The sequence below is a fragment of the Anomaloglossus baeobatrachus genome, chromosome 4, assembly GCF_048569485.1.
Source record: "Anomaloglossus baeobatrachus isolate aAnoBae1 chromosome 4, aAnoBae1.hap1, whole genome shotgun sequence".
NCBI classification, from domain to species: domain Eukaryota; kingdom Metazoa; phylum Chordata; class Amphibia; order Anura; family Aromobatidae; genus Anomaloglossus; species Anomaloglossus baeobatrachus.
Window position 1 is genome coordinate 622,671,625 of NC_134356.1, and position 144,179 is coordinate 622,815,803.

At 48.5% G+C, this 144,179-nt stretch overlaps 2 protein-coding genes across 3 annotated transcripts in view; both read left to right on the forward strand.

The window, feature by feature from the left end:
• The first annotated feature begins 12,250 nt into the window (after positions 1 to 12,250).
• On the forward strand, positions 12,251 to 83,899 carry PGLS (6-phosphogluconolactonase). 2 transcript variants are annotated; one of them, XM_075342978.1, is made up of 6 exons: positions 12,251 to 12,339; positions 34,687 to 34,948; positions 48,205 to 48,312; positions 51,221 to 51,322; positions 52,934 to 53,074; positions 83,151 to 83,899. In XM_075342978.1, the coding sequence occupies exons 2-6, from the start codon at positions 34,694 to 34,696 to the stop codon at positions 83,283 to 83,285; spliced, it is 741 nt and encodes a 246-aa protein (XP_075199093.1). In that variant the 5' UTR covers positions 12,251 to 12,339; positions 34,687 to 34,693; the 3' UTR covers positions 83,286 to 83,899. The 2 variants fall into 2 exon arrangements, with proteins under 2 accessions (XP_075199093.1, XP_075199094.1); XM_075342979.1 differs by lacking the exon at positions 12,251 to 12,339 and adding an exon at positions 12,597 to 12,618.
• Positions 83,900 to 112,396: 28,497 nt separating this feature from the next.
• Positions 112,397 to 144,179, forward strand: part of COLGALT1 (collagen beta(1-O)galactosyltransferase 1) — a 99,588-nt gene continuing 67,805 nt past the window's right edge. The window contains exons 1-8 of the mRNA XM_075346307.1: positions 112,397 to 112,664; positions 119,209 to 119,319; positions 130,640 to 130,757; positions 132,975 to 133,109; positions 133,182 to 133,386; positions 133,683 to 133,802; positions 141,021 to 141,097; positions 141,633 to 141,739. Coding sequence (XP_075202422.1) covers positions 112,453 to 112,664; positions 119,209 to 119,319; positions 130,640 to 130,757; positions 132,975 to 133,109; positions 133,182 to 133,386; positions 133,683 to 133,802; positions 141,021 to 141,097; positions 141,633 to 141,739 — 1,085 coding nt within the window. The 5' untranslated portion in view covers positions 112,397 to 112,452. The remainder of the gene's footprint in view (positions 112,665 to 119,208; positions 119,320 to 130,639; positions 130,758 to 132,974; positions 133,110 to 133,181; positions 133,387 to 133,682; positions 133,803 to 141,020; positions 141,098 to 141,632; positions 141,740 to 144,179) is intronic.

Below are 144,179 nucleotides of genomic sequence, written 5' to 3' on the forward strand. Positions count from 1 at the left end.
ATATAGTATTAGAGTGAATTTGCGCCATGTGTTAAATTAAGGTTCAGAAATTAGTAGAGATGTTACCTACCTTCTAAGGAAGAGTAGGACACCCCACTGGTCCATTAGAGAACATAGCTGTGCAATCTGGAAGGGATTTACGAAGAGTTCTTATAAATAGAGCAGATCTAATGCAAAGGACTCTGGGGCCATAATCAGCTTACGTGAAGGGCTAAGTACTGTATATATCATATGTTAGAGTTTGTGGCGTTTTTTTTTGGCTTAAAGGGGTCCACCGTTGTGCTTTTTAAATAATCATATCAGTGAAAAATGTATTTAAGAATTACCATTTTTTTCGGTTTATAAGACGCACCGGATTATAAGACGCACCCCATGCTTAGAGAAAGAAAAAATGGGGTCCGTCTTACAATACAGTGGTCTCTTACTTGGGGGAAGGGGGATGGCAGCAGTGGTGGAGCAGGTCACAGGACGCAGTGACGGTGGTGGAGATGTGCAGGCAGCAGGTGTCCCAGATGCTGTGAGGTCGGCAACTTACAGAAACTGTCGGCGGTGTGGGCTTCAAAGAAACAGCACCCAGTCAGCGCGTGCACAGATTGAGCTATCGGCTCAATGACAAGCCGATATCTCATCTGTGCACGATCTCCGGGTGCCATTTTCCTTAAATCCGCTGCTGGGAGATCAATGAGCCGGAGACTGCGCATGCGCACATGAGATCTTGAGCCGAAATCTCCATCTGCACATGCACCGTCTCAGGGCACCATTATTTTAAGTTTGCACTGCCGACATTTTCAGGATGCCCCTGCCTCATCGCTCGCAGCACAGCGCATCGCAGGCCCCAGCCCAGCACCCTGCAGGCCCCAGCACAGCGCCCTGCAAGCCCCAGCACAGCGCCTGCCTCCTGTGACCCCTCTCCACCACCTCTCGGTAAGGTGCATTTGGATTATAAGACGTATCTCTCATTTTCCTTCCAAATCTTTGGGAGGAAACGTGCGTATTATAATCCAAAAAAATACGGTACCTAATGTAAACTTGTTTTTTTCTGCTCCTGACGATCTGCTCCTCCAAGGATCTCCTCTGCATTCGTCTATGAGTGACACCACTCCTGTTTAGATTGGAGTATTGCAGTGCAGCTGCCTATTCAATTCATGGATCTATTCTGCAATATCATGTCCAACCAATAGACACATGTGGTGCTGTTTTTCCAAGAACACAAACTTTTTTTGGAATTCTGTACAGACCCATTTTAACAAGCTCACCACCTGCTTCTGTCTTCAGTCACATCAGCAATAAACACTAGTGATCCAGGGCCACTTGAAGCTATGCATGCCCGGTCTTCACACTGCCTCCATCATGTTTTACAGAGGATGTGATGTCGTTTGGATCATGAGCTGTTTCAAGCCTTCTCCATATGTAAAAGAGGTGCAAGTCCAATTTTAGTTAGTAACGTTCTTCAATTAGTACCGTACGTCTGAGCAGGAACTATCGGTTGGTTCACTCAGCACTTATATCTTCTAGATCTTGCAATCAGCATCCAGTCTTTGGGCGAAGTTTGGGTCTTGGTCTTTGGTGTTGCACCGTTAAAGTCTGGCTCTTAGTATTTGGTCTTTGGTGCTTGACCGACAAAGTCTCGTTCTTGGTATTTGGCCTTCGGTGTTTGACGTGCAAAGTCTGGGTCTCAGTATTCAGTCTTTGGTGCTTGACTGGCGAAGTCTGGTTCTTAGTATACAATCTTCAATGCTTAACCGGCAAAATCTGGTTCTCGATATTTGGTGCTTTACTGGCGAAGCCTGGCTTTCTTGGGATTCGGATCAGTCTCAAGTGCCTCTACGATGGTAAGTGCTGTGAGGCCGCTCTGTTGCTTATGCGTCTGCCTCCTCTCAAGTCTTGGTGCCAACTCCTCCCTTTCTTGAGTGGCCTGTCCTTTTATATTAGACAACTGAGCCACAAGTATCACCTGATACGGTGTCTTCCTCAAATTCTTCTCTAGATAAACACATTCTATATTTCAGTTCCTGTCTGCACAGTGCTACCAGCAAAGGGCGACATTTGCTCAAAGATACTGTAGAATGTTGGATGCGTGTATATTCTGTGTGGCATCCCCTTACATTCCTCCTTTCTTTTAACTCGCCAGTTCTCAGGCAAGAAGAATCTTTATGCATTTTAACATTCTTCAGATGTGGCCCTTTTGTTGCCAGCAGCCAAGCACACTTTCAGTTCTTTTGTACTATACTTTGACATATAAACTCATCTTGTGCAGTTGTCGCGGGCGGAGGAGGGGACGCCGCGCTCTCCCTCTGCTCGGGTCCGGCGGGCACTGCGGCCTGCTGCTGCCGCTGCTCGGTGGCTCGAGGTATGGGCCGGATCCCGGGGACTCGAGCGGCGCTCCTCGCCCGTGAGTGAAAGGGGGTTTTTGGGTGTGGGGATTGTTTATTGTCCGTGACGCCACCCACGGTTGTGGTGATTTGTTGGCACCACCGCTGCTCTGTATGGGGATCCCGGGAAGGATGGTATGGAGCAGCCAGTTGTTATGTTGCCCCTCCGTGGGTAGGGGTTGGTGATCCGGGGGCCCAGTGATGAGTTGGGAGATGCAGGGCTTGGTGGGCGCAGGGACGTGGGGGCAGCGCTGTGCCTTGCGGCACTGTGGTAGTCACTCAGCCTGAGACGATGACACAGTTCTCGGTAAAACACACGGCTGGAAAGACGGTTCCCACGGACGGCTGCACTTCCTTTCCCCAGTAGGTGACGGTGACGGTCCCTCTGTCCTGCACCTAAGTTGACAATGGTTGCGATGGGTTCCCACCGGTAACCCGCTCCCTGGCTTGGATATGGGCCGGAGGAGCCCTACTTTGCCCGCAGACGCTGGCCCTGAGAAACTGGTGCCCTGGCGGTGGCGGTGTCTCTCCATAACGGTCGGACTGTTGCCTTCAATCGGGACTTGGTTGTTTGGAGACAGACGTCCCCTTCACTGACGGATTTGGCAAATTTACGGCGACTCCGAGCCTTGCCGGGGTCCGAGAGGCCCCTGCCCTGGTGCTGACTGTTCTTCGTATACTGCTCCAGACCGCCGGGTCACTACCCGTCCGCGGTCCTTCCAGCAACCTCCGACCAGTCCCCCTCCAGACTGTCACCGCCGTTTGCTGACCTTGCTGACACTGTCCGGGCACACAGCCGAACCAACTTCAGGCTTTACTACTCTCTCTTTTTCTGTCACTTCAGCTTTTCTCCTTTGCTCCACTACTACTTCACTTCCACTTCACTCCCCTCCCTAGACTTATCTCTCTGTTTACTCCTTCTACTTCCTCCTCCTAGACTCATCTGCCTGGTTTCTTCCCGCCTCCAGGGCTGTGAACTCCTCGGTGGGCGGAGCCAACCGCCTGGTCCACCCTCTGGTGTGAACATCAGCCCCTGGAGGAAGGCAACAAGGATTTTGGTAGCTTTGGTGTTCCTAACTGGGGTGTAGGGTGTGGTGGTGTGATGACCTGTGACCCCTAGCTTGCCCAGGGCGTCACATTCCCCCTTAGCAAAATGCAGACCGTCCGCGGGCTGCCCGTCCAACACCGGTTTTATTTTCTGAAAAAGGTAAAAAGAATAACACACATACAATTTATGACAACATCCCACAACGGGAGGCACATTTCTTAAACGTTACTAACGGTTTACGGTTACGGTCTCCGCTCTCTCCCACCCAAGCAACCTGGCCCTGATGCTGCCCCTAAAACCCAGGCAGCACCCCTTGACCCAAGTCCAGCACCAGTTACCCGAGCGGGATCTGTCCTTCCCCTCCAGAGGGTAGCCACCGGTTCCTGTGGTGGCTGGGCCCCAGCCTGCTCTGCTGAGGGCCCTCCCTCCAACCTGCCTCTCCGGAGGCGGCAACTGCGGAAACGGTAACGGTAAAACAACTTATTTACAAGCCACTAACGTTTGTGGTTGCCCTGCAAGTTCACGGGCTTGTCCATGGAAAGTTCTCCATGCAAAACTTTTTAAACGGTCCCCACGGGGACAACGGTGCCGGCAACGGCCGGTTTTCTCAATCACGGTAAATCAGGTAAAGCTCCATCAGTTGATTACTTTCATTTGCAAACTTTTTCAAACAAACACACTGGTGGTCCCAACGGGGACTGGACAACGGTGCTCCGCTGCCTTTACTCCGAGTCCTCAACATCACCTGAGGGAGGGGGCGCGGCGCTCACTCGGGACTCCTGGCTGCCCCTTAGCTTAGCGTCCAGCGCAAACCACCCCCTCTCCCCAAAGTGCCGGGTGTACTGCACAATGTCGCCCGGCATTAGGTTACGGCCGGGATGCTCCTCAGGCAGGTGGGCATTCACATCCCGCCGGGCTATAAACACTTCGGCCTCCAGGCCCGGTTCATATATAAACCCATAGCCCCGGCGGACATTAAACCGCCTCACCTGCCCTTCGTACAGCGGGTCCCGGACCCGGAGCGTTGCTTGACGGAGGCTCTCTTTCTCTCTAATTGCTCGGGCCACCAGCTCCGCCTTTTTCCTCTCTCTCTCACCGATCTCCAGGCCCAGCGGTACCGGCTCCCTGTCCCAATACGGCGCTGCTGCGAGCTCCGGCGCACGGGTCGGGCCCCGTGGGACATTCTGAACGTTGCCCACTGTCAGGGATCTGGGCGGCAAGTCCCGCGGTGTCTTGGCCTTGGGCGCCACCTTGCAGCGACAACCCGGCGCTACCTCAGCCGAGGTGTGGGGGATGGGCACAGGGGCTTTCCGCAGCTGGGCCTCCAGCTCGGAACGGTTCATCAGCTCCGGCTCGGGGACTTTCTCTGGAGACGCCTCCGGTGCGGTTTTCGGAGCCTTCCAGGGCAACACCTCCGGTCGACTACGGGCTCCGGCTACAGGTCGGCCCGCCTGGGCGGGGATGCTGGGTATTGCTACCGGTTGCGGTGGTAGCAGGCCTAGTGGCGGGGTCACGGCCCCCGAGACGGGTGGCGAGGGAGGCAGCGGGGGGAGAGGGCTCGGACCGGGTCCCGCAGCCGCGATGACCGGCCCTTCAAGGGCATCGGGGCGTGGGTCACTCACCCTCCCTTCCTCCTCGCGTCTCCGCACAGCTGCTATAACGTCCGCCATGTCGGTCTCCCACTACTCCATGAGGAGCTGCATCCTGACCTGCAGCCGTTGGTAGAGCTGCACGGTCCGGATCTCCACCCACGCCGCGGTTCCAGGCGCGGGGGCTACGGTGTCGCGGGACGGCATCCACATGCTGCTGGCGGCTTTTCCCAGGAACAAGATGTCTGCAGAGTCCTGGCGTCCCTGCTTTTATAGCTGCGCTCACATGCAGCCAGCCGCCATCGCGTCCCCCTTAGCTTCTTTTCGGCCCCTCCTCTATTGGGGCGGAGTTTTGGCCTTCGCGCCTCTGCTACTCGAGAAGACGCTCGAGCGGGAACTTTTCGCGCCAAAGATGGCGACTTCCGATATTTTTGCAGCCGGATACCTCCGGCGGTCACAAGGCGCACCTCTACCCAACGGCAGAGCGGTAAGATCCTGTTCGTGACGCCAAGTTGTCGCGGGCGGAGGAGGGGACGCCGCGCTCTCCCTCTGCTCGGGTCCGGCGGGCACTGCGGCCTGCTGCAGCCGCTGCTCGGTGGCTCGAGCGATGGGCCGGATCCCGGGTACTCGAGCGGCGCTCCTCGCCCGTGAGTGAAAGGGGGTTTTTGGGTGTGGGGATTGTTTATTGTCCGTGACGCCACCCACAGTTGTGGTGATTTGTTGGCACCACCGCTGCTCTGTATGGGGATCCCGGGAAGGATGGTATGGAGCAGCCAGTTGTTATGTTGCCCCTCCGTGGGTAGGGGTTGGTGATCCCGGGGCCCAGTGATGAGTTGGGAGATGCAGGGCTTGGTGGGCGCAGGGACGCGGGGGCAGCGCTGTGCCTTGCGGCACTGTGGTACTCACTCATCCTGAGACGATGACACAGTTCTCGGTAAAACACACGGCTGGAAAGACGGTTCCCACGGACGGCTGCACTTGCTTTCCCCAGTAGGTGACGGTGACGGTCCCTCTGTCCTGCACCTAAGTTGACAATGGTTGCAATGGCTTCCCACCGGTAACCCGCTCCCCGGCTTGGATATGGGCCGGAGGAGCCCTACTTTGCCCGCAGACGCTGGCCCTGAGAAACTGGTGCCCTGGCGGTGGCGGTGTCTCTCCGTAACGGTCGGACTGTTGCCTTCAATCGGGACTTGGTTGTTTGGAGACAGACGTCCCCTTCACTGACGGATTTGGCAAATTTACGGCAACTCCGAGCCTTGCCGGGGTCCAAGAGGCCCCTGCCCTGGTGCTGACTGTTCTTCGTATACTGCTCCAGACCGCCGGGTCACTACCCGTCCGCGGTCCTTCCAGCAACCTCCGAGCAGTCCCCCTCCAGACTGTCACCGCCGTTTGCTGACCTTGCTGACACTGTCCGGGCACACAGCCGAACCAACTTCAGGCTTTACTACTCTCTCTTTTTCTGTCACTTCAGCTTTTCTCCTTTGCTCCACTACTACTTCACTTCCACTTCACTCCCCTCCCTAGACTTATCTCTCTGTTTACTCCTTCTACTTCCTCCTCCTAGACTCATCTGCCTGGTTTCTTCCCGCCTCCAGGGCTGTGAACTCCTCGGTGGGCGGAGCCAACCACCTGGCCCACCCTCTGGTGTGAACATCAGCCCCTGGAGGAAGGCAACAAGGATTTTGGTAGCTTTGGTGTTCCTAACTGGGGTGTAGGGTGTGGTGGTGTGATGACCTGTGACCCCTGGCTTGCCCAGGGCGTCACACAGACTTCATAAGTGTGATAGTGTTGGTACGTTCGGTTGTATATAGTTCTTCCTGAGGGTGCTCAACTGGGACACTCGAGACTTCAGGTGAATCATGGGATAGATTCAGCTTCGGGCCTATGTTCCAATTCAGCTGAGGATGGGGGCTCCACTTCTCGGGGACCTGTGTTATTGCAAACCACCCATCTTCATCAGCAGCCCCTCTTGATGGAGCACTTTGCTGTTCCAGTGAGAGATCAGTCCTTTGGTTTTTTTTTCTTCAGATACGCAGGGGCGGAGCATATTATGATGCATATTATGGTGCTCCTTCTCCTCCTTTTGGTTGAACTTGTCAGGATGAATTGCTTTTGTAACTCTATGAGAAATCGTTTCTCAACGATAATCCAACTTGTTTTTAGGACACTTAGCCCGGACCAGCACCTAATCTCCAAGTTGGAGGGGCACCTACTGCACTAGAGTTACTTCTGGATGAACTAGCTCTTGAAATTTCTGTTCTACCAGATGCCTCAGAGTCTGCAGCCGATGTCGATATTTTCTCACCCAGGTGTGAGTACTGACCTTGGTGCAATCATCTTTAGGGTCAAGTTTTAGCTCTGTGATCTCTCGGTCAAACCAATCAAACATCAGCATGCAGGGCGTGTACCAATTAGTTGTATGGATCCGGTTGTTGTATACCCAATCTAATTCTGCAACATTTTAGGGCCACCTCATCTTCTAGTCATCTTTCAGTGTTCTTAACATCTGCAGCAGTGTCCTGTTGACGTGATCACATGCCCAATTTCATTGAAGATGGTAAGGCGTTGTTTGGGACCTATCAATGCCATAGAGTCGATGCAATTCCTTCATGTCCTTAGAAGAAGGGTCCCTAGTCAGAGTTGATCCTTTTCGGACACCCATACATGGAGATAAAGTCTTGACCAATAGCCCTAACTGCAGACTCAGCTATCAGAAGTCATGTTGGTGAGGGCCCTCTGTTCTGGAGTCTTGGTCAGCTCACATTGTCAACACCTTTGGGAGACTTCTTCAACCACCGTTGGTGGTTAAGGCCAATACATGAGATGCTGCAACCATCAAAAGGTTCTTTCTGTCCTGACGTGCGCACCCCTTTCATGGACCTCCTTTGCCAAGCTCATCCCCATCCCCTCTGGTATCACCACCTGCCATGTGGTCTCGAACTCCCAGGGCAACTGTAACCACCTGTACGGCAAGCCGTTTTTTATGCAAAGTCGTACCCACTGGCCTAGTATCTGTAGAGCACTACTCAACAGGGTTTCCCTTTTTTCTCGGTGCAGCTTCTAGCCTAGTGTCACCCACTTTTGTAGCTCCGCCAGTTCAGGGTCCAATTGTTTTAGTTGTACCTATTCATTTCTAGAATGGCTAATCACTCGGGTCAGTGTCCCCAGCCTATCTCTGTGTGGCACCAGGTATTTAAGGCTCTCTTCCTTGATAGGAGGGGCCAGAGGAATTCATTAGGATTTGATCCTGTGTGTTGGTCCTGCCTGTCTGCTCTGGTTTTCCAGCCTCCAGCACCATTACTGCATGCAAGCAGTTCTGCTCTGCTGTGTCTGTCCTGTCTGTTCCCTGATACCACCCTTTGTTCTTTACCTGTATCTGTTCCCGCCTGCACATATCGACCTGTCTGCCTCAGCCGTCCCGGCTGCACCTGTATCCGTGCCCATCTGCATCAGTTGTTCCAGCTGTGCCTCCGTCCAATGTCCTGTGCTTGATGTCCCATGCCTGGTGATCTGAGCTTACTGACCTGGACTTTGACGACCAGAGTTCTGTGCCTGATGACCCATGCTGGATGTTCCTCACCTGCCTCTGCCCGTCCAGCCATTCCCCATTTAGCGTGTGCCTCTTGTTCTACCATGTTTTTCCTGCCTGTATCTGTTCTATCACTGTGTCCACCTGTTCTATCTCCCTGCTCCGCTCAGCTGTCATAGTCCTGGTTACTGGCCTGGGAGTGGCACCTGGCGTTCTGCCTCGCGATTTGCGTTTAGTGAAACCCCTCCCACTAATGAGTAATAATGGGTTCCCCCTGTGGTCCAGTGGGTCCACTCCCACTCGCTGCCCTTATCAGCAATGAGTGTCACAGTGTGCTACTTACACACTTTTATGCTACTTTATTTTTTTTCTATGACTAATATTTCAGTGCTAAATTTCCTTAACTTATGCCAGACTAACAAACAGTGCAGCCATTCAACTGCAGTGAGTGCTGAGGCCTTCTCTGCTGAGATCTCCATTGGTGACATCTCCCGTATAAGTAATAAGGATATACACACTCCATGTATGGAACGGGCTCATCAGCTGAGCCTGCTGCATACAGCATACATGTAGGTGCCGGCTGTATTCTACAGTCAGTTGTCAAGTCTACATGCTGCAATTGGAGCCGGAAGGTTAAAATTTTAGATGTAGTTAAAGTGCTTTGAAAAAGTATTCATACCTTGTGAACATTTACATATTTTTTCACTTTACACCCATGATCCTAAAAGCATTATATTGGGATGTTATGTGATATACTAACATTAAGTAGCAATTAGTTGTGAAGTGTAAAGGAAACGATACATGGTTTTCTAAATATATTAAAATTATAAGTCTGAAAATTTGCGACATGCATTTGTATTCAACCCCCTGTAAACTGATACCTCTAAATAAAATCCCGAGTGACCTATTGTCTACAGAAGTCACCTAATTAGTAAATTGAGTCCCCCTGTGTGTAAGCTATTCTCCTTATAACTACAGCTGTTCTGTGAAGGCCTCAGAGGTTTGTATGAGAACATTGGGGATCACACAGCATCATGAAAACTAAGGAACACACTAGAAAGGTCAGGGATAAGGTTGTGGAGAGGAGTAAATCAGGGTTAGGTTATATAAAAATTAGTCCAAGCTCTGAACAGCTCATGGAACACTGCTCAATCCATCATCCAAAAATGTCTACCATGTCTGCATCCCACACATTGGGCTTCATATATGAGTATAGCACTTTTACAGTGCACTTTAATATTATAGTATTGTATTGTATTGTATTGTACAAGGTATCGCTGGTTCAAGGTCCAATGGATAAAGGATATATATATATATATATATATATATATATATATATATATATATATATATATAAAAATAAATTCGCTGTATGGTGTCTCCCTCCCACTCTCCCTCTCTGTCTGTCTCTCTCCCTGAGTGCCTGTCTCTCTCTATCGCTGTCTGTCTCTTCCTCTATCCGTCTCTGTCTCTCCCTGTTTCTCTCTGTCTTTCTCTCTATCCATCTCTGTCTGTCTCTTACCCTGTGTGCCCCTCCCTCGGTCTCTCGTTTCTCTTTGTCTATGTGTCTCTCTCTATTCATCTCTCTGTCTCCCTATCTGTCTCTCTCCCTGTCTGCCTTTCTTTCTCAGTCTCTCTTTATTTCTCTCTCCATGTCTGTCTCTATCCGTCTCTCCATTGAAATCATATTACCTCACATATAAGCTTCTTATACTAAGAATGTCCTTTGTTGCCTATAGCAACCAATCACAGCTCCTATTAATGACCTGTAGCTCCCAGCTTCATTGACTTTAATGTAAACAGATTTTTGGTGAATAACTGTAAAGTGCGGGGTTCAATTTTCCCCTTAAAACATAGTCTATCACGTTCCCTGAGTCATATGAGATGGCTGTACAAAATTTTGTGATTGCAAAGGTGACGGTGCAGATTCCTTTAGCGGACATACATATATATATATACGCTCATTGCCATATACTCAGCTTTACATATTACTAGCTGTAGTCCCCAGCGTTGCCCGGGATAGTAACTGTCTCTCTGTCTCTCTCTCAACCTCTGCTTGTCTCCCTCTGTCTGTCTGTCTCTTTCCCTGTCTCTGTGAGTCTGTCTCTGTCATCTGTGTGTCTGTCTCTTGCCCTGTCTGTCTCTTTGTCTGTGATTGTCTGTCTCTGTCCCTGTTTGTCTCTGTCTGTCACTTTCCCTGTCTGTCTCTTCCCTGTCTGTCTGTGCCTATGTCTGTCCCTCTCTGTCTGTCTCCATCTGTCTCTGTCTGCCTCTCTCTCTGTCTGTCTCTCTCTGTCCGTCTCGCCACCAAAATCATATACCTCACACATAAGCTTCTTATACTAAGAATGTCCTTCATTGCCTATAGCAACCAATCACAGCTCCTATTAATGACCTGTAGCTCCTAGCTCCATTGACTTTAATATAAGCAGGTTTTTTGGCGAATAACTATAAAGCGTGGGGTTAAATTTTCCCCTCAAAACATAGTCTATGACGCTTCTTGAGTCACATGAGGCGTCTGTACAAAATTTTGTGATTGCAAATGCGATGGTGCGAATTCCTTTAGTGGACACACACACACACACACACAGCTTTATATATTTTACTACCGTAGCTGTAGCACCCGACATTGCCCGGGATAGTAACTGTCTCTCTGTTTCTCTCCTAGTCTCTGTCTGTCTCCCCCACTGTCTGTCTCTCTCTTTCTGTGTCTGTCTGTCTCTCTCTCTCTCTTTGCCTGTCTCTCTCTTTCCTTGTCTGTCTCTTTCAATGTCTGTCTCTGTATATTTCCCTGTCTGTCTCTTTTCCTGTCTCTTTCTCTGTCTCTCTCTTTCCCTGTCTGTCTCTTTGTCTGCATCTATCTCTTTGTCTGCATCTGTCTGTCTCTTTCCCTGTGTCTGTCTGTCTCTTTCCCTGGCTGCATTGTGAATAGGCGTGGCTGCGCATTCTTCTGAAGTTCTGGCTGCACTGTGGCTTCCAGCTCCATTGACTTTAATGGAGGCAGGTTCATTGGCGAATAACTTTAAAGCGCGGGGTTAAAATTTCCCCTCAAAGCACAGCCTATGACGTTCCCTGAGTCACATGGGGTGTCTGTGCAAAATTTCGTGATTGTACGTGCGACGGTGTGAATATTCCTTTAGTGGATAGACATACATATACACACACACACACATATATAACACACACACATATATATATATATACATACATACACTCAGCTTTATATATCAGATATATTTTTTTATTATTACTATATATATATTTTTGTTTTGGAAGGTGAACATGAAAATTCAAGAGTGAAGAGAAGCCAGCTAGGGTTCAAGGGGCTCCCTAAGCCTGGAAAACTGATAAATCAAACGGCTGAGCACATGGAGGACATTGGGAAACTGCAATCATTGGTTCAGAGATCACTTTTCAAAAAAATAACTAAATTGTGAAGCCAGAAAAAATACTTGCAATAGTGTTAGTTCTCGGCATGAGATAATGGGTGTAACCATTGGCTCATATCATTTCTACATTAGTTTATCTTGGCCATTTTATAACATTTCATTCAATAGGTTTTCTTCATTAGCCAGTACTTACTTGAACTTACATCTAAGTACTTCCGCCCTTACCTGACGTCACTTCCTGTGGAGCCCAGCAACAGTGAAGACGTGCAAGAGAAGAGCACTGCCTGTCGTCACTTCCGCCCTTACTGAAGCCTCACAGGTAGGGCTGGCTGACGTCACTTCCGCCCTCTCACCTGCCAGTTCCCTTCTCTTTTTTTCTTTAGTCTTGTCATTGTGCCGCTCAGTGTGCCTGGTACAGTATCCATTCTTCCTCTGCTCTTGGTGTCCGGGTGGATGTGCGTGCTGCTGCGAGACATGGCTGCGACAGAGTGCCTGCAGTCAGTGCATGAGATGTCAGCGTGTGGGTGTGGGTCCTGCTGCTGCCACCGCCGCCGTGCTGTGCATTGTTCTAACCTGAGCTGGGTGGAACAGGTGACCCTCCTGCTGCAAACCGTCTGCTGTGGAACTACAAGTTGCAGCATGGCCTGCTGGGACTTGTAGTTCTACCACAGTAGTTTCACCTTTTGTTCAGGTATTGATGTGTTGTGGGGTCAGTGATGGGTCATGGCTGCTATAGTGGCTCTTCTAGACTTTTTCCCTCCTTTTGACCCTCACCTGTCCCACCAGGGCTATGTATGACCAGCATTGTGGATATTTACCCCATATACAGCATCATATGTGCGCGTATCACATGCAGCTCTGATGGCCCTGGTGCCCTAGAGTGTAGATACTGTCCTGAGATATCTAGTAAAGCCATGGACCATGTGGGATGTGATCGGAACAGTGGATTTCTGGATTTGTAGTTGGGTTATTGTTCTCAGTTATCAGCCAGTATAGCTGTCTTGTGTATTTTGTATATATCTGTGCACCTCGGTCCCTGTGTATCACTGTCACATCTGTCTATTAATCTTTTTCGGTATTGATCATGTGTATTGATTATCTATCTAATGTCCACGTATCTCTGCTCCTCAAACCCTCCGATGAGACCAGATCCATCTCCGATTTGTGTCCCTGATCTATCCCTGCGCTGTGACTGAGTGTATTTGTCAGGCTTTGGCCACTTTTTGTTTCTGACATCTGTAAGTTTTGTGCCAGGAACATGTTTTACCCATAAGACTAATATATCATCTGTATAAAGGGAATCTGTCACCAAATGTGAGCTCTCTAATGTATTACTATGGGCAGACAGGCTATAGACTGCGGAAAAAAGTCATATGTGCACGTCTGGTATGATAAAAGATGATTAAGGCCGGGTTCACACATCAATTTTTTGCCATCAGGCACGATCCGGCAAAAAAACGGATCAGTCGCGTCAGTTTTAGGCTACTTTCACACATCCGGTTTGAGCCGTGCGGCTCAATCCGGCTGTGAAACCTATGCAGCGGATGCGGCGAAAACACCGCATCTTTTGCATAAGTTTTTACATGCGGCCCGTCGTTTTTTTCCGGTTGCGGCATGCTACTGAGCATGCGCAGTGGAAGAAACCGCATGCGGCGGCCGGATGCGTTTTTTCCGCATCGCGCCGCATCCGGCGTCCATAGGCATGCATTGAAAAATGCGCCGCAGCGGCCGGATTTGGCGCAATGTGGTTTTTTTGCCGGAGCAAAAAACGTTGCAGGCAACGTTCCATCCGGCCGCGGCATCGGCTAAATCTGCCGCATGCGGCAAAAACCGGACCGAACGCAAGCCCATGCGGCACAATACGGCACTAATGTAAGTCTATGCAAAAAAAAACGGTTGCGGTTTTTCTGCAGAGCGCCGTATTGTGCCGCAGAGCAAAAACCGGATGTGTGAAAGTAGCCTTAGGCTACGTTCACACATCAGTTTTTTGGCATCAGGCACAATCCGGCGCACGCCTGATGCAACAGATGCGGCGCAGAATATGAAAAAAAACGGATGCGCCTGATCCTTTTTTTTTTTTTTTTATAGATACGGTATACCTGATCCGTCAAACGGATCTGGCGCATCCGTTTTTTGCATCCGTTTCGTCCATTTTTTTTTTTTTTTTTTTTTTTTTTTTTGCTGGATCCGATTTTCTCAATAAATTGGAGCATGCTCAGTTTAAAAAAAACAGCTCCGGCGTTTGTATCCGTTTTTTGCCGCATCGCACCAGATGCGGTGTCCATAGGCTTCCATTGTAAATCACGCTGTATCGTGCTGGATTCGGCGCAATACGTTTTTGTTTCAGAGACAAAAAAAGTTCAATGAGACGTTCCATCCGGCCGCCGCATTGAGTAATTACGCCGGATCCGTCAAAAGCTGGATGCAACGCCTTAGGCTACTTTCACACATCAGGTTTTTTCCATCAGGCACAATCCGGAAAAAAACGGGTAAAACTGATCCGGTACCGCATCCATTTTATCCCCATAGATTTGCATTGTTACCGGATTGTGCCTGATGGCTTTACGTTGCATCCGTTTTTTTACGGATGCGTCAAAATTAATTAAAGCGGCGTCCGGAGGCAACGTATCTTGTAACGTTTTTTGTCCGGCAAAAAAAAACGCATCCGGATGCTGCGGTGCATTTTTCAATGCATGCCTATGGACTCCGGATGCGGCGCGATGCGGAAAAAAACGCATCCGGCTGCCGCATGCGGTTTGTTCCACTGCGCATGCTCAGTAGCGTGCCGCAACCGGAAAAAAACGGATTGAGCCGCACTGCAAAAACCGGATGTGTGAAAGTAGCCTTATCCATCCGTTTCTTCCGTTTTGTTTTTTTTTTGTTTTTTTTTGATGGATCCGATTTCGCATGCTCAGTTTATAAAAAAAAAAAAAAAAAAAAAAAAAAAATGGAAACCGGTGCCGGATTCCAGCACATGACGGATGACGCTGGGTTCCGGAGACAAAAAACGTTCACTTCAACGTTCCCTCCGCCCGCCGGACAAGCAAATTTTGTCGGATGGAACGCAAGGCCATCCGCCGCTAATAGAAGTCTATGTGGGGAAAAAACGCATCCAGCGGCAACAGACGCCGGATGCGTTTTTTTCATGTTTTTGCCGGATTGCGACTGATGGCAAAAAACTGGTGTGAAAGCAGCCTTATCCACAACAAAGCATCTGGCTTTGTTGTGGATAAATCATCTTTTATCATTTTATGTAAATTAAGTCTTCCAGGCTATGGGGGGGACACAACTCACAGAAAGTTTGGGATATTTGGCTTTCAGGTGATATTTCCGTAAATGTAATAACTTCAGGCTACAGTGATATATTATCATTAAAGTCAGGCATTTAAGTAGAAGCAGCAATGGGGATTTCCTCATCTCAATCAATTTATTGAATCAAAAGCCCTTTAACCAGTTGGGTTCAGGTCATTTCCAGGCAATGTCCGCCCCATAGCCTGGAAGACCTCATTTACATAAAGTGATCAAAAGATTTATCCACAACAAAGCATCTGATATGAGACTTTTTCAGCATTCTATAACCTGTATGAGCATATTAATAGGTTAGATTGCCTTTAATGTGAACTTTTTTTCATGCTAACAAGAACAGGAGGACAAAAAGTGGCTAATATGCAAAAGATAACATGTATTTATTAGGTAGTAAACAATTCATTACAAAAATGTCGTGGAGAAGATGGAAAAGGCATGACAACAAACTGGCACAATAGATGATATAACAGTTAATACAAAAAGCTGCACAAAAGGCTGGAGTGGTAAAATGCAATACAGTAACAGCGTAAGTACATAGTCAATCTAAAGAACATACCCAGTGCAGCCAAATTAACCAGGAGTAGAAAAATAGTAAAGTGCCAGTAGTGCAGAGGATAGAGGTCTGGATACCCCCCTAGGAAGGGTAACGCGCGTTTCGCGTGAAAAGAGTGACACGCTTCATCAGACCGTGAGGGATATGATTTTCTCCGTTACCGGAAATGCTAAATGGGCCAGGTGACCCGTCACATGATCCTTATTAGCCAATGAATGGTGAAGAAGTCGGCGCATGCGCGATCGGCGCAGGTGGCCGGGGATGCGCGCACAGCGTCAGGCAGGGAAAAGGAGAAAAAGGGGGGGGGGAGGGAGGGACTACAAGAAAGGGGCAAAGCTAAGGGACTCATTCAGACCAGCTGGGGTCATAGAACCCAAGATGGTAATCCACTTAGTTTCCTTCTGGGCAAGAATTTTCCTAATATTGCCACCCCTGCTGCCAGCATGAATTACATCTATACCCTTAATCCTAAGTGACTTGCTGTTACAGTCATGATGGCTACGAAAATGTCGGGGCAGGGTTTTAAGGGTAGAAACATCCACCACCGTCTTGGCCGCACCAATGTCCCTCACATGTTCACGGACCCTAATACGGAGTTCCCGTGAAGTCAGACCTATGTAGACCTTCGGACAGCCGCAGGTGGCATAGTAAACCACATTCGAGGTCGCACAAGAAACGTAACACCTGATGTCGAAAGTGCGGCTGCCATCTACAGTTGTAAAGGTCTTGCTGCGGGGGACATTGGTGCACGCAAGACAGTGGCCACATGGAAAACAACCGTGTAAGGGGGCAATTTGGCCAAAAGGATGGGACGCAGCCGGAACGTAGTGACTGCGCACAAGATAATCCTTCAAATTCCTGGAACGTCGTGCCGTCATAAGTGGATGGTCAGATAAGTGGGAGCTCAGGCTCGGGTCGCTCTTCAGGATTGGCCAGTATTTGTTAAAGATACCGCGCATAGTTTGCCACTCATGATTGAATGTTGAAATGAAACGAACCTCTCCGAACCCCCTATCCCCTCGACCAGAAGACTGTAGGAGCTCCCGCCTCTGGGTATTCCGAGCCCGATTGTAACCCTTTTTGATAGAACGGTGACTATAGCCCCTAGCAACCAATCTAGAGCTGAGATCTTCAGCCTGGGCCTTAAAGTTGTCAGAGGTAGAGCAGATCCGCCTCATTCTGAGAAACTGACCAACCGGGATAGCCTGAATAGTACTAGAAGTGTGGGAAGATGAAGCGTGTAAAAGGGAGTTGACCGATGTCGGTTTTCTAAAGACGTCAATCTGTAGTTGCCGACATGGGTCAACTCCAATGGAAATATCTAGAAAATCAATCTGCTGTAAATCAAATTTAAATGTGAGTTTGAGATTAATGGAATTGTGATTCAGTGTATCTGTGAAGCCCCGCAGGTGCAGTGTCGGTGTCGGTGCGTTACCTTCAGGGACTCCACGTTGCTGGATCTCCGTCACTGGTAGGAAATCTTCTTGTTTGATCGTGACGCCACTCTCAGTATTGCGGTCAGTGGGGACCGCCACTGCAGGTTAGGGGACGCCTGGGGCTGATGGTGGGTGCAGTCGGATGTAGTAGCCTCCTGAGAGTGAGGCAAGCCCCAGGGCCCTGTGTAGGTTTGTAGTACCACAAGTCGCAGAATGACCACACAGGCAGGATGTCTTTTAGGGTTTTTACTCACATTAGATGGCAGGGTGAGTAGCCCGGGCGTAGCTGGGATGAACCAGATGGGAACCAGGTATCCTTCAGGCTGACTTTATGAGGGTGACTACTGACTCGCCTTCCTTAGCCCTTGGTGGTTTGGGGTGACCCCGACTTTTAGTCCCTATGGGGGTCACCCAGGGAAGATGCTGCAGCCTCTCTCTCCCCTTCGTTCGCCGTATGCTTGTTCCCCGGACCAGGCCACTCCAGCTGCTTGCCTCCTGTGACCTATGGGCCCTCACTGTGGTTACGTGGCTGCGGCTTTTGTGGTGTTGTGGTGTGGGCTTTGAGAGCCCCACACCGGCAGGTTTAGCAGGGAAAGGTGGATCTATCCTCGCTTCGGGATCTGCCGCCCGGTTGGGCCTGGTGCTCTCTAGCAGTCTCCTTACTTCCCACTCCGTTGCACTCCCTAGCTGAAGCTGGCTTTCAGGTAGCACTCCTAGTTGACCGTTCTCCCCCGTCTGTAGCCACTGCGCGGACGCTGTCAGATTGCACAGCTCCAGGGATCTGCTCCTCACTTGAGCTCCCTGGACTCTACACTGAACTGGCTCACATCTGGGACCTTCACTGCTGTTCCTGTCTGAGCTTCACTTTCCTGCTGCTCACTCCTCCACACTCTGCTTCAGACTCTCGACTGACTACTCCTCCTTCTCTTTTCCCTTTGTGCCTGCCTACGCCACCTAGCAACCAGATTCTCTTACCACACCCCTTGAGAGGAGATGGAGGCTCTACCCCCTCCACTATTCCAGTGAAGGTGAAGGCTTGCCCCCTCCTGGGATCCCCAGGGGTCCTCTCATGGGTACATGTGTGAGACCTGATCACTATGCGCCTGTGTTCCACACCCCGGTCAGCCTTCTGGATTACCTGTATTGTACTGTCCCCAGCATGGGTGCAGTACTCAGTGGTGCCTGACCAGGTCAGGGGCGCCACATTCCCCCTTAGTTATCACCAGCACGTCCTCGGGCTGCAAGACAACATTTTTAAAATGCATAAAACATTAAAACATGGTAAAACATTTTTAAAACCACCAGGAATCAGACATCACCACCCTCCACCCACAAGTCCGTTAACCCACCCAAAACCCTCTCAGGAGGCAGGTCACCGGTTTCTTTTGGTAACCAGGTCTGGGCCATCCGTTTCCCCAGACCTTTCCTCCAATCTTCCTCTCCCGTTGGCCGCGACTTCAGCCACTTCTGGCAGGATGTAGAGGCGGCTTTCATGGGCTGGTGGTTTCAGGGTCTACCTGGCCTGGTGGATCCGCGCCTTCAGCCTCTTCTGGCAGGATGTAGAGGCGGCCTCCACAGTTGGTGCTGACCAGGTACCCTCTTTGTGGTGGTGAGCCAAGGCCCCATAAACAGGCGTGCTCTCTGGTCGCAGGTGAGCCAAGGCCCTATATACGGACGGACTCCTCCTGGTTGCAGACGAGCCAAGCCCCTAAACAGGCTGGCTCTGGTGGCGGTGCCACTGGTGTAACTATTTACACTGCGAGAGTTTGTGGCTATAGCAAGTTCATAGCCTTAAAGTTTATTTCTCACAATAGTTTTTGTGGGCACATGCTTAAACAATAACGTTGCAAACTTTTCAACTTGTCAAACTGGTCAAACTTTCGGTACTTCTTTCTTTACTTTACTCCTCTGTACCAGGGCTTTGGCCTATTGGGCTACGGCACCTGCTGTTTTCTTGCTCCTTGTCATCCTCTGAGGTAGTTTCATCTGTAGGCTCTTTGTCTTTTCTTTCTAGATCTTCATCTGTTTCCTTTTCTGCATCTGTTTCTTTATCTCTGTCTTTTCTTTCTTCTTTGGGACATGGTGCTACATCTAAGGCATAGTAGCCCCTTTCTCCTTGATGCAAGGTGAACTGTACTGCGTCTCCAATTTTCAAATTTCTGCCTGAATGTCCTCTGGGCAGGTGGGCTTGAACATCTCTCCGATTCACAAATATGCCCTCTTTTATTCCTCTTGCTACAATAAAGCCGTATCCGCTTTTCAAATTGAAGTCCTCCACAACTCCTCTGCAAAGGGGTCCTCTGACCTGGGCTTTGGACCTTCTCAGTAACCGTTTTTCTTGTAGGTCTCTGGCTGTGACTTCTCTCTGCTCTGGGGATTGTGGTGTTGGAGGATACTTTGTTTTGCTGCGCCGTGTCTTACGGGCTGGGTTCATGCCTGCAGGCTCCCAGGTGAGGTCTTTGGGCTGATCTTCGTCTGCAGACGGTGTCAAGTCCTCCTCATCCCAGCGGGAATAGGGTAACATCTCCGGCTCTGAGTATAGATCCACTGCTGGTGGCTCCGGAGTCAGCTCCTCAGCTTCCTGGCCTCCCCTCCCCCTTAGTTCTTCGCTGCACTCTGGTTGTGGCAGCGTTGAGGATGAGTGTTCTTCAGCTGGCCCAGGCGGTGGACTCTCTGGCGCGGCTGCAGGGGTTGCCTGAATCTCCTTGGGGGTGCGCGGAGGGCGCAGGCACTGATCCACCAACCACTGCGGAAACTTGGCCTCCATGTCGGCCTTCAGCCGCCAGTAGTCGGGCTCCTCTCCCATCATGGGCTTCCTGTCAGGGACCTCTGTGGACTGGGGAGCGGTGTCAGCTCTGGCTTTGCAGGCCGGGGAAAATGGTGAGGTAGGCTCTTCTTGGCGGGCCGCGCCTGGCATGGCGGCGGCCTGGTCTGTGCGGGCCGGGCAGGGCATCGCTGCGGCGGCCTGGTCTTGGCGGGCCGCGCCTGGCATGGCGGCGGCCTGGTCTTGGCGGGCCGCGCCTGGCATGGCGGCGGCCTGGATCAGTGTCGCTGTTGCAGAGGGCTCTGTGCAGGCTGAGCTGGGCGTCGCTGCTGTGATCGGGGCTTGACGGGCCGCACCTGGCGGGGCTGCGGCCTGGTTCAGCATCTCACTTGCGGCGCGGACGAGCGTCGCTGCTGCGGTGGGGTCTTGGCGGACTGGGCTCAGCAGGGTGGCAGCCTGGGTCAGTGTCACACCTGCGGCACGGATCAGTATCGCAGTGGCAGTCGGACCTTTGCGGGCCGGGCGGGGCATGGCTGCGGCGGCCTGAATTTGGCGGGCCGCTTCTAGCGTGGCTGCGGCCTGGTCCAGCGTCGCCGCGCCGGGCGCCTCTTCTGGGACCACGGGCGTAGCAGCAGGAGTCGGGGCATTCGCGCTGGCCGGGGCATCTCTGGACTCACCCATCGGTGGCAGCATCGGGGTCTGAGTCGTCGCCGCTCGGTCTGGCATGCGTCGCGCGGCTCCCTCCTCGTAGGTCCGAACCGCCGCCGCCATCTCCAGAAGCTCCTTGCGTTCTTCTCTGAGCCGTCGCACAATCCTGGCCTCCAGCTGGTCGCAGAAGATGGCAAGCTCCCGGCACCACCAGGCAGCAGAGCCTGGCTCTGGGTATCCGTGTCTGGACTCCATTTCTTCTAGCACGCTACTGGCTTCTTCTCTGCTCCGCCGTCTCTGGACGCTTCCGCTTTCTTCATCAGCGAGGTCAGGACTCTGCAGGGGATCTCTGGGTAGCCACACCTCTTCGTGGGCGGTAACTTCTTCCAGCGCGGGCTGCTGTGGTTTTTCAGCGCGCTTTTCATGGTGGCAATATGGCGGCGCTTCCAATTTTTCAAGCGGACCGCCTAGGCACATGGTCACCTGTCTGAACAGGTCTAGTCCTTATCCTGTTCGTGACGCCAGATGTGAAGCCCCGCAGGTGCAGTGTCGGTGTCGGTGCGTTACCTTCAGGGACTCCACGTTGCTGGATCTCCGTCACTGGTAGGAAATCTTCTTGTTTGATCGTGACGCCACTCTCAGTATTGCGGTCAGTGGGGACCGCCACTGCAGGTTAGGGGACGCCTGGGGCTGATGGTGGGTGCAGTCGGATGTAGTAGCCTCCTGAGAGTGAGGCAAGCCCCAGGGCCCTGTGTAGGTTTGTAGTACCACAAGTCGCAGAATGACCACACAGGCAGGATGTCTTTTAGGGTTTTTACTCACATTAGATGGCAGGGTGAGTAGCCCGGGCGTAGCTGGGATGAACCAGATGGGAACCAGGTATCCTTCAGGCTGACTTTATGAGGGTGACTACTGACTCGCCTTCCTTAGCCCTTGGTGGTTTGGGGTGACCCCGACTTTTAGTCCCTATGGGGGTCACCCAGGGAAGATGCTGCAGCCTCTCTCTCCCCTTCGTTCGCCGTATGCTTGTTCCCTGGACCAGGCCACTCCAGCTGCTTGCCTCCTGTGACCTATGGGCCCTCACTGTGGTTACGTGGCTGCGGCTTTTGTGGTGTTGTGGTGTGGGCTTTGAGAGCCCCACACCGGCAGGTTTAGCAGGGAAAGGTGGATCTATCCTCGCTTCGGGATCTGCCGCCCGGTTGGGCCTGGTGCTCTCTAGCAGTCTCCTTACTTCCCACTCCGTTGCACTCCCTAGCTGAAGCTGGCTTTCAGGTAGCACTCCTAGTTGACCGTTCTCCCCCGTCTGTAGCCACTGCGCGGACGCTGTCAGATTGCACAGCTCCAGGGATCTGCTCCTCACTTGAGCTCCCTGGACTCTACACTGAACTGGCTCACATCTGGGACCTTCACTGCTGTTCCTGTCTGAGCTTCACTTTCCTGCTGCTCACTCCTCCACACTCTGCTTCAGACTCTCGACTGACTACTCCTCCTTCTCTTTTCCCTCTTGTGCCTGCCTACGCCACCTAGCAACCAGATTCTCTTACCACACCCCTTGAGAGGAGATGGAGGCTCTACCCCCTCCACTATTCCAGTGAAGGTGAAGGCTTGCCCCCTCCTGGGATCCCCAGGGGTCCTCTCATGGGTACATGTGTGAGACCTGATCACTATGCGCCTGTGTTCCACACCCCGGTCAGCCTTCTGGATTACCTGTATTGTACTGTCCCCAGCATGGGTGCAGTACTCAGTGGTGCCTGACCAGGTCAGGGGCGCCACATATCCATAAATGTGGTGAGCTGCTCCGCTGTACCCTGCCAAAGAATAAACACATCATCGATGTATCTAATCCAGCACTGCGCATGGGCAGCCGCCTGGACGCCCTCGTCGCCAAAGATGCCCCTCTCCCAGTAGCCGAGGAACAGATTGGCGTACGAAGGCGCACAGGCCGCGCCCATCGCAGTGCCGCGTGTCTGTAAATAAAAACGATCTTTAAAAATGAAAAAGTTATGTGTGAGAATGAAGCGGAGCAGCTCAAGTATAAGTTCACAGAAATGGCCATCCCGGTTGGTGTTGCCCAGAAAGAAGCGGACCGCCTCCAAGCCATCCTCATGATTGATGCTCGTATACAAGGCCTCGATGTCTGCTGTCACCAAAAGGGTATCAGTATCCACAAAAATCCCGTCAACCCTATTCAGGACGTCCGTCGTGTCTTTGGCATAAGATGGTAAGGTCTCAACAAGTGGCTTTAAGTAATAGTCTATAAATCGGCACACTGGATCACAAAGACCGTCAATGCCAGACACGATCGGACGCCCCGGCGGGTTTTCGGGATTTTTGTGGATTTTGGGCAAAAGATAAAATGTCGGAATCTTAGGAAAGGTTACAACTAAGCCATCAAAGACTTTTTTAGTAATAATACCGTCCTCAAAAGCTCCAAGCAGTATCCGGTGGAGTAAATCGGAATAGGGGACCAGAGGGCTCGACTCTAATCTCGAATAGGTTTGTCTGTCGCGTAACTGGCGATATACCTCTTTCTCATATAGACTATTGGGCCAGACCACAATGTTGCCTCCCTTGTCCGCCGGTTTTATCTGGACATCATCCAGATTTTGCAAGTCACGAAGTGCTCTCCTCTGTGCATGGTTGAGATTATCAAATCTAAGTCTTGTTGATAAGTGTTTAAATTCATCAGAGACGAGTCTAGTGAAAATCTCTACAGAGGAACAGAGGGACAAGGGAGGGAACCGTGTGGATCGTGGTAAGATAGAAGGTGGAAAACCACCTTGTTGGTCTACCTGTTGTTCAATCAGGAGGTCTTCCAAAGCCTGGAGAGCTTCTTTTTCTGCCCGGTCGGTAGGGTTATAGGACAGAGGATTTTTGGAATGTAACTTTTTCAACAAGACCTTGCGAGAGAAAATATGGAGGTCCTTCAAAGCTGTAAAGAAATTAAATGAATTAGTGGGAGAGAAACTAAGGCCTTTAGATAATAATTCAATCTGGGTTTGAGAAAGTGAATGTGAAGACAGGTTAATTACCTGTAAAGCGTGACCCGTCACATGATCCTTATTAGCCAATGAATGGTGAAGAAGTCGGCGCATGCGTGGTCCGCGCTTGGCGTCCTGGCTTGCCCGACGGCGTCTCCCTGGTAACGGCGTGCAGGACTGGGAGCTACGCCCCCTCTCGTGCACGCCCTGCCTGACGCTGTGCGCGCATCCCCGGCCGCCTGCGCCGACCGCGCATGCGCCGACTTCTTCACCATTCATTGGCTAATAAGGATCATGTGACGGGTCACCTGGCCCATTTAGCATTTCCGGTAACGGAGAAAATCATATCCCTCACGGTCTGATGAAGCGTGTCACTCTTTTCACGCGAAACGCGCGTTACCCTTCCTAGGGGGGTATCCAGACCTCTGTCCTCTGCACTACTGGCACTTTACTATTTTTCTACTCCTGGTTAATTTGGCTGCACTGGGTATGTTCTTTAGATTGACTATGTACTTACGCTGTTACTGTATTGCATTTTACCACTCCAGCCTTTTGTGCAGCTTTTTGTATTAACTGTTATATCATCTATTGTGCCAGTTTGTTGTCATGCCTTTTCCATCTTCTCCACGACATTTTTGTAATGAATTGTTTACTACCTAATAAATACATGTTATCTTTTGCATATTAGCCACTTTTTGTCCTCCTGTTCTTGTTTGCTGCCTGTGGTGTGCATCCCCTTCCACGGTTTAAACCCAATTGCTTTTTCCGTGGTTTTCTCTAATTGAGATCATGTTTTGTGCCTAATGGATTGCTATGGTATTCTTTTTTTTCATGCTGTATCCTTTAAACACAAAGGTGCTATTGGGCTAAAACAGTAAAAGGTAAAGGTATTGGAAAGTATCTAATTAAGGACGCCTGAGACAGAAGCCATGCGATTGCAATCATTGCCCGTTTATTCCCATGTTCAAAAATTGCTTTAATTGGGTAATGTATATAATAACAGCCACTTTCCAGCTTACTACTTATTAACTCCCCACCCTCCATAAAGTTATACTTTTTAATCATTTATTGCCTGCACTATAAGTGGCTTACCATGCACAGTGCTTACAAGCTCTTTCCTATATAGCTTGTAAACGCTGCCACCTCTTCTCTCCTAGCAGCATCCAACAGCACACAATTTGAGCAGAGGTACAAGGAAGCCGCTGATCTGAGCTGTCAATCATCAGGATCGCACTGCCACCGGCATCCTGAAAGTTGAGCAGCATGCGCTTTTCAAAGTAAAAAATGGGAATTTAACTTTTTAAAGTGGTTTTCCAGCTTAAAAAAAACAACCCCTCTTCCCTGTAGTGCCGTGTGTGCTTTACTCACCCTCCACAGGTCCAGTGCTGAGTCTACACTGCTGCTCCCTCTGATATTTTCTGCAGCCAATCAGCTGGGCAGCTCGTGCTGCTTGGCTCCCTGATTAGCTGCAGTGCTGAGCGCCGCAGGGTAAATCAGGCAGAGACTTCTCATGTACAGCACCATGGAATCAATGGTGCTCTATGAATAAATATTAATAATAATAATAATAAGACTCTGGATAAAAATATAAATATATATTATACAGTGTATGTGTGATATAGAGATATATATATATATATATATATATATATATATATAGATAGATAGATAGATAGATAGATAGATAGATAGATAGATAGATAGATAGATTATAGATTTATATATAGATATATAATCTCTTGAAAGGGAACGTGGCAGGTGATATACGCTGCCCAAACCACGGACAGCCTGAATCAGAGCCTGGCTATATGATTTTAGAGAAGATATAAGATATACTATGACAATCCGGCCGAGGACTACAGGGAGAGAGGAGACTAGTCCAGCTCAGCCCCCGGCCATCTCCTCCCAGCGCTACTATGGCCTCTGCTCATTATCTCGTGTCCAAATGACATCCGGCTGATCCCGACTTATACTGGGGTGCATCGTGATTGAAATATTGATGAACATCAAAAGAGAAGCTGTTGCCCATGGCAGTAATTGAGAAATGACAGATGGTTGCCATTGGCAACTGCTCCATTTTAATGGGAAAAAAAAGTAGTGTTTTGCCTGGGCTGTTCTTTGTCTCTACAAGTCTGGAGACGCTGCAAATACTTTATTGATTCAAGGTTTGGTGTATTTAGTGCCAAGGGAAGGGCCATGCGTATTTTGGGTAATCCTGACAAGAGCGGGCAGGCTCTGTGCTTATACACGGCTTGGTGACCCGTGTGGGCTGGTGTTAGTGGTAGCTGAGGACATGTCCTGCTTTACCGGCTGTTGACTAGAGTATGGGGTTTGTTGGGAGTCGTTTTCTACCAGCCGGGAGGTCACGGAAGGTATATATCATCATATTAGTGTCCTCACCTTGTCTATACAGGGGTGTTCCTATCCCAATATGTAATAAGTGCAGTAGTCATAATATTAGCCAATACCTTCAATTAGAAATGTAGTATAGTTCTCCTGATATAACCATGTCTCTTACCTCATGTGCAGGGCATTGCAGCTTATAGTTACATGCACTCATAAGTGGTTGTAACCATGGATACCTAAGCTGCAATGCCCTGCACATGAGGTAAGAGACATGGTTATATCAGGAGAACTATACTACATTTCTAATTGAAGGTATTGGCTAATATTATTACTACTGCACCTATTACATATTGGGATAGGATCTTGGAGATGGGATTAACCCTTTAAGCCCTCTATGATCTGTGACCTCCTCCCCAAACTAGAAGGGTATGTGCACACGGTGCCTTTGTTAACAAATCTGCATGCCTATCCTTCTACCAGCAAAGTCTGAGATTTCTGAAGCGCTGTGCCCACGTTGCCTTTTTTTTTTGTTTTTTTTTTTTCCTGCAAATATTGCTGCAGAAATATCTGCAGTACATCAATTGTTGGGGCTTTTTTTTTGTAATGCATTTTTTTTTTATTTTTTAGCCCTTCCATCCATTGACTTCATTACAAAAAAAGTAAAAAAAAAAAATGCCCCAAAAGAAAACAGCATGTGTTTTTCTGCCAGAGGGTGCAGATTTCATGCCGAACATTTCTGCACCAAATCTTCAGCGTGTGCATGATTCCTTAGACCCCCTTCACACTGCGTTCCTCTCCCCATTCAGTGGTCCCGTTGGGGCTTCCATCCAAACTCCCTGCAAAACTGGTTTCGGATGTATGCGTCGACGGGGCCATTGACTATAATGGTGCAGATGCAGTCATCGTATTTTGTCGTGCACCATTTTTGGTAGTCTACGTCTATTGGAGGTGGATACCCAGATGTAGTAGACTGCATTTGAGTGTCCACCTCCAGTAAGCGTAACTAGCAAAAATGGTGCCTGACAGAGAATATACGGTGACTCCGTCTGCACCAATATAGTCAATGGCCCAGTCGACGCATAAATCCGAAACCTGTTTTGCAGGGGGTTTGGATGGAAGCCACAACTGGACCACTGAATGGGGAGAGGAACACAGTGTGAATGGGGCCTAACTTGGCATTTACTGACTGATGGGCCTGGGGTCACCCAGCTGTAGAGAAATGGGCATCTTTCTTAGAGGGTTTTTTTTTATTTTTTTTACATAGTCTATTTTTGCATCCCAAATTCATCAAAATGAGAACACGAAATGTAATCTCATTTGGTGGAAAATTCTGAGTTTTTTTTTTTTTTTTTTTTTTAAATTAAAAAAAATTACATCCTATCAAACTTTTAAGATGTTTTCTTCAACTGGGCAAAAAAATAAAAGTTGTCAGATTTTGTACTCTGCTACTGTACTGGAGGGACTATTGGCCAAAAAGTATGCGAATTATGAATTTGGATAAAAATAAACCAAACATTTGGATAAGCAAAACTATGGCCATAATACAAAAACAAAACAAGTGTGGTTAAGGGGTTGTGTTAGGCTAAGTTCACACTTCCGTTGTTTTGCTTCCGTCGCAATCCGTTGCCTTGAGGAATTACGGCATCCTGCAAAATATTTTGCAGGAATCAGTTTTTTTTCCCATAGACTTATAATAGTGACGGATTGTGACTGATGGCCTTGTGTTGCATCTGCTGCGTGACGGATCAGTCGTTTACTGACTGACTGACTGACTGACTGTCAGGCAGGAGCAACGCTGAATGTAACGTTTTTGAAGCGGTAAAAAAACGGACTACGCAGGTGTCCGTTGCCCTCCATCACAAGGTATAATGTATGTCTATGGTGCTGGATTCCCCCATAATCCGTCACACGATGGAATCCAGTGCTGGATTCCGTCATGCTCTACTGAGCATGCCCAGCATGTTTGGTACACCTTTTTGTTTGTCCCAAATGGATCATGATGGATCTGTCAAAAAACGGACGCAGAACAGATGTAACAGACGCGACAAATCAGGTTGGTTTTTTTTTTTGTTTTTTTTACAGGATTCCTGTGAACGGAATCCTGTGAAATAACACAGCCGTTGCGTCAGTTGACATCTCAAAAACGACGGATCCATCATTGCGTCGCAACGACGGACCTGACTAAAGCAAAACAACCGAAGTGTGAACTTACCCTTACTAATTAAATGAATCAGTACAGGTCATAAATGTTTTGTCATAGAGAGTGGGAGAGTAGGTAGCGGGAGCTGAAATTGGGAAATCCACAGGTTGCCCCCATGTTTGGCAGTCGGGGTTCGCTGGTCACTAGGTCGGATTTATGAGCCACTTCTTATTATTTCCTCCTTGGTAAACGCATTGTTTCTATCATTCCTTAAAAACATCTCGGCCCCCGGGAATGCAATCCCCAGCGAGACGACTTTGTCAGTCATAACAAGTGTGAAGTTGACCCCTGGGTATTGTCTCCGAGCGGCAGCGACGCTCCATCGGTCACACGAGGATTGCCGTTACCTTGGAAGAGTTTTCTCGCTGTGTACATGGTCCCTCATAGAGAACATCTGCTGCTCCATTGCTTTATCTGATAGGTCTACATTTCCATTTAAAGAAGATTCCACCAAAATGTTATTAATGGTCCCTATATTAGTAAATCAGGAGCCATTATATTTTATATTCTACAAGTGCATCTCAATAAATTAGAATATCATGAAAAAGTTAATTTATTTCAGTAATTCAATACAAAAAGGGAAACGCATATATTATATAGTCATTACACACAAAGGAATCTATTCCTATATATTATATAGAGTCATTACACACAGAGGGATCTATTCCTGTATATTATATAGAGTCATTACACACCGAGGGATCTATTCCTATATATTACAGTCATATGAAAAGTTTGGGCACCCCTATTAATGTTAACCTTTTTTCTTTATAACAGTATGGGTTTTTGCAACAGCTATTTCACTTTCATATATATAATAACTGATGGACTGAGTAATATTTCTGGATTGAAATGAGGTTTATTGTACTAACAGAAAATGTGCAATCCGCATTTAAACAAAATTTGACCGGTGCAAAAGTATGGGCATCTCAACATAAAAGTGACATTAATATTTTGTAGATCCTCCTTTTGCAAAAATAACAGCCTCTAGTCACTTCCTGTAGCTTTTAATGAGTTCCTGGATCCTGGATGAAGGTATATTTGACCATTGCTGTTTACCAAACAATTCCAGTTCAGTTAAGTTTGATGGTCGCCGAGCATGGACAGCCGCTTCAAATCATCCCACAGATTTTCAATGATATTCAGGTCTGGGGACTGGGATTGCCATTCCAGAACATTGCAATTGTTCCTCTGCATGAATGCCTGAATAGATTTGGAGCGGTGTTTTGGATCATGTTTTGCTGAAATATCCATCCCCTGCGTAACTTCAACTTCGTCACTGATTCTTGCACATTATTGTCAAGAATCTGCTGATGCTGAGTTGAATCCATGCGACCCTCAACTTTAACAAAGATTCCCGGTGCCAGCATTGGCCACACAGCCCCAAAGCATGATGGAACCTCCACCAAATTTTACTGTGGATAGCAAGTGCTTTTCTTGGAATGCCGTGTTTTTTTGCCTCCATACATAACACCTTTTTGTATGACCAAACAACTCAATCTTTGTTTCATCAGTCCACAGAACCTTCGTCCAAAATGTAACTGGCTTGTCCAAATGTGCTTTTGCATACCTCAGGCGACTCTGTTTGTGGCGTGCTTGCAGAAACGGCTTCTTTCACATCACTCTCCCATACATCATCTCCTTTTGCAACGTGCGCTGTATTGTTGATCGATGCACATTGACACCATCTGCAGCAAGATGATGCTGCAGGTCTTTGGAGGTGGTCTGTGGATTGTCCTTGACTGCTCTCACCATTCTTCTTCTCTACCTTTCTGATATTTTTCTTGGCCTGCCACTTCTGGGCTTAACAAGAACTGTACCTGTGTTCTTCCATTTCCTTATTATGTTCCTCACAGTGGAAACTGACAGTTTAAATCTCTGAGACAACTTTTTGTACCTTCCCCTGAACAACTATGTTGAATAATCTTTGTTTTCAGATCATTTGAGAGTTGTTTTGAGGAGCCCATGATGCCACTCTTCATAGGAGATTCAAATAGGAGACCAACTTGCAAGTGGCCACCTTAAATACCTTTTCTCATGATTGGATACACCTGCCTATGAAGTTCAAAGCTCAATGAGGTTACAAAACCAATTTAGTGCTTTAGTAAGTCAGTAAAAAGTAGTTAGGAGTGTTCAAATCAAGAAATTGATAAGGGTGCCCATACTTATGCACCTGTCAAATTTTGTGTAAATGTGGATTGCAGATTTTCTGTTAGTACAATAAACCTCATTTCAATCCAGAAATATTACTGAGTCCATCAGTTATTAGATATATGAAACTGAAATAGCTGCTGCAAAAACCCAAATTGTTCTAAAGAAAAAAGGTTAACATTAATAGGGGTGCCCAAACTTTTTCATATGACTGTATTATATAGTCATTACACACAGAGGGATCTATTCCTTTATGTTATATAGAGTCTTTACACACAGAGGGATCTATTCCTATATATTATATAGTCATTACACACAGATGGATCTATTCCTATATATTATATAGAGTCATTACACACAGATGGATCTATTCCTATATATTATATAGTCATTACACACAGAGGGATCTATTCCTATATATTATATAGAGTCATTACACACAGATGGATCTATTCCTATATATTATATAGAGTCATTACACACAGAGGGATCTATTCCTATATATTATATAGAGTCATTACACACAGATGGATCTATTCCTATATATTATATAGTCATTACACACAGAGGGATCTATTCCTATATATTATATAGAGTCATTACACACAGAGGGATATATTCCTATATATTATATAGAGTCATTACACACAGAGGGATCTATTCCTATATATTATATAGAAACAACCCTTTATTTAGGCATGGAAAATCAGTAACACTCTGTTTGTACCTGGGCAGATAATTAGGATCTTTTCATCTGTGGCCAAAATGTACCGAATCAGATCTGTATTTTTCCCCAGTACGGTCTGTATTCTTATGGCTATCGCTGGTTTAGCAAGGTGATTTTTTTTTTTTTTTTTATTCTTCAGGCCAACAGATAATTGTTTTGAGAGCTGACAATTATTTGATTAACATCCTTTTACTGAACTCTGACAACCCATTTTTAGGGATGTATTAGGCGATGACCATGAGTACATGATAAAGCTCCTCCCGAGTAAAGATACAGATTTCTGCCCAATTTGACCGCCAATGGATGACACATCAAATCTCTCGTTAAAAACAATGCTCCAGTGTTTTTTGTTGTTTTTTTTTTTTGTGTGTGTTTTTACTGCACTGCCGAAGTGGTATCACTAATCTCTGTTCCCCATCTGTAGTAAAACACTTCACAGTCGCCATCAGTCACAAGCTCTACATGCAAGTCTATGAGGGCCTTGGTCTGGCTCTCATAGTCTTGCATTGAGAAGTGACTTCTGACTCTCCCAGGAAACAGTGGAGCAATCTGGCAGAAGATGACTGGATCCCCACCATTAATAGCATAAGATGGCGGCTGGAAAGCACTCTACTACAGACCGGGAACATGCTTTAGTGATACCAGTCCAGGGGTGCAATGATGTTTAAAGTAGCAACATTTAGACAAGCCTGTGAAATACTGGGAGAATATAGTCTGGTCAGATGAGGCCAAAATTCAACATCTTGCCATAGTACACACCATTTTTGGAGGTCAAAAGGTACTACAAATCACCCCAAAAAGACCATAGAGTACCTACAGTGACGTTTGGAGGTGGGAACATTATGGTGTGGGGCTTTATTTCCACATACGGCACAGGAAAATTTAATTGAAGGAAGTATGAATGGAGAAATGTACCAAGACATTCTTGATAAAAAAAAAAAAAATCTGCCATCTCACAGGATGATGAAAATGAAATGACAGTGGACATTTCAGCAAGAGAATGGTCCAAAACACACAGCCAGGGAAACTCCCAATTGGTTTCAGAGAAAGAAAATAAAGCTGCCAGAATGGCCGAGCCGATCACCAGACCTGAATCCAGTAGAAAATGTATAAAAGGAACTAAAGCTCAGAGTTCATAGAAGGAGCCCAGGATGTGAAGTGTTTGTGTGGAAGAATGGGCCAAAATCACACCTGAGCAATGCATGCCACTAGTTTCTCCATACAGAAGGCGTCTTGAAGCTTCATCACCAATTTAGGCTTTTGTACGAAGTATTAAATAAAGTTCAATAAAGCGAGTTCAATACATTTCTCATTATTATACATCACTAAATTTAACCCATTACTTGCCAAATTAGAAATTTTCATTTTTTTTTTTAATTAAATGACAGATTTTTAATGAAAAAAAAATTAAGAATGAAAATGAAATTTAATGAATGTAATGTATAAATTAAATTAATTAATGAGTAATAAATTTAATTTTTAAGCAAAAGATTAGGCGTCCCAAAAAAAGGACATTGGTAGATAATAGGTTAAGGACATGTAAGACTTGATTTCATAGTCTGTGTGGATTGGATGGGTTGATACTGACATCTGGTGAGAAATTCATGTCAATAGCGCCTTTAGAAATATAAACTGAACAAAAATATAAATCGCAACACTTATGTTTTTGCTCCCATTTTTCATGCTCTGAACTCAAAGATCTCATATTTTCTATGGATACAAAGGCCTTTTTCGCTGAAATTTGTCTAACTTAGTGAACTCTTCTCTTTTGCGGAGATAATCTATCCCCCTCACAGGTGCGGCAGATCAAGATGCTGATTAGACAGCATGATTATTGCACAGGTGTGCCTTAGGCTGGCCACAATAAAAGGCCACTCTAAAATGTGCAGTTTTACAGTATTGGGGGGGTGGTGTCAGAAAACAAGTCAGTATGTGGTGCTACACATCTCCTTCACATAGAGGTGATCAGGTTGGTGATTGTGGCCTGTGGATAGTTGGTCCACTCCTCTTCAATGTCTGTGTGAAGTTGCTGGATATTGGCTGGAACTTGGAACACGCGGTCATATAAGCCGATCCAGAGCATCCCAGACATGCTTAATGGGTGACCTGTCCGGTGAGTACGCTGCCATGCAAGAACTGGGACGTTTTCAGCTTCCGGGAACCATGTACAGATCCCTGCACCATGGGGCCGAGCATTATCAGCTGTAACATGAGGTGATGGATGAGGCACAACAACGGCCTCAGGATCTCGTCACGGGGTCTCTGTACATTCAAAATGGCAGCAATAAAATGCACCTGTGTTCACTGTTCATAACATACCCCTGCCCATACAATAACCAACCACCACCATGGGAAACTAGATTCACAATGCTGACATCAGATGTTGAGGTCCTGGGCTGTTGGGGTTACACGTGGTCTATGGGTGCGAGGCTGGTTAGAAGTAGTGCCAAACTCTCTGACACGCCTTTGGAGACGGCTCATGGTAGAGAAATGAGCAGTCAATTCACAGCAGCAGCTCTGGTGACATTCCTGCAGTCAGCAGCCTATTGCACACTCCCTCAAAACGTGCGACATCTGTGGCATTGTGCGGTGTGATCAAACTGCACATTTTAGAGGGACCTCTTATTGTGGCCAGCCTAAGGCTACTTTCACACATCCGGTTTTTGCTCTGCGGCACAATACGGCGCTCTGCAGAAAAACCACAACCGTTTTTGTTTGCCGCCGGTTGCGGTTTTTTTTGCATAGACTTACATTAGTGCCGTATTTCGCCGCATGGGCTTGCGTTCGGTCCGGTTTTTGCCGCATGCGGCAGATTTAGCCGATGCCGCGGCCGGATGGAACGTTCCCTGGCACGTTTTTTGCTCCGGCAAAAAAAACCGCATCGCGCCGCATCCGGCTGCTGCGGCGCATTTTCAATACATGCCTATGGAGGCCGGATGCGGCAAAAACCGCATCCGGCCGCCGCATGCGGTTTCTTCCACTGCGCATGCTCAGTAGCGTGCCGCAACCGGAAAGAAACGGACGGGCTGCATGTAAAAACGTATGCAAAGGATGCGGTGTTTTCGCCAAATCTGTTGCATAGGTTTCACAGCCGGATTGAGCCGCACTGCTCAAACCGGATGTGTGAAAGTAGCCTAAGGCACACCTGTACAATAATCATGTGTCTAATCAGCATCTTGATATGCCGCACCTGTGAGGGGGATGGATTATCTCGGCAGAGGAGAAAAGCTCACTAACACAGATTTACAGGGTACTCACACTTGCGCTATTTTGACGCAAACGGAATCCGTCAGTAATGTAGTACAGTTCATTTATTTACAGTGGAAGCGCGACACCATGTGGACACAAGCGGGTACTGCATGACACGCGCGGCATATTAACGCGCTTCCACTGTAAATAAATGAACTGTACTACATTACTGACGGATTCCGTTTGCGTCAAAATAGCGCAAGTGTGAAACTAGCCTTCGACAACTTTGTGAACAATATTTCAGGGAAAGGCTTCTTGTGTCCATAGAAAAAGTCTTAGATCTTTGAGTTCAGCTCATGAAAAATGGGAGCAAAAACAAGTGTTGTATATATATTAAGCTGCTGAAGGCATCCTTCTTTTATTTGTGAAGTGTAACTCGTTGTTATGTGTCTCCTCAGATTTGTGATGTCCTCCAATTGTCAGATCCGTGTGTTCCCCTCGGCAGCAGAGCTTGCCCTCTCTCTTTCGCAGCTCCTGGTTAATGAGTCCAAGGGAGTAGATAACTTCAGGATTGGACTGTCTGGTGGGAGCTTGGTGAAGCTTCTGAGCCGTGAATTACCGAAGACCGCCGGCCTCGATACTGAAGGATGGAAAGTGGCCATGTGTGACGAGAGGCTGGTCCCCTTCACTGATCCAGAGAGCACATATGGCGAGTACAAGGTGTGTTGGTCACTTGCTTTGATGACAAATGCCCGGGTCATGTGTGGCCATCAGGGAATAGCTGACACTACACAGAACCTTACACCTCCGATCCTCCATTAGCATGCTGTAACCAGAACTAAATGGGCAGTTCAGTCCCACGGAGAAAGGATTGGTAACTATTGCGAAGGCATCTCTGATAAATCAATAGCTTTCCTGCCAATCAGAAGCATTTGTGTGTCCGAGAGCTTCATATATACAAATTAGAATTGGCGGGAAACCACTAAATGCCATAGATTATGCCCAGTGCTTTAGGCTGACCATACATGCCATTGATAATGCCCAGTGCTTTAGGCTGGCCATACATGCCATTGATAGTGCCCGGTGATTTAGGCTGGCCGTACATGCCATTGATAATGCCCGTGCTTTATGCTGGCCATACATGCCATTGATAATGCCCGGTGCTTTAGGCTGGCCATACATGCCATTGATAGTGCCCGGTGTTTTAGGCTGGCCATACATGCCATTGATAATTCCTGTGCTTTATGCTGGCCATACATGCCATTGATAATGCCCGGTGCTTTAGGCTGGCCATACATGCCATTGATAGTGCCCGGTGCTTTAGGCTGGCCATACATGCCATTGATAATGCCCTTTATGCTGGCCATACATGCCATTGATAATTCCCGTGCTTTATGCTGGCCATACATGCCATTGATAATGCCCAGTGCTTTAGGCTGGCCATACATGCCATTGATAATGCCCAGTGCTTTAGACTGGCCATACATGCCATTGATAATGCCCTTTATGCTGGCCATACATGCCATTGATAATGCCCAGTGCTTTTGGCTGGCCGTACATGCCATTGATAATGCCCGTGCTTTATGCTGGCCATACATGCCATTGATAATTCCCGTGCTTTATGCTGGCCATACATGCCATTGATAATGCCCGGTGCTTTAGGCTGGCCATACATGCCATTGATAGTGCCCGGTGCTTTAGGCTGGCCATACATGCCATTGATAATGCCCTTTATGCTGGCCATACATGCCATTGATAATTCCCGTGCTTTATGCTGGCCATACATGCCATTGATAATTCCCGTGCTTTAGGCTGGCCATACATGCCATTGATAATTCTCAATGCTTTAGGCTGGCCATACATGCCATTGATAATGCTCAGTGCTTTATGCTGGCCATACATGCCATTGATAATTCCCGTGCTTTAGGCTGGCCATACATGCCATTGATAATTCTCAGTGCTTTAGGCTGGCCATACATGCCATTGATAATGCTCAGTGCTTTAGGCTGGCCATACATGCCATTGATAATGCCCAGTGCTTTTGGCTGGCCATACATGCCATTGATAATGCCCTGTGCCCTTTGGATGTCAATAAGAAGATATCTCTGGTAAGGTTTTTCATTCTTACCAGATATAATGGTGTCCTGGACATCAGTCCCATATGTAAACCTCACAACTAGGATTAAGATGGCTCTCCCTTTACATAAGGCACTTTTGAGCAGAGTCCATGGAGATTTCTAAATGTGCAATTACAATCAAAATTTTACAACCCCCAATGCAAATTAAGATTATTTTTTTGTTTTGTAACAATCGGCAAACTTTCTGCTGTTTGCAATAAACCAATTAAACAAACAATGCAAATAATTCCACACAGCTACCGGTAGTGAAATATTCGGGTTCGGATTATACCGAATAGTTACATAGTACCATTCCGGTATTAGTCACAAATAGCGAACCTAATGGAAGGGGTACCCGAGCATTTTTCTTAAAGATTTCCCAGAAATTGCTAAGGTTCCCCCTTGACTTGCATTAGATTTGTTATTTAGCTATAAAAGGGTTTATCATCCAGCATGTCACTCCATTAGGTGGGTGTGCTTCCACCACTCCTTCCCGTGCTGGATCCTCCATCCATATAGCCATCAAACCGGACAACTGACTGGGGTAATCTGGCTTTTGTATCTTTACCTTAGATTTGTGACGATTACTGAAATAGTACTAGGTATTTGTTACGAATAACCCAAATATTTTACTATTCTCTCATCACTAGTTCTAACAAATGATTACTGAACATGCAAACTTATTCACTCTCTTCATGACAAGTGACAAAAGGTGGTGTCACACGTAGCGACGCAGCAGCGATCACGACCACGATCTGACCTTATCAGGATCACTGCTGCGTCGTTACATGGTCGCTGGTGAGCTGTCAAACAGGCAGATCTCACCAGCAACCAGTGACCAGCCAGCAGCGACGCGTGGAAGCGTAGCTAAGGTAAATATCGGGTAACCAAGGAAAGCACTTCTCTTGGTTACCGATATTTACCTTAGTTACTAGCGTCCGCCTCTCTCACGCTGCCAGTACCGCTCCCTGTTCCCTGCACTCCTAGCCAGAGTACACATCGGGTTAATTACCCGATGTGTACTCCAGCTACGTGTGCAGAGAGCAGGGAGCCGGCACTGGCAGCGATAGCGGCAGACGCTAGTAACTAAGGTAAATATCGGGTAACCAAGGAAAGGGCTTCTTGATTACCTGATGTTTACCCTGGTTACAGCTTACCGCAGCTGCCAGAAGCCGGCTCCCTGCTCGCTTCAGTTCGTCGCTCTCTCGCTGTCACACACAGCGATGTGTGCGTCACAGCGGGAGAGCAACGTCCTAAAAATGAAGCCGGACATTCAGCAACGACCGGCGACCTCACAGCAGGGGCCAGGTCATTGGCGGATGTCACACACAGCGACAACGACGGGACGTTGCTGCTACGTCACAGAAAATGGTGACTTAGCAGCGATGTCGTTGTCGCCGTCGCTATGTGCGACACCACCTTAATGCTTTGTAGATCACCTCTGGCTGTTGTAACCTGCTGCAAACCATGGTGCATAGCAAGACACCAGCTTCTTTTTGGTTAAACGTAAAGGGGTAGTGCCACAATTACATACAGTGCCTTGCAAAAGTATTCAGCTCCCTTCAATTTTTCAACCTTTTCCCACATTTCAGGCTTCAAACATAAAGATAAACATTTTAATGTTATGGTTAAGAATCAACAACAAGTGGGACACAATTGTGAAGTTGAACGAAATTTATTGTTTATTTTAAACTTTTTTTAAAAAAAATAAATAACTGAAAATTGCGCCGTGCAATATTATTCATATGGTTTATTCCATGTGCACACATTTGAAGGTAGGTACAGACAGCCCATAGGCAGGAGAAAAAATGACTAGCGACGCGTTTCGACCACATTACACGGTCTTAGTCATGACTAACACCGTGTAATACGGTCGAAACGCGTCGCTAGTCATTTTTCCCCTGCTCAGGGGCTGTCTGCTACCTTCACATGTGTGCACATGGAATAAACCATATGGAAATTTATAATGAAGAGTGCCTTCCTTTCTGCGCTGGATCTAATCTTACATGCTTGCAGCTGCCCGGTCGATTGTCCGTGCTGCAGAGAGAAGGCCTGGAGACTTGGAGTGGGTGAGCTGAATTCCTCTGTCTTGCAATATTATTCAGCCCCTTTAAGTTAATACTTTGTAGCGCCCCCTTTTGCTGCGATTACAGCTGCAGTCGCTTGGGGTTTGTCTCTATCAGTTTTGCACATCGAGAGACTGAAATTCTTGCCCATTCTTCCTTTGCAAACAGCTGGAGCTGAGTGAGGTTGGATGAGAACAGCAGTTTTCAGTCTTTCTGCAGATTCTCGATTGGATTTAGGTCTGGACTGTGACTTGGCCATTCTAACACCTGGATACGTTTATTTGTGAATCACTCCATTGTAGATCTGCTTTATGTTTGTTATCATTGTTTTGTTGGAAGGCAAATCTCCATCCCAGTCTCAGGTCTTTTGTAGACTCCAACAGGTTTTCTTCAAGAATGGTCCTGTATTTGGCACCATCCATCTTCCCATCAATTTTAACCATCTTCCCTGTCACTGCTGAAGAAAAGCAGGCCCAAACCATGATGCTGCCACCACCATGTTTGACAGTGGGGATGGTGTGTTCAGGGTGATGGGCTGTGTTGCTTTTACACCAAACATATCATTTTGCATTGTGCCCAAGTAGTTCCATTTTGATTTAATCTAACCAAAGCACCTTCTTCCACATGTTTGGTGTGTCTCCTAGGTGGCTTGTGGCAAACTTTAAACAACACTTTTATGGATATCTTTGAGAAATGGCTTTCTTCTTGCCACTCTTCCATAAAGGCCAGATTTGTGCAGTGTACGACTGATTGTTGTCCTATGGACAGACTCTCCCACCTCAGCTGTAGATCTCTGCAGTTCATCCAGAGTGATCATGGGCCTCTTGGCTGCATCTCTGATCAGTCTTCTCCTTGTTTGAGATGAAATTTTTAAGTGACGGCCGGGTCTTGGTGGATTTGCAGTGGTATGATACTCCTTCCAGTTCAATATGATCGCTCGCACAGTGCTTCTTGGGATCTTTAAAGTTGTGAAAATCTTTTTGTAACCAAATCCGGCTTTAAACGTCTCCACAACAGTATCACGGACCTGTCTGTTTTGTTCCTTGGTCTTCATGATGCTATCTGTGCTTTAAACAGAACACTGAGACTATCACAGAGCAGGTGCATTTATACAGAGACTTGATTACACACAGGGGATTATATTTATCATCATCAGTCATTTAGGACAACATTGGCTCATTCAGAGATCCTCAATGAACTTCTGGAGTGAGTTTCCTGCACTGAAAGTAAAGGGGATGAATAATATTCCACGCCCCAATTTTCAGTTATTTATTTTTTTACAAAAGTTTAAAATAAGCAATAAATTTCATTCAACCTCACAATTGTGTCCCACTTGTTGATTCTTCACCATAACAATAAAATTATTATTGAAGTCTGAAATGTGGGAAAAGGTTGAAAAATTCAAGGGGGCCGAATACTTTCGCAAGGCACTGTATCTCAGAATTGGTGATTTTGTTTTTGGTTTCAATGATAACACCCCCCTCCCCCCAACCACTTTATTGACACTTCTCATTTAAGAGTCTTCATGTAGTAACCAGTCTTACATGTCAAATCTTTCACAAAAAAGGAAAAGTTGTGGGGTAATTTGGGAAGTTACACAAGAAACAAGCGGCGTGTGCAGCTCATGGACACTATCACAAGCTGGGCGCTGACCTCTTACATAACGGTGCTATCCGGTGAAAGTGCAGTCCGAAGGAGAACATGGTGGAAAGTTCTGATCTGCCCCGAGGACCTCGACCCTCTCTCCAATATCTGTAGGGTTTCTGGTCTGCACACTCCAGCCCTACACTTTATTCCTTTCTGCAATGTTGCAGTCATTAATTGGGACTGGAATATTACAGTAATCTGTTCCCAAAACGTTGACATGGCTTTTCATTTATTACCTTTAAGAATCCAGACAGAAAATGTGTTAGGCTAGGTTCACATTTCCGTTGTTTATTATCAGTCACAATCCGCCGCTCTAATAAACAACACAATCTGTTTGGCGGATTCCGTTGTTTACCATAGACTTGTATGAGCGGCGGATTGTGACTAATGATGCTGCGTTGCATTCGCCACCCGACTGATCAGTCGTGGAACGACTGACCGTCGGGTGGCAGGAACGCAGCATGTAACGTTTTTTGAGCAGTGGAATCCTTTTGATTTCTCTGCGTATGCTCTCTCTCGGCGGCCGAACGATCAGCTGATCGCCCGGCAGCCGCCTTCTGTGAACGATCAGCTGATCTCCCGGCCGCCGTCTTTTGAGAGCAATCAGCTGATCTCCTGGCCGCTGGCTTTTGAGAGCGACTGATTGTTCTCAAAAGCCGGCGGCCAGGAGATCAGCTGATCGGTCACAGAAGCTGGGCAATCAGCTGATCACTCTCAAAAGCTGGCGGCCGGCTTATGAGAGCGATCAGCTGATCTCCCGGCGTCCGGCTAATATGAGCGATCAGCTGATCGTTCACAATAGCTGGCCGATCAGCTGATCGTTCACAGAAGCCGGCCGCTGGGAGATCAGCTGATCGCTCTCAAAAGATCATCAATGTCTAATCGGCCGAGGTCCAACACCTGGTACCCTCACCGAACAGCTGTTTTCGGTAACCGCGGCAGCAGGAAATGCTCCGTTCCGGAGCTAACCTGTCTTCTGATAGTGGCCGCGGCGGGGAACTGCACATCCACCTCCCATTCAGATCAATAGGAGGCAGATGTGCAGTACTTGGACACGACCACTATCAGAAGACAGGGTAGCTCCGGAACTTAGCATTTCCGGCTGCCAGCTGCTGCCTCCAGGACCGTGGACAGCTGATCGGCAGGGCTGCCGGGTGTCGGACATTGGCCGATCAGACATTGATGATCTATCCTAAGGAGAGACCATCAATGTAAAAGTAGGGGACAACCCCTTTTAATTATCGTGAACTTCTGCTGACTGAGCGACTCCACGGTTCCTTCCCTTTTTATTATACAGGCAGCAGAGTAGCTGTAGTGGGGGCAGCGTTTGTCTTTACTTCTGGTCTGGAACCTGATGACCAAGGAAGTAGCTGTGCCATATAAGCAACCCCTAGTGTTATTAATGGCGCATACAGTGTGGAGAATCATTATGTGATACGATGCCAATTTTGCTAATTTTCCCACCTACAAAGAATGGAGAGGTCTGTAATTTTTATCGTAGGTAACTTCACCTGTGACAGACAGAATAAAAAAAATCCAGAAAATCCCATTGTGTGATTTTTAAAGAATTAATTTGCATTTTATTGCATGAAATACGTATTTGATACAATAGAAAAACAGAACTTAATATTTTGTAGAAACTATTGTTTGCAGTTACAGAGGTTGGACGTTTCCTGTAGTTCTTGACCAGGTTTGCACACACTGCAGCTGGGATTTTGGCGACTCCTACATACAGATCTTCTCCAGATCTTTCAGGTTTCGGGGCTGTCACTGGGCAACATTGAGTTTCAGCTCCCTCCAGAGATTTTCTATTGGGTTGAGGTCTGGAGACTGGCTAGACCACTGCAGGACCTTGAGATGCTTCTTACGGAGCCGCTCCTGAGTTGCCCTGGCTGTGTGTTTCGGGTCATTTTCATGCTTGAAAACCCAGCAATGACCCATATTCAATGCCCTTACTGAGGAAAGGAGGTTGTTGGCCAAAATCTCGCAATACATGACCCCATCCATCCATCCTCCCTTCAATACGTTGAGTCATCCTGTCCCCTTTGCAGAAAAGCACCCCAAAATCATGATGTTTCCACCTCCATGCTTCACAGTTGGGACGGTGTTCTTGTATTTGTATTCATCTGTCTTCTTCCTCCAAATACGACAAGTGGAGTTCTTACCAAAAAGTTATATTTTGGTCTCATTGCACCATATGCGTCCTCTGGATCATCCAGATGGTCATTGGTAAATTTCAAATGGGCCTGGACATGTGCTGACGTGCTCAGGGGGAACTTGCGTGCCCTGCAGGATTTTAATCCATGATGGCGTAGAGTATTACTAACGGTAATCTGTGAGACTTTGGTCCCCGCTCTCTTGAGCACATCCTCCTGTATCGTTCTAGGCTGATTCCTGACTTTCTCAGAATCCTCCATACCCCACAAGGTGAAATCTTGCATGGAGCCCCAGACCGAGTAAGGTTGACATTCATCTTATGTTTCTTCCATTTTCTAATAATTGCACCAACAGTTGTTGCCTTCTCACCAAGCTGCTTGCCTATTGTTCTTTAGCTCATCCCACCCTTGTGCAGGTCTTCAATTTTGTCTCTAGTGTCTTTAGACAGCTGTTTGGTCTTGGCCATGGTGGAGGGGTTGGAGTGTGATTGAGTTTGTGGACAGGTATCTTTTATACAGGTAACAATTAAAAGCAATTAATACAGGTAATGAGTGCAGAGTAGGACACACACAATATGGCACAAAGAGGCACCAGACTTATGAATAATAAATAATTAATATGGAATAGACCTTGATGTGTACAAAAAATACAATATTTATTTATAAAGGGTGGCAAAACACTCACAATTTTAAAATCAGACATAAACACTAAACACTGCCTCCAACATGGGACATGTGAATTGCATAGACAAGCATATTGAGGGTAAACACAACAATACTGCCCCCTATCTGGGTATTCTTATACAAAATCAAGTATATACTCCATGTATGCTAAAAATGTGCTTGTATTGCATCAAGTTGTTACTGGATATCCTGAGACTGTCACCAAATGGTATATAACAAAGGCTAAACTAGCCAAAAATAAAAATAACAATGAGTCCAAACAGTCACTAAGGAAGGTTACCAAAAACTGCAATACAAGGTCCCGGAGTCACAGTGTGAGAGCCGGACGCGTTACGCCAGTCACGCTGGCTTCGACAGGAGACTGAGTCGGGCTCTCACACTGTGACTCCGGGACCTTGTATTGCAGTTTTTGGTAACCTTCCTTAGTGACTGTTTGGACTCATTGTTATTTTTATTTTTGGCTAGTTTAGCCTTTGTTATATACCATTTGGTGACAGTCTCAGGGATATCCAGTAACAACTTGATGCAATACAAGCACATTTTTAGCATACATGGAGTATATACTTGATTTTGTATAAGAATACCCAGATAGGGGGCAGTATTGTTGCGTTTACCCTCAATATGCTTGTCTATGCAATTCACATGTCCCATGTTGGAGGCAGTGGTTAGGCGGGCTTTGCATGTTGCGACATCGCAAGCCGATGCTGTGATGCCGCACGCGATAGTCCCCGCCCCTGTCGCAGGTACGATATCCTTGTGATAGCTGCCGTAGCGAACATTATCGCTACGACAACTTCACATGGACTCACCTGTCCTGGGACGTCGCTCTGGCCGGCGACCCGCCTCCTTGTTAAGGGGGCGGGTCGTGCGGCGTCACAGCGACGTCACACGGCAGGCGGCCAATAGGGGCGGAGATGAGCGGGATGTAAACATCCCGCCCACCTCGTTCCTTCCGCATATCCTACGGAAGCTGCGGTGACGCCGGTAGGAGATGTTCCTCGCTCCTGCGACTTCACACACAGCAATGTGTTTAAACTAGGAATGGGGGGCGAGGGTATTCACTTTATAGAAGGGGAATGTAGTGCAGATAGTGACCAGGGCACAAGTAATGAAATTGGGGGTGGTACGGGGGGAAGGGTTAGGACAGTTAATACAGTAAGCAGGAATACAGGTACAGAGTCATACGTAACGTGCATGTACACTAATGCCCGAAGCCTCACAAATAAGGTGGAGGAATTAGAATTAATATTGTTGGAAGAAAATTATGATATAGTGGGGATATCAGAGACATGGCTGGATGAGAGCTATGACTGGGCTGTTAATTTACAGGGTTATAGCCTATTCAGGAATGACCGTACAAATAAGCGAGGGGGAGGTGTGTGTCTATATGTAAAATCATCCTTAAAACCCATCCTGCGTGACAACATATGTGAGGGTACTGAGAATGTAGAGTCCCTATGGGTGGAGATAAGGGGGGGGAGAATGAATAATAAAATACTGATAGGGGTGTGTTATAAGACGCCGAATATTATGGAAGAGGTAGAGAATCTCCTCATAAAGCAAATTGATAAAGCAGCGAGTCTCGGAGAGGTAATTATTATGGGGGACTTTAACTATCCTGATATAAATTGGGGAACAGAAACTTGCAGTTCCAGCAAAGGAAATAGATTTTTGATAACAATGAAAGATAATTACCTTTCACAAATGGTACAGGACCCCACAAGAGGGGGAGTACTACTAGACCTTGTACTAACCAATAGGCCAGACCGCATATCAAATATACAAGTTGGGGGTTACTTGGGGAATAGTGATCACAAAATAATAAGTTTTCATGTATTCTTTAGTAAGATGTCTAGTAGAGGGGCTACAAGGACACTAAACTTCAGGAAAGCAAATTTTAAACGGTTGAGAGATGATCTTAGTGCAATAAACTGGGATGATGTACTAAGTAATAAAAGTACACAAAGCAAATGGGAGACTTTTATGAGCATCCTGAATAGGGCTTGTGCAGAAAATATACCCTATGGGAACAAACATGCTAGAAATAGGAGGAAACCCCTATGGCTAAATAGAGCTGTAAGGGAAGCAATAAAAGAAAAACAGAAAGCCTTAAAAGAATTAAAGAGGGTAGGTAGTGATGAGGCATTATATAATTATAGAAAATTAAATAAAATATGTAAAAAGCAAATTAAGTTAGCTAAGTTTGAGACAGAGAGACTCATTGCGAGAGAAAGTAAAAATAATCCTAAAATATTCTTTAACTACATAAACAGTAAAAAACTGAAAAGCGATAGTGTTGGCCCCCTTAAAAATAGTCTTGGTGAAATGGTGGAAGGGGATGAGGGTAAAGCCAACCTGCTGAATGACTTTTTTTCTACGGTTTTTATACAAGAAAATGCCATGGCAGATGACATGACCAGTGATACAATAAATTCACCCTTGAATATTACCTGCTTAACCCAGCAGGAAGTACGCCGCCGCCTCGAAATCACTAAGATTGACAAATCTCCGGGCCCGGATGGCATACACCCCAGAGTACTACAGGAATTGAGTTCTGTGACAGATAGACCATTATTTTTAATCTTCTCAGATTCCTTAATAACAGGGTCGGTACCGCAGGACTGGCGCATAGCAAATGTGGTGCCAATATTCAAAAAGGGGACAAAAACTGAGCCGGGAAATTATAGGCCGGTAAGTTTAACCTCTACGGTTGGTAAAATCCTTGAGGGTTTCTTGAGAGATGCTATACTGGAGTATCTCAAGAAAAATAACCTTATGACAGACTATCAACATGGGTTTATGAGGGATCGATCCTGTCAAACTAATTTGATCAGCTTCTATGAAGAGGTAAGTTCAAGCCTGGACCAAGGAAATGCAGTGGATGTTGTGTATATGGACTTTTCAAAAGCTTTTGATACGGTGCCACACAAAAGGTTGGTACATAAAATGAGAATAATGGGGATAGGGGAAAATATGTGTAACTGGGTTAAAAACTGGCTCAGTGATAGGAAACAAAAGGTGGTTATTAATGGTACGTACTCGGACTGGGTCTCAGTTCATAGTGGGGTACCACAGGGGTCAGTATTGGGCCCGCTTCTTTTCAACATATTTATAAATGACCTTGTTGGGGGCATGCGGAGTAGAATTTCAATATTTGCAGATGATACTAAACTCTGCAGGGTAATCAATACAGAGGAGGATAATTTTATATTACAGGGAGATTTATGTAAATTGGAGGATTGGGCTGAGAAGTGGCAATTGAAGTTTAATGTAGATAAATGTAAGGTCATGCACTTGGGTAGAGGAAATAACATTTATGATTATGTACTTAATTGTAGAACACTGGGTAAAACAGGCACAGAAAAAGACTTGGGTGTATGGGTGGATGGTAAACTTCACTTTAGTGTACAGTGTCAGGCAGCTGCTGCCAGGGCTAATAAAATAATGGGATGTATTAAAAGAGGTATAAGTGTTCATGAAAAAAATACAGTTCTACCTCTGTACAAGTCACTAGTGCGACCGCACTTAGAATACTGTGTACAATTCTGGTCACCGATATATAAGAAGGACATAGCTGAACTGGAGAGGGTGCAGAGAAGAGCCACCAAGATTATTAGAGGAATGGGTGGGCTGCAATACCAAGACAGGGTATTAAACTTGGGGTTATTTAGTTTGGAAAAACGAAGGCTTAGGGGGGATCTAATCACAATGTATAAATATATGAGGGGACAGTACAGAGACCTTTCCAAAGATCTTTTTACACCTAGGCCTGTGACTGGAACACGGGGGCATCCGCTACGTCTTGAGGAAAGAAGGTTTAATCATAATCACAGACGAGGATTCTTTACTGTACGAGCAGTGAGACTATGGAACTCTCTGCCACATGATGTTGTAATGAGTGATTCACTACTAACATTTAAGCAGAGCCTGGACACCTTTCTTGAAAAATTGAATATTACCAGTTATGTATATTAGATTTTATGACAGGGTATTGATCCAGGGAACTAGTCTGATTGCCGGATGTGGAGTCAGGAAGGAAATTTTTTCCCCATTGGAGCTTATTTGACACATTGGGGTTTTTTTTGCCTTCCTCTGGATCAACATGTTAGGCTATGGGTTGAACTAGATGGACTTAGAGTCTCCCTTCAACCTTAAAAACTATGATACTATGATGTGTGCTGCCGCAGGAGCGAGGAACAACATCGGACCGTCGCGTCAGCGTAATTATGGATTACGCCGACGCTGCACCGATGATACGATTACGACGCTTTTGCGCTCGTTAATCGTATCATCGAACCTTTACACACTACGATGTCGCATGCGATGCCGGAAGTACATCATTTTCAATTTGACCCCACCGACATCACACCTGCGATGTCTTAGTGTGCAAAGCCTTCCTTAGTGTTTATGTCTGATTTTAAATGATTTTAAAATTGTGAGTGTTTTGCCACCCTTTATAAATAAATAAATATTGTATTTTTTGCACACATCAAGGTCTATTCCATATTAATTATTTATTATTCATAAGTCTGGTGCCTCTTTGTGCCATATTGTGTGTGTTCAGGTGATTTGATAGACAAATCATGTGCCATGTACCTAATAATTCAGGTGGTGCCGAGCAATCCCCCCCTTTGTTAGGAGTGCAGAGTAGGAGCTTCTTAAAGAAAAAAATAACAGGTGTGTGAGAGGCAGAATTCTTGCTGGTTGGTAGGTGATAAAATACTTATTTCATGCAATAAAATGTTAATTATATAAAAATTATATAATTTGATTTTCTGGATATTTTTTTATTCTGTCTGTCGCAGTTTAAGTTACCTATGATAAAAATTACAGACCTCTCCATTCTTTGTAGGTGGGAAAACTTGCAAAATTGGTATTTATTTTCCTCACTGTAGGTGGATTGGGAATCAAGATGGGACCCTGAGGCGAGTCGTTACATAATGTCCTCCTACAATAACTGAGCGCTGCCGCATTTATGTGGTTATAGGTCCCTGTACTGTTTTTTTTAGATCTCTGAAATTTTAAGAACCACAAGTATATTCCTTGTAACGGTCGGAACCACTTGAGTGTCGGGTGGCGGCTGGAAAATGCAATTTTCTAGAAAGTAACCACAAAAGCACCGTCCATAAGCCGCTGAGGCCGCCAGCCCTCTGTAATGGTCACCCTGGTCATACTGTATGATTTGTAAGACAACCACAGTAGGGGGCAGATGAGGCCGAAATATGGAGGCTGTGGTCAGCTGGATGTTACTTATGTTCCTCTGTACAGTGCACAATTCTTATGTGTTCATTCCCATCTTGTCACAGCGGCAGCTTGTTCCTCTCGGCCTCCTGTCTGAATCTCAGTTTATCGTCATCGATCCATCATTGACGGTGGAAGAGGCCGCGGCGGATTATGAGAAGAAGCTTCGCGAGGTGAGGAGGACGCAGCGGGCACCAGTTACTGCCCAGATTATATACATACATGTACTCTGGGGGGATTACTTAAAGGGAACCTGTCACCACTTTTTTGCCCTATAAGCTGCGACCACCAACACCGGGCTCTTAGGCTATGTGCCCACGCTGCGGAAAATGCGCGGATTTTGCCGTGGATTTCTCGCGGAAAAGCCACGGATTTTCCAGAAATCTGCAGCACAGCTACTCCCCAGCCATTTCTATGGCATTTGGGAAATACTGTGCCCACGCTGCGGATTTTTCCGCAGCGGAAATCGTGCGGATTTTCATGCGGAAAAATCTGCAGCATGTCAATTATTGCTGCGGATTTTCGTGCGGATTTTGCCTATTCAATTGAATTAAAAAAAAAAAATCACAAAATCCGCGTCAAATCCACACAAAATCCGCACCTATGAAAAGGTGCGGATTCCGGGGGAAAGCTGCGGATTTTGATGCAGAAAAATCCGCAGATACAGAGTCCCATGGGCACATAGCCTTATATACAGCATTCTAACATGCTGTGTATAAGAGCCCAGGCGGCTGTGAGAACATAAAAAACACTTTATAATACTTACCTAACGGTCGCGCGGTTGGCCATATGGGCGTTTCCGTTGTCCGGTGCCGGCGCCGCCTCTTTCGGCCATCTTCGTCCTCCATCTTCTGAAGCCGCAGTGCATGACGCGTCGAACGTCATACACACTCGCCGGCATTCAGGTCCTGAGCAGGCAGAGCAAAGTATTGTAGTGCGCCTGCGCAGGACCATCGAGTGTGTATGACGTCATGCACACAGGCTTCAGAAGATGGCCGAAAGAGGAGGCACCGGACAACGGAGACGCCCATATGGCCAACCGCGCGACCGTTCGGTAAGTATTATAAAGTGTTTTTATTTTCTACACAGCGGCCTGGGCTCTTATATATAGCATGTTAGAATGCTGTATATAACAGCCCGGTGGTGGTGGCCGCAGCTTATAGGGCAAAAAAGTGGTGACATGTTCCCTTTAATATTTAGGGAAATTGCGCTTACAAATTTTCTACCAAATTATAGCTGATCCTCGCGGGTCCCAGCACAGGGGACACTGTGTGACCAGGTTATTTTCAAGGGGCCTTTGTAATCAGTTGCTCATTATGTCTTTAAGGCAAACGTACAAAAAAAAAAAGGTCTGATTTTCATCCAGAAAAAAAACGACTTTTCAACTGTATTTCATTAATTTTTATCAATCATCAGACAATAAAATGTACAGTGTTCTATGTTAAAGGGAACCTGTCAGGTGTAATATGCACCCAGAGCCACCAGCAGTTCTGGGTACATATTGCTTGTCCCTGCATAATTGTCCCTGTATGCACTAGCATAGATAAAGGGGTCTTTAGAAAAAGGATTTCTAAAGCAACATTATGATATGTTAATTAGCGAGGGGACTAGTCGCAAGGGTGTTAGTTCCTGCGCTCATTCCGCCCTCTTAGCATGTTAGCACGCCCACAGGGACATGCCAACATGCTATTCAATGCCCAGCATCATCGGTGGTAACAGTTGTCACCGCTTCAGACTGCCGGGGTTAGGGTCAGTACGCACGAGCAGAATACCCCGCACTTCTGGTCATGCACACTATGAAGCCGGGACGTGTACAGCCGGCATCATAGTTCACATGACCGGAAGGACGGTGACTTGTGACCATGTGCATTGACCCTAAGCCCGGTATGTATAATTTTTTTTTTAACTGTTCTATATTCAGGCAATTGGAGGGTGATTGGAACCTATGTTTTTTTTTATTTTCATATTTTTGAAAACTTTTTTAACATATTTTTTTATTTATTTATTTATTTTACTAGTCCCCCTAGGGGATTTATCACTCCACAGTCTGATTGCCTGTGCATTTCTCCTGATCAGAGCTTTATTGCTCTGATCAACAGAAATGCAGGTCTCCTGTGAGTGCCGGCGCCCTGCCAGCTCTCACAGGAAATACGTCCATGCTATTGTGATGCTACCATGGCAATACCAAGGTGCCCTGCAATCCCATCACGGGGCTGCCGATGGCAGTGGGGAACAGCACGATGCCTGCCGCGGCCATTTAAATTGAGTTGTCAGTATTTAACCGTGCGATTTAAGGGGTTAAAAGGCACGTGTGGCTCTCTGATCCACCTGCTCCTGTTAGCCGCACATCTCTGCTGATCAGATCAGCAGAGATATGCAGGGATTATAGTGGGCTCGCTGCCAGAGCCTGCGGTAACTGCACGGTGGCGACCAAGGATGTACAGTTACGTCCTTGGTCATAAAGGGGTTAATAGATTAGATTTATTAAAGGTAATCTGTCAGCAGGTTTTTGCTGACTCATCTCATAGCAGCATGATGTAGGTAAAGAGATCCTGAATCCAAAGATGCATCACTTAGATTACTGGATGCAGTCGTTCTGACTCAATCAGAATTTTTAGTTTTAGTCATGTAGCAGAGTCCAGAATGCTGCCTCCGCAGACACCAGGCTCTCTATAGGGATTGTAAATTGACAGTGAAGTGTCAATCAGACGTGGAGGCATGCCAGACTGCTGTGCATATAATATTGTAGTCTGAGCAATGATAAGTCCTGCTGGGTACTGCTACTTAAACAAACATAGTAAATATAACAACAGATTGCACTGTGACAAGACAGGCATCCTTGAATTTTCCGTGTTAACCCTTGCAGGATGTTGGTTTCAGCTTACATAGCAAAAACCTGCTGACAGATTCCCTTTAAGTGATCAGAGGAAAAAAAAAAATCACGTCTATTTAGAGATATATTTTGAAAAAGCTAAAAATGTAGACTCCGGGGGTCTGTTAGTTTTATGTAAGTGGGGCACGTGATTTTGTTCCTTGCATCTGCTGTTTTTTTTTATCTGGAATCTTGCTCCTTTTTCTTAGATCTTCCCCGGCATTGACCTTCCGAACTTTGATTTGCTGATTTTAGGAATTGGACCGGACGGGCACACGGCTTCACTCTTCCCGGGACATCCTCTCCTAGAGGTAGATACTTCCACCCTAATGTTAGCTGATCAGGTCAGCCCGCTACATTATCAGTAGTACACCCCTGGTATTGGCATTAAAGAGTTGTACCTAGTTAAAACGTTATTGCCTGTTGATAGGATAGGGAATAACTTATTGATCGCTTAGGGTTCAACAGAGTTTGACTATCTCCGACAGTCCCATAGAGAATGAATTACATGGATATGTGATTACTTGTCCTCCCATCTCTTCAGATAAAGCTCTTCATTAGTAGTTTTTATTCGATCAACGCGTTTTGAAGTCCACTGACTTCTTCCTCAAGATCAAGTTAGTGGACTTCGAAACGCGTCAATGGAATAAAGACAACTTTGTTCAACAATATCACATCTTGAGGAAGAAGTCAGTAAGCTTCGAAACGCGTTGATCAAATAAAGGCCACGTTTAACAAAACTGCATAGTCTGAATGATTGTCTTCCTACACATCAATTTGAGATTCACATAAGCTCGTTAATATCGGCATGGAAGTGAGTTTTCATGATCAATGCTACGGACAGTAAGAACAATCATTATACAAGCTTGAACTATTTAAGGGATTCAGTAAGGGCCCCTTCACATTGCGTTTTTACCTATGTTCACTGGTCCTGTCAGGGCTTCCGTCCGAACCCCCCGCAAAACGGGTTTCAGACGCATGCGCCGACGGGGCCATTGACTATAATGGAGCAGACTGCTCTGTTTTGCACTGTTTTCTGGCGTATACGCACTCTGCAGGCGGACACCCAGGCCTGGCAGACCTCTGCCTGCAGAAAGCGCATGCGACCAAAAATGGTGCAAGACAGAGCTCACGCTGACTCAATCTGCTCTATTGTAGTCAATGGCCCCGTTGGCGCATGCGTCCAAAACCTGGTTTGCGAGACTGTTCAGACGGGAAGCTCCGATGAGACCTCTGAACATAGGTAAAAACGCAACGTGAAAGCGCCCTAACACTAGGCTGATGCTTCACCCTCCTCACTTTCGCACAATAGAGGTTCCTGCTCAGTAAAATCCATTTTTAGGCCAAGTCTTGCCCATCAACATTAGCTCCAAGAATTTCCATCTAAACTTTTTTATTGTAAATCCCTAATGGATTACTGTGGCAGTAAATTGGATCAGATTTGAATAAATCTCATTCGTATGTGAGAAGCACAGGTCAATTAGTGAGTGGCAGGAAGCGTCTCGCATTACCAGTGACCGTTTTAGATGACAGAAAAGGAGCCTGGGATGGTGTCAAAAGAAGGGGACAAGGTACATGTATTAGGCATTAATGGATAGGGTAAATTTTGGTGTTTACTCAGAGTCACTAATGTTCAGAAGCATTCCTACAAATCTATCTGATGTAAAACAATAAATAGTAGACCTGGGGAGTGGAGGGGGATGCAGCTGCAGTTTCTCAATCTCAGTGCATCAGTAAAATAGCATGAGGTAAAATGTATATTCCGAGGAACCTGCCAAACGAAGGATAAAATAAACCCCACTGCATGCTAAACGCTACATTTCTGGCTGCATTATATATATCATCGAAGTTGACGTACTGGAAAATGTGACCATTGTCCTACTTCTTTCCTTCTTGTATTCCTCCTATGCGATTCTTATCAGGTGACAGATAAGATTGTGGCTCCCATCAGTGACTCCCCCAAGCCTCCTCCAGAGAGAGTCACGCTCACACTCCCAGTGATCAATGCAGCTAAAACGGTCGTCTTTGTGGCCACAGGAGAAGGAAAAGCCATGGTTTTAAAGGTAAGTTGTCTGCTAATGAGTTCTTCATTCTACTCTTATTCATATATCATGTACTCCTCAAAACGGTCTCTGTACTTCACTACATCACATATGATATTTACAGGGCTTGTCTGGGACTAAGTTATTTTTATTTAATTACCCTGTATGCAAATGTTATTCATTTTTTTTTTTTTTTAATGGGCCTTGTTATGAACTGGTAACCGTGGACGATCACAAAAAATCCCATTAATCAGGAAAAAACAAAACCACAAGTGTAGTTGGAAACTGAGCTGACCGCAATCTCCTATCTGTCAGACAACACTAGAAGTAGCAGTGGGATGTTCCTAACACACCTAGACACCTCGTCACTGCTGGAGAAACTTGCTACACCTCAAAGATAGAAATGAGGAATCCTAACTTGCCTCGGAGCAGTCCCCAAAGGAATAGCAAGCCCCCAACATGCAACAACGGTGATGTAAGAAAACACAATACACAAAAAATATAGATTAGCAAAGGTGAGGCCCAACTTACTAGATACAATAGGACAGGACAGATAACTGATTGCGGCCAGCAAAAAACCCTGCAAAAAATACCAAACTCCTGATAAAAAAAAATACTAAGACCACACTGTCTTCCCCGCTATATCAGGTACTCTTGTGCAAGACACTTTAAAGAGAACTGCAAATATAATGGGAAGAAACAAAATCACAGAACAAAGAATATTCTAAAGTGCAAATAATCCAAACATTAACAGGGAGCAAGCTCCCTTTCTTGCTGGAGAAACTGCACTGCTCACAAAAGCAGAAAGACAAATTCTCACATACAAGAAACCAAACACAGAACCAAATGGAATAAGCAGAAACAACCTTAAGTGCAATTTCAGCAATTAAGCACAGAAACTAGCAAACTTATCTGAAGTAGACTCAAGCACAGAAGAAATGGGAAAAACTGAAGGGAAAACTCCCAGCCATCTTCAGAATCAGCAGGAAAATAGTTACCACAGGCGGTCGCCAGGCAGAAAATGCTCTCCAAAATACACTAGGCTGATTTGCAATAGGATTTCCTGGATTCCCAATTAACTCCAACACCTGTCTGAGTCACAGATTCATGCTCAGCTTCATTACCATTCCTGGCCACCAGAGGAAGCTCCACATCAGCACCCACTAGGATGACATTCACTACAGGGCCATCTCCCAGATATGCTCACCTATTTATGGGTCATGGTGCTCAGTTATCCAGGCAGAAACGGTTATCTCCTACAAGAGCGCTCACATATCGGTGGATGAACCCATAACATTTCTATTGACCGGTACACCACTGTGTGCACACTTATGCAGGAGTTGAGAGTTTCTGCACTGTAATGTGACACAGCTAAGCTCAGCTGTGCTACCACTTCCCACACAATGACTCTTGCAGGAGGTTAGACCAGGAGATCAGAGCTGTGTATCACTACATCTCACACTCTGAGAAATCTTCTCTAAGCTTTGGTGGGAAAGTGTTCTTTTTTTCCTTGGGATGTTGCTTCTTGCTAATAATTGGTGAGCATCATACAGGGATAAGAAAAATACATGCCCCCGATGAAACTATCTGATAACAAAAAAAAAAGTAAACTGATTTGGTGCCTAATACTTTGAGTGCTAATATCTCTGTAATGGAGAGGAGAGGTGAAATAAAGAAAAAAAAAAAGTTTTATTCCCCTCTGCAGCCACTATTATATTGTATATCCTTTTCAACATGAAAGATTTGGTGAAAGGTCCTACTTAAGGTTCTGCATTATATCAAAATCCTATAAAGACTTGAGTTATACCAGGTTTTTCAGATTATAAGACATACTTTTTGGCAATAAAAACGCTTGTTAAGTGTGTGTGTGTTTTATAGTCTAGAGGCAGCTGTCTGTGATGGAGCAGAACGCTGACACAGCGTCCTCCCCTAACACAGAGAGAACGGTCTCTCTATTCCTGCCCCATACCGATCTATCTGATCGGTGCAGTAGAAGAGGAAGCTTACCAGGATCTGAATGGAGGCTACTGGAGCTGAGTAACTGAAGGACCTTCAACTCCATTAACTCAAGCACCTTTCAGGTCATGTTACTGATCACATGACCTCAAAGTTGCTTGAATGTATGGAAGGTCCTTCAGCAGCTCAGCTCCTGCTCAGAAACTGCAAGATGTGGTAGTTTAAAGTGTGTGTATGTAAATGTGCATGTAGCAAAGCTGTGTGTGTCTATATGTGCATACAGTGGGTGAAATAACTATTGATCTTATCAATTTTCTAAGTAAATATATTTCTATAGGTGCTATTGACATGAATTTCACACCAGATGTGGGTAACAACCCATCCCATCCACACAGGCAAAGAAAACAAACCATAGATGTCCATACGTTTAGTGATGTGATGAGAAATGACACAGGGAAAAGTATTGAACATGCTTACTGAAATGCCTTCAAGATGCCTCCTATATGGATAAACTAGTTGCATACATTGCTGAGGTGGGCTTTTGGTCATTTCTTCCACACAAACACTTTTGAAATCCTGACGTTTCCCGAGGATCCTTCTGTCAACTGAGCTTTAGTGCCTTCCATAAGTGTTCTATTGGATTCAGGTCAGTTGTTTGTCTCGGCCATTCTAGCAGGTTTATTTTATTTCTCTGAAACCAATTGAGAATTTATTTGGCTGTGTGTTTGGGATCATAGTTTTGGTGAAATGTCCACCCTCATTTTATCTCCATCATTCTAGTAGATGGCAGCAGATTTTTATCAATTGTCTCAGTACATTTGTCCATTGATCCTTTCTTCAATTACATAAAGTTTGTTAGTGCCATTTGCTGGAAAACAGCCCCATACCATGATCTTCCCACCTCCAAACTTCACTGTTGGTATGGGTTTTTTTGGGGTCAAAAGTGCCTTTTGGCCACGAAGTATGGTGTGTATTATGGCATCCAAAGATTTCAATTTTGGTCTCATCTGACTAGACTATAGACTTCCAATATTTCACAGAGTTTCTCTAAATGTTCTTAAGCAAACTTTAAACACTTTAGAACAGGGGTCTCAAACTCGGCTGGGTGTATGGGCCGCACAGAGGAAAAAAAATTATTTGGGGGGCCGCATTCTTTGCAGGACAAAGTGACATTTTTTATTGGTACCATATATAATATATATTTTTTTTTTTTACACACCTTGGGATCTCTGATTTTGAACATTTTCACTTGTTCATTACAGCAAACGTGCACATTCTTTGTTTAAATATAAAATTATTTTTTTTTTACATTTTATCCCTTTCTTGTAACTAATAGTCTTACAATTAGCACTATATAGAAATTTTGACCATCTTTTAGTAATGTTCCCCATATTGTTGTAACATGCCCATCCTTGTCCCCGTGTAGTATTGTGCCCCATCCCACAGTAATGTGCCCATCCTTGTCCCCTTGTAGTATTGTACCCCATCCTAGTCCCCATCCCACAGTAATGTGCTCATCCTTGTCCCCATTTTGTAGTAATGTGTTCATCCTTTTTCCCATGTTATAGTAATGTGTTCATCCTTGTCCCCATCCTATAGTAATGCCCCCAATCTATAGTAATGTGTCCATCCTTGTCCCCCATCTTATAGTAATGTTCCCCATCCTTGTCCCCTTGTAGCAATGTCCCCATCCTATAGTACTGTCCCCATTCTATAGTAATGTGCCCATCCTTTAGTAATGTGCCAACCTTGTCCCCACCCTATAGTAATGTCCCCAGCATTATCCCTATTCTATAGTAATGTTTCCCATCCTTGTCCCCTTGTAGTAATGTCCCTATTCTACAGTAATGTGCCCACCTTGTCCCAATCCTGTAGTAATATCCCCATCCTATAGTATTGTGCCCACCTTGTCCCCATCCTATAATAATGTCCCCATCCTATAGTATTGTTCCCATCCTAGTCCCCATCCTATAGTAATGTCCTCAGCCTTGTCCCCATTCTATAGTCATGTGCCCATCTTAGTCCCTATCCTATAGTAATGTCCCCATACTATAGTAATAATGTTCCCATCCAAGAGTATTGTGCCCATCCTTGTAATGTCCCCATCCTATAGTAATGTCCACAGCCTTATCCCCATCCCATAGTAATGTGCGCACTTTGTCCCCATCCTGTAGTAATGGGTCAGCAGCTCCCCTCACCTTCCACAGACGCTGGAGTGAAGCTGAGGGGAGTGGTCTGCGGCCCCAGATCCAGTGATTGGAGAGATCGGTCACAAGGACGGTCTCTCCAATCAGAGCTGGGGGCAGGTGAAACACAGGTCACCCAGCTCCAGCCAATGATCAGGGCTACAGCTGCACTGATCTTGGCTGGATTTCAATGTTTCAGCGATTTTCAATGGCTGAAACAGTGGCTGTGATTGGCTGAGCGGTGTTCGTCAGCCAATCACAGCCTCCGTAGGTCCGGGGAGGAGACACCACCCCTCCTGAGGTCTTCTCCTCCCCGAATCTAAGGTATTTGCAGCGATCGTAGGCACCGGGGCTGCGATTTCGCCATGACGTACTGGGTACGTCATGGGTCCTTAAGTACCAGGGAGCCATAACGTACCCAGTACGTCATAGGTCGCTAAGGGGTTAACGTCCAACACACACACACACCCACACACACACACACACACACACACACACACACCATTCTTCTCACCTGTCCCACGCCCCCTCCGCTGCCTCATCTCTGCTTCGTGCGGTCCCCAGGCCCGTGCCCCCGGTCACTATCGCGGCAGGTGAGTGTCACTGTCAGTGATTTATGTGATGATTGTATTGCCGGAGCGAGAGCGCAGCGCCTGCAACACATTCATCTGACAAAGTGCAGACAGTGACTGCGGCCCCTGCACCTGCCGCGATAGTGAACAGGGGCACGGGCCTGGGGGCTGCACGAACTACCCTGAGGGGCCGCATGCGGCCCGCGGGCCGCGTGTTTGAGACCCCTGCTTTAGAACCTGATTTTTGTTTAGCAATTGAGTCTTGTGTGGTGAGCGTGCATACAGGCCATGGAGGTTGGTTTTATTGCTTATTGTTTTTTTTGAAACAATTGTACCTGCTTATTGCAGGTCTTTCTATAGCTCTCTACATATGGTTCTTGGCTCTTGGACAACTCTTCTGAGAATTCTTTTCACTCTATCTGAAATCTTGCAGGGAGCACCTGTTTGTGGCCGGTTTATGGTGAAATGATGTTCTTTCCACGTCCGGATTATGGCCCCAACAATGCCCTCTGGAACCTTCAGTTCAGAAATTTTTATGTGACCAGTGCCATCAGTATCTTTTAGAACAATAAGGTTGCCAAGGTCATGAGACAGCTTACTGGTTTTACCCATCATGAGATGTTTCTTGTGTGGCACCTTGGTAATGAGACACCTTTCCTTTCTCGCCTTTTCATTGGGGGACACAGACAGTGGGTATTATGGTGTCTCCAGGGGAGGCGCGACACTAGATTTGCAAAAGTGTTAGCTCCTACCCCCCACAGCATATACCCTAGCTAGGCAGGAAACTAGCTCAGTTTTTCCTAGTGTCAGCAGGGAGGCTGACATGTCTGGACTGAGCTCCACCAGAGGTGCCTTATTTTTACTTTTTATTTTGTTTTTTCTTTTCTTACTCATTCTATTTTTGATAGGGGCAATACCAGGGTGCCTTGCCACCCCCGTTCCCCCCATGTACGGGCAGAGGAAACCTGGCGTGCACAAGCCTTCAGTCTTCCCTCGCGCCCAAGTGGTCGGGTCTGCGTACCCCTCCAGGCTCCCTGGAAGCACCTCACACCAAGGTAGCTCCAGAGGGCTAGCAGAGCCGAGGACCTGCTTCAGCCTTGAGCCGAAGATGCGTCCCCGAGATCCCCGCATCCCAGGACCGACGCGTCTTTAGACGGAGCCAGGAGCAGGTAGGGAGACGACGAGTCAGTCCCCTGCATCCAAACCGCCGCCTGAAAAGGCGCCGGTGGGGCGATGCAGGCCGTGATCCCAGGGAAGCATCATTAATTTAGCTCCCGGCGTCTGCCTGCATTCTAGGAACGCCCCCTCCACTGCTCTAGAAGCCGCTCCCTCAAGTGGGCCGTCTCTCCCCTCCATGCTGCCAGAGAACACTGGACGCCATTACATGTGGGGAGCAGACACGGGTGAGATCGCCTCCTTGGCTCTGCGATTCTGCAGCACTATATACCGCTCTGCTCAGTGGTATATCGCTGTCTTTCTATCGGTGTGTGTCTGCTGGCTGGCGGTGTATATCAGCTTTTAGCAGTATATACTAACTGTGCCTGTAGGTATATACCGACTGTTTGACAGGGTGTGCTACTTTACTCGGTATATACCGGCTCTGCATAGCAGTCATTTATAATACTGCTAGCAGCTCCTCACCCACAGCAGTCCCTTTATAATACTGCTATAGGCTCACTGTACTTATTGTGGAACTGTTGCTGACATGCGTAACCGCAAGGGTGATAAAGCTTCCCAGGCGTCCTCTACGGACCTCTACTATGCTTGTACCACCTGTGGACGCTCGTTTTCTAATGGCCGAAGCTATCCACTATGCTGGGGCTGCGATGCCCCTACTACCGTGTCACAACAGCCTCTGCTGCCGGACCAGGAGGTCGTGCAGTCTGTGGATTTGGCTGCGGCCACTATCCAGCCAGTACTCCAGTCTGATGACGTTATTCCTGCCTGGGCTCTTCTAATGTCTAAGAGGTTAGATGACCTGGCCGCTCAGATATCCCAGCCTTCCACAGGCTCTCACAGCCTCCCCCCGGCTCAGCTCCCCCAGGGGAGCCCGCCTTCGTCTGGTGTCTCGTTCCCAGTACGTAAAAAGGCTGTCTCCAAAAGGCGCCATTGCGACCGTTACGTCTCGTCCAACTCGGACGATGATCAGTCTGACTCAGGCTTCGTGACCTTTAGTAGTCACGATTCCCAAGACTCTGACTCTGGTTCAGATGTCGCTTCTGAGTCTAGACATATGGAAGACACATTAATTTCGGCTGTCAATCACTCTGTCGATTTCTGATCAGCCTTCGGACCCGACTTCTCAGTCGGCAATCAAGCGGGCCAAGAAGCCTCCTAAATCCTTTGCCCAGGATCCGATTTTTCATCAAATCATATCTAAACGGTGGGATCACCCTGATAGGAGGTTTAATAAAAAATCCTCCTCTTCATTCGCTTATCCCTTTCCATCGGAACTGGTTAAGCTCTGGTCAGTACCCCCCGTTGTGGATCCGCCAGTATCCAGGCTGGCTAAACACACTGTTATGTCTGTCTCAGACACCGCGTCTCTCAAGGACTCGTCCGACCGCGCAGTTGATGCTGCGGTCAAATCTATTTTCCAGGCTTCAGGCTCCTCTCTGCGCTCCCTGTTTGCCTTGACATGGGTGGCGAGAGCTATGAGTGTGTGGAGTAGGAACTTGCGCAAGTTGCTTCGCTCTTGCAATATTCCTTCAGAGGCTCTTGAGATCCTTGATTTTGTTCTCTCTAGCCTCTAATTACTTGCTTCACGGCTCCTTAGATGCAGCTAGTTTGTCAGCCCTAACGGCAGCCAACGCTGTTTTTGCCCGCAGAGTCCTGTGGATAAAGATATGAAACGCGGACAGTGCCTCCAAGAAGTCCCTGTCCACACTCCCCTTCCAGGGTCTTCGTCTGTTTGGAGAATCCCTGGACAAGCTTATATCTGAGATGATGGGTGGTAAAAGTACCATTCTACTACAAAAGCTACCTGTATCCAAAAATTTTAAAAAGTCTTTTTGGCGCAGGCAGTCTTTTCAGCCCGCCCCCCAAAAACCATCACAGGGGTTGTCGCAACGCTCAGATCGGGGATCCGGTCCCTCAAGGGACTTTTCCTGGCTTTCCCACTCCAGGCAATCTAAACCCAAGGGAGCTCGCCCCGTGAAGGCCCTTTCAGCTTGACCCCAGGTACCCCTCAGAGCCAACTCCTGTTGGAGGGCGGCTTCTGCTTTTTCGGGATATCTGGCTAGACCATACTCACGATGCTTGGGTTCGAGAAATCGTCACCTCAGGTTACAAGATCGATTTCCATTCCCTACCGGCCAACAGGTTTCTGCGTTCTCGGCTTCCAAAGTCCACAACGCAAAGCCAGGCCTTATGTCAGGCCATAGCCTCTGTGCAAAAAGCAAACGTTATCATTCCATTGCCCCTGGAACAGCGCGGCAAAGGTTTCTATTCAAACCTCTTTGTCGTCCCCAAAAAAGATGGCTCTGTCCGTGCTATCCTGGACCTCAAAAGGCTAAACAGGTCCGTACGGATTCGGACCTTCCGAATTGAGTCATTGAGAGCAGTACTAGCTGCTATGGAACCGGGAGAATTCCTAGCTTCCATAGACATTCAAGATGCTTATTTACACATTCCCATATGTGTATCGCATAAACGGTTCCTTCGTTTTGCCGTAGGACACCGTCATTTCCAATTCAGGGCCCTTCCCTTTGGACTGGCTACTGCGCCTCGGGTCTTCACAAAGGTCATGGCAGCCGTCCTGTCCATTTTACACTCCAGAGGTGTCCTGGTCGTTTCCTATTTGGACGACCTACTTATCAAAGGGAGCTCTCTTCAAGTTTGCTCAGAAAGTGTGCAAATTTGCCCAGACACTCTCTCAAGGCTAGGGTGGCTTCTCAACTTCAACAAGTCATCCCTCATTCCTCATCAGCGCATCACCTTTTTAGGTATGCTGATAGACACGGTTCAGGCCCGGGGGGGTTTCTTCCAGAAGACAAGAGGTCTTCCCTGATCTGGGCCGCCCAATCCCTCCGCTCCCGCCGTTACACATCCCTCCGGAGTGGGATGAGAGTGTTAGGCAAGATGGTAGCAGTCATGGAAGTCGTGTCGTTTGCCCAATTCCATTTGCGCCTTCTGCAATTGGATCTTCTGTCCTCTTGGGACAAGAATCCAGCCTCTCTAGACCGGTCAGTCCGCTTATCTCGAACTGCCCTCAGCTCCCTCGTCTGGTGGACTCAGGTCTCATCCCTATCTCAGGGGAAGTCCTTCCGCCCTGTCCACTGGCACGTAGTCACGACAGATGCCAGCCTGTTAGGCTGGGGGGCGGTGTTTCTCCACCACACTGCTCACGGACGCTGGTCTCACCCCGAGCGATCCCTTCATATCAACGTTCTGGAGATCAGGGCCATATTTGTGGCCCTTCAGACCTTTCAACCCTTGCTTCTGGGCCTCCCGGTTCGGATCCAGTCAGACAATGCCACGGCTGTGGCTTACGTCAACCGTCAGGGAGGAACTCGCAGCAGGGCAGTGATGAAAGAAGTCTCCAGGATTCTTCTTTGGGCAGAGATGCACATTCCCATTTTCTTTGTCGCTCCATTGGGAGACCCAGACAATTGGGTGTATAGCTATTGCCTCTGGAGGCCACACAAAGTATTACACTTAAAAGTGTAAGGCCCCTCCCCTTCTGGCTATACACCCCCAGTGGGATCACTGGCTCACCAGTTTTGTGCTTTGTGCGAAGGAGGCAACACATCCACGCATAGCTCCACTTTTTAGTCAGCAGCAGCTGCTGACTATGTCGGATGGAAGAAAAGAGGACACATATAGTGTCCCCAGCATGCTCCCTTCTCACCCCACTGTATGTCGGAGGTGTTTGTAAGGTTGAGGTACCCATTGCGGGTACGGCGGCAGGAGCCCACATGCTGATTCCTTCCCCATCCCTTTTTACAGGGCTCTGGGTGAAGTGGCATTTACCGGTCTCCAGGCACTGAGACCGTGCTCCATCTACAGCCCCTGGAGAAGATGCTGGATGGAGCGGAGTACATCAGGGACATGGCCCTGCTTCCTCAAGGTACTCTGTGTCCCCGTGCATTTGGCGCTCACACCGCAGCATGCTGGGTGTTGTAGTGCGCCGGGGGACATCAGCGCTGCGGCGCCTGTGCCATAGCCTCATTCAGCTTAGCTGAAGCAGGCACACTTATGGGACTCGGCCGCGCCGGCCGCTGGGACTGCGGCACGGCTGGCACTTGTAGTGCGCCGGGGACTTCAGCGCGGCCTGCGCTTTTACGGCGGCCGCGCTGATAACTACAGTCCCCGGCTTTTGCGGCCTGCTTCCGTTCGTTCCCGCCCCCAGACCTGCCAGTCAGGAGAGGGGCGGGACGCTGCCCACGTCTAGGACTCGGGCGCGCCGGCCGCTGGATCAGCGGCGCGGCTGGCACTTGTAGTGCGCCGGGGACTTCAGCGCGGCCCGCGCTTTTACGGCGGCCGCGCTGATAACTCGAGTCCCCGGCTTTTGCGGCCTGCTTTAGTTCGTTCCCGCCCCCAGACCTGCCAGTCAGGAGAGGGGCGGGACGCTGGCCACTTCTAGGGCGGTCGCGCCGGCCGCTGGGACTGCGGCGCGGCTGGCACTTGTGGTGCGCCGGGGACTTCAGCGCGGCCCGCGCTTTTACGGCGGCCGCGCTGTTAACTCGAGTCCCCGGCTTCTGGGCCTAGTCTCCCTTCGTTACCGCCCACAGCCCTGACAGTCAGGGTAGGGGCGTGACGCTGCAAGAGCAGAGCTGAGAGCTGGAGTATGTTTTGCATACTCCACCCCTCTCACTGTGTGCAATTCCCGCACTTTCTCAGGCACGCCCACGGCTTCCTTCTCTACAAGGACACCGGCAGCCATTATTGTCAGTTTCTGTACGATACAGAGACAAGTGTGGAAGACCCTGGCATTCTGATAGTCACACAATCGCTGTAACAGGCGTTAAGCAGCACCTGTGGTGCTAACCCCACTAGTGCAGAAGTGCACTTATAGATATGCTTGTACTATATACATTGCACTGTTTGGTCGCACGTTGTATATACCCTCCTGGATTATGCGGAGGAGTTATCAGCATATTCTCTGTGTAAAACAAAGGTGCAGAACCACATGTTTTTCTATACAGCTGGTACAGCATGTACGGCTATACGGCCGGCAGGTACATAGACTCCCATTGTATGCACTAATGGCCAGGGGATGAGGACGGTGTCTGCAGTATTTACTGACAGTTTTTCTGAGACTATGGCTATGATACTAGAAGCCTAGCAGTCCGGACATGTCTCTCACAAGATGGGCACTGTTGAATCATTGATCCATGGCCCCCCTCAGTGTGAATAACTAACAGCTCCGGGAATATCACACGCATCCCAGAGTCACGGCTCTGCACGGACGTCAGTCCCAGACAGCCTAAGTGGGCTCGCTATGAGCGGCCTCGGTTTCATCAGGGTCCTAACAGAAGGACTCGCTGTGTAATGAGGCGGAAGTAGCGGCTCAGGATTCTGATCCTGAGACCGCTCTCAATCTGGATACACCTGATTGTGACGCCATAGTAAATAATCTTATAGCGTCCATCTATAGAATGTGGGTTATTTCTCACAGATTGACACGGTTACACGTACATCTGTGCCGCAGGTGGCATCCTTAACCTCTCAAATGTCTGCATTTGTTTCTTACGCGATTCAGGTTGTCCTGGACTCTGCGAACCGTGCGGCGGTAGCCTCCGCTACTCCGTGTTTTTAAGCAGAGCCTGGTCTGCTCGTTAAGTGAATGGAAGGCAGATTCTGCTTCCAAAAAAGGTTGCCTAACCAGTTGCCTTTTTCTGCTGACCGACTGTTTGGTGAGCGTTGGAGGTAACCATCAAACAGTCCAGGGGTAAGGATTCATCCTTTCCTCAGCCCGGACACAACAAACCCCAACAGAGCAAGAGGCAGTCGGGGTTTTCGGCCTTTTCGAGGCTCGGGCAGGTCCCATTTTTCCTCGTCCAAGGTGGACTCAAAAGGATCAGAGGAGCTAAGATTCTTAGCGGGCTCAGTCTCGCCCAAAAAAGCGACAGTCGGAAAACCCGCTTCCAAGGCGGCTTCCTCATGACTTGCGGCCTCGGTCCGTAGCAGGCTCTCCCGCCTTGGCGATATTTAGCTGCCATAGGTCAATGACCATTGAGTGTGAGACATTCTGTCTCACGGGTACAGGATAGAGCTCACTTCTCGTCCTCCAACTCGATTCTTCAGAATTTCTCCACCTCCCGGCCGGGCCGCTGCTCTTCTGCAAACAGGGTGCACTCTATAGGCAGAAAGAGTGATGACCCCCGTTCCTCTTCAGGAACAAGGTCACGGTTTTTACCCCAAATTCTTTGCGGTACCTATAACAACGGGCCGTTCCGTCCCGTTCTGGATCTAAAAATGCTCAGCAAGCTCGTGAACACCAGGCGGTTCCGGATGGAATCCCTCCGCCATGTCATCGCCTCAAGGTCCCAAGGATATTTCCTAGCATCATTAGGCATCAAGGATGCTTATCCACACGTGCCGATTGATCCAGAGCACTAGCGTTTCTACGCTTCGTTATAGGAGACGAACACCCTCTGTTCGTAGCTCTACCTTCCGGCTAGCGACAGTCCAACTGGTCTTCGCCAAGGTCAGGGCAGCAGTAGTCACAGTCCTGCACTCTCAGGGTCACTCTGTGGTCCCGTATTTAGACGATCTACTTGTCAAGGCACTCTCTTAGGAAACATGCCAACACTGCCCGAACGTTGCGCTGGAGACTCTCTAGAGTTTTGGGTGGATCATCAACTTTTTAAAGTCAGATCCGACCCCGACCCTATCGATAACATATCTAGGCATAGAGTTTCTTACTCTCTCAGCGATAGTGAAGCTGCCGCTAGACAAACAGCATTCACTACGGGCTGCAAGCTCTTCTTTAAGAACCAGTCGCACACATTGACACGCCTCATGCACTTCCTACGTAAGATGGTAGCAATGGAGGCAGTTCCTTTCGCGCAGTTTTACTGCGTCCACTACAATGGGACATTCTCCGCCAATGGGACGAGGAGTCGACGTCCCTCAACAGAGTCGTCGTTCTTCTCAGGCGGCCAAGGAATCTCTACGGTGGTGGCTTCTTCTCACCTCTTGGTCAAAAAGAAGGTCCTTCCTATCCCCGTCCTGGGCGATAGTTACGACAGACGCGAGTCTATCAGGGTGGGGAGCAGTTTTTCTCCACTACAGCGCTCAGGGTACGTGGACTCAGCAAGAGTCCACTCTTCAGATCAATGTTCTTGAACACAGAGCAGTGTATCTTGCCCTACAATCCTTCCAACAGCGGCTGAAAAGCAAGCATATCCGACTTCAGTCGGACAGCTCCACGGCGGTGGCATACATCAACCACCAAGGAAGAACGCGCAACCGGCAAGCCTTCCAGGAAGTCCGGCAGGTTCTGGTGTGGGTGGAAGACACGGCATCCACCATATCCACAATTCATCCCAAGTGTGGAAACTAGGAAGCTGACTTCCTAAGTCGCTGAGGTGTGGCCGAAAGAGTATGGTCTCCTCACCCGGACGGGTTTCAGGAGATCTGGCGCCGCTGACAGAGGCCGGACGTCGATCTAATGGCGTCACGGCACAACAACAATGTGCCAGCTTCATGGCACGGTTTCACAATCATCGAGCTCTGGCGGCAAACGCCTTAGTTCAGCATTGGTCGCAGTTCCAGCTACCTTAGGTGCCACCTCTGGCATTGTTGCCCAGAGTACTGCGCTAGATCAAGACCGACTGCGGCCGCACCATCCTCGTCGCTACAAATTGGCCGAGGATGTGTGGTACTCGGTTTTGTGGTGCCTCACGGTAGGCTAACCGGGGGCACTACCAGACCAATCAGACTGGCTGTCTCAAGGGCCATTCTTCCATTTGGATTCTACGGCCCTCAACCGGATGGTGTGGCATTGAGTCCTGGAACCTAGTGTCGTCAGGATTACCTCAGGACGTGGTTGCCACCATGAGACAGGCTAGCATACCAACGTCCGCCAAGATTGACCACAGGACGTGGAAGATGTTCTTATCTCGGTGCTCGGCGCAGGGTGTTTCTCCCTGGCCGGTTGCATCGTCTATGTTTCCTTCCTTCCTGCAATCTAGGTAGGAAAATGGGTTGTCGCTCAGTTCCCTTTAGGGACAAGTCTCAGCGCTATCTGTATTTTTTCAGAAACGACGACTTCCTCAGGTACGCACGTTCCTACGGGGAGTTTGTCTTCTCAGCACTCCGTACAAGCGGCCGTTAGAGCCCTGAGATCTGAACAAGGTTCTAATTGCTCTCCAGATGCCGCCTTTCGAGCCTTTGAAGGATGTCTCCCTTCCCGTTTTTCACGGGAAGTGGCCTTCTAGTAACGGTCTCGTCTCTTAGGAGAGTTTCCGAGCTAGCAACGCTCTCATACAAACTCCCTTCCTGGTCCTTCACCAGGACAGGGTAGTTCTGCGTCCGGTTCCGGAATTTCTCCCTAAGGTGGTATCCCACTTTCATATCAATCAGGATATCACCTCACCTTCTTTGTGTCCTCGTCCAGTCCATCAATTTCAGAAAGATTTGCATCTGTTGGTTCTGGTGAGAGCACTCAGGTTCTACTTCCCGCATGGCGCTCCTGCGCCACCCGGATGCACTCTTTGTCCTTGTCGCTGGTCGGCGTAAACAGTCGCAAGCTTCCAGATCCACCCTTGCTCGGGGGCTCGAGGCACCAATTCTTGAAACCTACAGTTCTACTGGGCTTCTGGTTCTCTCAAGGCCGAAGGCCCATTCTACCAGAGCCGTGGGTGCATCCTGGGCATTACGGCACCAGGCTACGGCTCAGCAGGTGTGTCAGGCACCCACCTGGTCGAGTCTACTTACTTTTACCAAGCATTATCAGATGCATACCTACGCTTCGGCAGACGCCAGCCTAGGTAGATAAGTCATTCAGGCGGCGGTTGGCCACCTGTAGGAGAGGGCCGTTTGACGGCCCTATCATGAGGTATTCTTTTACCCACCCAGGGATTGCTTTTGGACATCCCAATTGTCTGGGTCTCCCAATGGAGCGACAAAGAAGAAGGGAATTTTGTTTACTTACCGTAAATTCCTTTTCTTCTAGCTCCAATTGGGAGACCCAGCACCCGCCCTGTTTTCTCGGGGTTTTTCTGTTTTTTCGGGTACACATGTTGTTCATGTGGTATGGTTCAGTTCTCCGATGTTTCCTCGGATTGAATTGGTCTTTAAACCAGTTATTGGCTTTCCTCCTTCTTGCTTTGGCACTAAAACTGGTGAGCCAGTGATCCCACTGGGGGTGTATAGCCAGAAGGGGAGGGGCCTTACACTTTTAAGTGTAATACTTTGTGTGGCCTCCAGAGGCAATAGCTATACACCCAATTGTCTGGGTCTCCCAATTGGAGCTAGAAGAAAAGGAATTTACGGTAAGTAAACAAAATTCCCTTCATTTCAGCTGTCCATATTCCGGGGATAGACAACTGGGCCGCACACTTTCTCAGCAGGCAAGGTCTAGCAGCAGGGGAATGGTCCCTCCACGACGAGGTGTTCCATCAGATCACTCTTTGCTGGGGGCTCCCAGATGTGGACCTCATGGCGTCTCGGCTAAACGCCAAAGTACATCCCTTCGTATCCCGGTCGAGAGACCCGCTAGCACTCGGCTCCGACGCTCTAGTCCTCCCGTGGTCGCAGTTGCGCCTGCCATACATTTTCCTTCCGTTCTCTCTCATTCCGAGAGTAATCAAGAAAATCAAAGCGGAGGGAATCCCGGTGATCCTCGTGGCCCCGGACTGGCCTAGAAGAGCCTGGTTTCCAGAGCTCCTCCACCTTCTCGGCGACACTCCCTGGCGTCTTCCCGACCGCCCGGATCTTCTGTCGCAAAGTCCAATATTCCACCAGAATACAGAACAGCTGCATTTGACGGCGTGGCGCTTGAATCCTTGATTCTAGCCAAGTCGCGTCTTTCTTCCAGGGTAGTTCATACCATGCTTAATGCTCGCAAGCCTTCCTTTGCCAGCATTTATCACAGGACCTGGAAGACCTATCTGTCCTGGTGTGATCGTCATAATCTGTCGCCCCTTACCTTTTCAATTCCTAATGTTCTTGCCTTTTTGCAAGACAGTATGGACTCGGGTCTTGCTCTCAATACCCTTAAAGGACAAGTTTCTGCCTTGTCAATTTTTTTCCAGAAGCAGCTGGCTTCTCGCCCTCAGGTCCGTACCTTTCTTCAAGGGGTGGCGCATTTGGTCCCCCCTTATCGTCACCCCTTAGATCCCTGGGATCTGAATTTGGTTCTCGGAGCTCTTCAGCTTCCTCCTTTCGAACCCTTGAGAGAAATCTCTCTTCAATGACTGTCTTGGAAAGTTGCCTTTTTAGTCGCTATTACCTCTATCAGGCGAGTGTCCGAACTAGCGGCTCTGTCCTGTCGCTCACCTTACCTGATATTCCATCATGATAAGGTGGTCCTTCGGCCTTCCCCTGCCTTCCTTCCGAAGGTCGTATCCTCTTTCCACCTGAACGAGGACATTGTGTTGCCGTCATTCTGCCCGGTCCACTCCTTTGAGAAAGCCCTTCACACTCTCGATCTTGTCAGGGCTCTGCGGATCTACATCTCCAGAACAGCGCCGTTGCGCAAGTCCGATGCCCTTTTCGTCCTCTCAGAAGGACACAAAAAGGGCGACCGGGCTTCCAAATCCACGATTTCTCGATGGATCAGGACTGCCATCTGTGAAACTTACAAAGCACGAGGTTCTGTTCCCCCTCAATCTGTGCGGGCCCACTCTACGCGAGCAGTGGGTGCTTCCTGGGCTATCCGCCATCAGGGTTCGGCGGCCCAACTTTGCAAGGCCGCTACTTGGTCCAGTGTGCACACGTTTACAAAATTCTACAGAGTGCATGCATACGCATGCCTCCGCGGATGCTGCTCTTGGAAGACAAGTCCTTCAGGCGGCAGTGGCCCATTTATAAGTGGCCACTGCTCGGTTTTTTTACAGTGTTTTGATATATGTTCGCTGCAGTTGCAGTTGTTAGTCAGCTCTTAGTTCGATGTTCTACACTGTTAATAGTTCAGTTCCCACCCAGGGACTGCTTTGGGACGTCCCACTGTCTGTGTCCCCCAATGAAAAGGCGAGAAAGGAAATGAAATTTTTGTGTACTCACCGTAAAATGTCTTACTTGGAGCCTTTCATTGGGGGACACAGCTCCCGCCCTTGTGGTTTTGGTTGTACTTCTCCTACTGCTTTTACACCAAACTGAGCTAGTTTCCTGCCTAGCTAGGGTATATGCTGTGGGGAGAGGAGCTAACTCTTTTGCAAATCTAGTGTCACGCCTCCCCTGGAGACACCATAATACCACTGTCTGTATCCCCCAATGAAAGGCTCCAAGGAAGACATTTTACGGTGAGTACACAAAAATGTCATTTTTTGAGCCATCAGTTGAACCAGCTGATCTTATTTTTCACTAAGTGGCAGAATTGCTTTCTTATTACTGACAGACTTCAGCCAGTGTCATGACTTTTCTTGGATTTTTGTACCGCTCTTTCTTCATGTGTTCAATACTTTTTTTCTCTATCATTTCTTATTATTACACATAACTTAATATATGGACATTTATCGTTTGATTTCTTTGCCTGTGTAGATTGGATGGGTTGTTTCTGACAATTAGTGAGAATTTAATCTCAATAACACCTTTAGAAATGTATTTACTTAGAAAATTTTTGATGCGTTCAATACTTATTTAATCTGCTATATATAGCAGAACTGTGTGTGTATATTTGCTTCTAGCAGAGCTGTGTGTACGTCAATGTGCGTGTAGCAAAGCTGTGTGTCTATATGTACACACAAAGCAGAACTGTGGGGGTCTATATATGCATATACAGTTGTGCTCAAAAGTTGACATACCCCGGCAGATTTTTTGCTTTCTTGGCCTTTTTTTAGAGAATATGAATGATAACACAAAACCCTTTTTTCCACTCATAGTTAGTGGTTGGGTGATGCCATTTATTGTCAAACAATTGTGTTTTCTCTTTTTAAATCATAATGAGAACCAAAAACATCCAAATGACCCTGATCCCATACCCCAGTTCTTAATACCGTGTATTGCCCCCTCTAACATCAATGACCGCTTCAAGTCTTTTGTGGTAGTTGTGGATGAGGCTCTTTATTTTCTCAGATGGTAAAGCTGCCCATTCTTCTTGGCAAAAAGCCTTCAGTTCATGTAGATTCCTGGTCTTTCTTGCATGAACTGCGCGCTTGAGTTCTCCCCAGAGAGGCTCACTGATATTGAGTTCAGGAGATGGTGATGGTTACTCCAGAACCTTCACTTTGTTCTGCTGTAGCCAATGACAGGTCGACTTGGCCTTGTGATTTGGATCGTTGTCATGTTGGAACATCCAAGTGCGTCCCATGCGCAGCTTCCGGGCTGATGATTGCAAATTTGCCTCCAGTATTTGTTGATGACGTGCTGCATTCATCTTTCCTTCAACTTTGACCAAGTTTTTTGTGCCTTTTGTAGCTCACACATCCCCACATCATCAGCGAGCCACCTCCATGCTTTACAGTAGGAATGGTGTTCCTTTCATCATAGGCCTTGTTGACACATCTCCAAAAGTAACGTTTATCGTTGTGGCCGCAAAGTTGAATTTTGGTCTCATCACACCAAATTACCTCGTTTTACAAGTTTGGAGGCTTGTCTTTATGATGTTTGGCGTATTGTAGGCGTGATACTTTGTGGCATTTGCGCAGTAATGGATTTCTTCTGGCGACTCTGACACCCCAATAGGTTTGCAAACTTGGCAGATGAGGGGGATGTCATTACAGGGGTAGCATTGCTGCAGCAAGGCATGACCTCTGAACGCCAGAGGAGTGTCTGTTCCAGTAAGGGGGGGAATAGGAGTGCAGGGCAGGCAAGACAGGTACTGGTAGTGGGGGACTCAATTATTAGGGGGACAGATAGGGCAATCTGTCACAAAGACAGGGATCGCCGAACAGTGTGTTGTCTTCCTGGCGCTCGAGTTCGGCACATCGCTGATCGGGTTGACAGATTACTGGGAGGGGCTGGGGAGGACCCAGCGGTCATTGTACACATTGGCACAAAGGACAAAGTTAGAGGTAGGTGGAAGGTCCTTAAAGATGATTTCAGGGAATTAGGTTGTAAGCTTAAAGCATGGACCTCAAAGGTGGTATTTTCGGAAATACTACCTGTGCCACGAGCCACACCAGAGAGGCAAAGAGAGATCAGGGAGGTTAATAGGTGGCTCAGGAATTGGTGTAGGAAAGAGGGTTTTGGGTTCCTGGAGAATTGGGCCGACTTTTCAGTTGGCTACAGATTCTATGCTAGGGATGGGCTGCATCTTAATGGGGAAGGTGCAGCTCTGCTGGGGCAGAAAATGGCTAGAAGGTTGGAGGAGTGTTTAAACTAGGAATGGGGGGCGAGGGTATTCACTTTATAGAAGGGGAATGTAGTGCAGATAGTGAGCAGGGCACAAGTAATGAAATTGGGGGTGGTACGGGGGAAGGGTTAGGACAGTTAATACAGTAAGCAGGAATACAGGTACAGAGTCATACGTAACGTGCATGTACACTAATGCTCGAAGCCTCACAAATAAGGTGGAGGAATTAGAATTAATATTGTTGGAAGAAAATTATGATATAGTGGGGATATCAGAGACATGGCTGGATGAGAGCTATGACTGGGCTGTTAATTTACAGGGTTATAGCCTATTCAGGAATGACCGTACAAATAAGCGAGATGGAGGTGTGTGTCTATATGTAAAATCATCCTTAAAACCCATCCTGCGTGACAACATATGTGAGGGTACTGAGAATGTAGAGTCCCTATGGGTGGAGATAAGGGGGGGGAGAATGAATAATAAAATACTGATAGGGGTGTGTTATAAGACGCCGAATATTATGGAAGAGGTAGAGAATCTCCTCATAAAGCAAATTGATAAAGCAGCGAGTCTCGGAGAGGTAATTATTATGGGGGACTTTAACTATTCTGATATAAATTGGGGAACAGAAACTTGCAGTTCCAGCAAAGGAAATAGATTTTTGATAACAATGAAAGATAATTACCTTTCACAAATGGTACAGGACCCCACAAGAGTGGGAGCACTACTAGACCTTGTACTAACCAATAGGCCAGACCGCATATCAAATATACAAGTTGGGGGTTACTTGGGGAATAGTGATCACAAAATAATAAGTTTTCATGTATTCTTTAGTAAGATGTCTAGTAGAGGGGCTACAAGGACACTAAACTTCAGGAAAGTTAATTTTAAACGGTTGAGAGATGATCTTAGTGCAATAAACTGGGATGATGTACTAAGTAATAAAAGTACACAAAGCAAATGCGAGACTTTTATGAGCATCCTGAATAGGGCTTGTGCAGAAAATATACCCTATGGGAACAAACATGCTAGAAATAGGAGGAAACCCCTATGGCTAAATAGAGCTGTAAGGGAAGCAATAAAAGAAAAACAGAAAGCCTTAAAAGAATTAAAGAGGGTAGGTAGTGATGAGGCATTATATAATTATAGAAAATTAAATAAAATATGTAAAAAGCAAATTAAGTTAGCTAAGTTTGAGACAGAGAGACTCATTGCGAGAGAAAGTAAAAATAATCCTAAAATATTCTTTAACTACATAAACAGTAAAAAAATGAAAAGCGATAGTGTTGGCCCCCTTAAAAATAGTCTTGGTGAAATAGTGGAAGGGGATGAGGGTAAAGCCAACCTGCTGAATGACTTTTTTTCTACGGTTTTTATACAAGAAAATGCCATGGCAGATGACATGACCAGTGATACCATAAATTCACCCTTGAATATTACCTGCTTAACCCAGCAGGAAGTACGCCGCCGCCTCGAAATCACTAAGGTTGACAAATCTCCGGGCCCGGATGGCATACACCCCAGAGTACTACAGGAATTGAGTTCTGTGATAGATAGACCATTATTTTTAATCTTCTCAGATTCCTTAATAACAGGGTCGGTACCGCAGGACTGGCGCATAGCAAATGTGGTGCCAATATTCAAAAAGGGGACAAAAACTGAGCCGGGAAATTATAGGCCGGTAAGTTTAACCTCTACGGTTGGTAAAATCCTTGAGGGTTTCTTGAGACATGCTATACTGGAGTATCTCAAGAAAAATAACCTTATGACAGAGTATCAACATGGGTTTATGAGGGATCGATCCTGTCAAACTAATTTGATCAGCTTCTATGAAGAGGTAAGTTCAAGCCTGGACCAGGGAAATGCAGTGGATGTTGTGTATATGGACTTTTCAAAAGCTTTTGATACGGTGCCACACAAAAGGTTGGTACATAAAATGAGAATAATGGGGATAGGGGAAAATATGGGTAACTGGGTTAAAAACTGGCTCAGTGATAGGAAACAAAGGGTGGTTATTAATGGTACGTACTCGGACTGGGTCTCAGTTCATAGTGGGGTACCACAGGGGTCAGTATTGGGCCCGCTTCTTTTCAACATATTTATAAATGACCTTGTTGGGGGCATGCGGAGTAGAATTTCAATATTTGCAGATGATACTAAACTCTGCAGGGTAATCAATACAGAGGAGGATAATTTTATATTACAGGGAGATTTATGTAAATTGGAGGATTGGGCTGAGAAGTGGCAATTGAAGTTTAATGTAGATAAATGTAAGGTCATGCACTTGGGTAGAGGAAATAACATTTATGATTATGTACTTAATTGTAGAACACTGGGTAAAACAGACACAGAAAAAGACTTGGGTGTATGGGTGGATGGTAAACTTCACTTTAGTGGACAGTGTCAGGCAGCTGCTGCCAGGGCTAATAAAATAATGGGATGTATTAAAAGAGGTATAAGTGTTCATGAAAAAAATATAGTTCTACCTCTGTACAAGTCACTAGTGCGACCGCACTTAGAATACTGTGTACAATTCTGGTCACCGATATATAAGAAGGACATAGCTGAACTGGAGAGGGTGCAGAGAAGAGCCACCAAGATTATTAGAGGAATGGGTGGGCTGCAATACCAAGACAGGTTATTAAACTTGGGGTTATTTAGTTTGGAAAAACGAAGGCTTAGGGGGGATCTAATCACAATGTATAAATATATGAGGGGACAGTACAGAGACCTTTCCAAAGATCTCTTTACACCTAGGCCTGCGACTGGAACACGGGGGCATCCGCTACGTCTTGAGGAAAGAAGGTTTAATCATAATCACAGACGAGGATTCTTTACTGTACGAGCAGTGAGACTATGGAACTCTCTGCCGCATGATGTTGTAATGAGTGATTCACTACTAACATTTAAGCAGAGCCTGGACGCCTTTCTTGAAAAATATAATATTACCAGTTATGTATATTAGATTTTATGACAGGGTATTATTGATCCAGGGAACTAGTCTGATTGCCGGATGTGGAGTCAGGAAGGAATTTTTTTCCCCATTGGAGCTTGTTTGCCACATTGGTGTTTTTTTGCCTTCCTCTGGATCAACATGTTAGGCTACGGGTTGAACTAGATGGACTTAGAGTCTCCCTTCAACCTGAAAAACTATGATACTATGATACTATGATGACTCGACCATGCAGCCCATTTCTTTTTCGCTCCATTGGGAGACCCAGACAATTGGGTGTATAGCTTCTGCCTCCGGAGGCCACACAAAGTATTACACTTAAAAGTGTAAAGCCCCTCCCCTTCTGCCTATACACCCCCCGTGCATCACGGGCTCCTCAGTTTTTATGCTTTGTGCGAAGGAGGCTGACATCCACGCATAGCTCCACATCTTGGTCAGCAGCAGCTGCTGACTAGGTCGGATGGAAGAAAAGAGGGCCCATAACAGGGCCCCCAGCATGCTCCCTTCTCACCCCACTCTGAGTCGGCGGTGTTGTTAAGGTTGAGGTACCCATTGCGGGTACATAGGCAGGAGCCACCATGCTGTTTTCCTTCCCCATCCCTTAAGGGGCTCTGGGTGAAGAGGGATCCTAATCGGTCTCCAGGCACACGAGACCGTGCTTCCTCCGCAGCCCCTGGGGAATCTGCTGACAGGAGCCGAGTATCGACAGGGACATGGCCCTGCTACTGTGAGGTACTCTGTGTCCCCGTGGGGACCGCGCATAGAGCGCTGATGCCACACACACTGCAGCACTGCTGGGTGTGTTAGTGCGCCGGGGACTACCGCGCTGGCCGCGCTGTGAGGTACTCTGTGTCCCCGTGGGAACCGCTCATGGAGCGCTGGTGCCCATTTACACTGCAGCACTGCTGGGTGTGTTTGTGCGCCGGGGACTACCGCGCCGACCGCGCTTATATGCCGGCCGCGCTTATTACTTTAGTCCCCGGCTTTTGCGGCCTAGTATCGCATATTCCCGCCCCCAGGCCTGCCAGTCAGGGGAAGGGCGGGACACTGCACAGGACGTTAGTGCTGAGGGTTGGAGCATACTTTGTATCCTCCTCCCCCCTCATACAGCACACTGGGGCTCCAGATTCCCGCACTTTTCTAGGGCACGCCCACGGCCCCCTCCTCTCCACAGAACGCCGGCAGCCATTCCTGTCAGCACTTCTAACGCTGGAGAGGAGAGACACAGGCTCTGGGAGGCCCATGCAGGGATTCTGGTGATCACACAACCGCTTTTAGCGGTCGGTAAGCAGCACCTGCGGTGCTGGCCCCACTAAGTGCAGAAGTGTACATATATATATATGCTTATATGCTATACATTTACACTGTACTGTCGCACTGTTGATTTTTGGCTATATACCCTCCTGGATTGTACTCAGAGGAGACAACAGCATGTCGTCCGCAAATAGCAAGGGTGCCAAAGCACAGGCTTACTTTGCAACCTGTACCTCATGTGCGGCTATACTACCGGCAGGTTCCACGGACCCTCATTGTGTGCAATGCTCGGCCCCTGTGGCACTTACTCAGCCGGAGCCTCTGCCACTGGTGGCCCAGGTGAATCCACCTGCTACCACTGTCCAGGTGACAGGGACGGAGTTTGCAGTGTTTGCTGACAAACTGTCTGAGAGTATGGATAAATGGTCTGCTAGGATACTAGAAGCCTTACAGTCCAGACCGGTGACTCAGGTCCCGGGCACTGTTCAATCATTGACCCCAGGCCCCCCTCATTTGGAGCTGCAAAGTGCTCCTGCGGTGACCCATGGGTCCCAAGGTGAGGTCTCTGACATGGACCGCAGTCCCAGGCCGCCTAAGCGGTCTCGCTGGGAAATTCCCTCGACTTCATCACACTGCTCAGGGTCTCAGCAGGAGGACTCTCCAGATGAGGAAGCGGAGGTAGCAGATCAGGATTCTGATCCTGAGACCGCGCTCAACCTGGATACACCTGATGGTGACGCCATAGTGAATGACCTTATAGCAACCATCAATCAGGTGTTGGATATTTCTCCACCAGCTCCTACAATTGAGGAGTCAGCTTCTCAGCAGGAGAAATTCCGTTTCAGGTCTCCCAAGCGTCCATTGAGTATGTTTCTGGATCACTCTGACTTCAGAGAGGCAGTCCAGAAACACCGAGCTTGTCCAGATAAGCGTTTTTCCAAGCGCCTTAATGATACACGTTATCCCTTCCCCCCTGACGTTGTCAAGGGCTGGGCTCAGTGTCCTAAGGTGGATCCTCCTGTCTCCAGACTGGCGGCTAGATCCATAGTTGCAGTGGAAGATGGGGCTTCACTCAAAGATGCCACTGACAGACAGATGGAACTATGGTTGAAATCCATCTATGAAGCTATCGGCGCGTCTTTTGCTCCCGCATTCGCAGCCGTATGGGCACTCCAAGCTATCTCAGCTTGTCATGCGCAGATTAATGCAATCACACGTTCATCTGCCCCACAAGTGGTGTCCTTAACCTCTCAGGCGTCGGCGTTTGCGTCCTACGCCATTAACGCGGTCCTGGACTCTACGAGCCGTACGGCGGTAGCATCCGCCAATTCGGTGGCAGTCCGCAGGGCCATGTGGCTACGTGAATGGAAGGCAGACTCTACTTCCAAAAAGTTCCTGACCGGGTTGCCATTTTCTGGCGACCGCCTGTTTGGTGAGCGATTGGATGAAATCATTAAACAATCCAAGGGAAAGGACTCATCCTTACCCCAGTCCAAACCAAACAGACCTCAACCACGGAAGGTACAATCCAGGTTTCGGTCCTTTCGGCCCGCGGGCAGGTCTCAGTTCTCCTCGTCCAAAAGGCCTCAAAAGGATCAGAGGAACTCCGATTCATGGCGGTCCAAGTCACGTCCTAAAAAGACCGCCGGAGGAACCGCTCCCAAGGCGGCCTCCTCATGACTTTCGGCCTCCTCACTCCGCATCCTCGGTCGGTGGCAGGCTTTCCCGCTTTTGCGACGCCTGGCTGCCACAGGTAAAAGACTGATGGGTGAGAGACATTCTATCCCACGGTTACAGGATAGAGCTCAGCTCTCGTCCTCCGACCCGATTTTTCAGAACATCTCCGCCCCCCGAGAGAGCCGATGCTCTTCTTCAGGCGGTGTGCACTCTGAAGGCGGAAGGGGTGGTGATCCCTGTGCCTCTTCAGCAACAGGGTCACGGTTTTTACTCCAACTTGTTTGTGGTACCAAAAAAGGACGGATCCTTCCGTCCTGTTCTGGACCTAAAACTGCTCAACAAACACGTAAAAACCAGGCGGTTCCGGATGGAATCGCTCCGCTCCGTCATCGCCTCAATGTCCCAGGGAGATTTCCTAGCATCAATCGACATCAAAGATGCTTATCTCCACGTACCAATTGCACCAGAGCATCAGCGCTTCCTGCGTTTCGCCATAGGAGACGAACACCTTCAGTTCGTGGCGCTGCCTTTCGGCCTGGCGACAGCCCCACGGGTCTTCACCAAGGTCATGGCAGCAGTGGTAGCAGTCCTACACTCTCAGGGACACTCGGTGATCCCTTACTTAGACGATCTGCTTGTCAAGGCACCCACTCAAGTGGCATGCCAACACAGCCTGAACATTGCTCTGGAGACTCTCCAGAGTTTCGGGTGGATCATCAATTTTCCAAAGTCAAATCTGACACCGGCCCAATCTCTGACATATCTTGGCATGGAGTTTCATACTCTTCCAGCGATAGTGAAGCTTCCGCTGGACAAACAGCGTTCACTACAGACAGGGGTGCAATCTCTCCTTCAAGGCCAGTCACACCCCCTGAGGCGCCTCATGCACTTCCTAGGGAAGATGGTAGCAGCAATGGAGGCAGTTCCTTTTGCGCAGTTTCATCTGCGTCCTCTTCAATGGGACATTCTCCGAAAATGGGACAGGAAGTCGACGTCCCTCGACAGGAACGTCTCCCTTTCACGGGCAGCCAAGGCTTCCCTTCAGTGGTGGCTTCTCCCCACTTCTCTGCCGAGGCGGAAATCCTTCCTTCCCCCATCATGGGCTGTGGTCACGACGGACGCGAGCCTGTCTGGGTGGGGAGCGTTTTTTCTCCACCACAGGGCTCAAGGAACCTGGACTCCGACAGAGTCCTCCCTTCAGATCAATGTTCTGGAGATCAGAGCAGTGTATCTTGCCCTAAAGGCGTTCCAGCCGTGGCTGGAAGGCCAGCAGATCCGAATTCAGTCGGACAACTCCACAGCGGTGGCATACATCAACCACCAAGGGGGAACACGCAGTCGGCAAGCCTTCCAGGAAGTCCGGCGGATTCTGATGTGGGTGGAAGCCACGGCCTCCACCATATCCGCAGTTCACATCCCGGGCGTAGAAAACTGGGAAGCAGACTTTCTCAGTCGCCAGGGCATGGACGCAGGGGAATGGTCCCTTCACCCGGACGTGTTTCAAGAGATCTGTTGCCGCTGGGGGAGGCCGGACGTCGACCTAATGGCGTCACGGCACAACAACAAGGTCCCAACTTTCATGGCACGATCTCAAGATCACAGAGCTCTGGCGGCAGACGCCTTAGTTCAGGATTGGTCGCAGTTTCAGCTCCCTTATGTGTTTCCTCCTCTGGCACTGTTGCCCAGAGTGTTACGCAAGATCAGGTCCGACTGTCGCCCCGCCATCCTCGTCGCTCCAGACTGGCCAAGGAGGTCGTGGTACCCAGATCTGTGGCATCTCACGGTGGGTCAACCGTGGCCACTACCAGACCGACCAGACTTGCTGTCTCAAGGGCCGTTTTTCCATCTGAATTCTGCGGCCCTCAACCTGACTGTGTGGCCATTGAGTCCTGGATCCTAGCGTCTTCAGGGTTATCTCAAGAGGTCATTGCCACTATGAGACAGGCTAGGAAACCAACGTCCGCCAAGATCTACCACAGGACGTGGAGGATATTCCTATCTTGGTGCTCTGATCAGGGTTTTCCTCCCTGGCCATTTGCCTTGCCCACTTTTCTTTCCTTCCTTCAATCAGGACTGGAAAAAGGGTTGTCGCTCGGCTCTCTTAAGGGACAAGTCTCAGCGCTCTCTGTGTTTTTTCAGAAGCGCCTGGCCAGACTTCCACAGGTACGCACGTTCCTGCAGGGGGTTTGTCACATAGTCCCTCCTTACAAGCGGCCGTTAGAACCCTGGGATCTGAACAGGGTACTGATGGCTCTTCAGAAACCACCTTTCGAGCCAATGAAGGATATTTCTCTTTCACGCCTTTCACAGAAAGTGGTTTTTCCAGTAGCAGTCACATCACTTCGGAGAGTGTCTGAGCTAGCAGCGCTGTCATGCAAAGCCCCTTTCCTGGTGTTTCACCAGGACAAGGTGGTTCTGCGTCCGGTTCCGGAATTTCTCGCTAAGGTGGTATCCCCCTTTCATCTCAATCAGGATATCTCCTTTCCCTCTTTTTGTCCTCATCCAGTTCACCAGTGTGAAAAGGATCTGCACTTGTTAGATCTGGTGAGAGCACTCAGACTCTACATTTCTCGTACGGCGCCCCTGCGCCGTTCGGATGCACTCTTTGTCCTTGTCGCTGGCCAGCGTAAAGGGTCACAGGCTTCGAAATCAACCCTGGCTCGGTGGATCAAGGAACCAATTCTCGAAGCTTACCGATCTTCTGGGCTTCCGGTTCCCTCAGGGCTGAAAGCCCATTCTACCAGAGCCGTGGGTGCGTCCTGGGCTTTGCGGCACCAGGCTACGGCTCAGCAGGTGTGTCAGGCGGCTACCTGGTCGAGCCTGCACACTTTCACGAAACACTATCAGGTGCATACCTATGCTTCGGCGGATGCCAGCCTAGGTAGGCGAGTCCTTCAGGCGGCGGTTGCCCACCTTTAGGAAAGGGCCGTGGTACGGCTCTATTACGAGGTATCATTTTACCCACCCAGGGACTGCTTTTGGACGTCCCAATTGTCTGGGTCTCCCAATGGAGCGAAAAAGAAGGGAATTTTGTTTACTTACCGTAAATTCCTTTTCTTCTAGCTCCAATTGGGAGACCCAGCACCCGCCCCTGTTCCCTTCGGGCTGTTGTTCTTTGTGTACACATGTTGTTCATGTTGAATGGTTTCAGTTCTCCGAAATTCCTTCGGATTGAATTTACTTTAAACCAATTATAACTTTTCCTCCTTCTTGCTTTTGCACCAAAACTGAGGAGCCCGTGATGCACGGGGGGTGTATAGGCAGAAGGGGAGGGGCTTTACACTTTTTAAAGTGTAATACTTTGTGTGGCCTCCGGAGGCAGAAGCTATACACCCAATTGTCTGGGTCTCCCAATTGGAGCTAGAAGAAAAGGAATTTACGGTAAGTAAACAAAATTCCCTTCTTTTCTTCAAATGCCTCTTTATTGTGCATCTTGAAACAGCCACACCGCTAGTTTTCAGTGAGTCCTGTATTTCAGCTGATGTTGTTTGTGGGTTTTTCTTTGCATCCCGAACAATTTTCCTAGCAGTTGTGGCTGAAAGTTTTGTTAGTCTACCTGATCGTGGTTTGGTTTTTACAGAGCCCCTGATTTTCCATTTGTTAATCACAGTTTGAACACTGCTGACTGGCATTATCAGTTTTTTTGGATATATTTTTGTATCCCTTTCCTGTTTTTTACAGTTCCACTATCTTTTCCCGTAGATCTGTTGACAATTCTTTTGCTTTCCCCATGACTCACAATCCAGTAATGTCAGTGGCTGGATGAAAGATGCAAGAGTCTGTTTGGATCCCAGAAACCCACTCAACTTTTATGCACACCCACTGATTACAAGCAAACAGGTCACAGTGAGGATGTTACCTTTTATTAGCCATTGAAATCCATTTTTGTCAACTTCTGTGCATGTTATCAGGCCCAAATCACCAGGGTATGGGAACTTTTGATCAGGGTCATTTGGATGTTTTTGGTTGTCATTATGATTTAAAAAGACAAAACACAGTAGTTTGACAATAAATGACTTCACCCAACCACTCACCATGAGTGGGAAAAAATATTTTGTGTTATTGTTCATATTCTCTGAAAAAAGGCCAAGAAAGCAAAAAATCTGCCAGGGTATGTAAACTTTTCAGCACAACTGTATAGCAGAGATGGGTATGTATAATTCACACTGTAGAGCAACACTAACAATAGATTTATTATCTCCCTATTCTAACCTAGTACATTAGAATTCGTGAAAGGGACATGTCCACTTTACACTGACAGGGAAGGTTTAATTATTAGGAAAATTGTTTTATATTTTCTGCTGTCTACACCTGGGATGCGTTTTAAGGAAAGGTGCGTCTCATAGTCTGAAAAATATGGTACTTAAAAAAAAAAAAACCAAAACCTTAGTCCTAGAATATGCCTTTAAAGGGAACCTGTCACCACTTGTTTGGCGTATAAGCTGCGACCACCACCGGGCTCTTATATACAGCATTCTAACATGCTGTATATAAGAGCCCAGGCCGCTGTGTGAATATAAAAAACACTTTATAATACTTACCTAACGGTCAGCGGTTGGCCATATGGGTGTCTCCGTTCTCCGGTGCCGGCGCCTCCTCTGTTGGCCATCTTCGTCCTCTTTCGTCTACGTCATACACACTGGCCGGTCCTGTGCAGGCGCACTAAAATGCTTTGATCTGCCCTGCTCAGGCAGATCAAAGTGTGCCTACTCAGGACCTGAATGCCGGCGAGTGTGGATGACGTCGGATGCGTCATGCACCGCGGCTAGAGAAGGAGAACAAAGATGGCCAAAAGAGGCGGTGCCGGGACCGGACAACGGTGACGCCCATATGGCCAACGGCGCGACCGTTGGGTGAGTATTGTAAATTGTTTCTTATGTTCTCACAGTGGCCTGGGCTCTTATATACAGCATGTTAGAATGCTGTATATAAGAGCCCAGTGGTGGTGGCCGCAGCTTATAGGCCGAAAAAGTGGTGACAGGTTCCCTTTAAGCACATCTCTGTATTCAATTTACAAAACTTTCCTGAAAAGTGAAATACACCATTGCAGTACATGACAATTCCAATTATTTACCGCCTCTTATGTTTCTCACAGCGTATCCTGCAGGAGGAGTCTGATCCATTGCCGGCTGCTCGGGTTTGCCCGACAAATGGTAAACTGCTCTGGTTTCTGGATGAATCTGCTGCTCGGGATTTAACCTGCCCTGTAGAGAAGCACTCAGTCCTGTAATGTTACGCTATGAACGCCAGCATCCGGAGCCGGTTCAGAACCAGAGTCCGGAGCTCCCCACACTTCATCCCTGGGTCTACCGGGGCCACAGGCAGAAGCAGAGAGCCGGACAGAGCAGAGCTACAGTTCATAGTCAAGCCAAGGATAACTCAGTCACGGGCTGGTAAGAGACACACAACCAAAACAAGCTGTCAAGCTATACTTTGTGATTGTTCTGAAGACGGAGAGGCACCGTGACTTACTGCACCAAAGACAGAACTGCAACAAAAGCCAAGGATGCAAACACTCAGCCATCTCAGACATGGACAGAACTGGAATCCAGGACCAGGATAGATAGCCAAGAAAGTAGAGAGGAACCCATAGCACCGTAGCCAAAACCTCAGGCAGGACCCAAGTTGGCCAGAACATGAAGCTTTGCAGAACTGCCCTTCATCTCCGCCCCCTCCATATTCTTGACTCTGCCCGCTGTACCCTTTGATGATCTGTCCCCCTCTCACATCTGCCTCCTGCTAGGATTAGCTCCTCTGAGTCAGACGAGCCACAGCTTCCAAAAGGTTTGCACATTCCGAGCGCGTCACATGACTGCACAGTAATAAAATGCTAACTCGTCCGTCTCCAGTGTGGTATAATCATGCGTGATCGGCAGAATGTGACCGAGGAGGCGGGAGGCAAAAGAACATGCACTTGGTTGTCCAGGGCAGTTACCAATATGAGGTCGGTACGGTTCGGCACCTGCAATCAGTCGTTGTGTGGTGCACCTGCTATAGGATTTTCCCTATGTATGAAGCCAGAAAACCACTGTATAATGGTCATTCTCAGGTACTGCAGCTCAGCTCCTAATGAAGTGAATGGGAACTCCTCTCCTGACTAATTCCAGCAGATAAGTGATGTTCTAGTGATGACATTGTGACTTACCCAATCTACTTCAGTGTTTCCCTGAAAATAAGACACTGTCATATTATGTTTTGCCCCGAAAAATGTGCTAGGGCTTATTTTTAGGGTAGGGCTTATTTTTGGGAGTCACGGGTTGGGGGTAACTTCCCAGGAGCATGTCATTTACCAGACCCTGGACATCTGCATCACTCCCAGGTCCTTCTGCGATCCACAGTGGGCGCTCCCAGCAGGTCCTAGTGTGTTCCACAGCAGTTGTTCCCATACGTCCGGCCAACATCCCTCCGCTCTCTTTCACTACACACTCATCGGTGATACCGTACTGCTTCTGGCCACAGGGGGACCTGGGACGCTGTGGAACATGAGGACTTGCAGTGGAATGTATTGAGGACCTGGTCCTCGGTACGTTCCACCGAGACTCAGGTGTTCCTGCCGGTCGGAATATCACCGTGGGTGGGGGTGGGGGTGTGGGTGCAACGGTAAAGGACCTGACAGCTACGCAGATTACTGTGGGAGATCCATCGACTGTCAGCATCTGCCAGCTGTAGCTGTTCGGGGTGTGGTGAGTATGAGTGCGAGGTCTGTCTTCTCTCTTATGAAGTGTCCTGCAGTATTCTTTAACTTTTTTTGCTGCATGTACACTTCATTATTGAATTGCAACTAGGGTTTATTTTGGGGATAGGACTTATATTTAAGCCTTACTCAGAAAATTCCTGCTAGGGCCTATTTTCAGGGTAGGGCTTATTTTCGGAGAAACACCTTAACAATAGAATGGAACTCGGCTCCCATTCACGTCATATGCTTACATTGGGGTGGAGAATGACCACTACACATAGCTTGTAGCTCCACACACTGGAAACCTCCTGTGACCTTAGCAGCTGATAGCTGATCGGTGGGGATGCTGTATGTCGGACCTCCACTGATTTGATATTGAAGACGTATCCTAAGGTGATTCCAGCACTGATGTTGCTGGTGCTTATTATTTTTCTGCATAAAAAAATGTATCATACATACGTGACCACTGCAGCCAGTCACTGACTAGCATGAAATTGAGAAGAAAGACACCAACCCTTCCATTGATTGTATTCAGTGCACAGACAGAACATACCGCAGGGTCGACTTCCCAGAATAGATAATAGCAATTTGATGTGGACCACGTTTCTTCTTTAGTTATCCAAAACAGCCCATGACAAACAGTTAAAAATCCAAAAACCAACGCGTTTCAAGTGAAAAAAACAACTAACTCATGGCATAATACAAGAAGACCAATCAACATCTGTCCTTTAAAACCAGCCAAACAAGTAGGAAAGGCAACCCACATAGTGCACGGCGTCAATTAAAACCCAGTTAGTATTCCAAAAATCATGAGTGCAAATGGTTATAATTCGGTGTCCCTGGTCTAGAAGAGCATTTAAATCAATGCCATTAACTCCTTCACGACCAATGACGGATATATCCGTCATGGATCGTGTGAGGTTAATCCCCGCCCCCTGCGGTGGGCAGGTCGCGGCGATCCGCGCACATTCCAAAGTCTGGCAGCGAGATGTATATGCGCACGGCCATTATTTTCACTTACCGCCGCCCCCACCGGAAGTCACATGCGTGATCACGTGACTTTCGGTGGTTGCCATGGTAGCACAGGGTCATGTGATGACGCCTGTAGCTAACATGAGTCATTTCCTCCCAGTGCCGGCATAGGGCCAGCACGGAGAGTAAAGCAGCATATTTGCAGATCACAGCTCTGTAGCTGAGATATACAGATAGGGCAGAGCAAGCTATAACCCCCTAGGGGGACTAGTAAAAGTAAAAAAAAAAAGTTTTAAAAATTTAAAAAAAAACCCTAAAAGTTCAAATCACCCTCCTTTCGCCCCATTGAAAATTAAAGGGTTAAAAAAATTAAAAATATACACATATTTGGTATCGTCGCGTTCACATCGCGATAGATCAGAAACGCCTGATCTATCAAACTGTAAAATCAATCTGATCAGTAAACGGCGTAGCGGCAAAAAAAATCCAAACGCCAAAATTACGTTTTTTGGTCGCTGCAAGTTTTGCGCAAAATGCAATAACAGGCGATCAAAACGTACCATATGCGCAAAAATGGTACCGTTAGAAATGTCAGCTCGAGACGCAAAAAGTAAGCCATCACTGGGCCATAGATCCCAAAAAATGAGAACTATAGGTTTTGGAAAATGGCGCAAAACGTACGCCACTTTTATTGGACACACTTGTGAATTTTTTTTAACCCCTTAGATACAAGTAAACCTATACATGTTTGGTGTTTACAAACTCGCACCGACCTCAGGCATCACACTGACATCAGTTTTACCATTTATTGAACACGGTGAATAAAATCCACACTTGGAATCTTTTTGCTGTTTTCCAGTACACTATATGGTAAAACGTATGGTTTCATTTAAAAGAACAACTCGTCCCGCAAAAAACAAACCCTCATATGGCAAGATTGACAGAAAAATAAAAAAGTTACGGCTCTCGGAAGAAGGGGAGCAAAAAAAAAACAACGCGAAAACGCCCGGGGGCTGAAGGGGTTAATCAATTGCATTGGAAACATTATTCTGTAGATGCTTCATTGGTGGACACAAAAACTATGGGTTAGTCTGCTGCCACCTGGAGGTTGACAATAATAATACACCTTATTAAAAATCTCAGGTCTCTTCCGTTTAGCTAGTATCATTTGGAAGCAGACATGGTCTGAGTCTCAGCCTTGGTAGGTTACGCACTAATCTCTCTTTTGTGGTAACAGTATATTTGTTATCCTCACCCCTAGGACAGCTTTGGGATACCCCATAGTTTCTGTGTCCTCCAATGATGCGACCAAGAAGTGAAGATTTTTGGTACTCATCGTAAAAATCACTTTCTTGTAGTCTTCATTGGGGGACACAGCAGCCTCCCTTGGCTGACCAGTCGGGTGTGCTTTTAAGCTGTATTTGGATGATTGTGTTTTTTCTTTCATTTCTTTCTGCTTTTAGATCTTTTTGCTTCTCCTACTGCTTTCTCACTAACTATGAAGGCCTGGTGTTAGATGTTGGTATGCGAGGTATAGTCTTCTGTGGAGAAGCCAACTTCTTTTCTTTATCGTTCCTTATGGGAGACCCAAACCAAGGGTGTATAGCTTCTGCCTCCGGAGGACACACAAAGTACTACACTAAAAGTGTAGCTCCTCCCTCCGAGCATATACACTCCCCGGATGACAAATCCAACCGTTCAATGCTTTGTGTTCAGGAGGTCACACACACACATGCATCCTCTGATTTTTGATTTTTGATTTCAAAGATTTGGAAGAAAAGCGGGTCCAATCTGGACTCCCGGCATGTCCCTTCTCACCCCACTGTGTCGGCGGTGCTGTTAAGGTTAATTTCAGGGCTGAAGCCCTTTTCATGCCGCGCTCCTTCACCATCCCTTGAGGCTCTGGCTTGAAGTGGGAGCCATCACGGTTCTCACTGCTTTGCAGGAGACCGGTCTCCATCCGCAGCCCTGTTCAGGATCCTGCCGGACGGAGCGATGACCCCCCAGGGACCTGGCACCTGCGTCTCAAGCTAAGTACTGAGACGTTATTACCACAGAAAGTGGTCTTTCTAGGGGTCCCTTGTACTTTATTTGTGGGGGAGAATGTGTTATATGTATGTTTTAACATTTCCGGCCGGTTCTCCAGTTTTCACTGGAGAACCGCGCCGATGGTGCCTGCACGCTGGCCGCATGTTTAAATCTAGGCCCCGGCTTCGCCTGAGGCCTAGTTTCGATTCTATGTCAGTCAGTGCAGTGAGACAGGGTGGCTCCGCCCACCGGCTGCTCAGCACAGGGAAGGGATACTCCTCACTGAGGAAAGATTCCCTCCCCTGTATGCCTCATTGGCCCTCCGTCCTGCTCTCAGAGTAGGCCCCGCCCCCTCTCCTCGCTGCGGACGCCATTTTCTCAGCGTTCTAGGGCACAGAGATCAATGTCTGCAAACACATTGTGACAAATGGGGGCCTGGGACAGAGCCCCCAGTTCTGGGGGATCTGGAGGGCACAGAGATGCCCCTATGTTAAACAGTATGGCAAGCCACAACCTCCGGTTGTGCAGCTGCTTATACACTCTGTTTATATACTCTGCTGGGGTTTTTTTTCCGAAAAGCCCCCACTTCTGGGGAATCTGGAGGGCACAGAGATGTTATGTTATACGGTCTGGCAAGCCACAACCTCTGGTTGTGCTGCTGCTTATATACTCTGTTTATATACTCTGCTGGGGGTCTCTCTGGACAGAGCCCCCACTTCTGCAGCATGTCTCATATCAGTGCAGGGCTGCAAGGCTGTTTTTTATTATGCACCGCATGTTGACTCGTACTGTCTGTACCGAGCACATAACCACATTGTGATGCCTGCTCTGACATAGTGGTGCCTCAGCCTGGAGGCTTATCCCCAGTGGTCCCTCCGGCTGCTCCGGCTCCGGGGTAGAATCCCTCTCTCCAGGGGACAGCTGTCCCGGACACTGCTGAGCATGCATCAGCCCCCTTCTCAGGGCGCTTCTGCTGCTACAGCTCGCTCAGCAAAGCTCACAGAGGATTCTTCATCTGGGAGCCCGTCCTCCTAAAATGGAGACGCAGGGTCCCCTTTCCCTCCTCGCCCCGCGGCTCTGGTTCACGAGCTGACTCGCAGGACAAGGAGGATGCCTTACTGGGGGCTCGGACGCTCTCCATGTACCCTATTGATCTGTCCGAAAGTGACGCAGATGCTAATGATTTGATTGCGTCCATTATATTTGTACTGGACCTCAATCCGCCTGTATCAGGGGAGCACCCCTCTTTGGCAGAAAAGCATCAGTATACCTTGCCTAAGAGAACAAGGAGTGTTCCTTATCCACTCCAGCATTCAGGTCACTGTGACCAAGCCCAGAGCCTGTCCTGACAGACGCTTCCCTTCCAGGGCAGGAACCAGTCGAGGTTTCGTTCCTTTCGTTTCCTCTAACTGGTCGTCCTCTAAGCCCTCGGCCTCGTCCACTAACTCAGCCAAGGTCCGTAAACCAACTGGCGCATGAAGCCGCGTCCTAAGTCGGCAGGAGCTGCTGCCACCAGGGCAGCCTCCTCTTGATTATCTGGCCGCGCCAGTAACGTCCTTGGTCGGTGGCAGGCTCTCCCTCTTGGGCGACGTGTGGTTGCAACACGTCTTCGATCAGTGGGTGTGGGTTACCATCTCCCACGGCTACAGAATAGAATTCTATCCAGCCGCCAAACAGATTTTTTTCTGACAACTCCCCCCTGCTCCAAGGCCGCCGCCTTCTCACAGGCCGTTGCATTCTTGCAGGCCAATGGAGTAATTGTACCAGTTCCCGACTGGGAACGGTTCTGAGATTTCTACTCAAATCTCTTCCTAGTCCCCGAAAAGGACGGTGCTTTCCGACCTGGATCTCAAGCTTCTCAACAAGCATGTTCAGGTGCGGCAATTTTGCATGGAATCTCTGCGATCAGTCAATGACCCAAGGAGATTTCTTAGCATCCATCGACATCAGAGATGTCTCTCTGCATGTGCCATTCGCAGTTTCACACCAGCGTTGGCTACGTTTTGTAATCGGAGAGGAACATTTCCAATTCGTGGCTCTCCCCTTGGGTTAGCCACGGCCCCTCGTGTATTCACCAGTTGCGGTTCTGCTCCTCCAGGGGTTGGTAGTGATTCCTTACCTGGACGCCCTTCTAGTCAGGGCTTCATCCAGTGCAGACTGTCAGCGGAGTGTCTCGCTCACTCTCGCCACGCTTGCAAGTCCACTCTGACCTTGACCCAGGAACTTACGTACCTAGGGATGCAATTTGAGACTCTGCTGGCACTTGTGAAGCTGCCCTTAGTCAAACAGCAGTCTCTTCATCTGGCGGTTCGCTCTCTGCTGAGGCTCCGCCGTCATTCCATCAGGCACCTCATGCAGGTGCTGGGTCAGATGGTGGCGTCAATAGAAGCGGTTCCCCTTGCCAGTTCCATCTGCGTCCCCTGCAGCTGGACATTTTCCGCTGTTGGGGCAAGGGACTTCTTCCTTGCACAGGCTGGTGGCTCTGTCGCCACAGACCAGGAGCTCTCTTTAAGTGGTGGCTTCGGCCCCTCTCTCTGTACCAGGGACGCTCCTTTCTGGCCCCGTCATGGGTGATTCTCACCACGGATGCCAGTCTATCCGGCTGGGGAGCAGTGTTTCTCCACCACCGAGCACAGGGCACTTGGACTCCGTCCGAATCAGCCCTCTCGATCAATGTGCTGGAAATCAGGGCTGTAGTCCTAGGACTCGCAGCCGCCTAGCAATGTTGGAAGTTCAACATATCCTTCAGTGGACGGAGGACTCCAAGTCCACCATATCCGCAGTCCACATCCCAGGCGCAGAAAACTGGGAGGCAGATTATCTCAGCCGTCAAACCGTGGACAGCGGCGAGTGAGCCCTGCATCCGGCAGTGTTCCGGTCAATTTAGCAGGCGGGGCACTCCGGAAGTGGATCTAATGGCATCCCGGCTCAACAACAAGGTCCCGGTTTACGTGGCTCGCTCCCACGATCCTCAGGCCTTGGCAGCGGACGCGCTGGTTCCAGATTGGTCCCAGTTCCGTCTGGCCTACGTGTTTCCCCCTCTAGCTCTCTTGCCCAGAGTCCTGCGCAAGATCAAAATGGGGGGCCGTCGGGTCGTACTCATCGCCCCAGGCCCAGGCGAGCTTGGTTCCCAGACCTGCTCCGTCTGTTCGTAGAGGTGCTGTGGCATCTCCCGGACCGGCCAGACGTTCTCTCAGAGGGTCCGTTTTCCACAACAATTCTGCGGCTCTCAGATTGACGGCGTGGCTCGAGCCCTGAATCCTTACGGCTTCAGGCATTCCTTCCGAGGTCATCTTCACTATGACTCAGGCTCGGAAGTCTTCCTCGGCCAGGATTTACCTCAGGACTTGGAGAATTTTCCTGTCCTGGTGTCGTTCTTCCGGCCATGCTCCTTGGCCGTTTTTTCCTTGCCGACCATCCTGTCCTTTCTACAGTCCGGCCTGCAGCTAGGTCTGTCCCTCATTCCCTCAAGGGACAGGTCTCGGCTCTGTCAGCGGTGTTCCAGCGGCGTATCGCCCGACTGGCCCAGGTGCGCACCTTCATGCAGGGCGCATCTCACATCATTCCGCCTTACCGGCGGTCTCTGGATCCCTGAGACCTTACTCTGGTCCTCATGGCCTTACAGAAACCCCCCTTTGAGCCTCTTAGGGAGGTTTCGTTGTTTAGTCTTTCACAGAAAGTGGTCTTTCTGGTGGCCATAATTTCTCTCAGGAGAGTCCCTTATTTGACTGTGCTCTCTTCGGAGTCACCCTTTTTGGGTTTTTTTCACCAAGACAAGGTGGTTCTCCGTCCAACTCCGGGCCTTCTCCCTAAGGTGGTGTCTCCTTTCCACCTTAACCAGGACATTTTCATTGTTTTCCCTTTGTTCGGCCCCTGTGCATCGCTTTGAGAAAGCGTTGCATGCTTTAGATTTGGTGCGGACGCTCCGGATCTATGTGTCACGCACCGCTGTTTTTTTTAGGCGGTGCACCTCTCTTTTTGTGCTGACCACAGGTCAGCGCAAGGGTCTCTCGGCTTCTAAACCGACCCTAGCTCATTGGATTAGGTCGGCCATATCCGATGCCTACCAATGTTCTCAGATGCCTCCCCCGCCGGGGATTAAGGCGCACTCGACCAGAGCTGTCGGTGCCTCTTGGGCTACGGCTCAGCAGGTCTGTCAGGCTGCCACTTGGTCTAGTCTGCACACCCTTTCGAAGCACTACCAAGTGCATGCTCATGCTTCGGCAGATGCGAGCTTGGGCAGACGCATCCTTCGGACGGCTGTCGCCCATTTGTGAAGTTAGGTTTCGCCTACTTCTCAGTTTCTGTTTATTTCCCACCCATGGACTGCTTTGAGACGTCCCATGGTTTGGGTCTCCCATAAGGAACGATAAAGAAAAAGAGAATTTTGTTTACTTACCGTAAATTCTTTTTCTTATAGTTCCGACATGGGAGACCCAGCACCCTCCCTGTTGCCTGTTGGCAGCTTTCTTGTTCCGTGTGTTTTCACCGGCTGTTGTTGTAGACAGAAGTTCCGGTTATTCCGGGTTTTACTCTCTCTCTACTTATGGGTGGATGTCCTCCTTCAGCTTTGGCACTAAACTGGTTGGATTTGTCATCCGGGGAGTGTATATGCTCGGAGGGAGGAGCTACACTTTTAGTGTAGTACTTTGTGTGTCCTCCGGAGGCAGAAGCTATACACCCGTGGTTTGGGTCTCCCATGTCGGAATTATAAGAAAAAGAATTTACGGTAAGTAAACTAAATTCTCTTTTTGTTAGGCTGGTGTCACACTTGAAAGTGCCTCGCGCGAGTCTTGCGTTGCCTCACCTGGCACGGACTCACTCTCCTCACAGGAGCGTCTCAGCTGCATAGAGATGCATGCAACCGACCCGCTCCTGTGAGGAGAGTGTGAGTCCGTGCCGGGTGAGGCATCGCGAGACTCGCGCAAGTGTGACACCGGCCTTAAGGTGTATTATTAGTGTCAGCCTCCATGTGGCAACAGACTAACCCATGATTCCTGTGTCCCCCAATGAATATTGCAAGAAAGTGTTTTTACGGTGAGTACCAAAAATCCTCATTTACAGTTTCCCTCATATACTTAGCAATTGGGGAAATAGAAAAACAATAGATATTTGTATGTACCTGCTCTTATAGATGATAAGTTGCAGTGCGCAGGACAGTTATGTGGCACGAACCACACAATATCCACTGTGAATATTAACCATCAACTAATTTGGAAGGGTTATATCTGTGCTGTTCATTATATACGGTAGCTTTAAGGCTATACTACAATATGCAGGATATAGGTGATTTGACCCTGAAGAAGGAGTTGGATAACTCTAAAAGGCGTAGGATTTAATAAATCGCATTGAAGGAATTTGATATCTCTGTAGTCATCGGGCAGATAATGGAGTAAAAAGGTTAAAAAAGAAGCTGCTGTTGCACGTTTCAGAGTGGAGACAACATGATTGTCCTGGAGGAGTATCCACTATGAAACGCGTCGAGTAGATTTTACTTCGATCTTGCAACAGCAGCTTTTTTTTTAACCTTTTCACTCAATTTCTACGGCCTTGGAGCTGCTGCAGCCATTATCATGCCATCCCAGTAGGTGTGTTTCACACAAACTCTCCAGGTGAGCAAGTCTTCGTTTTGGATCACTTTCACCAACTTCACAGATGAGATCCTATTGCGCTTGTGTCTCTTCTATATCTAGTATACATTGGGCAACGCAGATTATTATTATTTATTATTATAGCGCCATTTGTTCCATGGCACTTTACATGTGAAAGGGGTGTAAATAATATGGACAAGTACAATAATCATAAACAAGACACAGACTGGTATAGGAGGAGAGAGGATCCTGCCCGCGAGGGCTCACAGTCTACAAGGGATGGGTGAGGACACAGTAGGTTAGGGTAGGGATGGTCGTGCGGTGCTGTATCAGACTGAGGGTTACGGCAGGTAGTAGGCTTGTCGGTAGAGGTGGGTCTTCAGGTTCCTTTTGAAGCTTGTCAAGGTAGGCGAGAGTCTGACATGCTGGGGAGGAGCGTTCCAGATTATGGGGGAGGCACAGGAGAAATCTTGGATGCGATGGTGGGAATAGGAGTGAGAGGGGATAGGGAAGGAGATCTTGTGAGAATCGAGGGTTATGTGCAGGTAGGTACTGGGAGACTAGGTCACAGATGTAGAGAGGAGAAAGGTTGTGGATGTCTTTGTATTTCATAGTTAGTGTTTTGAACTGGAGTCGTTGGGCAATGGGAAGCCAGTGAAGGGATTGGCAGAGAGGAGAGGTCTGGGAGTATCGGGGGGACAGGTGGATTAGTCTGGCAGCATAGTGTAGAATAGATTGTAGGGGTGCAAGACTGTTAGAAGGGAGGCCAAAGAGCAGGAGGTTGCAATAATCCAGGCGGGAGATAAGGGCATGTATTAGGGGTTTTTTGCAGCTTCTTGGGAAAGGAATATACGGATTCGGCAGATATAACCCTTTCCATATTTATCGGTTATAGTTATCTCCATGGGTCTACAGAAGCCACGTTGTTTATATACAGTTAGGTCCAGAAATATTTGGACAGTGACACAAGTTTTGTTATTTTAGCTGTTTACAAAAACATGTTCAGAAATACAATTATATATATAATATGGGCTGAAAGTGCACACTCCCAGCTGCAATATGAGAGTTTTCACATCCAAATCGGAGAAAGGGTTTAGGAATCATAGCTCTGTAATGCATAGCCTCCTCTTTTTCAAGGGACCAAAAGTAATTGGACAAGGGACTCTAAGGGCTGCAATTAACTCTGAAGGCGTCTCCCTCGTTAACTTGTAATCAATGAAGTAGTTAAAAGGTCTGGGGTTGATTACAGGTGTGTGGTTTTGCATTTGGAAGCTGTTGCTGTGACCAGACAACATGCGTTCTAAGGAACTCTCAATTGAGGTGAAGCAGAACATCCTGAGGCTGAAAAAAAGAAAAAATCCATCAGAGAGAGAGCAGACATGCTTGGAGTCCCTCTTTCGCCTATGTCATACACATTGGCCGGTCCTGCCCAGGCGCACTACAATGCTTTGATCTGCCCTGCTCAGAACAGATCAAAGTGCGCCTACTCAGGACCTGAATGCCGGCGAGTGTGTATGACGTCAGACGCGTCATGCACCGCGGCTAGAGAAGGAGAACAAAGATGGCCAAAAGAGGCGGTGCCGGGACTAGACAATGGTGATGCCCATATGGCCAACCACACGACCGTTGGGTGAGTATTATAAAGTGTTTCTTATGTTCTCACAGCGGCCTGGGCTCTTATATACAGCATGTTAGAATGCTGTATATAAGAGCCCGGTGGTGGTGGCCGCAGCTTATATGCCAAAAAACTGATGACAGGTTCCCTTTAAGCACATCTCTGTATTCAATTTACCAAACTTTCCTGAAAAGTGAAATACACCATTGCAGTACATGACAATTCCAATTATTTACCGCCTCTTATCTTTCTCGCAGCGTATCCTGCAGGAGGAGTCTGATCCATTGCCGGCTGCTCGGGTTTGCCCGACAAATGGTAAACTGCTCTGGTTTCTGGATGAATCTGCTGCTCGGGATTTAACCTGCCCTGTAGAGAAGCACTCAGTCCTGTAATGTTACGCTATGAACGCCAGCATCCGGAGCCGGTTCAGAACCAGAGTCCGGAGCTCCCCACACTTCATCCCTGGGTCTACCGGGGCCACAGGCAGAAGCAGAGAGCCGGACAGAGCAGAGCTACAGATCATAGTCAAGCCAAGGATAACTCAGTCACGGGCTGGTAAGAGACACACAACCAAAACAAGCTGTCAAGCTATACTTTGTGATTGTTCTGAAGACGGAGAGGCGCCGCGACTTACTGCACCAAAGACAGAACTGCAACAAAAGCCAAGGATGCAAACACTCATCTCAGATATGGACAGAACTGGAATCCAGGACCAGGATAGATAGCCAAGAAAGTAGAGAGGAACCCATAGCACCGTAGCTAAAAACCTCAGGCAGGACCCAAGTTGGACAGAACATGAAGCTTTGCAGAACTGCCCTTCATCTCCGCCCCCTCCATATTCTTGACTCTGCCCGCTGTACCCTTTGACGATCTGTCCCCCTCTCACATCTGCCTCCTGCTAGGATTAGCTCCTCTGAATCAGACGAGCCACAGCTTCCAAAAGGTTTGCACATTCCGAGCGCGTCACATGACTGCACAGTAATAAAATGCTAACTCGTCCGTCTCCAGTGTGGTGTAATCATGCGTGATCCGCAGAATGGAACCGAGGAGGCGGGAGGCAAAAGAACATGCACTTGGTTGTCCAGGGCAGTTACCAATATGAGGTCTGGACGGTCAGTCGTCGTGTGGTGCACCTGCTATAGGATATTCCCTATGTATGAAGCCAGAAAACCACTGTGTATTGGTCATTCTCAGGTACTGCAGCTCAGCTCCTAATGAAGTGAATGGGAACTCCTCTCCTGACTAATGCCAGCAGATAAGTGATGTTCTAGTGATGTCATTGGGACTTTCCTAATCTACTACCATGTTTCCTTGAAAATAAGACACTGTCATATTATGTTTTGCCCCGAAAGTGTGCTAGGGCTTATTTTTAGGGTAGGGCTTATTTTTGGGAGTCACGGGTTGGGGGTTACCCCCCCAGGAACATGTCATTTACCAGACCCCGGACATCTGAGTCACTCCCAGGTCCTTCTGCGATCCACAGTGGGCGCTCCCAGCAGGTCCTAGTGTGTTCCACAGCAGTTGTCCCCATACGTCCGGCCAACATCCCTCCGCTCTCTTTCACTACACACTCATCGGTGATACCGTACTGCTTCCGGCCACAGGGGGACCTGGGACGCTGTGGAACATGAGGGCTTGCAGTGGAATGTATTGAGGACCTGGTCCTCGGTACGTTCCACCGAGACTCAGGTGTTCCTGCCGGTCGGAATATCACAGTGGGTGGGGGTGGGGGTGTGGGTGGAACGATAAAGGACCTGACAGCTACGCAGATTACTGTGGGAGATCCATCGACTGTCAGCATCTGCCAGCTGTAGCTGTTCGGGGTGTGGTGAGTATGAGTGCGAGGTCTGTCTTCTCTCTTATGAAGTGTCCTGCAGTATTCTTTAACTTTTTTTGCTGCATGTACACTTCATTATTGAATTGCAACTAGGGTTTATTTTGGGGATAGGACTTATATTTAAGCCTTACTCAGAAAATTCCTGCTAGGGCCTATTTTCAGGGTAGGGCTTATTTTCGGAGAAACACCTTAACAAGAGAATGGAACTCGGCTCCCATTCACGTCATATGCTTACATTGGGGTGGAGAATGACCACTACACATAGCTTGTAGCTCCACACAGTGGAAACCTCCTGTGACCTTAGCAGCTGATAGCTGATCGGTGGGGATGCTGTATGTCGGACCTCCACTGATTTGATATTGAAGACGTATCCTAAGGTGATTCCAGCACTGATGTTGCTGGTGCTTATTATTTTTCTGCATAAAAAATGTATCATACATACGTGACCACTGCAGCCAGTCACTGACTAGCATGAAATTGAGAAGAAAGACACCAACCCTTCCATTGATTGTATTCACTGCACAGACAGAACATACAGCAGGGTCGACTTCCCAGAATAGATAATAGCAATTTGATGTGGACCACGTTTCTTCTTCAGTTATCCAAAACAGCCCATGACAAACAGTTAAAAATCCAAAAACCAACGCGTTTCAAGTGAAAAAAACAACTAACTCATGGCATAATACAAGAAGACCAATCAACATCTGTCCTTTAAAACCAGCCAAACAAGTAGGAAAGGCAACCCACATAGTGCACGGCGTCAATTAAAACCCAGTTAGTATTCCAAAAAGCATGAGTGCAAATGGTTATAATTCGGTGTCCCTGGTCTAGAAGAGCATTTAAATCAATGCCATTAACTCCTTCACGACCAATGTCGGATATATCCGTCATGGATCGTGTGAGGTTAATCCCCGCCCCCTGCGGTGGGCAGGTCGCGGCGATCCGCGCACATTCCAAAGTCTGGCAGCGAGATGTATATGCGCGCGGCCATTATTTTCACTTACCGCCGCCCCCCACCGGAAGTCACATGCGTGATCACGTGACTTTCGGTGGTTGCCATGGTAGCACAGGGTCATGTGATGACGCCTGTAGCTAACATGAGTCACTTCCTCCCAGTGCCGGCATAGGGCCAGCACGGAGAGTAAAGCAGCATATTTGCAGATCACAGCTCTGTAGCTGAGATCTACAGATAGGGCAGAGCAAGCTATAACCCCCTAGGGGGACTAGTAAAAGTAAAAAAAAAAAAGTTTTAAAAATTTAAAAAAAAACCCTAAAAGTTCAAATCACCCTCCTTTCGCCCCATTGAAAATTAAAGGGTTAAAAAAATAAAAAATATACACATATTTGGTATCGCCGCGTTCACATCGCGATAGATCAGAAACGCCTGATCTATCAAACTGTAAAATCAATCTGATAAGTAAACGGCGTAGCGGCAAAAAAAATCCAAACGCCAAAATTACGTTTTTTGGTCGCTGCAAGTTTTGCGCAAAATGCAATAACAGGCGATCAAAACGTAGCATATGCGCAAAAATGGTACCGTTAGAAATGTCAGCTCGAGACGCAAAAAATAAGCCATCACTGGGCCATAGATCCCAAAAAATGAGAACTATGGGTTTTGGAAAATGGCGCAAAACGTGCACCACTTTTATTGGACACACTTGTGAATTTTTTTTAACCCCTTAGATACAAGTAAACCTATACATGTTTGGTGTTTACAAACTCGCACCGACCTCAGGCATCACACTGACATCAGTTTTACCATATATTGAACACGGTGAATAAAATCCACACTTGGAATCTTTTTGCTGTTTTCCAGTACACTATATGGTAAAACTTATGGTTTCATTTAAAAGAACAACTCGTCCCGCAAAAAACAAACCCTCATATGGCAAGATTGACAGAAAAATAAAAAAGTTACGGCTCTCGGAAGAAGGGGAGCAAAAAAAAAACAACGCGAAAACGCCCGGGGGCTGAAGGGGTTAATCAATTGCATTGGAAACATTATTCTGTAGATGCTTCATTGGTGGACACAAAAACTATGGGTTAGTCTGCTGCCACCTGGAGGTTGACAATAATAATACACCTTATTAAAAATCTCAGGTCTCTTCCGTTTAGCTAGTATCAGTTGGAAGCAGACATGGTCTGAGTCTCAGCCTTGGTAGGTTACGCACTAATCTCTCTTTTGTGGTAACAGTATATTTGTTATCTTCACCCCTAGGACAGCTTTGGGATACCCCATAGTTTCTGTGTCCTCCAATGATGCGACCAAGAAGTGAAGATTTTTGGTACTCACCGTAAAAATCACTTTCTTGTAGTCTTCATTGGGGGACACAGCAGCCTCCCTTGGCCGACCAGTCGGGTGTGCTTTTAAGCTGTATTTGGATGATTGTGTTTTTTCTTTCATTTCTTTCTGCTTTTAGATCTTTTTGCTTCTCCTACTGCTTTCTCACTAACCATGAAGGCCTGGTGTTAGATGTTGGTATGCGAGGTATAGTCTTCTGTGGAGAAGCCAACTTCTTTTGTTAGGCTGGTGTCACACTTGAAAGTGCCTCGCGCGAGTCTTGCGTTGCCTCACCCGGCACGGACTCACTCTCCTCACAGGAGCGTCTCAGCTGCATAGAGATGCATGCAATCGACCCGCTCCTGTGAGGAGAGTGTGAGTCCGTGCCGGGTGAGGCAACGCAAGACTCGCGCAAGTGTGACACCGGCCTTAAGGTGTATTATTAGTGTCAGCCTCCAGGTGGCAACAGACTAACCCATGGTTCCTGTGTCCCCCAATGAATATTGCAAGAAAGTGTTTTTACGGTGAGTACCAAAAATCCTCATTTACAGTTTCCCTCATATACTTAGCAATTGGGGAAATAATAGAAAAACAATAGATATTTGTATGTACCTGCTCTTATAGATGATAAGTTGCAGTGCGCAGGACAGTTATGTGGCACGAACCACACAATATCCACTGTGAATATTAACCATCAACTAATTTGGAAGGGTTATATCTGTGCTGTTCATTATATACGGTAGCTTTAAGGCTATACTACAATATGCAGGATATAGGTGATTTGACCCTGAGGAAGGAGTTGGATAACTCTAAAAGGCGTAGGATTTAATAAATCGCATTGAAGGAATTTGATATCTCTGTAGTCATCGGGCAGATAATGGAGTAAAAAGGTTAAAAAAGAAGCTGCTGTTGCACGTTTCAGAGTGGAGACAACATGATTGTCCTGGAGGAGTATCCACTATGAAACGCGTCGAGTAGATTTTACTTCGATCTTGCAACAGCAGCTTGTTTTTTTAACCTTTTCACTCAATTTCTACGGCCTTGGAGCTGCTGCAGCCATTATCATGCCATCCCAGTAGGTGTGTTTCACACAAACTCTCCAGGTGAGCAAGTCTTCGTTTTGGATCACTTTCACCAACTTCACAGATGAGATCCTATTGCGCTTGTGTCTCTTCTATATCTAGTATACATTGGGCAACGCAGATTATTATTCTTATTTATTATTATAGCGCCATTTGTTCCATGGCACTTTACATGTGAAAGGGGTGTACATAATATGGACAAGTACAATAATCATAAACAAGACACAGACTGGTATAGGAGGAGAGAGGATCCTGCCCTCGAGAGCTCACAGTCTACAAGGGATGGATGAGGATACAGTAGGTGAGGGTAGAGCTGGTTGTGCGGTGATATAGTAGACTGAGGGTTACTGCAGGTTATAGGCTTGTTGGAAGAGGTGGGTCTTCAGGTTCCTTTTGAAGCTTGTCAAGGTAGGTGAGAGTCTGATATGTTGTGGCAGAGCATTCCAGAGTATGGGGGAGGCACGGGAGAAATCGTGGATGCGATGGTGGGAAGAGGAGATGAGAGGGGAGTAGAGAAGGAGATCTTGTGAGGATCGAAGGTTACGTGCAGGTAAGTTCCGTGAGACTAGGTCACAGATGTAGGGAGGAGAAAAGTTGTGGATGGCTTTGTAGGTCATGGTTAGTGTTTTGAACTGAAGTTGTTGGGCAATGGGAAGCCAGTGAAGGGATTGGCAGAGAGGATAGGTAGTGGAGTAGCGGGGGGCCAGGTGGATTAGTCGGGCAGCATAGTTTAGAATAGATTGTAGGGGTGCGAGACTGTTAGAAGGGAAGCCACAAAGCAGGAGGTTGCAATAGTCCAGGCGGTAGATAATAAGGGCATATACTAGGGGGTTTTTTGCAGCTTCTTGGGAAAGGAATATACGGATCCGGCAGATATAACTCTTTCCATATTTATCGGTTATAGTTATCTCCATGGGTCTACAGAAGCCACGTTGTTTATATAGTTGCGCCTCACTCAACTATTACAGGTGAGCACCACCAAATTTCTTGCTGATTTTTCTCCTGACTGTGCCTCTCTTTTTTTTAGTTCAGTATTAACAATAAGAGATAGTAAGTCTATACTTGTATCTCAAAGTTGCTAACCCCGCCCCAAAAAAAAAAAAAAACACAGGTCATTTTTTTAGATTGAGCCTTGCCTGGATATTTTAGTATCCCAAACGTTTTGCGTCCATTCTCTTAAATGTTTCTGAGGGATGCAAGTTTTTCAAGCAGAAACCACTTCTCTTTTCTTGAAAGTTTTTAGAGGAGTTCTTCCTTCCACAAGCTATTTTGAAGAGTTTAGGAAGGGTTGTTTTTTTTGCAGCCTTTTGATTGGATAGTGCCTAGTTTGGATACATTTAAGAAATGCTTTAAGAAGAAAAGTGACGGACACCTTTTTTTTTCCACTTTTTTTTTTTTTTTTTTTTTTTTTAACCTTTTTCAAGAAGAAAAGCCTTTGGCTAAGCCTCACAGGAAGATTAAGATGGCACCCATGGGAGCCTTCATCAGACCCTGATCACATCATTGTTTTCACCCTCTTTACCCCAAGATCCAGCGCCACAAATCTAGGGCTCACACACACAATTTCTGATATTATTGTCTATCCAATCCACACAAGAATTAGCCCTATTGTTATTCAGCGGGACGAAAGAGGCATTTAGACTGGAAGATAATCATGAATGGTTGTTGTTAAAAATGCTCGTTTCATGATTATCTCTGTGTTGATCGCCTGATTAACGAGCAAAATGCTCATTTATCAGGTGAAATAATCTTTTATACAGCCGATAAGATCATCGTCCCCGCACTGCTTGGTCCTGATTAAAGGGAACCTGTCAGGTGCAATATGCACCCCAAACTACGAGCAGTTCTGGGTGCATATTACTAATCCCTGTATCTAGTAGCATACATAAAGGGATCTTTAGAAAAAGTATTTGTAAAGATCCTTTGATATGTTAATGAGCGCAGGGACTAGTCACAAGGGTGTTAGCTCGTGCGCTCATTCCACCCTCTTAGCAGTTATTAAGCCATACAGTGCCCATTGCCCAGCGTCATCATCGGCAGTGTCACACGTTCCTGTGTCCGTTGCACCGCCTCAGACACAGAGCTTAGGGTCAGTGTGCATGGATCAGAAGTCTCGGCACTTCCGATCATGCGTACTAGACCTCTCAGAAGCCGGAACGCGTTCACCCAGCTTCATAGTGTGCATGACCAGAAGTGTGGGTGTGGGACATTCTGAGCCATGCACACTGACCCGAAGTCCAGCATTCTGAGGTGGTTAAATAGACACCTGTAGTCTTCTACTAGGCATTGCTCCCACTAGCCAGTTTCCTACTCCACACTGATGAGGGGCAAATACCCCGAAACAGCTGTCTGTGGATGGATACCATGTTTGGCATAGGTGGTTTCCTTGACTGGAGACTGCCCTTCCCGTGGTTGTTCCTTCCCGGTGAAAGACCTGGCTAGTTTCCTGCCAGCTTTGAGAAACATGTGATGGTGTCTCCGCAGGCTTTCTTGTTTTGAATATTTCCTGGGGGGCATTGCTCTAGAATCACTGCGTTGAGAAACACGTGATTGTGTCTCCGCGGTGTTGGATGTTGATCTCCCTAAGGTCAACCATCCTTGCTTATGTTACATGGACACAGGTCCTCTGGGCGACAGGCATTTAATAACATGTTGGCACACCCGTTAACATGCTAAGAGGGTGGAATGAGCGCAGGAACTATTGCGCTTGTGACTAGTCCATGTGCTTATTAGCATATTATAAAGTATCTTTAGAAATGCTTTTTCTAAAGATTCCTTTATCTATTCTACTAAATGCAGGGACGGTTAGACAGGGATTAGCAGTATGCACCCAGAACTGCTCGTGGTTCTGGTTGTATATTGCACCTGACAGGTTCCCTTTAAATTTACATGCCGATCGAGGTGACGTCCGGATGGAACAACAGTAGACCTGACTTGTTTCCCCTGAGGTTGAAAGGGTGGTGAACTTTAGACGTCACCGAATTAGACACTGCTTCTGGTACATTATCAGCTCGTGTTAAAACGGGCTCTCAGAATGGTGATCCTTGCCCATCGTGTTTCTCTTTACTTATGCCCTTGTGCATTCCTCACATTATGTATTGGAAGTACACAAGTTTGAGACTGTCGTTCTAATATTTGAGGAACTCACTAGTTCTTCAAAACAAAGAAAAACCTATAACCAGAAGAGACTTGAGTAGACCTTGGAGAATTGCAGAATGCTGATTGTCCATCTGTCCCTGATCCGATGTTATTAAGCTGATGAACAATCATGGCACTGATCATTACTGACCCAAACAGGCGAAAATGGCCAACTATTAGACCTTGACAGTCTGTGATTTGTTAACTAGAAGGATTGGTATTGAATTTCACCCAACGAATGATCATTTTGATTGACATTTTTGGTTTTGGTCACCTTTAAATTAAATGGTTTGTACCAAGGAAAGGCATATTTTCCCAATTGCTTGGGTCTGACACCTGGGACCCATAATTAGGGCTGTGGAGACCAACTCAAAACTATTTCTGGGTGAAGTCAGTGGAAATGTTCTGTCTCCAATAGCATTATTATTATTTTTTTTGTTTTAAATATCTATTTTTAATTTTTAACAATTTACTTTTATAGGAATAGAGAACTATTAACATCATTTTCTTTTATGTATTTAAGTCCCCTATTTAAAAAAAAAACCCTAAACTTTTTACAACAGTAAATGTTTACACTAGATACTCTCCATTTAGCTGGGGCCACCCGAGCGTATGGCATCCGATGTGAGTGCATCAGGTGCAACTCTCGACTCCCACTGTGCTGCAAGTGTAAGCCGAATGTCATGCCACTGTGATCTGATCCTGTGATTGGATCACAGCTGTGGAGGAGAGGGCAGGTACTGCGGATTAGAGGGCGGGATTAATCTCCCTATCTCCTCCATTATCAGCTGATGTGATTATCGCACTGCACTCCGGTGTAATGCGAGTGCAGTGCAAGGTTTCTCTTGCACCCATAGACTTGTATGGGTGCGAGTGAAAACAGATCTGATTCCACCTGCAGCATTCTGCAATTATTTTCTCGGTCAGATTAGGGCTGAGAATATAATCGCAGATGGGAACAGCCCCATAGAGTAACATGGGTCCAGGTGGAATGCGTTTTTTTTTGGTGCTATCACATTTCACTCAGACCGTTTTACCCGCTGTGTATCCTAACCCTTTATGAAAAAGTTGTAACTTTGGCCGACCAGGGGAGTTCAGCTCTCAACTTTCTCAGTCAGCTCCATAGATCGTGAGTGGAGCTGTGGTGCGTGTGCTTAACCTCTTCTCCAGTAACACAAGGCCCCTTTTTGGTTTGTTATGAGTCCCAGTTGTTGCACCCCCACTAATCAGGAAGTTGTCCTGTTTCCGGAAGGATGGCCGAGAACATCAAGACTTGGGATAAACCTTTTAATATATATGTCCACCTTTTAGACCCTCAAGACAAAACAATCACTGATCTCGGGGAGACCAGCCAGAGAAAACAATGCTGGCAGCTAAGAAAGGCGCTCAACAGTGAAATCCTAGGTGCATTGCATATCTTTAAACTCGTCAAAGAGTTGGATATTGACTAAAAGGGCCACTTAATATGGTGGTTATGGTGGTCTCCTTAAAAAGAGCCACTCCTTGGCTAGGTCCTTCATTGAGGGATATCTGGCTATTTTCTGTGTCGAGACTCCTAACAGAGGCTTCACGGACCTTTTTTGATTTGCACCTTTTAGACCCTGGAACTTTAGGACTAGTTCTAGATTAGCACCTCCTGAGGTCAAAGACCAATCATATAATACGGTATACCCTGTCCTTGGGACAAGAACCGCCCTTAGCAATAAGTCTCCACTTTAGTAGAAGGATCTTAATGGGAGATGTTCCGGGGCATGGAAGCCCAGGGGGGTCACCTGCGTTGACCTGAAGATGATCCAATCCCTACCATCATGTATTCTCTGCTTCTGAGGTACACATTCAGATCATGCATTGTGTTACACTTTGAGAAGACACGAGGGCCTGGGAATCAGATGTGTCTGGTTTTAGTGATCCACAAGTGGCTCCCGAGAGGGGAAGGAATTTCTCAGAAGTCTCAGGAAGTGAAACCATCACATGGCGAAGCTCATGTCCTAATATTCTGCGGTTTAGGGTACGCTCACACGAGCGTATAACTCGCATGAGTATCGGACCGCATCACCCGGCGCGCCTAGCTTCTCTGCTGACAGGAGCGGCTCAGCTGCATGTATTTCTATGCGGCTGACATGCTCCTGTCCGGAGAGTGTGCGGCCGCACCGAGTGATGCGGTCCGATACTCATGCGAGTTATACGCTCGTGTGAGCGTACCCTTATAGTAAAGATTTAATTCTGCATAACTTTTCTCTATGTCCAGCTTTACAACTCTTCCATTGTCCATGCAATACAGCAGTGATTGCCTCACATCAAATACTATTTTCCAGTTTACATGAGAAATTTTAGCAATCTAACAGGTCAAGACACGTTCAGAAGTTTTATTTACTAAGCATATTTTACCAGATTATCGGGGAAATTTTAACAGAGCAGACAAGCTTGTCACCACTAGGGGGAGCTGGCTGTATATGATTTTCTAGTGGTAACAGGGGGATATGTATAAATGTATGCGGTGAGCTCCCCCTGGTGGCAGCTGCAGGCAGCCAGTTTGATCAGTAGTGTTTTGTGTTTCCTTTAAAATAAGCCCTAACAGGATTTTTGGGTCTTTTTGGGAGTAAGGCTGTGTGCACACGTTGTGTTTTTATGTGCAGAAAATCTGCACATAACGCATGTTTTGGCAGGAAAAAAGCAGCTTAAATAAACTCACATTATGCGTTTTTTTTTTTTTACCTGCTTCTTTGTGGGTTTTTTGTTTTTTTTAAAATCATGGCAACCTGTGTGCGCATGGTGCGATATCGTTTGTGGTGTTTGGTGCAGTTTGTGGCCCAAATCTGCATGCCTATCCTTATGCCAAAGTCAATGAGAATCCTGAAGTTCTGTGCACACGTTCATTTTTTCCTTGCAGATTTGGTGCAGCATGTCAGTTGTTAGTACATTTTTTCCTGTGTTTTTTTTTTTTAGCCGTTCCACCCATTGTCTTTCCATTAAAAAAAGCGCATGGCACAAAAACGCATTCATATTTTGGTGCGTTTTTTCCGGAAGAAAGTGCAGATTCATGCCGAAAACGTCTGCACCAAATCTGCAGCGTGTGCACATGGCCTTAAGGGGGCTTTACACACTACGACATCTCTAATGCGATCTCGTTGGGGTCACGGAATTTGTGAGGCACATCCGGCCGCATTAGCGATGCCGTTGCGTGTGACACCGATGAGCGATTTTGCATCGTTGCAAAAACGTGCAAAATCGCTCATCGGTGACATGGGGGTCCATTCTCGATTATCGTTACTGCAGCAGTAACGAGGTTGTTCCTCGTTCCTGCGGCAGCACACATCGCTGCGTGTGACACCGCAGGAACGAGGAAGCTCCCCTACCTGCCTCCCGGCCACAATGCGGAAGGAAGGAGGTGGGCGGGATGTTACGTCCCGCTCATCTCCGCCCCTCCGCTGCTATTGGGCGGCGGTTCAGTGACGTCGCTGTGACGCCGCACGGACCGGCCCCTTAGAAAGGAGGCGGTTCGCCGGTCACAGCGACGTCGCTAGGCAGGTAAGTAGTGTGACTGCTCTGGGCGATGTTGTGCGACATGGGCAGAGATTTGCCCGTGTCGCACAACAGATGGGGGCGGGTACCCACACTAGCGATATCGGGACTGATATCGCAGTGTGTAAAGTGGCCTTTAGTCTCTTTTTGCAGTGTAATTTTTTAAATAAAGCTGCTTTGGTTTTGGAACTTCCTGCCATTTGTCTTTGACAAAACGAATTGACGCAGTAATGTGCGGACTTTTACCCGTGGATTTTCCCGTATGTAATGCAATTCTATGGTGACAATTCGCAGATAAAACTCAGCGCACCCACAAGAGAAATTACCATGTTGCAGATTTGAAAAACGCACTGTGGGTCAGTTTTAGGCTATGTGCGCACAAAGCATTTTTGCGTGTTTTTCGGGTGTGTTTTGGGCTCAAAACTGCATGACTGCTTCCCCAGCAAAGTCTGAGTTTTCATTTTTGCTGTTCGCACATAACTTTTTTTTTAAGCTGCGTTTTTTTAGCTTACAAAAAATAAATAAATGGACATGTCAATTCTTTCCTGCGTTTTCCTCCCATGCAATGCATTGGAAAAACGCAGAGATCAAAAACGCAGCCAAAAACGCACAAAAACACGTTAAAAACGCATGCATTTTTTTGCTTTTTTTGCCGCGGGTGCGTTTGCCTTTTTGTGTGATTTTTAGCGGCCAAAAACGCAGCGTAAATAAAACGCTCAGTGCGCACATAGCCTAAAAACTAAGAGTCAAAAGGTGAAAAAAAGAAAAACAATTGAAAAAAAAATGGTATTAAAAACACAAAAATCCAAATGAAGACCTTATAAGTTGAGTATTTGTTGAGTTTTTACTTCAGTGTTTGAGGTTTTTCCCCCTCACTATTTGGTGAGGTTTTTTATTTTTTTACCTCTCTAGTGAGAGTTCTCTTTTTTTACCTCACTATTTAGTGAGGGTTCTCTTTTTTTACCTCATTTGATGAGGGTTCTCTTTTTTTACCTCACTATTTGGTGAGGATTCTCTTTTTTTACCTCACTATTTGGTGAGGATTCTCTTTTTTTACCTCATTTGATGAGGATTCTCTTTTTTTACCTCACTATTTGGTGAGGATTCTCTTTTTTTACCTCACTATTTGGTGAGGGTTCTCTTTTTTTACCTCACTATTTGGTGAGGGTTCTCTTTTTTTACCTCACTATTTGGTGAGGGTTCTCTTTTTTTACCTCACTATTTGGTGAGGGTTCTTTTTTTTTACCTCACTATTTGGTGAGGGTTCTCTTTTTTTACCTCACTATTTGGTGAGGGTTCTCTTTTTTTACCTCACTATTTGGTGAGGGTTCTCTTTTTTTACCTCACTATTTGGTGAGGGTTCTTTTTTTTTACCTCACTATTTGGTGAGGGTTCTCTTTTTTTACCTCACTATTTGGTGAGGGTTCTTTTTTTTTACCTCACTATTTGGGGAGGGTTCTCTTTTTTAACCTCACTATTTGGTGAGGGTTCTCTTTTTTTTACCTCACTATTTGGTGAGGGTTCTCTTTTTTTACCTCACTATTTGGTGAGGGTTCTCTTTTTTTTTTTTTTACCTCACTATTTGGTGAGGGTTCTCTTTTTTTTTTTACCTCACTATTTGGTGAGGGTTCTTTTTTTACCTCACTATTTGGTGAGGGTTCTCTTTTTTTTTTACCTCACTCTTTGGTGAGGGTTCTCTTTTTTTTTTACCTCACTCTTTGGTGAGGGTTCTCTTTTTTTTTACCTCACTCTTTGGTGAGGGTTCTCTTTTTTTACCTCTTTGGTGAGGATTCTCTTTTTATACCTTAGTATTTGGGGAGTTAGAAAAAGACCTGAACCGCACCTCCAAAAATCATACCTTGATCTAATGCCTATAGGCAAAAATTTATATACCTGAACATGAGGTTCTTGGTTTAACATTCAGACTGTATGAACCCACTGCCATGTCATGGCGAACCTCTGAGTGGGTCCCGAACTTATTTTAAGCCTTAAAGGTGCAGCATTCTGCGCCAACCACCGCCACAGCGACAGTGCACCAGAAGGGCAGGTGGCCTTGTGCCTCACAACAACATGCTGCAAGGCTGAGCCCCCATAGCTCCAGGCCCCACCGCCATAAAACTAACAAAGCAATGGCTGCCACACAGCACCAGCACCCTGTGAAAGGAGCTGGCAACTCACCTTCCACAAGCTCCCAGTAATGTGAACTGAGACCAAAAAGACACAACCCCTACTTGCAGTCTCCTAATTAAAACCGCCTGTGCCAAATGGGAGGAGTGCTCAGTACACACACTGGGAGCTTGTGGAAGGTGAGATGGCCGGCTGCTTTCACAGGGTGCTGGTGCTGTGTGGCGGCCATTGTGAGCACCCATGGCTCCAGGCCACACCATCCCACTGACACAAAACTACATCATTGATGTAGTTTTGTGTCAGTGGGATGGTGTGGCCTGGAGCCATGGGTGCTCAGTCTTGCAGCATGGGTGTTGTGAGGCACCAGGTCACTTGACCTGCTGGTGCACTGTCGCGCGGCGCTGCACTCTTAAGGCTATGTGCCCACGGAACAGTGTTCCCGCGGATTTTGCCGTGGAAAACAATACAGACACTTCATTTTATCCTATGGGATTTTGGGGTGTGCTGTATCATTGCTGTGGTATGTGCGGCTGTGGAAAATGCTGCGGATTTCCCGCAGCCGCACGTAACTGCATGACAATTATTTATGCGGAAATATCTGCAGATGTCCCGCCTTTCCACTATGGAGATAGAGGCCTGGACTTCCACAGGTTTACCGCAACAAAAATGCTCGAATCCCGCAGCAATGGATAGCTGCGGATTCCGGGCAGCAGCTGCGGTAAACCTGCGGAGAAACCTGCGGCAAAGTCCACGGGTACGTTGTCCCGTGGGCACGTAGCCTAAGGCTTCATATAAGTTAGGGACCATTCAGAGGTTCGCCGTGACGTGGCAGTGGCTTCATACAGTCTGATCAGAATGTTAAACAAAGAACCTTATGTTCAGGTATATAAATGTTTGTCTAGTGTCATTACATCAAGTATAGTTTTTGGAGGTGCGGTTCAGGTAATATTATACACTTATTGCACATTTTGGTGAGTTTTTTACCTCAGTATATGTAGCCAAAACCAGGAGTGGGTGATAAATGCAGACATGGTGCCCGTGTTTCTATTATACTTTTCCTCTGATTGTTCCTCTCCTGGTTTTGGCTACAAATACTGAGGTAAAAAAACTCACCAAATACTCAACGTGTGCACGTGGCCTTAATCCCTTTGCAACCTACAACGTATATTTACAGCATCGGTTGTGTCCCTGCCTTTGATGTGAGCTTGCATCTTTCCTGCACGTCGGCTGATCTGATCAGCCATCATGTGCCTCTAATGCGGGCGTCACATGGGACGATCTATCGAGCGATCGCACCCGCCCCCGTCGTTTGTGCGTCACGGGCAATTAGTTGCCCGTGGCGCACAAAGTCATTAACCCCCTGTCACACGTACTTACCTCTTGGACGACCTCGCTGTGGGCGGCGAACATCCACTTCCTGAAGGGAGAGGGACGTTCGGCGTCACAGCGACGTCACACAGCGGCCGGCCAATAGCAGAGGAAGGGCGGAGATGAGCGGGACGTAAACATCCCGCCCACCTCCTTCCTTCCGCATTGCCGGCGGGACGCAAGTAAGTTGTGTTCGCCGTTTCCGGGGTGTCATACGGAGTGATGTGTGCTGCCTTGGGAACGATGATCAACTGGCGCACAGAAGGAGAAACGACTTTTTGAAAATGAGCGACGTGTCAACGAGCAACGATAAGGTGAGTATTTTTGCTCGTTCACCGACGCTCGTAGCTGTCACAAGCTACGATATATCAAACGATGCCGGATGTGCGTCACTACCGACGTGACCCTGACGACATATCGTACCGTGTGACGCCCTCATAACAGTTGCGGGTGGTCCGGAGATCTTCCTTGCGGCTGTTAACCAGTTAAATTCCCTTGTCAATCCCTGACAGCAGGATTTAATGTGCAACAACCGGGAGCGGGTCATTTCCCGCCCCATCAGCGGTCCCGTGTCGTGATCTTAGGGTACCAATGAGTTGTCATAAGAGCCGAGAGTCATCTGATGACCCCTGTCACTATCGTGACATAGTTCCTGTCAAGGTTGACAGAGCGCCACCAGTCACAGGAGATCAGCATTTCTGCTGTACAGTGCAGGGCAGATGCTGACGCTCTGTACAGCAGAAGCGATTGGATGATTGCAGCTTCAAGTACTAGTAAAAAAAAAAGTAAAAAAAAGTTTTTTTAAAAATATGAAAAAAATAAAACTTTCAAATCACCCCTCCTTTTGCCCCATTAAAAATAAAACAATTAAAAAACCCCACATATTTTGTATAGCTGAGTTAATAAATGTCCGATCTTTCAAAATATAAAATAAATTAATCTGATTTCTAAAGAGCGCAACAAAAAAAATTTAAAATCCATAGAATTATATTTTTTGGCCACTGCAAAATTACGATAAAATACAATAACAGGCGATCAAAACATCGCATCTGCCTAACAATGGTATCAGTAAAACCGTAAGATCAAGATCCAAAAAATAAGCCGTCACTGAGCCCCGGATCCCGAAAAATGAGAATCAGAAAATGGCGACAAAGTAAATTTTTTTTTAATTTTTTTTTTTTTTTTACAAACTTCTGAATTATTTTTTTTTTTTACCACTTCGATACAAGTAAGACTATACATGTTTGGTATCTATGAACTCGTACCAACCTGAGGAATCATACTGCTGGGTCAGATTTACCAAATAATGAAGATGGTAAATAAACCCCCCCCCCCCCCCCCCAAAAAAAAATTGTGAAATTCTACTTTTTTTTTTTTTTTGCAATTTCACTTGCTGATTTTTTTTCTTTTTAAAAAATCACAACCCCTTTCTTTTTTAGAGGTTTATTTTTTCTCGAACGTGTTTTGTGCCGCTGTCTGATTGGACAGTGCCGCCTTTGCCACATTTTTCATCTCGCAGTCTCTACTGTTCTCAATACGGGTTTTTCCAAAAACTGAAGCAGATGGTGTGGCATAGAACGCTCCATGCGGATCCACGCGTTTTGGGTCGGTCCAATGCAGGACATCCCTGTGTGTTAGTACTGGCCCAAAGATCATTTAACCCTTTTGTTGCCCATTTGTGTGCTGCCGATCTCTTTTTTGCACCTGTATTCCCCTCTGGGCTCCTCATTACATTTTTTTTTTATCACTGTGATTAGTTTTGCTCATTATTGGATTTGTAAAAACCAAGAACATTTTGAGCCGTCAGTGAGGTCCACAGTGCCCCTGCTTCTGAATGGGCTCATTCACCGCCTCATATATGCGCATGTACTACATGCATTACGGCCCTCGGCTTCCACACAGCTCAATTCAGCTATCTGGTTGCGCTTCTACACGGTGCATTACGGCCTTGAGTTGGCAGTGCGCCCATCCCTTTAAGAGCTCGCTAGAATGTGACAGCAGGCTGGAGGCTTGTAAGTCGGAGGCGAAATAGGCGCTTTCTTAAAGGGATTTTCATGTATTGCAGCCAATCCTTGTTCTCCGGTCGCGTTGGCACCGCCTTTCCCTTTAAAGTGCCGCTGAGTTGTAGTCGGAGGGCAGAAAGTAGTAGCAGCCGCCGCTATGTCCCGGGTGTGGGTGCTGCTGGGGCTGCTGTCCGCTCTGGCGGCCTCAAGTGCCGGATACTTCCCGGAGGAGCGCTACAACCCGGAGTCTCCGCACAGACAGCCCACCGTGCTGATCGCCCTGCTGGCCAGGAACACCGAGAGCTCCCTGCCCGACGTGCTGGGGGCGCTGGACCGGCTGCGCTACCCCAAGGACCGGCTCTCCCTGTGGTGAGACCAGGCGCTGTCACCCTGCGGAAAGTGGCCATTACTGGTCCAGCGCTGCCCTGCCCGGGCTCCTCTCCTCCGCTCTCTGTGCCGCTCCTGCCCGGGCTCCGCTCCTCTCCTCCGCTCTCTGTGCCGCTCCTGCCCGGGCTCCTCTCCTCTCCTCCGCTCTCTGTGCCGCTCCTGCCCGGGCTCCGCTCCTCTCCTCCGCTCTCTGTGCCGCTCCTGCCCGGGCTCCGCTCCTCTCCTCCGCTCTCTGTGCCGCTCCTGCCCGGGCTCCGCTCCTCTCCTCCGCTCTCTGTGCCGCTCCTGCCCGGGCTCCGCTCCTCTCCTCCGCTCTCTGTGCCGCTCCTGCCCGGGCTCCGCTCCTCTCCTCCGCTCTCTGTGCCGCTCCTGCCCGGGCTCCTCTCCTCTCCTCCGCTCTCTGTGCCGCTCCTGCCCAGGCTCCTCTCCTCTCCTCCGCTCTCTGTGCCGCTCCTGCCCGGGCTCCGCTCCTCTCCTCCGCTCTGTGCCGCTCCTGCCCGGGCTCCGCTCCTCTCCTCCGCTCTCTGTGCCGCTCCTGCCCGGGCTCCTCTCCTCCGCTCTCTGTGCCGCTCCTGCCCGGGCTCCTCTCCTCCGCTCTCTGTGCCGCTCCTGCCCGGGCTCCTCTCCTCCGCTCTCTGTGCCGCTCCTGCCCGGGCTCCTCTCCTCCGCTCTCTGTGCCGCTCCTGCCCGGGCTCCTCTCCTCCGCTCTCTGTGCCGCTCCTGCCCGGGCTCCTCTCCTCCGCTCTGTGCCGCTCCTGCCCGGGCTCCGCTCCTCTCCTCCGCTCTCTGTGCCGCTCCTGCCCGGGCTCCGCTCCTCTCCTCCGCTCTCTGTGCCGCTCCTGCCCGGGCTCCTCTCCTCCGCTCTCTGTGCCGCTCCTGCCCGGGCTCCTCTCCTCCGCTCTTTGTGCCGCTCCTGCCCGGGCTCCTCTCCTCCGCTCTCTGTGCCGCTCCTGCCCGGGCTCCTCTCCTCCGCTCTTTGTGCCGCTCCTGCCCGGGCTCCTCTCCTCCGCTCTGTGCCGCTCCTGCCCGGGCTCCTCTCCTCCGCTCTCTGTGCCGCTCCTGCCCGGGCTCCTCTCCTCTCCTCCGCTCTCTGTGCCGCTCCTCCCCGGGCTCCGCTCCTCTCCTCCGCTCTGTGCCGCTCCTGCCCGGGCTCCGCTCCTCTCCTCCGCTCTCTGTGCCGCTCCTGCCCGGGCTCCTCTCCTCCGCTCTCTGTGCCGCTCCTGCCCGGGCTCCTCTCCTCTCCTCCGCTCTCTGTGCCGCTCCTGCCCGGGCTCCTCTCCTCCGCTCTCTGTGCCGCTCCTGCCCGGGCTCCTCTCCTCCGCTCTGTGCCGCTCCTGCCCAGGCTCCTCTCCTCTCCTCCGCTCTCTGTGCCGCTCCTGCCCAGGCTCCTCTCCTCTCCTCCGCTCTCTGTGCCGCTCCTGCCCAGGCTCCTCTCCTCTCCTCCGCTCTCTGTGCCGCTCCTGCCCGGGCTCCGCTCCTCTCCTCCGCTCTCTGTGCCGCTCCTGCCCGGGCTCCGCTCCTCTCCTCCGCTCTCTGTGCCGCTCCTACCCGGGCTCCTCTCCTCCGCTCTCTGTGCCGCTCCTGCCCGGGCTCCTCTCCTCCGCTCTCTGTGCCGCTCCTGCCCGGGCTCCTCTCCTCCGCTCTGTGCCGCTCCTGCCCGGGCTCCGCTCCTCTCCTCCGCTCTCTGTGCCGCTCCTGCCCGGGCTCCGCTCCTCTCCTCCGCTCTCTGTGCCGCTCCTGCCCGGGCTCCGCTCCTCTCCTCCGCTCTCTGTGCCGCTCCTGCCCGGGCTCCTCTCCTCTCCTCCGCTCTCTGTGCCGCTCCTGCCCGGGCTCCTCTCCTCCGCTCTCTGTGCCGCTCCTGCCCGGGCTCCTCTCCTCCGCTCTCTGTGCCGCTCCTGCCCGGGCTCCTCTCCTCTCCTCCGCTCTCTGTGCCGCTCCTGCCCGGGCTCCTCTCCTCTCCTCCGCTCTCTGTGCCGCTCCTGCCCGGGCTCCGCTCCTCTCCTCCGCTCTCTGTGCCGCTCCTGCCCGGGCTCCGCTCCTCTCCTCCACTCTCTGTGCCGCTCCTGCCCGGGCTCCGCTCCTCTCCTCCGCTCTCTGTGCCACTCCTGCCCGGGCTCCTCTCCTCCGCTCTCTGTGCCGCTCCTGCCCGGGCTCCTCTCCTCCGCTCTCTGTGCCGCTCCTGCCCGGGCTCCTCTCCTCCGCTCTCTGTGCCGCTCCTGCCCGGGCTCCTCTCCTCTCCTCCGCTCCGCGCTGTGCCGCTCCTGCCCGGGCTCCTCTCCTCTCCTCCGCTCCGCGCTGTGCCGCTCCTGCCCGGGCTCCTCTCCTCCGCTCTCTGTGCCGCTCCTGCCCGGGCTCCTCTCCTCTCCTCCGCTCTCTGTGCCGCTCCTGCCCGGGCTCCGCTCCTCTCCTCCGCTCTCTGTGCCGCTCCTGCCCGGGCTCCGCTCCTCTCCTCCGCTCTCTGTGCCGCTCCTGCCCGGGCTCCGCTCCTCTCCTCCGCTCTCTGTGCCGCTCCTGCCCGGGCTCCTCCCCTCCACTCTCTGTGCCGCTCCTGCCCGGGCTCCTCTCCTCCGCTCTCTGTGCCGCTCCTGCCCGGGCTCCTCTCCTCCGCTCTCTGTGCCGCTCCTGCCCGGGCTCCTCTCCTCCGCTCTCTGTGCCGCTCCTGCCCGGGCTCCTCTCCTCTCCTCCGCTCCGCGCTGTGCCGCTCCTGCCCGGGCTCCTCTCCTCTCCTCCGCTCCGCGCTGTGCCGCTCCTGCCCGGGCTCCTCTCCTCCGCTCTCTGTGCCGCTCCTGCCCGGGCTCCTCTCCTCTCCTCCGCTCTCTGTGCCGCTCCTGCCCGGGCTCCGCTCCTCTCCTCCGCTCTCTGTGCCGCTCCTGCCCGGGCTCCGCTCCTCTCCTCCGCTCTCTGTGCCGCTCCTGCCCGGGCTCCGCTCCTCTCCTCCGCTCTCTGTGCCGCTCCTGCCCGGGCTCCGCTCCTCTCCTCCGCTCTCTGTGCCGCTCCTGCCCGGGCTCCGCTCCTCTCCTCCGCTCTCTGTGCCGCTCCTGCCCGGGCTCCTCTCCTCCGCTCTCTGTGCCGCTCCTGCCCGGGCTCCTCTCCTCCGCTCTCTGTGCCGCTCCTGCCCGGGCTCCTCTCCTCTCCTCCGCTCCGCGCTGTGCCGCTCCTGCCCGGGCTCCTCTCCTCTCCTCCGCTCCGCGCTGTGCCGCTCCTGCCCGGGCTCCGCTCCGCTCCTGCCCGGGCTCCGCTCCTCTCCTCCGCTCTCTGTGCCGCTCCTGCCCGGGCTCCGCTCCTCCGCTCTCTGTGCCGCTCCTGCCCGGGCTCTGCTAGTCTGGTTGCCCACCTATGTACAACCTATAGAGGGGTATCATGTACTGTATCTGTCAAGTTTTACTTATCACTTTTTGATTTGCGTTCTCCAGAGCAGCATTCACAATTCTGCCTGTTAAAGGGAACCTGTCAGCAGATTTGTGGCCTATAAGCTGCGGCCACCACCACCGGGCTCTTATATACAGTATTCTAGCATGCTGTATATAAGAGCTCAGGTCGCTGTGAGAACATAAAAATCACTTTATAATACTTACCTAACAGTCGCGCTGTGGGCACTATGGGCGTCTCCAGTGCCGGCGCCTCCTCTTTTGGCCATCTTCGTCCTCTTTCTGAAGCCTGTGTGCATGACGCGGCTACATCATACACACTCGCCGCTCCTGCGCAGGCGCACTACAATACTTTGATCTGCCCCGCTCAGGACCTGAATGCCGGCAAGTGTGGATGATGTAGGACGCATCATGCACCGCGGCTAGAGAAGGAGGATGACAAAGATGGCTGAAAGAAGAGGCGCCGGCATCGGAGACACCCATCTGACCCAACTCCACAGCAGCAACCGTTAGGTGAGTATTATAAAGTGTTTTTTTATGTTCTACACAGCAGCCTGGCCTCTTATATACAGCATGTTAGAATACTGTATACAGTGTGTCCACCCATATCCTGTCCACCACCATTAACTTGAGAACGGCGGCAGCTATAGGCATAGAAGTGTGTCTAGGTATAGTAAAGTAGCTATGCACTAAGCAATGAAACCACCTATAGCGCCGCCTGGTGGAAAACAGCATTTTGTTCTTGAAAACGGTACGATACCTTGCATACAGAAATGCTATGATATGAAACCCATGACCCCCCCCCAAAACATTGAATTCTGGTCACGCATATGGCCCTCATTTATCTTTGATGCTCACAGTGGCCACCGTCAGCTGCAATGCACATCTGGACTCTGGACAGCATACTGTATCTTGCTGCACGTTGTGCAATATGGTAGGTGACACGTTTGCACAAGCATCTGTGATACGTCGTCGTAGGTCCTGCAATGTTGGTGGAGGGGTCGCATACACCTGCTGTTTGATGTGACCTCACAGAAAGAAGTCCAATGAGGTCAGGTCAGGTGAGCGTGGAGGCCACTGCACGCAGCCACCATACCCAATGGCTTGTAGGAAGGTCTCCATGAGGTATCGCTTCACGTCCGCAGCCTTGTGAGTTTAACACATTCTAATCATAGCATTTCTGTATGCAAGGTGTCGATTCGTATTGAATTGATGAAGCCCTACAACTTTGTAATTCACCTTTTTTCTGTATCTCGTTCCGTTTTCGAGATAAAAATGCTAACTCCGTTGTTTTCCACCAGGAGGCGCTATAGGTGGTTTCATTGTATAGCGCATGGCTACTTAAGGCTGCTTTCACACCTCCGGTTTTAGCAGAGCCGGCCAATCCGGCTCTAAAACCTATGCAACGGATGCAGCGACAAAACCGCATCCTTTGCATAAGTTTTTACATGCGACCCATCCAGTTTTTGCCGGTTGCGGCACGCTACTGAGGATGCGCAGTGGAAAAAAAACGCATGCGGCGTCCATAGGCATGCATTGCAAATCGCGCCGCATCGGCCAGATCCAGCGCAATGCGTTTTTTTTTTTTTTTGCCAGACAAAAAAAGTGCCAGGCAATGTTCCATCCGGCCGCCGCATCGGCTAAATCTGCCGCATGCGGCAAAAACCAGACGGAACGCAAGCCCATGCGTTACAATACGGCACTAATGTAAGTCTATGCAAAAAAAAAACGCAACCGGCGGCAAAAAAAAATGGTTGCGTTTTTTCTGCAAACTGCAAAGCGCCGGATTGTGCCGCACAGGAAAAACCGGATGTGTGAAAGCAGCCTTACTATACCTAGACACCACTTCTATGCCTATAGCTGCCGCCGTTCTCATGTTAATGGCGGTGGACAAGACATAGGTGGACACACTGTGTAAGAGCCCACTGGTGCTGGCTGCAGGTTATAGGGGCCAAATCTGGTGACAGGTTCCGTTTAACCCTGTTATAGCCGGGTGGGAGGGGGTCGTTTTCCAGAAATCACATGACGATGACCATTCCCAGATTCACTGTTTGATTTGAGGATTTGCTATCCGCTGAAAATTTTGGGAGATTTCAGCTCTGAAGTTTTGTAGAATTGTGAATGCAGCTCTGAAGTACAATATAACAGTAAGTATTGTTATGGGTTTACAAAGTTACATATTGATTGATATAGAGGTATTGTCTCAGCGGCTTTAGGCTGCCCCCCTCTCCTTCGTCCTGATACTTTACCCTGCCTCATTGCATCCACTGTGTAACTTTCTAGATCACAAGGGTATGCCATCTTCCAGCCCTCTTATTGCTGGGGCACATCAAGCAGAGCGGAGGTTATTGAACAACGGAGTTGTGTTTAATGTATCCCACTCCCTTACTTTACACTGCAGCTTTGCTTATTAGGCAGAAAACCTGCATAGTGGGGAAGTAAGGCTGGAGTCACACTTGCAAGAGACTCGCGAGAGTCTCGCATTGCATCACCCGGCATGACCCGCCGCTCTCCAGACAGGAGCGTCTCAGCTGCATAGAAATACATGCAGCCGACCCGCTCCTGTTAGAGTGTGGCCGTGCCGGGTGTTGCAATGCGAGACTCACGCAAGTCTCTTGCAAGTGTGACTCCAGCCTAAGTCTTACTGAGGTGTAGTATACAACCATAGCATACTCTTCCTCCTGATGATAACTAATGGGAATTATTAAAGGGCTACTAACCCTAATGCTGTGGCTACATAAAGGCTTGGTCACATGAGTAAAGATGGCCGCCACATACGGCCCAGCGTTTTGAGACTCCCTTGTTGCGTTCCGCTCCTAAAGATGAGAATGGCCAAACTGTCTCCTCCAGGGACAAGCGACTGTGAAAGAGAAAATAAGTCATGGGATGAGATTAAATGGTGATTATAGGGCAGGTGCAATGTATAATCTAGGCTCTGCATGGCTGATAACAGAGAGCAATATACTGTAATTACTGCAGAGAGCTGTCTTTGTCCAGCTGTAAAGATACGGGGCCCTCTAGACGGCTGGTCATTATGAGGGGACAGCAGCCCTTATGGATGGTGCTCTGCAATCTGTACCCCGTTGTGATGTAAAGTGGATGCTTCTGATACAAGCGGCCACTTGTGGCTGATCCATCTGCGTTACTTACTGTTGCAGGGTGGCCACCGACCACAACTTGGACAACACCAGCAGTATCCTCCGAGAATGGCTCATCAACTGTCAGAAGCACTACCACCACGTGGAGTGGAGGCCGCAGGACCACCCGAGGTGAGGGGTGGCGGGGGGCTCATACTGGGATTATAGGGCTATATCTATAGGAGATGGATCATCGCTGGGTTCTAATACTTATCTATCTACAGTACTGACCAAAAGTTTGGACACACCTTCTCATCTCTAGAACAACTGTTAAGAGGAGACTTTGTGCAGCAGGCCTTCATGGTAAAATAGCTGCTAGGAAACCACTGCTAAGGACAGGCAACAACCAGAAGAGACTTGTTTGGGCTAAAGAACACAAGGAATGGACATTAGACCAGTGGAAATCTGTGCTTTAGTCTGATGAGTCCAAATTTGAGATCTTTGGATCCAACCACCGTGTCTTTGTAGAAAAGGTGAACGGATGGACTCTATATGGCTGGTTCCCACCGTGAAGCATGGAGGAGCAGGTGTGATGGTGTGGGGGCGCTTTGCTGGTGACACTGTTGGGGATTTATTCAAAATTGAAGGCATACAGAATCAGCATGGCTACCACAGCTTGCAGTGGCATGCTATTCCATCCGGTTTGCGTTTAGTTGGACAATCATTTATTTTTCAATAGGACAATGACCCCAAACACACCTCCAGGCTGTGTAAGGGCTATTTGACTTAGGGCTGCTTCTCACTTGCGAGTTTCTCGCAGTAGAGCAATGTGAGAAAAACTCGCATTAGAATCGGACACATGTTAGTGAATGATTCAGCTCTCATCTGCGATTTTTTTTTTTTTTCTCAGTCCAAATCGGACTGAGAAAAAAATCGCAGCATGCTGCTTTTTTGCGAGTTTCTCGCACCATTTGTCCCAATGATTTCCTATGGAAGGGGATTAAAAATAGCATCACACACGCGCACCACCGTTCGCATTTGCGAGTGTGGCAGTAACTTCGCTCATTAAATATTCAACAGATGAATGTGACATCACATTCCAAAAGGTAAATTAAATGACACATGTGTAATAGCTTTTAGATAATTAAGATGTTGCATGAAACTAGCATCGCAAACGCGACACACACGCGAGCAAAAAGCATCGCAGTTGCGTTGCACTCGCACCTAACGTGAACTAAAATCAGCCGAGTTTTTTTCAGCCCAGTCGGACCGATTTTACTCGCATAGATGTGTTTCCACCCTAAGAAGGAGAGTGATGGGTGCTACGCCAGATGACCTGGCCTCTACAGTCACCAGACCTGAACCCAATCGAGATGGTTTGGGGTGAGCTGGACCGCAGAGTGAAGGCAAAAGGGCCAACAAGTGCTAAACATCTCTGGGAACTCCTTCAAGACTGTTGGAAAACCATTTCTGGTGACTATCTCTTGAAGCTCATCAAGAGAATGCCAAGAGTGTGCAAAGCAATAATCAAATCACAAGGGGGCTACTTTGAAGAACCTAGAATATAAGACATATATTCAGTTGTTTCACACTTTTTTGTTAAGTATTTCATTCCACATGTGTGATTCATAGTTTTGATGCCTTCAAAGTGAATCTAGAATTTTCAGAGTCATGAAAATAAAGAAAACAAATTGAATGAGGTGTGTCCAAACTTTTGGTCTGTACTGCATATGTACAGTATATATATATATATATATATATATATATATATATATATATATATATATATATATATATATATATATATATATATATATATATATATATATATATATATATATATATATATATATATATATATATATATATATAATTTATTTTTTTTTAAACCTGACATTGTAGCAATATATGGCTGTGCTGGAATAAGATCTCTGCTGGAATGTGTAAGGGCTCTGTACACATTAGGAGAAAGGTGACGAGCCCGCTGTGATGTGTGAGGACCTCCTGATTCCTCCTCCGACAGATGACGCCTGCGGAGAGAAGGAGCGCGCTGCTGATATTTCACCCCCAATCATCTTGTTTTCAGAGGGATAAGCTGCTGCCACACTCCGCACTCCTTTCTCCCCTTTACAATACATGACTGCTCAGCCAATCGCTCATGTCAATGGGAGAGCAGGAGAGAGCTGTCTGATGACACTTATAGCATGTGTGGCCAGTCTAAAGAACCCCCCCCACAGACACAATTGATGGCTTTGGTCAGGTGGGATCTGTCAAAATAGAAGAAAAAGGGGAAAAAATGCTACCTGATTATTCAGATCTAGTGATGAGCGGGCACTACCATGCTCGGGTGCTCTGTACTCGTAGCTAGTGATGAGCGGGCACTACCATGCTCGGGTGCTCTGTACTCGTAACTAGTGATGAGCGGGCACTACCATGCTCTGGTGCTCTGTACTCGTAACTAGTGATGAGCGGGCACTACCATGCTCTGGTGCTCTGTACTCGTAACTAGTGATGAGCGGGCACTACCATGCTCTGGTGCTCTGTACTCGTAACTAGTGATGAGCGGGCACTACCATGCTCTGGTGCTCTGTACTCGTAACTAGTGATGAGCGGGCACTACCATGCTCTGGTGCTCTGTACTCGTAACTAGTGATGAGCGGGCACTACCATGCTCGGGGGCTCAGTACTCGTAACTAGTGATGAGTGAGCACTACCATGCTCGACACTCAAATGGGCATGACTCTGACCAATTGTAATGGAAGTCAATGGGGAACACCTCTTCCTAAAAAATGCTCCAGTTATCCATTGACTTCCATTATACTCGGTACATGAGTCGCGCTTGTCAGTGTCCGACTACTGATTACGAGCACCCGAGCATGGTAGTGCCCGCTCATCACTAGTTACCAGTACTGAGCACCCGAGCATGGTAGTGTCCGCTCATCACTAGTGACTAGTACTGAGCAACCGAGCATGGTAGTGCCCGCTCATCACTAGTGACTAGTACTGAGCAACCGAGCATGGTAGTGCCCGCTCATCACTAGTGACTAGTACTGAGCACCCGAGCATGGTGGTGCCCGCTCATCACTAGTGACTAGTACTGAGCACCCGAGCATGGTAGTGCCCGCTCATCACTAGTGACTAGTACTGAGCACCCGAGCATGGTAGTGCCCGCTCATCACTAGTGACTAGTACTGAGCACCTGAGCATGGTAGTGCCCGCTCATCACTAGTGACTAGTACTGAGCACCCGAGCATGGTGGTGCCCGCTCATCACTAGTGACTAGTACTGAGCACCCGAGTATGGTGGTGCCCGCTCATCACTAGTGACAAGTACAGAGCACCCGAGCATGGTAGTGCCCGCTCATCACTAGTTACGAGTACAGAGCACCCGAGCATGGTAGTGCCCCCGCTCATCACTAGTTACGAGTACAGAGCACCCGAGCATGGTAGTGCCCGCTCCTCACTAGTTACGAGTACAGAGCACCCGAGCATGGTAGTGCCCCCGCTCATCACTAGTTACGAGTACAGAGCACCCGAGCATGGTAGTGCCCGCTCCTCACTAGTTACGAGTACAGAGCACCCGAGCATGGTGGTGCCTGCTCATCACTATTGAGACATCAATGTAACAGCGTCATTTCTCTGTGGTTTTGCACCCATAAAGTCACACCTACCATCCAGGTGACCGCTGCCGCCAATCACTGACCTTGGCGTTTACTTATACAGCCCTGACTGACTGCTTAAGCCAGTCATCGGCTGCAGCGGTCATGGGAATAGCGGTCTTGAGGTCCTTTCTGAAGGACCATCGGCGGAGCACGGGAGCGGAGATGCTGGAGCAGTTTAAAATGTGTTACAGGTTTTTTTTTTTTTTTTAATTAGTATTAATAATAAATTATTATTATTCGATCCCTGACTTGAGTTTTGAATGCTTTTCTCATTTTTGATCCATGTACTGACACCTGATCAGACTTTTTTTTTTTTATTTTTTTTTTTTTTTTTTTTTTTGTCCTAAGTGCTAAGTGACTTTGGGATTTGGAAATGGGGGACCTCTTTAGTCCCTGTTGACTCCGCATTTCTCTTCAAACAGACTTCTCCGCCACAATTAGTGGAAGTTGCAGCAATTGGCCCCTCACCAGGCTGACGTACAGGCGTGGCTAAAAGTGTTGGCACCCTTGAAATTTTCCCAGAAAATTAACTATTTCTCCCAGAAAGTTATTACAATCTCACATTTTGTTATACACTCTGTTTTTTGTGTTGTTCCAATACACAACGAAATAAAAGGGGGGGGGGGGTCTAATTGGACATGATTTCACACAAAACTCAGGGAAAAAAAAAATCTGAATATTTTCCGCAAACTGTAAATTTTTTTTTTTTTTTTTTTTTCTCCTGACGGTGCTGTGGGGACCTGATACTTTATTTTGCGGCACAAAACACCATTTCTTTTTCGCTCCTAATTGGGAGACCCAGACAATTGGGTGTATAGCTATTGCCTCTGGAGGCCACACAAAGTATTACACTTAAAAGTGTAAGGCCCCTCCCCTTCTGGCTATACACCCCCAGTGGGATCACTGGCTCACCAGTTTTGTGCTTTGTGCGAAGGAGGCAACACATCCACGCATAGCTCCACTTTTTAGTCAGCAGCAGCTGCTGACTATGTCGGATGGAAGAAAAGAGGGCCCATACAGGGCTCCCAGCATGCTCCCTTCTCACCCCACTGTATGTCGGAGGTGTTTGTAAGGTTGAGGTACCCATTGCGGGTACGGCGGCAGGAGCCCACATGCTGATTCCTTCCCCATCCCTTTTTACAGGGCTCTGGGTGAAGTGGGATTTACTGGTCTCCAGGCACTGAGACCGTGCTCCATCTACAGCCCCTGGAGAAGATGCTGGATGGAGCGGAGTACATCAGGGACATGGCCCTGCTTCCTCAAGGTACTCTGTGTCCCCGTGCATTTGGCGCTCACACCGCAGCATGCTGGGTGTTGTAGTGCGCCGGGGGACATCAGCGCTGCGGCGCCTGTGCCATGGCCTCATTCAGCTTCGCTGAAGCAGGCTCACTTATGGGAATTGGTCGCGCCGGCCGCTGGGACTGCGGCGCGGCTGGCACTTGTAGTGCGCCGGGGACTTCAGCGCGGCCTGCGCTTTTACGGCGGCCGCGCTGATAACTAGAGTCCCCGGCTTTTGCGGCCTGCTTCCGTTCGTTCCCGCCCCCAGACCTGCCAGTCAGGAGAGGGGCGGGACGCTGGCCACTTCTAGGAATCGGTCGCGCCGGCCGCTGGGACTGCGGCGCGGCTGGCACTTGTGGTGCGCCGGGGACTTCAGCGCGGCCCGCGCTTTTACGGCGGCCGCGCTGATAACTAGAGTCCCCGGCTTTTGCGGCCTGCTTCCGTTCGTTCCCGCCCCCAGACCTGCCAGTCAGGAGAGGGGCGGGACGCTGGCCACTTCTAGGAATCGGTCGCGCCGGCCGCTGGGACTGCGGCGCGGCTGGCACTTGTGGTGCGCCGGGGACTTCAGCGCGGCCCGCGCTTTTACGGCGGCCGCGCTGATAACTAGAGTCCCCGGCTTTTGCGGCCTGCTTCCGTTCGTTCCCGCCCCCAGACCTGCCAGTCAGGAGAGGGGCGGGACGCTGGCCACTTCTAGGAATCGGTCGCGCCGGCCGCTGGGACTGCGGCGCGGCTGGCACTTGTGGTGCGCCGGGGACTTCAGCGCGGCCCGCGCTTTTACGGCGGCCGCGCTGTTAACTCGAGTCCCCGGCTTCTGGGCCTAGTCTCCCTTCGTTACCGCCCACAGCCCTGACAGTCAGGGTAGGGGCGTGACGCTGCATAACACAGCAGCGCTGAGAGCTGGAGTATGTTTTGCATACTCCACCCCTCTCACTGTGTGCACTGTGAATCCGGATTCCCGCACTTTCTCAGGCACGCCCACGGCTTCCTTCTCTACAAGGACGCCGGCAGCCATTAGTGTCAGTTTCTGTACGATACAGAGACAAGTGTGGAAGACCCTGGCATTCTGATAGTCACACAATCGCTGCAACAGGCGTTAAGCAGCACCTGTGGTGCTAACCCCACTAGTGCAGAAGTGCACTTATAGATATGCTTGTACTATATACATTGCACTGTTTGGTCGCACGTTGTATATACCCTCCTGGATTAGGCGGAGGAGTTATCAGCATATTCTCTGTGTAAAACAAAGGTGCAGAACCACATGTTTTTCTATACAGCTGGTACAGCATGTACGGCTATACGGCCGGCAGGTTACATAGACTCCCATTGTATGCACTAATGGCCAGGGGATGAGGACGGTGTCTGCAGTATTTACTGACAGTTTTTCTGAGACTACGGCTATGATACTAGAAGCCTAGCAGTCCGGACATGTCTCTCACAATATGGGCACTGTTGAATCATTGATCCATGGCCCCCCTCAGTGTGAACAACTAACAGCTCCGGGAATGTCACACGCATCCCAGAGTCACGGCTCTGCACGGACGTCAGTCCCAGACAGCCTAAGCGGGCTCACTATGAGCGGCCTCGGTTTCATCAGGGTCCTAGCAGAAGGACTCGCTGTGTAATGAGGCGGAAGTAGCGGCTCAGGATTCTGATCCTGAGACCGCTCTCAATCTGGATACACCTGATCGTGACGCCATAGTAAATAATCTTATAGCGTCCATCTATGGAATGTGGGTTATTTCTCACAGCTCCTCCAGTGGAGGAGTCAGCTTCACGTATTTTTCTGGACCACTCTGCCTTCAGAGAGGCAGTCCAGGAACACCACGCTTATCCAGATATGCGCTTCTCCAAACGGCTTGGGATACACGTTATCCCTGTCCCCTGACTTGGTCAGGGACTGGACCCAGTGTCCCAAGCGGCATCCTCCAATCTCCAGGCTTGTAGCTAGATCCATAGTTGCGGTGGGAGATGGAACTGCTGTTGGCTCCGGCATTCTCTCCCTTGGGGCACTCCAAGCTATTTCAGCTTGTCTTACACAGATTGACACGGTTACACGTACATCTGTGCCGCAGGTGGCATCCTTAACCTCTCAAATGTCTGCATTTGTTTCTTACGCGATTCAGGTTGTCCTGGACTCTGCGAACCGTGCGGCGGTAGCCTCCGCTACTCCGTGTTTTTAAGCAGAGCCTGGTCTGCTCGTTAAGTGAATGGAAGGCAGATTCTGCTTCCAAAAAAGGTTGCCTAACCAGTTGCCTTTTTCTGCTGACCGACTGTTTGGTGAATGTAACCATTAAACAGTCCAGGGGTAAGGATTCATCCTTTCCTCAGCCCGGACACAACAAACCCCAACAGAGCAAGAGGCAGTCGGGGTTTTCGGCCTTTTCGAGGCTCGGGCAGGTCCCATTTTTCCTCGTCCAATGTGGACTCAAAAGGATCAGAGGAGCTCAGATTCTTAGCGGGCTCAGTCACGCCCAAAAAAGCGACAGTCTGAAAACCCGCTTCCAAGGCGGCTTCCTCATGACTTGCGGCCTCGGTCGGTAGCAGGCTCTCCCGCCTTGGCGATATTTAGCTGCCATAGGTCAATGGCCATTGAGTGTGAGACATTCTGTCTCACGGGTACAGGATAGAGCTCACTTCTCGTCCTCCAACTCGATTCTTCAGAATTTCTCCACCTCCCGGCCGAGCCGCTGCTCTTCTGCAAACAGGGTGCACTCTATAGGCAGAAAGAGTGATGACCCCCGTTCCTCTTCAGGAACAAGGTCACGGTTTTTACCCCAACTTCTTTGCGGTACCTATAACAACGGGCCGTTCCGTCCCGTTCTGGATCTAAAAATGCTCAGCAAGCTCGTGGACACCAGGCGGTTCCGGATGGAATCCCTCCGCCATGTCATCGCCTCAAGGTCCCAAGGATATTTCCTAGCATCATTAGGCATCAAGGATGCTTATCCACACGTGCCGATTGATCCAGAGCACTAGCGTTTCTACGCTTCGTTATAGGAGACGAACACCTTCTGTTCGTAGCTCTACCTTCCGACTAGCGACAGTCCCACTGGTCTTCGCCAAGGTCAGGGCAGCAGTAGTCACAGTCCTGCACTCTCAGGGTCACTCTGTGATCCCGTATTTAGACGATCTACTTGTCAAGGCACTCTCTTAGGAAACATGCCAACACTGCCCGAACGTTGCGCTGGAGACTCTCTAAAGTTTTGGGTGGATCATCAACTTTTTAAAGTCAGATCCGACCCCGACCCTATCGATAACATATCTAGGCATAGAGTTTCTTACTCTCTCAGCGATAGTGAAGCTTCCGCTAGACAAACAGCATTCACTACGGGCTGCAAGCTCTTCTTTAAGAACCAGTCGCACACATTGAGACGCCTCATGCACTTCCTACGTAAGATGGTAGCAATGGAGGCAGTTCCTTTCGCGCAGTTTTACTGCGTCCACTACAATTGGACATTCTCCGCCAATGGGACGAGGAGTCGACGTCCCTCAACAGAGTCGTCGTTCTTTCTCAGGCGGCCAAGGAATCTCTACGGTGGTGGCTTCTTCCCACCTCTGGGTCAAAAAGAAGGTCCTTCCTATCCCCATCCTGGGCGATAGTTACGACAGACGCGAGTCTATCAGGGTGGGGAGCAGTTTTTCTCCACTACAGCGCTCAGGGTACGTGGACTCAGCAAGAGTCCACCCTTCAGATCAATGTTCTTGAACACAGAGCAGTGTATCTTGCCCTACAAACCTTCCAACAGCGGTTGGAAAGCAAGCATATCCGACTTCAGTCGGACAGCTCCACAGCGGTGGCATACATCAACCACCAAGGAAGAACGCGCAACCGGCAAGCCTTCCAGGAAGTCCGGCAGGTTCTGATGTGGGTGGAAGACACGGCATCCACCATATCCACAATTCACATCCCAAGTGTGGAAACTAGGAAGCTGACTTCCTAAGTCGCTGAGGTGTGGCCGAAAGAGTATGGTCTCCTCACCCGGACGGGTTTCAGGAGATCTGGCGCCGCTGACAGAGGCCGGACGTCGATCTAATGGCGTCACGGCACAACAACAATGTGCCAGCTTCATGGCACGGTTTCACAATCATCGAGCTCTGGCGGCAAACGCCTTAGTTCAGCATTGGTCGCAGTTCCAGCTACCTTAGGTGCCACCTCTGGCATTGTTGCCCAGAGTACTGCGCTAGATCAAGACCGACTGCGGCCGCGCCATCCTCGTCGCTACAGATTGGCCGAGGATGTTGTGGTACTCGGTTCTGTGGTGCCTCACGGTAGGCTAACCGGGGGCACTACCAGACCAATCAGACTGGCTGTCTCAAGGGCCATTCTTCCATTTGAATTCTACGGCCCTCAACCGGATGGTGTGGCATTGAGTCCTGGAACCTAGTGTCGTCAGGATTACCTCAGGACGTGGTTGCCACCATGAGACAGGCTAGCATACCAACGTCCGCCAAGATTGACCACAGGACGTGGAAGATATTCTTATCTCGGTGCTCGGCGCAGGGTGTTTCTCCCTGGCCGGTTGCATCGTCTATGTTTCCTTCCTTCCTGCAATCTAGGTAGGAAAATGGGTTGTCGCTCAGTTCCCTTTAGGGACAAGTCTCAGCGCTATCTGTATTTTTTCAGAAACGACGACTTCCTCAGGTACGCACGTTCCTACGGGGAGTTTGTCTTCTCAGCACTCCGTACAAGCGGCCGTTAGAGCCCTGAGATCTGAACAAGGTTCTAATTGCTCTCCAGATGCCGCCTTTCGAGCCTTTGAAGGATGTCTCCCTTCCCGCTTTTCACGGGAAGTGGCCTTCTAGTAACGGTCTCGTCTCTTAGGAGAGTTTCCGAGCTAGCAACGCTCTCATACAAACTCCCTTCCTGGTCCTTCACCAGGACAGGGTAGTTCTGCGTCCGGTTCCGGAATTTCTCCCTAAGGTGGTATCCCACTTTCATATCAATCAGGATATCACCTCACCTTCTTTGTGTCCTCGTCCAGTCCATCAATTTCAGAAAGATTTGCATCTGTTGGTTCTGGTGAGAGCACTCAGGTTCTACTTCCCGCATGGCGCTCCTGCGCCACCCGGATGCACTCTTTGTCCTTGTCACTGGTCGGCGTAAACAGTCGCAAGCTTCCAAATCCACCCTTGCTCGGGGGATCGAGGAACCAATTCTTGAAACCTACAGTTCTACTGGGCTTCTGGTTCTCTCAAGGCCGAAGGCCCATTCTACCAGAGCCGTGGGTGCATCCTGGACATTACGGCACCAGGCTACGGCTCAGCAGGTGTGTCAGGCACCTACCTGATTGGGTCTGCATACTTTTACCAAGCATTTTCAGGTGCATACCTACGCTTCGGCAGACGCCAGCCTAGGTAGATAAGTCCTTCAGGCGGCAATTGCCCACCTGTAGGAAAGGGCTGTTTGACGGCCCTATCACGAGGTATTCTTTTACCCACCCAGGGACTGCTTTTGGACGTCCCAATTGTCTGGGTCTCCCAATTAGGAGCGAAAAAGAAGAAGGGAATTTTGTTTACTTACCGTAAATTCCTTTTCTTCTAGCTCCAATTGGGAGACCCAGCACCCGCCCTGTTTTCTCTGGGTTTTTCTGTTTTTTCGGGTACACATGTTGTTCATGTGGTATGGTTCAGTTCTCCGATGTTTCCTCGGATTGAATTGGTCTTTAAACCAGTTATTGGCTTTCCTCCTTCTTGCTTTGGCACTAAAACTGGTGAGCCAGTGATCCCACTGGGGGTGTATAGCCAGAAGGGGAGGGGCCTTACACTTTTAAGTGTAATACTTTGTGTGGCCTCCAGAGGCAATAGCTATACACCCAATTGTCTGGGTCTCCCAATTGGAGCTAGAAGAAAAGGAATTTACGGTAAGTAAACAAAATTCCCTTCTTTTATCGCTTTTCATTGCATAATAAAAAATAATTTTGTGTATTTCTAATTTTTTTTTTTTTTATTTTTTTGTTTTTTTTTTGCTCACTTCTAACATATCACAGTATAGCTGTAGATAATGTAGATCATGGTCTCATGTGCAGATCGTCACTGGAGTACCAAGATGGCGGCAACAAGGCCTCTAGCCGGCCCACAGCTGCCATAGTAATTGATTCTCTGCAATTGCATCACACGCAGCTGGTGCGGGAGCATTGGCGACTGTATGTAAAAGGAGCAGTCAGTTGGGATTGACAGTGGCATCTGTGGTTACCAGTAATCTGAGCTCACCTCTGATTGCTACTGTTAGAGGTGGGTGCTGGCTGTATAACACAGCCAGCAGGAGCAGGCTCGGATTCTGAATCCATGCAGCACATCCCAGCCCACTCCAAGACTGCTACATCCATCATGGTGAGGTAAGGGGTTAAAAAAGACCTGGAAGTCAATCCAAGATGGCCGCTATCACCTATTTATGACTTTAGCCCACCCTGGGCATAATTCACACCAAAAAATGAGGTAAGTTGGATGACCATTCCCTAAGCCTCGGGGCCGTTGTATCTTATGCCATCTTCTAGTGTCCATGTGACTATCCATACCATGTACACGGCTCGTTTCTCCTACTCCGTCATAATCTCCGTGTTCTCTTACTCCCAGATGGTTCCAGGATGAAGAAGGCCCGAAGCACTGGTCACACTCGCGCTACGAGTACGTCATGAAGCTCCGTCAGGCTGCCCTAACCTCTGCCCGAGAGATGTGGGCAGATTACATTTTCGTGAGTAATGGCAGCCAACTCCTCTTTTTAGAGCATGTCCCTAAGACGGCAATGGTTTAGTCAGCCCAGCTCTGGCCACAGAGAAGACATGGCTGGTCGACTTCACACATGAGCAAATCTGCTATCTTCCTGAGCTGCAAGTCCCAAACATGGGGGTCAACCCGTTGGGGCCAACACTCAATTTAACCTCCTCCCAGTATTAATCACCGGTAAAGATAGGAAATGTTTCAACCTAGAATACCTCTTAAAGGGATTTTCCCAAACTAGTAAGTTTTGCTGATGCTGCCAGAGATCCTAGGAACCAGTCTCTCAAGGGCGCTGTCTAATTGGAGCAGCGGTCTCAACTCTTCCACCGCTAGAAAAGACTTCCCGATCTCCAGTAATCTGGTAGACCAGGAGTGGGAAATTAATTTTCCTGAGGGGCCACATGAGACCTTGACTGGTGTGGAGGCCTAAACCAATAGGCTGAAGCTAATTCTGATCAATATTAATATTAACTATAATTTTATATTGCGTCACTTAATATCTCCCTATATACAGCATGAGCCCTCATATAGCACCCTACATACAGGATGGACCCTCACACGTGTCTCTCTATACCATATTAGCCCCACACAGCCCCTTGCATACAGTCTGAGCCCCCACATAGCCTCTCTACATACAGTATGGGCCCCCACATAGCCCTTCTAAATACAGTGGGAGCCCCAACAGTCACTTAAATACATTGAGCTCCCACAGGGCCTCCTCACGGACTCTCCGCACAGCACACAATAGTGTGACGTGATTGCATTTGCTGTGCCTCACACTGATGGGTGGATGATGGAGCCAGCGGCACCATCCTCTACCAGTGTGTTCACCACTGACTGCAGCTTGTGGATGCAGATAACAGTGACATCGGGAAGCGAGCGCCGGCGGAGGGCATTGTGTTGCCCGCAGTCCATTTTTCAGCTCTTTGGCTGTCTCGGTCCACGGGCTGGAGCAGCCAGAAGCCTCAGCCCTGCTGTTGACCAAAAATGGAGCGGAAGAGTGTGAACCCAACCTCTGCTCTATTCATATGGGAATCGGCCAACAATCTTTCTTGAGATTGCAGGAGATCCCACAGTAAGTCACCCCCAGCCTATGAATAGGGACCAAGTTGCTATCGTTTTGGGGAAACCTCCCTGTTACTTGCCATGAACTAAGATGTCATGACTAGACTTGTATACAAAACAAGGAAGCCGCGGAGACGCCATCACATGTTTCTCAACGCTGGCAGGAAACTAGCCAGGTCTTTCACCGGGAAGGAACAACCGCGGGAAGGGCAGTCTCCAGTTAAGGAGACCACCTATACCAAACATGGTATCCATCCACAGACAGCTGGTTCGGGGTATTTGCCCCTCATCAGTTTGGAGTAGGAAACTGGCTAGTGGGAGCAATGCCTAGTAGAAGACTATGTGAGCAAGGATGATTGACCTTAGGGAGATCAACATCCAACACCGCGGAGACACCATCACGTGTTTCTCAACGCAGTGATTCTAGAGCAATGCCCCCTGGGAAATATTCAAAACAAGAAAGCCTGCGGAGACACCATCACATGTTATTCAATGCGTGAGAAACACGTGATGGTGTCTCCGCGGTGTTGGATGTTGATCTCCCTAAAGTCAACCATCCTTGCTTATGTAGACTTGTACACAGGGAGGAGGGGGCCGTATCTCAGGAATGCAGAGCTGCAAGCACAAAAGAGGATACTCTCCAGATTCACGAGGACAGCGGTAAAAATAAATGACAGATGTATGGTAAATATCTCTTGAAGTCATCTGCAGTACGCCATTTGGCCACTAGAGGTCTGTGCTATAGAATGTTAGGTGCCTTTCCAGGACAAGCATTTATTGAGTAATCTTGGGTACTACTCACGTGCGGCCCCTGTGATGGCCGCCTCCCAGCTGTCATTTACTCCAGAGCCTCCGTTATGTTGTTAGAGCTGCTTATTATTAAAACCACATGATGGAGGATACGGCCCGTGGCCAGATGTAAAGCAGACGTGGTATGACGTTCCGGCTGCTGTCACCATGAATGTTCCCTTATTCAGCGGATGTATCGGTAGAACGTGCTTTTTATGGAAGTGGTCTGATTATTGTCATGTCTCCCCTAATCCCGCGTTACTTTTTCCTTTGTCTAACCGTTTTTCCACCTTCAGCCTACACAGCGTGGTGACCTCTCACATGTCGTCCTCCGCAGTTCATAGATGCTGACAATCTGCTGACAAATCCAAACACCCTGAGTTTGATGATTGCTGAGAATAAGACGGTGGTCGCCCCCATGATGGAGTCCCGGGCGGCGTACTCCAACTTCTGGTGCGGGATGACCACTCAGGTGAGGATCTGCGGTCAGTAATGTGTCCTGCACCCAAGTCTGGTGTCAGCCTAATACGACGTTTGTGCGCAGGGTTATTACCGACGCACCCCGGCCTACATGCCGATCCGGCGCAGGGAACGACGCGGGTGCTTTGCGGTGCCCATGGTTCACTCTACATTTCTTATCGACCTGCGGAAGGAGGCGAGCCAGTACCTGGACTTCTACCCCCCTCATACGGACTACACCTGGGCGTTTGATGATATCATAGTCTTCGCCTTCTCCTGCCGACAGGCTGGTAAGTGCCGATGTCGGCCATTGTAGTAATGGCTGCCTTCTGGAAATTCGTAGACTTTGCCTTTTTGTGAATATCTAGTTACATCCTTGAGACAATCCTGTAGAGCCTAGCATAGCCGGCAATCCACCTTCTGCTGTGTCCATGCTTTACACTGTTTCAATGATTAACTCACTACACGGAGTGCTTATTTCCATTATATACCATGGGCATACTTGTGATCTGCTCTTGTATTTCTCCCGTGGTAAGGATGTAACGTCACATGCTGACTGTCCCTATTTTTTTGTTTTTCCTTCCAGATGTCCAGATGTTCCTCTGTAATAAAGAAGTATACGGGCATCTGCCGGTTCCTCTGCGGGCACACAGCACTCTGCTGGATGAGGCCGACAACTTCCTGCATACAAAACTAGAAGTGATGGGTGAGTATGGGTAGAAGAAAGCGAGGTGGGGGGTTTGGGAGGAAGCACTAAAAAAGTGAGGGTTTCCCTTTGTTCTTTAAGGGGCTGTCTTGTATATGGATGACATATCCCTAGGATACGTGATCAGAATCAGATCAGCGGAGGTCTGACATCTTGGACCCCCACTGATGAGATGTTTGCGACTTTTGCTGCTGTTGGATGTACACAGTATAAAGGCCCCGTCACACGTACGATATCGGGCGATATGTCGGCGGGGTCACGGAGTTTGTGACGCACATCCGGCATCGTTCGCAGATGTCACACGCTACGACATCTCTAACGACTGTTAACGAGCAAAAATACTCACCTTATCGTTGCTCATTGACACGTCGCTCATTTTCATAATATCATCCCTCCTTCAGTGCGCCCGGTGTTCGTCGTTCCTGAGGCAGCACACATCGCTCCGTGTGACACCCCGGCGACGACGAACACAGTTTACCTGCGGTTGCCGGCAATGCGCAAGGAAGGAGGTGAGCGGGATGTCGTCCTGCTCATCTCCGCCCCTCCACTTCTATTGGGTGGCCGCTGTGTGACGTCGCTGTGATGCCGAACGTCCTTTCCCTTTCCCTGCTTGTTAGGGAGGTAAGTGCGTGTGACTGGGATTAACGACTTTGTGCACCACGGGCAACTAATTGCCCGTGACGCACAAACGATGGGGGCGGGTGCGATCGCACGATATATCGGACCGTATGACGCCACCTTAAGGCTCCCTTCACACGTCCATGGAAAACGTTCATTTCTCTGACGCCTCATTGGGGGACACAGGACCATGGGTGTTATGCTGCCTATCCATAGGAGGACACTAAGTAGATGCAAAAGCATAGCTCCTCCTCTGCAGTATACACCCCCTGGCCGGGCCAGGCAGCCTCAGTTTTAGCTTGGTGTCTGTAGGAGGCACTTCCTTTCAAGGTTTGTTGTTTTTTGAGGGCGATGGTTTCCTTTGGGACCGATCTCCCACTACCATCAACGGGCGGGAACGTGGAGTGTCGCCTCCACGTACCCCCTCCTGCGACGCTGGATCCTGGGCTGGACGACGGGTTCCACAGACACCGATTTTCCAAAGCCCAGGGTAGAGGCCTGTGCCCCTATAGCTCAATTCCTCAGCCCCTCTTTGCAGGCTCTGAGTTGAATATGACACCGGTGGGACCGAACACAGCAAGCTGGCTCTGCTATTTTCACTGCCTGGACTGAAGCAGCGTTTAAGGTGAGATCCCCCCCTGACTGGTTTCCCAGAGAAAGGGAGAAAAGACTGTGCAGGGAAGGCTACCAGGACTGCTGAATTTGCAGAAATCCCTCGCTGTTTGGGAGAGCCCCAAGGATCCTGCACACAGTGTTAACTTTTCTCTAGCTTGCTGGCTGGAGGAGGGGGTAAATCCCTCGCTGTTGCAGAAAGTCCTCCACAGATAATTTCCCGGTGGCAGGGGGAGGGCACATAAATCAGGAACTCGCGCTGTTTATTTGCTCTGTTTTATTTGCTCTAGCAGAAAAGGCGGCAGAGATAACCACCAGTGACAAGCGGTGTGCTGACTGGAGGGAGAGGGAGGAAAACTATCATAAGCTCCCTTCCCGCCGTTTTTTACTACCCACAGCAGGAAGGGGGGCACACTGACTTCTTCTTCCCGCTCTTTTAGCGCTAAGCCCCGCCCCCTCCCAGGAACGTTTGCGAAGATCTCCACAGAGCTTTCTCCTTCCTGAGGACAGGGCCATCGGCTGATTCTGGTGAGGTGCTTGCTTCACTTGTAGCTCTGCTGAGCATTGCTCCCCCTCCTGGCATACTCCTATTAGGAACATGCTGAATTCTAAGGGCACTAAGAGCGCTAAGGCCCACATAGTCTATTTTTCAGCCTGCACTGCCTGCCACGCTGAGCTACCACGAAAACACACCTCTTCTCTCTGAGTCCTGTGCCCCTATAGCCCCCCAAGACCCCCCTGCCACCACCACCGCAACCGTCAGCCCAGAGCTTAGGGCTCCCAGCCCACCGGAATGGGCACAGTTTCTGTCCCAATCCATGGAAAAATTGTCACAGAACCTGGTGCTGGCTATGCAATGTCGTCCTCCACACCCTTCTGGGCCCCTGGACGGAACGCAGCCTGAGGATACCCCTATGGAGGATCCTTCTGAGGTAATCCGGGCACATGCTTCCCTGGTTGCAGGGATCAGAAAAAGAGCACACGGCCGGGTGTCTCCAGCGGGCTCTCCCTCGGGAGCACACAGGGCAGGCTCTCCCACACGCTCCACGGCTTCTGAAGAGCTGGAGGAGGGAGAATGCTGTTTGTACCAGGAGAATTCCTTGGTTTCATCCTCCCCAGATGATCAAACTGCAATAGATTCCCTTATAGCAGCAATCAACCAAACTCTGCATGTGGAGGATCCCCCATCCACTACCACTGACCATGCGGTCTCCTTTAAAAGGGCAAGGAAACCCCAAAAGGTTTTCGCTGATCACCCAGAGTTTCAGGATATCCTCACAAAGCAAAGGGAGAAGCCTGACAGGCGCTTCGGTAACCGAAGACTCATGGAGTCCCGGTGCCCTTTTGCCTCACCTGACCCCAAGGGCTGGGCCGATCCGCCCTTTTTTACTCCTTCGGCGCCCCGGAAGATACACTCATTGTAGGAGGTCGACTGCGGCTCTTCCAACACATCTGGGCTGCCGCCTCAGACGACAAATGGGTGCGAGACCTTGTGTCTTCCGGTTACCACATAGAATTTCGGACCTGACCCCCGAGTCGGTTCTTTCTCTCAAACCCCCCCAAAGACTTGAAAACGACGCAAAGCTTTTTTCTCAGCAATCCACTCGCTCCAAACAGCAGGAGTGATAATACCTGTCCCAGACGACGAGAAGTTCAGGGGTCTTTATTCCAACCTCTTTGTGGTCCCCAAAAAGGATGGGTCAGTTCGACCCATCCTGGACCTCAAACACCTGAACAAACATGTGCACGTACGGAGATTCAGAATGGAGTCCCTAAGGTCCATTATTGCATCCATGGTCGAAGGGGAATTCCTCGCCTCCATAGACATCAAGGACGCGTACCTGCACATACCCATCGCCCCAGATCACCAAAAGTTCCTCCGCTTCGCAATTTAGGACTCCCACTTTCAATTCGTAGCTCTACCCTTCGGCCTTGCCACCGCACCAAGGGTCTTCACCAAAGTCATGGCGGCCGCCATGAGCGTCCTTCACGTCAGGGGAGTAGTCGTTCTCCCTTACTTGGACGACCTCCTCATCAAGGCCCCCTCCTTCCGCGACTGCTCAACCAGCGTACAGATCACTGTGGACACCCTATCCCGCTTAGGGTGGCTAGTGAATCTGGACAAATCATCCCCGATCCCATCACGATCCATCACCTTCCTGGGCATGTCCCTGGACACCCGTCGGGGCTTGATCCTTCTCCCTCAGGACAAGGCGATCGCTCTTCAACGAGCGGTACGCTGCCTTCTACGTCCTCCGTCTCGCTCCATTAGATTCAGCATGAAAGTGCTCGGCAGGATGGTGGCGGCTATGGAAGCAGTACCCTTTGCTCAACTGCACCTCCGCCCACAGCAGCTAGCCCTTCTAGCGGCCTGGGACAAGAGCCCCTTCTCCCTGGACAGACATCGTCACCTGACGCATTCAGTCAGGTACGCACTACGTTGGTGGCTTCGGTCCTCATCCCTATCGAAGGGGAGATCCTTTCTCCCAGTGAACTGGCTGGTCCTGACCACGGACGCCAGCCTCCTAGGCTGGGGAGCAGTGTACCGGCACCACACTGCTCAAGGACGTTGGACGCCCCAGGAGTCCTTCCTTCCCATAAACATCCTGGAACTCCGCGCGATCTTCCTCGCGCTCAGAGCGTTCTGCCCTCTGCTAGCGGGTCGTCAGATTCGAGTCAAATCGGACAATGCGACAGCTGTAGCCTATATCAATCAGCAGGGGGGCACCCGCAGCAAAGCGGCTTATCTCGAGGCCCACAAGATCCTCAGCTGGGCCGAATCGACGGGATCAGTGATATCAGCGGTACACATACCGGGGGTAGAGAACTGGGCAGCAGACTTTCTAAGTCGCCAAGGCCTGGCCCGCCGGAGAATAGTCTCTCCACCCAGAAGTGTTTCTACACATCTGCACTCGCTGGGGCACACCAGACGTGGACCTAATGGCCTCAAGGTTGAATGCAAAGGTACCCGCGTTCATAGCCAGGTCACGCGACCCGCAGTCCCATCGGCGCGGATGCTCTAGTCTGCTCCTGGCACCTCTTCCGCCTGCCTTGCGTATTTCCACCTCTACCCCTGCTGCCGCGGGTAATCAGGAAGATCAAGGCAGAGGGAGTCCCGGTGATACTGATAGCACCGGACTGGCCAAGGCGCGCCAGGTACGCCGAATTAGTACAAATGCTCACAGATGCACCGTGGCGCCTTCTAGACATCCCAGACTTGCTGACCCAAGGGCCCATTTCCCATCAGAACTCCAGAGCCCTGAAGCTGACGGCATGGCCATTGAGACCTGGGTATTAACAAGAGCGGGATTCTCCCCCGCGGTTATTTCCACCATGATCAGCACCCGAAAGCCTGCTTCATCCCGCATTTACCACCATACGTGGAAAATCTTCCTTTCCTGGTGCAGGGAAACTAACGTCCAGCCTATGCCTCTGGCCATTCCCAGAATTCTCGATTTTTCTACAGTCTGGCTTGCAAGCGGGGTTGGCTCTCAGTTCCCTTAAAGGGCAGGTCTCAGCGCTCTCAATCTTCTACCAATGCCGCCTGGCTCGAAGTCCGCAAGTCAAGACCTTCCTCCAGGGCGTTTCCCATCTAGTTCCCCTGTACAAACGGCCGCTGGAACCATGGGACCTCAACCTCGTTCTGGACGGTCTCCAGAGGTCTCCCTTTGAACCCCTCAAGGAATCCTCCCTTGCTCTTCTGTCCTGGAAGGTAACATTCCTGGTGGCAATTACATCCATCAGACGGGTTTCGGAGCTAGCAGCACTCTCTTGCCGCGAGCCTTTTCTGATCTTTCACCAGGACAAGGTGGTTCTGCGCCCCCTTCCGGATTTCCTTCCAAAGGTTCTTACCCCATTTCATTTGAACAAGGATATTATTCTGCCTTCCTTTTGTCCATACCTGGTTCATAGGGTGGAAAGGTCTCTGCATTCGTTAGACCTCGTCAGATCTCTCAGATATTACATATCCAGGACAGCCCCCTTTAGGAAAACGGACTCTTTGTTCGTCATTCCTGAGGGGCCTAAGCAGGGACAGGCAGCTTCAAAGGCGACTCTGGTTCACTGGATTCGCTCTGCGATCCAGGAAGTCTACCGCTTGCAACTCAAGCCCATTCCTAGTGGGCTGCGGGCTCATTCCACGCGAGCAGTTGGCGCTTCGTGGGCCATTTGGCATCAGGCTTCAGTGGAACTGGTGTGTAAGGCTGCGACCTGGTCTAGCCTACATACGTTTTCAAAGCATTACAGAGTCCATACCCAGGTTTCAACTGAGGCAAATCTGGGTAGGAAAATTCTGCAAACTGCAGTAGAGCAGCTCTCTCAGTAGGTGCTCCAGGCTGTCTGGGACTGGTTCCTAGTCCTTGGGTTGTGTTGTCTTTTTATTTTTTCCCACCCATGGACTGCTTTAGGACGTCCCATGGTCCTGTGTCCCCCAATGAGGCGTCAGAGAAAAACGGATTTTTGTGTACTCACCGTAAAATCGTTTTCTCTTAGCCATCATTGGGGGACACAGCACCCACCCTGTTGCCCTGTTGGGCCTTGGTTCTCTCAGTACCTTATTTGGTTATGACTCTTCTTTTCTCATGTTCCTCTGTTGAGAAGTTATTACTGTGGTTTTTTTTTTTTTTTTGTCTTGTTTTTTTTTTTTTCTCCTACTGCTTGTGTACTAAAACTTGCCGGGCTGCCTCGCCCGGCCAGGAGGTGTATACTGCAGAGGAGGAGCTATGCTTTTGCATCTACTTAGTGTCCTCCTATGGATAGGCAGCATAACACCCATGGTCCTGTGTCCCCCAATGATGGCTAAGAGAAAACGTTTGTTTTTTTTTTTTTTTTTTGCACGGCCATGTTAAAGCTGTGTATGGCCCATCCGTGTGCCGTGATTTTGGCACATGTGCTGTCCCTGCGATAGCCATGTGACATCCAGATAGCACACGGACAGCATGAACTTCTATTCTTGCCTGTCCATGGTGCTGATGTCTCCGGCGACTTGCTTCTTGGATGTGAAGCCTTTCTGGCCACCTGTTGTCAGGTCCTTCACTTTGGCTCCAGTCTGGAGTACAGAGCTCAACTAAAAAAAACAGATACAACCTGTAAACATGTGTGGCCCCTTTTTTAGGGAAAAAAAAAGAACCCAATTTTTTTTCTTATCCTGTGAACCCAATAAATTATCTTTTATAAACCGGTGATTCCTCAGGAGCCCATAGTTCTGAGATGGTGTCTATGGGACCATGCAGCACCACATTCTTGTTTTGGAGATATTGTGTGATGCATGTGATAGATTTATACTAATTTTGCTTTATTGCAAAATTTCTCAGGCTTCGCCTACAGCTTACCGTTAAATCAATTTTACTGTTAACCTTATTATTTGGTTTATAAGGCACACCTGATTATAAGATGCACCCCAAATTCACAGCAAAAAAGGGTGGAAAAAGAGTCCTTATAATCCGGTGGTGACTTACCAGTGGGGGTGGAGCAGGGTCACAAGTGGGGGAGGTGGGTGTCCCAGAAACTGTTGGCTGTGCTGGTGCTCAGGCGGCAGCTGTGGACGGCGATGGCTTCAAATAAATGGTGCCCGGAGTCAGCGCAGGTTCAGCTCTCAGCTCAATGGCAAGCCGAGATCTCATCTGCGCAAGCGCCACCTCCAGGTGCCCTTCTTTTTTTTTTTTTTTCTTAAGTCTGCTGCTCGGAGATCAGTGGGCCAGAGTCGGTGCGTGTGCAGATGTGATATTGAGCCGAGAGCTTCATCTGCACACACACCAACTCCAGGCGCCGTTATTTGAAGCACCAGCCACTGTATCCGCTGCAGCATTCCCCCAGCCTGTTACTACCCCCTCTCCATCACCCCTGGTAAGCTACATTCAGATTATAAGACGCACCCCTCATTTTCCTCCCAAATTTTTGGAAGGAAAAGTGTCTTATAATCCGAAAAATACGGTAATTATATATGTTCTTGCTCTCGTCCTAATTCTGTTGGCTGTGTTCTGTCTGCAGTGAAGGGTCCGCCGGTCGAGCCATCAAGTTTTCTGTCTATTCAACCCAAAGTCTCGGACAAGATGTCACTGGATGAGGTAAGAGAAGGACTGATGATGCACATCTCTGTAGGTCTAATGCCTTTGTTTTCCACTTGGTGGTAAATCTGGATGAAAAATGAGACCTTCAGAGCTTGTGAAAAATGTGAGCTGGACGGATGGTCTATAATGGACAAAATGAAGTCTGCTCTTTACAAGTTAGTTGGGGACTGAATAAAGCAGACCCTCTTTTTAAGTGGCTTGTCCAGGTCTATGATACTGATGACCATAAACTTCAAATGGAGCTGCTCTTCAGGGTGTATGTGGCGCTGTGCAGTAACCGCTCCCATCACTGTATTACCAGGAGCTGCTTAAGAGGTGATCTTTGGGTTGTTTGGTCTGCACCGGTCTAATGTTGACAACTTTATCCGAAGGATAGGTTAACAATATCATAGTCCTGGACGACCATTTTAAGGTGATGGCCCTAACATCCTGACCAATAATGGATGAGATTATGGCAACCCCCCCCCCCCCCCCACCTTTTCTTCCCCCTCTCGTCCTCAGAGCTCACATGGTGGCCTTGCGTCCTTCACAGGTTTTCCTAATTAATCTGAAACGCCGGCAGGACAGAAGAGACCGCATGAAGAAGACCCTTTACGAGCTGCAAATTGACTTTAAGCTGTCTGACGCTGTGGATGGCAAGTAAGTTAGGAAAATTTCGAAAAGTTGGGGTGTATATTACACATGTAAACTTTCTCATCATGTATCCAGATAATCCGTGCATATAAGACTTGTTCCACCATGAAGATCGTCATCATGCTCGAGTCCCTGAGCCCTACAATCTGTTTTTCTTTTCTCGGACACATTATGGCTAATTTCAGTAGAATCCGGGCATCTTGTACATATGGTTTGTGTTGTAGGACTGGTGACCCGTACAAACTCACTGCAGGTGGTGTTTATTGGGGTTGAAAAAAGAAAACCTACTGTATTGTAGCCTCATTAGCTGCCGGATGTGAGTGCCTGTATATGAATTCTGAAGGTATTCAGAAAAATACTCGTATATACAGTACAGACCAAAAGTTTGGACACACCTTCTCATCTCTAGAACAACTGTTAAAAGGAGACTTTGTGCAGCAGGCCTTCATGGTAAAATAGCTGCTAGGAAACCACTGCTAAGGACAGGCAACAAGCAGAAGAGACTTGTTTGGGCTAAAGAACACAAAGAATGGACATTAGACCAGTGGAAATCTGTGCTTTGGTCTGATGAGTCCAAATTTGAGATCTTTGGATCCAACCACTGTGTCTTTGTATAAAAGGTGAACGGATGGACTCTACATGCCTGGTTCCCACCGTGAAGCATGGAGGAGGAGGTGTGATGGTGTAGGGGGGCTTTGCTGGTGACACTGTTGGGGATTTATTCAAAATTGAAGGCATACAGAACCAGCATGGCTACCACAGCATCTTGCAGCGGTGTGCTATTTCATCCGGTTTGCGTTTAGTTGGACCATCATTTACTTTTCAACAGGACAATGACCCCCAAACACACCTCCAGGCTGTGTAAGGGCTATTTGACCAAGGAGAGTGATGGGGTGCTAAACCAGATGACCTGGTCTCCACAGTCACCAGACCTGAACCCAATCGAGATGGTTTGGGGTGAGCTGGACCGCAGAGTGAAGGCAAAAGGGCCAACAAGTGCTAAGCATCTCTGGAAACTCCTTCAAGACTGTTGGAAGACTATTTCCGGTGACTAGTAGAGATGAGCGAACCGGTCCCGGTTCGGCTCGAGGTCGGTTCGCCGAACGGAGGTCCCGTTCGAGTTCGGCTCGTCGAACGTTCGACGAACCGAACTCGAACTGCATAGGAAACAATGGCAGGCAATCACAAACACATAAAAACACCTAGAAAACACCCTCAAAGGTGTCCAAAAGGTGATAAACAACTCACAACACAACACAAACACATGGGAAAGTGACAAGGACATATACTCATGCGAAAACAAAAGAGCTGGACAAGGAAAAAGAGGAGGACACCCAGATATATGAGTATATGCAAGGAAACATCGATTCCATTATTGTGCAACTTGAGCCCTGCTCATTTTAGGCTTCCAATCTGGATAAATTGCCTGAGCTCGCCACGTACGCTTTGGGGATCTTGTCGTGTCCTGCAGCCAGCGTTCTCTCGGAACCTGTCTTCAGTGCTGCTGGGGGTCTGCTGGCAGATAAGCACACGTGTCTGTCCACTGACAATGTGGACATGGCTCTCAGAGGACTTTTCTTCCCCTGGGTCAGCCAGGGGAGGCGAAAGGCACGCGTATTTTTGAGAATGCTTCATGCAAAGCATCTTTTTCATTTTGAAAAGGGGCATCAACTGATGTCAGTCAAGTGGGGTGTGTGTGGCCCAATTAGTGGCAACGAGGGAGACTGTGGTTGGAGTCCCCTCGCTGTGTTTCTAAAAGAACCAAGATGAACAAGTCATGGCTCTCAGAGGACTTTTCTTCCCCTGGGTCAGCCAGGGGACGGAATAGGCACGCGTATTTTTGAGAGTGCTTCATGCAAAGCATCTTTTTCATCTTGAAAATTGGGTCAACTGATGCCAGTCAAGTGGGGTGTGTGTGGCCCAGTTAGTGGCAACGAGAGAGACTGTGGTTGGAGTCCCCTCGCTGTGTTTCTAAAAGAACCAAGATGAACAAGTCATGGCTCTCAGAGGACTTTTCTTCCCCTGGGTCAGCCAGGGGACGGGAAAGGCATGCGTATTTTTGAGTGCTTCATGCAAAGCATCTTTCTTTGTCGCTCCATTGGGAGACCCAGACAATTGGGTGTATAGCTTCTGCCTCCGGAGGCCACACAAAGTATTACACTTTAAAAAGTGTAACCCCTCCCCTCTGCCTATACACCCTCCCGTGCATCACGGGCTCCTCAGTTTTATGCTTTGTGTTGAAGGAGGCACACATTCACTCAAGCTCCCATTTTAGTCAGCAGCAGCTGCTGATTGTATCGGATGGAAGAAAAGAGGGCCCTAACAGGGCTCCCGGCATGCTCCCTTCTCACCCCACTAAGTCGGCGGTGCTGTTAAGGTTGAGGTACCCATTGCGGGTACAAAGGCTGGAGCCACATGCCGTTTTTCCTTCCCCATCCCTTAGAGG

Excerpts from the sequence above, each read along its gene's own strand:
- PGLS (XM_075342978.1), top strand. The coding sequence starts at position 34,694 with ATGTCCTCCAATTGTCAGATCCGTGTGTTCCCCTCGGCAGCAGAGCTT. Across the intron at positions 34,949-48,204 it reads GCACATATGGCGAGTACAAG|CGGCAGCTTGTTCCTCTCGG; the intron begins GTGTGTTGGTCA and ends ATCTTGTCACAG. Across the intron at positions 51,323-52,933 it reads CGGGACATCCTCTCCTAGAG|GTGACAGATAAGATTGTGGC; the intron begins GTAGATACTTCC and ends GATTCTTATCAG.